Source organism: Vulpes lagopus, chromosome 10 (assembly GCF_018345385.1).
Source record: "Vulpes lagopus strain Blue_001 chromosome 10, ASM1834538v1, whole genome shotgun sequence".
Lineage (NCBI taxonomy): Eukaryota > Metazoa > Chordata > Mammalia > Carnivora > Canidae > Vulpes > Vulpes lagopus.
In genome coordinates, this window is record NC_054833.1 from 84,739,947 (window position 1) to 84,878,097 (window position 138,151).

Genomic DNA, 138,151 nt, shown 5'->3' on the forward strand with positions numbered 1-138,151 from the left:
CTAGAACCCTCCCCTTCCCCAGTATGGTGCCCACTGGGAACTGCACATGTGCCGATGGAATGAACTGTGGCCCCACCTGCTCAGGGTGTTGGCTACTACTTCAGATGGCAACTCTGGAGAGGCTGGCGGAATTTAATGGGATATTAGGAAGGTGGTTTAGTCTGAGAGCTAGAAAGCTCCAGCACCCATGCTGCTGTCGACACCTCCCTACATCTTGGGTACAAGAGAGTAACTGAAGGGAAAGAGCTTGATAAGTGAACTACAACACTCCCGCTGAGCATGACTGGCCACTAGTTTAACTTACTGCCAGCCTCTGAGGAAGCATAGTGCCCCATCAGTCAGAGTATCTGGGAATGCCTCGTGCCCCCAACACTAGCAGGACTGTCAGGGGGCCCAAGGGGGTCCTGTGCACAGGGAACATTCAGGGGCTGGCCACACACCTTGTTCATCTGCAAAAACATGTTGAGCTCAGGCACTTGTCCGTGTCGGGTCACATGCGAATGTGTTTATTTTCCGGATGTTATGCTTTAATTAAAAGGGTGCAAACTCTCCTAAGTCAAGAAGGGAAGCACCAGGAGGACAGGATCCTCTATAATTTAGAACTACAAATTGGCACCTTTCCAAAAACATGCAAATTTTAAAATTCACAAACATGCTTAGGTGATAAAAAAGGAGACTATGTGCAGCATTCAGCTGAACGTTCTCAGAACACTCTATGTGCATTAAGTCGGGATTAAACCTTCTTCATAACATGTTAATTAGGAAGAACTCTAACAGAAAAGCCGTATGTGTGGCGGCAAACCTGGCAGCCAGACCCACCGTTGGGGTGCAGCAGCCAGCTCCATGACAGTAAACTCGGGGGAGCTCTGTTCCCGTGTGGCTGGCTGGGCTGCACCTGATGCCACCAGCTGGGCTGTGGCCATCATGCCAGATGGTGGCACCTGTGGCAAGGCCAGGATGCTGGGGGCTCCAGTGTTAGGCTCAGCCTCTGGACACTGGTGCCTGAAAAGGGTTTGTGCTCCACCCAGCTGTGCCACTAAGGGGGCTGGGGAGCTGGGCAGGTCTCCAAGGCTCCATGTTCACAACACCCAAGTCCATCCACACTGCCACTCTGGTCCAGGCCTGAATAGCCGGATGACCCAGCCCCCACCCCTAGAACGGGGTCTTCCAAAGCAGTGCCAGGACCTACCGAGGCAATGCTTGCAAAACCCCAGGGAGGTCAGCCTGCCTCCCGCACAGCCTCCGGGCTTCCCAGGGGCTTCCCAGGGCACCGTGATCACAAGGGGACCGCGCCCACCACTCTGACCCCGTGAGTACCCCGCCCCACCTTGCGCTCCCGCCGGCTCGCCCCAAACAAGCCGCACCGGGCCTGCTTTCCTCCGGGTCCACATACCTGCAGGGGCGCTCACACAACAGGTCCCTGACAAGATGCTCCCTCTTGGGAGCCTCTCCGCCTGCCCGCTCCCTCCCGCTCCCTTCCGTTTTACTTCCGGCGGAGCCCAGTGCGTTGGCCTTGCTTGGGGTCTTCACCACGTTCCACAGCACAGAACGAGGGGGCTGAGTCCGCCGCCCCCGCAGCGGCCCATCCTCTACAGCACTCTCCCCTCCCGCGCCCCCCCACTGCAGTCCGTGTCCCCCACCCCCCGCAGCCCCTCCCCCCGCAGCCCACCTCCCCCCAGCAGCCCGTCCCCCCCGCAGTCCATCTCCCCCCCGCAGCCCGTCCCCCTCCCCCCGCAGCCCACCTCCCCCCCGCAGCCCGTCCCCCTCCCCCCGCAGCCCGTCCCCCTCCCCCCGCAGCCCCTCCCCCGCAGTCCCCCTCCCCCCGCAGCCCGTCCCCCTCCCCCCGCAGCCCACCTCCCCCCCGCAGCCCGTCCCCCTCCCCCCGCAGCCCGTCCCCCTCCCCCCCGCAGCCCACCTCCCCCGCGCACACAGCGGCGGCGGCACGGGAACTTCCGGAGGCTGGAGTCGCACCGCTGCCCTCCTCAGCCCGGGCCCGACCGCTCGCCCTCCCGCCCGAGGGTGACGTCCACAGAGCGGGCGGCAGCGGCTGGGTCCACGGCCCCCCGGAGCAGCGCCCTGCTGCCGTACCCCCGCCCAGGGACGCCCATGGGGCCGGGCCCCGCCCCTGCAGTCCGGACACCACCCGGTCGGGCTCCTGAGCGCCGTGAGCGCCGTGTGCTCCGGGGGACCGAGGGCGTCTTCATCGGGAGCCGGGAGCCCCGCGAGGTGGCGCTGCGAGCCGGGCGCAGAGGGTCCCCAGGCCCGGGCTACCCGGACAGCCGGAGCCCGCGCAGGGCCACGGGAGGTGCTCGCAGCCCCAGGTCGGGAACGCCCCCCGCCGCCGCCGCCCCGCAACTTTAAAGCCCCTGCGCCCCCGCCCCGCCCCGGAACCGGAAGCGCGGGGGCGGGGGCGGCCGGGAGCCGGGTCCCGGCGGGGGGCGGGGCTCTGGGCGCGGGGCGGGGCGGGAGCGGCTCCTGTGGGCGGGGCTTCTGTGAGGGGCGTGGCTTCCAGGTGGGGCCTTGGGTGCGGACAGAGCGGGGTAGGGCCGGAGCCCTCCTGAGAAGGGCGTGGCTCTGGGCGCGGGGCGGGGCCTGGGCGGGGCCTGGGCGGGGCCTGGGCGCGCGGCTGGTCCCGAGCCCTTCTCCGAAGGCTGAGATTCTGCGGGCGGGGCGGGGCGGGGCGGGGCGGGGCTCTAGAGTAGGGGTGGGGGTGGGGTGGGGTGGGGGTGGGGTGGGGGCGGGGCGTGGAAGAGGGCCGCAGCCTCCCGGTGCCCCAGGGCTCACCTATTCCTGGCGAAACTCTCTCCCTACAGGATTTCTCTGATGGACAAGAGGGTTTTTTCACGGATTGTCTATCGTTGCAAAAATTGGCATTGCAATTAAGAATTTTATATAGGTAACCAGAAATCACAGGCTTTGGGGCATCTTAATTTCGCTCAGGTGGGGGCCCTAAATGAGGGCCCTAAAGCCGCTGGGGCGGTCCAGGGTGCGGGCAGGTGGGGCGCGCTGGGGCACAAGAGCGGGGCAGGGCGCCCCGGGGACGTGTGGCGGCGCCAGGAGGTCCCACCAGCCTCCCCTCGCTCCAGGGTGTATTCTGGGGCCACGTCCCCTGCATTTGAGCCAACCCCAAGCATACCCTCCAAACGTGGAGAAAATCCAGTCCTTCTCTATGGAGGTAACAAGACCAGAGAGTTGATCCGCTTGCGTGATGGAGTGACTTGGAGTGACTGCCCCAAGATAAGGTTTGTATTTAATACTGACTTCTCTATTGATTGAACTTCACTTTGGATTTCTCGCAGCCAAATGTAATAAGCTTGATTGATTTATTTTTTATTTTCTTAAAAGATTTTATTTAGGGGGATCCCTGGGTGGCTCAGCGGTTTAGCACCGCCTTCAGCCCAGGGCGTGATCCTGGAGACCCGGGATCGAGTCCCACATCTGGCTCCCTGCGTGGAGCCTGCTTCTCTCTCTGCCTGTGTCTCTGCCTCTCAGTCTCTCTCTCTCTCTCTCTCTCTCGTCTCTCATGAATAAATAAATAAAATCTTAAAAAAATAAAAATAAAATATTTTATTTATTTATTATATTTATTTATTTGAGCAAGAATAAGTTGGGGGAGGGGCCGAGGGTGAGGGAGAAGCAGACTCCTCCCTGAGCAGGGAGCCTGACCCCGGCTCCATCCCAGGACCCTGGGATCATGATCTGATTAGAAGGCAGATGCTTAACCAACTGGTCACACAGGGGCCCCCATAATAGGCTTGTTTTATAATTTTCTATTTAGCTGCAAAAGTAATCTGAAGGCATTTTGGGGTGATGAATTTATCTTTTTATGCAATTTTCTTGCAAGGGGTCATATCATGAGTTTTCTTCATCCAGGAAGAAAGAAGCCCTTCCCACCTTCACTCCCACCCCACTGAAAGCTTGTATAATTGGGTTTTTTTTTTTCTGTGTCATTAAAGATGTCTTCAGATAAGCATTTAAGGGTGGGAAGGTCATCAGTGGGGATCCAGGCTTCTCACTCTTTTCTTGGTCCTTCTTAGCCACATGGTTTCATTCTCAAAGTCCTTCATGCCCATTCCCTGGTTACCCCATTCCCCACCCCAGGGGCAGCTATTATGGATTAAATTGGGTCTCCCCAAAATTCACATGTTGAAGTACTCACCCCCAATACCTATGAATGTTCCCTTATTAGGAAGCAGAGTCATTGCAGAAGGAATTGGTTAAGATGACTTTTACTAGAGAAGGGGGACCCCTCATCCAATGTGACTGGTGTCCTTATAAAAAGGGGAATTTGGACCTAGGCATGCACACAGGGAGGATGGCACGCAAAGATGAAGCAGAGATGGGATGATGCTTCTACAGCCAAGGATTGCCAAAGATCACCAGCAGCCCCCTAGATGCTAGGGAAGAGGCTGTGAACACGTTCTCCCTCACATCCTTAGAAGGAAATGGCTCTGCTGACAACTTCATCTGGGCTTCTAGAAGTGCGAGAGAACAACTCTGTGTTGTGTGAGTCCAGTCTACGGTATTATGTCTGACAACCCCAGAAACCAGTAGAGAAGTCACCCTTGGGGATTCTGACTGTATCCCCATGACCCTTTCCCCCTCCACGTAGCTTTTCCCCATCATGAGGATTCCAGGTCCCAAGACCCTGCAGGGCCTCTGCTGCTCTTGGAACAAGCCTAGTTCACTCCCACCTCCAGCTGATGAGTTGCCCTGTGCTAGCGATGCTCTTCTTCCTGATTTTCCTGTGCTGGACTCCTTGGCATCAGATCTGAGCCCTGACGTCGCCGTGAAAGCTCACCTTCTCCAGCCTGCCCACAGCATCTGCCAGTACTCTCCACCTCGACCCCCTGTATGTCTCTCCTCTGGAGCCCTTACCACGAACCAAAAAAGCTTCTGTGTGTCTGACCTCAGTTTTTGTGTCTCCTCCACTGGAACAGAAGAAACATGAGAGCAAGGACTAGGTTACCATCTTTCCATCCCAATGCCAGGAAGAGCATCCAGCTCACAGGAGATGCTCAAACCACACAGGGAGCCATGTGGTGCAACTGTCCTCTGGCTGCCTCCAGTGGGTGCCAGTGAGGACCTTAGAACACGAGCTGCCTGCGTGCAGTCTGGGACAACCCCAAGAGTTCATCCGGGTCCTTCCCAACCTCTCCTGACCCTGTCACCTCTCCATCTGCTGGAGATGGAGGAGAGGTCAGAGGAGAAGAAAAGGACTCTTCTACACCTTTAAAAAAAAAGTTATTCATTAAATAAAATTGTGGCAAAATATAAGTAAGTAACACAAAAATGACCATTTTACACATATGGCTCAGTGACATTAAGGATATTCACATTTTTGTGTGTCTATCACCAGCATCCACCTCCAGAACTCTTTTCATCAAGACTGAAACTCCACCTAGGAAACATGAACTCCCATGCCCCTTCCAGACCCTGGCACCCACACTTCCACCTTCTCTCTGTGAGTTTAGACTGCTCTAGGTACTTCATATATGTGGAATCATGCAATATCTGTCCTTTTGTGGCTGGCTTATTTCACTTAGCATGGCGTCCTCAAGATCCCTCCACGTTGTGGCATGCTTCAGAATGTCCTTCTTTTTCAGGGCTTAGTAATATTCCACTCTGGGGACCTACTCTATTTTGTTTCTCCATTCACCAGCCAATGGACAGTTGGGTTGCTTCTGCCTTTTGGCAATTATCAGCATGCTTCTGTGAACGTGGGTATGAAAACAGCTCCTCTACCTTTTTAATCCACAACCAGAGCAATTATGATTCTATTGGAACTCTATGCTATCAAGGAGCCAATTGTTTTGTTCATCTTCTCATAGGATTTCAGGGTTGCAGGCCTCATGAGAGAAGGGACCCAGCAGATCAGATTTTTCACCATCTCACAGCTGGGAGCACTGAGCCGGGCACATGAGAAGCTCATGGGAGACATTTGTTTGTCAGGGGAAAGGAAGGATGAAACAAAGCCTGTTGAGGACTCGCATAGACTAGGAAAATTGTAGTGTTAAGCACTTCACTGGTGTTGCATGCTTTATTGGTGGATTTTTGGTTTGAATCTGTGAAAATGAAATTGTTTATCACTGCATCTCATGAAAACATCATGCTTCCTCAGTAAATTTGAGAGTCACATGTAGGATAAGTTGACTTGAAATGTAGCCCATGCAGTGTGTATGAATAACACTTCCAGAGGCCCTTTGGAAAGACAGGCAGCCCTTCTCACAGGAGGCTGAACAGGCAGAAGAGTCATGGACGGCTGCCAGGGGCCAAAGGTAGGCTTCCAGCAACACCAGGGCCCTGGTGCCACCCCAGGGGCGTTCAGTGCCAGGGTGGAGAGAAAGCCTATGGAGGCAGGCAGTGAGGAGCTGCTGAGGCCTGGTGAATGGGAATCGGCATTTTAACAAGCTCCCCAGGCATCTCCCATGCATGACACAGTTTGAGAACCTGCCATCTCGGTCTATCTAAACCCCAGGTGCCCTAAGCTGCCTGGAGCCCGTGGAGGTTGGAAGGTGGTTCAGCTCTGCAGAGTTTCAACACTTCTGCCCAAAAGTTCATGCACCGCTGGCCTAAGCCCACCCAACTTTCAGGACTCGGCTTTGACTTGCTTCCCAAAGGAAGCTTTTCAGGGTCCTCCTGCTTCCTGCAAAGACTGTGGGTTGTCCCTCCCAGGCATGTGCATGACCTCAAGGCCCATCCCGACCTGGGCACTTTGCACGCCCTGTGAGGCCCATGAGACCAGCCCTGGGGCCTGTCTCCGGCTCACAGTGATCATCTGTGTAGCTCCCACAACTGCTGATTTTCAGGGCAGGCACATGGTGAGTGTACTAGCTTCCTAGGACAGTGGAAGAAAGCACCACAGCCTGGGGGCTTAAACAACAGGAATCCATGCTCTCACAGTCAGGAGGCCAGAAGTTCAAAGTCTCGGTGTCAGCAGAGTCTTGCCCCCCTAGAAACCTGCAGGCCAGGGTCCTTCCTCTGCTGCCCTGGCCTCTGTGGCAGTTCCTTGACCTCTAGATGCATTGCTCCAGTCATCTGCCCTGGCGAGACCTCTTCCCTCCGTGAATGCCTGTGTCAGTTTCCCCTTTTTATAAGGACACCTTTTGTATGGATCAGACCCCACTCTAATGACCTCCAAGACCTTTATTTCTAAATAGGGCCACATTCTGAAGTCCTGGGGTTAGGACTTCAACACACCTTTCCTGAGGGGGCGGGGGATTTACGATGCACCATCAGAATAGGCCAGCGTTTCCCCACCACTTGGTAATTCAGCAGCCAGGTGGTCTGCTTTGGGGGTAAAATGCAAGTGGAAGGGAGGGCCTCACTTCTAGGCACTGCTAACCAGGGGCCCTCAAAGCTCCCTCCCTCGACTCCATGAACCAAACCTAGACGCTTGTCATTGGGGTGGAGCCTTGTCAGCCTGGGTCCCTGACCCACTGCCACTGACAGAGGTAGTCCTTGGCCAAACCTTAATCAGGCATCTATGAGCCCTCCCTGTCCTTCCATGCCAAGCCCCAATCCAGTAAGGACCCCCGGACACTTGACATGGGACCAGTTTCCTCTTCCACCACCCCTGATGGCCAGGCCCTGCTCTAAGTGCTCAGCCTGCCCTGAGGGAGAATCCGCCATCTGTCCCCTCTTAGCAATTTCCCTCCGTACCCCCCTCACTGGTCCTGGGCTGAAGCCCCGCTCGCCCGCCGTATTCAGAGTTGAGTTTCAATTTCTCTGCTTTTGCAATCTTCGAATCAAGTCTTCCTTTCCATTCTAACAAGGGTCAGAGCAATTTTTCTTACATAGAGCCAGTGGCACCCCTGCAAGGATAGGCCTCAGAGTCACTGGGCCATGAGGGCCACCTGGTGGACTCTGTGATGCCGGGCCCAGGGCAGCATCTGGCTGCCCTAGTGTGTACGCCAAAATGACAGAAAGAAAGGCAAAGGTAGAAGGAATCTGCTTTGCAGGCTCGGCACCATCCAGATTGCCAACGATGAATATGGGTAAAAGCAGAGGTCAGCACAATTTATTTTTATCACTTGTCCCCTCTGTTCTCATTCTTAACTACACGGATGCTCCCTGTCCCCCAAGACAGGCACAGAAGTGATGCTGAAGGTGGGGCGAGGACAGTGCAGTGACCACCGGTAACAACTGGGGGCTTTCCTGACTTGATGCTGCCTGTGGCTCGAAGCTCATCCTATTTCCTAATTGAATCATTACGACAACTCCAGGAGACGGATATGGTCTCTATCCCCATTGTAGAGATGAGCAAATGAGCGCAGAGAGGGTAAGGGCTGAGCCGAGGACACACAGATACCAATATGCTGGAGCTGGGCTCTGGGCTCAGGTGGTTGGGCTCCAGCTGCCCTCCCACCTCCTCGTTCCTGTCCAGTCCTAATCCAATGTGGCTTCACATCCAAAACTGGCTGGACTTTGCATGTGCATATATATGTGTGTGTACACCCGTGCATGTGAGTAGGACTGCAGGCAGAGGCCATCTATGGGGAGGACCAGGGAAGCACCCACAGCGAATTTTTACTACATGGTGGCAAATTCACGTTTGCCGGGACATGGTGGATTGCAGAAATCCTGTTATCAAGGACTGTATGATGTAGAGGTGCAGAGCGTGGCCGTGTGAGTGGGTGAGTACAACAACACCCACGACAAGGGTCTTATGGGAACCTGTGGGGGCACCTTGATCAACCAGGTAATATATCAGTGCTCAGCTTGCCCAGATATAATAATATCACCCCTTATTTCAGGCAGTGATAATGGAGCCCAGCTTTGGGACAAGAGGAGGTGCAGATGAGGGAATGGGTGGGCTGCTGGGCACAGGGCTGAAACGCATTTAGAGGGTGTGAATATCAATTAAGAGTGTGTCACAAAAATTCAGGGAGAGCTTCTTACAAGGGAAGAAGTGACAAGGGAAGGGTGACAAATTCGAGTGGTGACAATTGCATCAGGGATGGATATGAAGAAACAAGGTGGACAAATACTTAGAAGACAGAAGTCCCAAGACTGCCGGGGTCAGCAGATGGCTGACCCCAAGGGAAACTAGTGCCACAGGTGCGTGGATGGGCTGTGCACTGCTGCAGAGGGAAGAGCTACCTCACGGGGTCGGAAGGCTGAGTGGACCTGGAGGCTCAGAGTTCTTCCCAGTGAACTAGCACTAGGCTGTGTGTCGGATTAGCTTTTGGGGGACAAGCCTTTCCATTTGATTATTTTTTAAATTCCTACCACATAGAGGAATGTGTCATGCTGGAATGTACAATTGGCATCTGGAAATACATGCCCGGTTTCTATGGAGACATCTGTGATGCCATACACACTCCCAGGATCCCACAGGATGTGGAGCTTCCGGGCTGGCTGTGTCCAGGGCTTGGCCAGGCAGCAGGTCCCCACATGAGTGCCTGTCGCCCTCGGCAGCTTGCTCCAGACAGAGAGGCCCACGGCGGCCATCCGTCCAAGGCATCCTTCACCTGGCGGCCCAGGCCCCTCTGCCGAACCTGCAGATGATGCCGGTTGATGACAGCTCGCCCAGGAAGTGCAGTGTGGCACCCAAGTTGATGGAGAAGGGGCTGATGCTCCTGCAGAGCATGGCTGGCCGGGACAACCAGGTCCCGGAGTGGAAACTGCGTCGGAGGCAGCGCTGCCTCAGCAAGTCAGCACAGGCCATCAGCCACTTCTATAGACAGAAGGTGCCACGGCCCGGGAGCCAGACAGGGATGACTTGGGGTGGCCCACGTCTCCCCGTTGGCAGAAGGCCTCAAGGCCTGCTCGGTCGACGCAGCCTTCCAAATACGCTCTGGTGATGACCAGAGACGGGCTGATGCTGGGAACACCGAGAACTGGCAGCCCTGGAGTCTGGGAGGGAGATGGCCATCAGCTCTAGGCCTCCCTGTGGTAGGGAGGGTGTCTAGGAAAGGAGCAGAGTGGGGGGAGGAGGGGAGGAGTAAGGCAGAGCGCAGCTGGAAGGTTCCTGAATCTACCAGGGGCTCAGGGAGCCAGGAGAGCTGAGTGCAGCTCCCCAGAGGCTGCCCAAGTGGACGCCAGTGCCCGCTCCCATCGGTGCCCACAATTGTCCTGAAGCTCGAGGTTCTTGGGGCTGGGGCACGTAGCTTCCAGGGGCTCTTCCCTCAGTGTCCTGTTGTGTCCACTGCACCAGGGTGAGTCCAAGCAAGACATTAGCCCTGGGGACACCAGCTTCATGGCCGAACTGGAGGAGCTCAGAAAGATGTTTCTCTCGCGCCCCGGCTGCCCTCAGTTCAGCACCAAGGCCACGTCCATGTCTCATTATGGTGAGAGCCAACCACGAGGGGGGCCCCGCGTGAAAACCACCTCCTGGCCTGGAGGAGTGGGGCCACCTTCCCAGCACCTGTCAGCTGGAGTGATGCCAGTGTGGGCCGTGCACGGTGTGTGGGCAGGAGCACCTGCTCGAACTCGTAGCAGGGCCAGCTGGGAGGGAGGCAAGGAAAAGCCTTCTTGCTTTTCTCTTGTCTCATCCACCTGACTCTGTAGGGTTAGGGGCAGGGGCCGGAGAAAAGGTTCAAAATTCTGAAAGCTGCAGGAAAAAGGTCATAAGGCCAAAGGTAGGAACCATTTTTGTTCTGACCCGGGAGAGCAGGAGGCTTGGAGAGGGCAGCCAGTCAGTCACTCAGCGGTCCCTGGGGGCCCCTAGCCAGACCAGGCTGTGCCCTAGATCTTGCAATTGCTGGGCTTGTGCCACCTCCATGTCCCCACATGTGATGCTGTCCTTAGGGACAGGGAGATGGAAGCTTCATGCTTGTGGCTAGCAATGGGGGCCTTGTTCACATCAGAAGCGGGAGCCCCCACCCATGTAGGTCCTAAGGTCCCCTCAGAGAGCAGCCAGTGCTCCAGGTCCATGAATTCTGGGCAGGGCTGAGATGGGCCCTGCATCCTGCATTCTGCTCATAGAGCTCCCGCCACCGGCCTGATTCCTGACGACTTAGGGGAAACAGGATTTGCCCCTTGGGGCAGAGGGGTCTCTTGGAGATTTAAGGCTGAGCCATTTTTACAGATGGGGATGTGTCCTTCCAGGGAAGGGAATGCACCACTATGCAGAGATGGACTTGTACCTGGTCTGTTCCGGGTGGGCACACCAATGGGCCAGCAGGGGAAGAGACATGCGTTTCAATTTGGTCCCAGGTTTGATCCCATACATCCATACGACAAAAGTCACCTTTAATCCGACCTGAAGTTTATTTTTTTAAATTTTTTTATTTATTTATGATAGTCACAGAGAGAGAGAGAGAGAGAGGCAGAGACATAGGCAGAGGGAGAAGCAGGCTCCATGCACCGGGAGCCCGACGTGGGATTCGATCCCGGGTCCTCAGGATTGCGCCCTGGGCCAAAGGCAGGCGCTAAACCGCTGCGCCACCCAGGGATCCCTGAAGTTTATTTTTTTATAAAGATTTTTTTTATTCATAAGAGACCCAGAGAGAGAGAGAGAGGCAGAGACACAGACAGAGGAAGAAGCAGGCTCCATGCAGGGAGCCCAACGTGGGACACAATCCTGGGCCGAAGGCGGTGCTAAACCCCTGAGCCACCCGGGCTGCCCCGACCTGAAGTTTAAAAAGAAATGAGGGACACCTGGATGGCTCAGCGGTTGAGCATTTGCCTTTGGCTCAGAGTGTGATCCTGGAGACCCGGGATTGAGTCCCACGTCGGGCTCCCTACATGGAACCTGCTTCTCCCTCTGCCTGTATTTCTGCCTGTCTCTCTCTCTGTCTCTCATGAATAAATAAATTAAATCTAAAAAAAAAAAAGAAATGAAATGATAGTCCCATCAATGCAGGGAGGTCTTGGGAAGATGTGGCCTTAGCTGTCATCAGCTGACATTTTTAACATCCTGCAGGCTCAGCCACCTCAGCCGAGTTGCCCAAGGACTTGTGCGTTGTCCAGCAGGGCTCGGACATGAAGGTGGACAGTGAGGGCAAGGCCGGCTGGCACGGGGGTAAGATACCCCTGGGGTCCTCTCCCTGGCACCCCAGCTCTGAGGCCTCTGCCTTCACCTGCTGGGGCCCCTTCCCCCCCCCCCAGGGCTCCTCGATCATGCTTCATGAGACCCTCCTTCCCAGGACCACCCACCCGGCCCTCTGCCCCTTACACGGGACAGATCCCTCCTTGGGCAGAACACCCTGTTCCCACGCATGAATATACTAACTCAGGTTTATCTGAAGTTGATCTCTGCATACAGAGATCTCCTTTGTCTGGATGCGAGGAAACCCCTCGCAGATGTCGGGGCCACCTGGTGCATGGTGGCATCCGGGCCACCTGGTGTCTGGGAATATCCAAGAGCTACTATTATGATTTTCCTCCATTTCTTCAACACACACGCTGGCAGGTGGGGAGGGATGGCCAATGGTGGTCAGAGCTAGGTGGCTTGGAGAAGTGTGGCTGGGCAGCAAAGGGGATCCCTACAAGGTGACACTCTCATGGAAGGCCCCAGGGCGGCCCAGCACTTGAGATGAGTCTGACTCCCCGCTGCATCTCCACAGGGTGCCCCCTTCCATTTAGTAAGAGTGCCTGTGAGTTCAACTACTTGTGGAAGAGGAGTGAATCCCAGACCATAAGCCCGGTCTCCAGCAGCCCAGTCCTGGCGCAGAGCCACCTGAACAAACGGCTACCCTGGTACATCTCGGTCATTCATGAGAAGGTACGGCCGTGTGTGTGCACGGAGCCCCAGGCAGAGAGCCTGGACCTGACACCCAGCTCTGCGTCCAGCCCCAGAGGAGGGCCAGGCCAGCCCTGGGGGCTCTTGTCGGGCATCTGGTTAGCCATTCAAGCAGATCCCCAGATGCGACCAAAACTGACCCCCAGAACCCTCCTTGGGCTTCCTCCATAAATCAGAGCTTTCGAGAATTTCTGACCCCTGTGCATCTGCATCCCAGTGGCTGGTGGTTTAAGCTGGCATTGCTTCCCTGGCTTGCAGCTCATCACACGTATCATAACCTTAACCATCCACATACCACTATTCCCACTTGAGAGAATATATTCTTTTTTTTTAAAAAAAATTTTATTTATTTATGACAGTCACAGAGAGAGAGAGAGAGGCAGAGACACAGGCAGAAGGAGAAGCAGGCTCCATGCACCGGGAGCCCGACGTGGGATTCGATCCCGGGTCTCCAGGATCGCGCCCTGGGCCAAAGGCAGGCGCCAAACCGCTGCGCCACCCAGGGATCCCTCGAGAGAATATATTCTTAAAAATAGTAATAATCAGGGCAGCCCAGGTGGCTCAGCAGTTTAGCACCGCCTTCAGCCCAGGGCCTGATCCTGGAGACCCGGGATCGAGTCCCACGTCAGGCTCCCTGCATGGAGCCTGCTTCTCCCTCTGCCTGTGTCTCTGCCTCTTTCCCTTTCTCTCTCTCTCTCTGTCTGTCTCTCATGAATACATAAATAAAATCTTTAAAAAAAAATAGTAATAATCAGGGGCATCTGAGTGGCTCAGTTGTTTAAGCATCTGCCTTTGGCTCAGGATCTCGGGGTCCTGGGATCGAGTCCTACATCGGGTTCCCTGCTCAGTGGGGAGTCTGCATCTCCCTCTCCCTCTGCTCCCTCTGCTCTGCTCCCACACTCTCTCTGACAAATAAATACATAAAATCTCTAAAAAACAATAGCAATAATCAGCTTGGTGTGTAAGGGCCTACCTACGAGCTGATTCCTTATGATGTCACTCTGTGCATCTTTGTTTGTGAGAGTTTACCTGTCTAATTCCCTTGTTTGCTTTTGGGGTCAGAGTAATTCTGGCCTCAAAACAAACAATCAAAAATTTGAGAGGCATTTTTCTCTCTGCTCTTCTGTTCTCTGGAAGAGTCTGCATGAGACTGGTGAAGAATTCATCACAGAAGGAAGTCGTGTGTCCAGAGAGTCCTCACAGGGGAGGTTTTCCAAATAGGAAATTTGCTTCCTTGAAAGATATTCAGATTTTCTCCTCCCTCTTGTGTCAGTTTGGATAGGCTGTTTTGCGAGGAATGCCTCTGCTTCATGTACATTTTCAGATTTGTTAGCCTGATCCTGTGCTTAATGGTCTCCGAATCCCCCTCTAATTTCTGCAGGAGATTCCGCAGGAGCGAGAGCCTCCCTTCCATTCTGGACAGTGCTTCCTTGTACCTTTTCTCTCTCTCTCTCTCTCTTTTCTTAGAATCACCTTCTGTTGTTGGTGGTGAGTCTTTAATGACAGTCATGGAAATGAGCACCATAAAGTGTTGGGCAGCTAGTGAGAACACAAAACCCTGATAGCGTGGCTGCACGAATCTTCGTTTTACTTTTACCTCCTGACACTCTGCCTCCACATTTTCACAATTTTAAATGTGTCAATATCCTGTGACCACTGTAGGGAAAGCAGTTCCACGTCAGGGAAAGCCTGAGGATGCAGTCAGGTAGAGCCACACAGATCTGTGTAAAAGGATGTTCTCTGCAGTGTTTTCATTTATGCCAACCATGGGAAGGAGAAAGCACTCATGTGTGAAGTGGAAGGGCTGCAGGCTTGGCTGGCTCCAGGGGCTTGGAAGGTGTCCTTAGGGTTCTCTTTGTCTCATCTCCACCTGGTCTGAGCTGGCATAGGGAGCGCTTCTCCCCTGGAAGCAGGAGGACCATCTGCAGTGACAGGGACCCTTGAGAACTGCCCTGCCTCCCCACGCTGCACCTTCCCCTTCCTCTCCCCTGTTTCCCTGCTGGTCCTCCACATTCTCATCCTTTCATCCTTGTCATTCCCTCCTCCCACTGTAGCCTGCAGCTCTTTCCTGGAGCCCTTCTATGGTTGCCTAGATGCTGGCTTCCTTGCTCGCTCCAGCTCCAGTCCGTGCACGGGAGGCTGTACATCTGTCCCCACCACAGCTTCGGCTTCACCCCTACAAGTCCTGATATGTCTTGATGATGTTCATTATCATTCCGCTTAAAATGTTTTTTAACTTCCTTTGTGCCTTCTGCTTCTTTGTTTTATGGGCTACGCAGAGGCCGGGCACTTAAATTCTAAACATTTGGAAAACATCCTACTTATGTTCCTTTCTCCCTGGGATTACGCTGGGACCCCTCCCCCAGGCCCCCAGGGCTTCCTTTACTGCTGCTCCCAATTCAGAGCTGTTCAGGGCAAGGTCTTCGGTTTCCATTTATCCAAGAACATGGGTATTCGTCTCCAACTCTGAGGAAGCGAGGGCACAGAGAGTTTGAGCATGGATGGTGGAGGGGCAGAGGGCTTGGCTCCCTGACAAGCTCTGGGGTGGCTCTTGGGGCGTGTTGCTGGTTCGTTGTGGGGCAGCATGGAATGATGGTGTCCCTTGCTGCAGCTGGCGGGTGTGGGGGCGCCGGCCAGGACTGGGCCTGACAGGGAGGCTGCCAGGAACCTCCCCAGTAAGGATTTGGGGCCTGCCCTCTGGCGGGAGTGGCTGGGATTTCAGGGTCCCAGGACAGCTAGTCTGCTCCTCCTGGGCTTGAAGCCCCCGCTCCACAGGCACCAGGTGCTCTCCACCTGGTGGGTCAGGAAGGAGCCTGCGTGGCACCCAGGGGCCGCCCGTGCTTTTGTGCCCAGGATCACTGCCTGCTCATGCTGGGGGAGGAAGTGCAGCGCCTGTCGGAGCTGGAGGTGCTACTTCAGAAGAGAGATGAGGAGGTCCTGGCCCTCCAGGAGGAGAAGGAGGCCTTGAAGAAGCAGCTAAAGTACCTCCTCAAGAGCAAAGGCCCAGAGATGTGGGTGAGCCAGGGCATGAAGGTGAGTGGGGCCCTTGTCACAGGCTCTGCATCCAATGCGTCCAAAGTTCCTGGTGGCCCTCGGGCCCCTGACAAATGCCCCATCATCCACATCCTCGTGGGACCTCAGCCCAGAAAAAGAGCCGTGAGCTGGACACCTAGACCCCTGTGCTTTGCTGCTGGCTTGCTTTCCCACCTGGGACAGGTCATGTCATACTCTGGACTCAGTGTCCTTACCTGGAAGATGAGGGCCAGCTCCTCTGAAATCCTGTAGGATGGAAGGGAGGCTCCAGACCTGGCCTTACTGTGGGCCTAGTGGGCATGGTGGCTTGGATTAGCCTGATCTTTCTGGCCACGGGATGTTCAGTGTCCTTGCCTATAAAGCCAGGAGGGGAATGCCGCCCCTCCCCAGATCTGGGCAGAGGATTGAATGAGGCAGGTCCTGGTAGGGCACAGGGGTGGCCCCAAGATGCCACCAGAGAACACTGCCTAGAAATGGATATTGCGGTGCCAGCAGGCAGGGGCAGAGGGAATCTGAAGAAGCTTGGGGGCATTAGCTTGCCTTCCTTATTCCCTGGCCTCCCAGGGGCTGTTAGAGATTTGTGGGCCCACAGTGGGCCTGCAGTGACATCACCGTAGGCATGGCAGGCTGGTCCTCCATTCTTGGAACAAAGCAGGTGTGCCCATTGCTGCAAGGCCACTTGCTGGGGCTGGGCCAGGAGAGTCTGAAACCACGCTATTCCCAGGGCTGCCCTGTGCAGGTCACCGTCCCCCCAGGGCCACCGTCCCCCCCCCCAGGGCCACCCATCTGCAGGTCACCATCCCCCCAGGGCCGCCCATCTGCAGGTCACTGCCCCCTTCTCACCAACAAGGCATCCTTGGCAGGAAGACACTGGGTCCCCCTATCCTCTGCAATATGGAGAGGTGGCTGTCCCCTTCCAGAAGGGCAGGTCTCAGCACATCTCTGGGGGCTGCTGAGGGTGCAGTCTGAATCCCTGAGGCTTACAGGAGTGGCCCACTTACAGGAGCCTGTGCCAAAGCCCCTGGGGAGGATGAGCATCCTGAAAACCTTCTTCAGAGATGAGGAGGAGCTGCAGCGCTGGAGGCAGGTGCGGGCTGGCTGGGATACTGAGCGGGCAGGCTTGGCCCTGGGCTCCCCCTCTCCAGGGCTGCCGGGTACTGCCCAGGCCATGGTGTCCTACCTGCAGCCCTGCCCTGGTGGCCTTTCCCAAGTTGTAGGCCCTCAACTCCAACTCTGGAGACTCCCTTCCATCCTACAGGATTTCAGAGGAGCAGGTGCAGGGTGGCAGGGCAGCTCCTGGAGAAGCGACTCCCACTCCACCGCCCCAGGGGTGCCAGGCTGTTGTGGTCTCCTGAGATCTGTGAGGCTGGGGGCTGTCACAGCTGCTAGGGGCAGTGTCCCCACTGCTAGTGTGTTTCCTCCTCCTGCACTCCCGCCCAGGACCCCAACTCTCTCCCAGCTCCAGGAGGAGTATACCATGATCAGCAGAGGCAAAGACCTGGAAGGCGTTGGCGGTGAAGAAGAGGCTGTGCACAGGGAGGCTGAGGAGGCTGTGGACAAGGAAGGGAAGGGCCCAGCAGACAGGATGGGGGGTGAGGAGCAGGAGCTGCCGGAGGAGGAGGAGGAAGAGGAGGAGGAGGGGGTAGAGCAGGAGGAGGAGAAGGAGGTACAGGAGGACGAGGACCAGTGCAGGAGGAGTTCCCGCTCCCTGGAAGAGGCCTTCGAGCAGGAGCTGATAGCACAGCTGGAGGAGTACGAGCAAGTGTTCCAAGAGTTCCAGACAGAGCTGGAGATCACCAGGACCAGATACTCACTTGCAACAGGTGGGGCGCTGGGGGCCCAGGAGCCATAGGAGAGCAGGTGGCCCAGGGGACCAAGGGACTCGGGGCAGGAGGCTGCAGCCTGCAGCTGGGGCCACAGAATCCCTTGTCCTGGCCTCCCAGTGCACTGCCTGCTCCCCCCCTCCCGTGCTCACACAGGGACCATCACGTCTTTACAACGCCAAGTGGATTTCCAGGAGTCCCAACTGCAGCAGGTGAACACGGAGAACAACACCTTGCAGAAGGAGCTCCGGGAGCGGAAGGACCAGTTACAGGCCATGTCCAACAAGGTGGCCGTGCCCCTGTCACGCGGCGGGTGCCAGCAGCCCCTCCAGTCCAACTGCTGGGCATGTGGAGTGGAAGCCGGGAGCCCGGGGGGCGTCCCGGGTCACAGCATGCCCCACAGCCCTGCACTGCCTGCTGGCCCTCACCATCCTCCTGGAGCTGCATGGCTCCTGGCCACTTCTTCAGCGTCCCTGGGTCCTCAGGTCCCAGGGCTGAGCACACACACTTAGGGGGGCCATCAGTCCGCCGAGCCCACCTCTTGCTAAGATTTTCACACACATAACCTAAAGAACCAAATAGTCCCACAGGCTTGTTGCAAACAGGGGCATGTCCCACTCTCCTCCTACATGTGTGCCCGGCTCCCAGGGCAACCGCTTTTGACTCTTCTTTGGGAATCATCTGCAGGTCTCCAGATGGCAGGCTCCTAACGCCTGTTCTGGATTTTTCTCCATCGTCTCATTAGCTAGCGCTTCCCTCTTTCACACCCTCCCACCCTCGGCTTGGGGCCCCCGGCACAGGATATCCACCTCCCGCCAGCACCATCCCACCATAGTGAGGTGGTCGGGCTATAGTTATCAGCAGCTTATGCCCACCGGGGACTCAAACATGGGCTTTTGCCAAAAGGATTAAGATTCCTTCTCTTTTCTGATCCACTCCCATGTTTTCACTGGAGTGCATCCTGCAGTAGTCTTCTGATAAAAAAAATGAGTGGGTGTAAATTTGGGGGGACATTGTATTCTGCTAATGTCCTAATTCTACATCTCGATAGAATTTGTGTGGAACAGGGTGCCTGGGCAGCTCAGCCAGTGAAGCATCTGTATTTGGCTCAGGCCATGATCTTAGGGTCCTGGGAAAGAGTCACAGGGCGGGCTCTCTGCTCAGCAGGGAGTCTGCTTCTTCCTCTCCCTCTGCCCCTCCCCCTGCTTGTGCTCTCTCTCTCTCTCTCTCTCTGTCAAATAAATAAAATCTTAAAAAAAAAAAAAAAAAAAGAACTTCGTTGGACCCAAACCGCAGCCAGGAGAGCAGTGAGGGCTCTGCCATGGACCCAAGTGGCCAAGGCTGCTAGAGGGAAGCCCTGCACATTCCCGGTTCTCGCCTGCCTGGGATTCGGGTCTGGGTGCACTGCTGCCTCTTTGGAAAACCGCCGAGTGCCGTCTTTGTCCCCGGTGTCCCCGGTGTTTGCAGAGTGGTGCTAGTTCAGGACTATTGCCTGTCCTGGGCTCTGAGGGCCCAACTGGGGACATGTGTCCTTCATCTTGTTTCCTGAATTCTCCCCCTGGCGTCACCAGGCCCCTGTTCCTCCTCCTCTTGCTGTGCACTCCCCTGCTAGCCATCTCCCTGTAGTTTTGCTCTACTGTCCACATGCCGGGCACATTAGCCACAGCCACCTCCTGCTTCTGCCTTTGTCACACTATGGCTTCCACGATCACTCTTATTCTCTGAACTTTTGTCTTTTATTTCACGGTTCAGTGTCTTGCCTACCCCATGGAACACTTACCATCTCTGGGCTTAACTTCCTACACCTTTGTGATCTCCTGCAAGGGCCCTGGGTCCCTTTGTTTTAGTCTCTGTCACAAGAGAGTTTTGCTCCAGCATGAGAGCCAAGCACGGCTCTGAGCACATGGGGCATGTGTGGGTACTTTAGCTGAGTGTTTGGAGGTCCTCGTGTTAGGTCAGATTGCCCTGGAATCTGGGAACCTAGAAGTTTCTTCCCTGGAATATAAAGGCCTCGCTGCCTGTGTTCTGGGAGCCAAGCTGGGAAGACAGTTGGGGCATCCCCGCTGGGGACCCGCATCCTGCATCTGGAGCCTGGGGTCTCCCCACTCCACTGCGCCTGGCACAACCCCAGCCAGAGACCCTCTGCAGTGTCCCTGACATCCAGTCTGGCAGGTGGACAAGGAGCAGGGTCCTGGCTGCTTGAGGGTGAGGACTGGTCTGCGGCTCTCAGTCTCTCAGAAATCCTCCGCCGATCCTTCCCACATCAGGCTCCAGATCCAGAAGAACCCACAGCACCAATTTCTGAGATTTAGGGACTCTGAAGAGTGAGCTAGGCTTGTTCTCCATGCCCCTGTTGCTGGCCCTGCTTTCCAGTGCCCCACGGGGGTGCCGTCTTCCCCCTTCTTGTCCTCTGCAGAAGTCCCACTGCTTTCATCTTACTGAGGTTCAGGTGGAAGAGCTGGACACATGTGCTCGGTCTGTCCTCTTGCCCCCGACCTCCTGAGCCAACTGTCTGTCTGCCTTCCAGTTCTCGAACCTCAGGGAAGACAAGAAGCATGAAGAGATGATGGGCGTCATCGAGAAGGACAATCTTCTTCTCCGCCAGGTGACCGCCAGGCATGGTTAAACTGTCAGCCAGATGGCTGTTCTTGCTCTAAGCCCTGACAGTGTGGGGAAGATGAGCTGGAGAACCCCTCCACAGTGAGTCAGGCCCCCCTACCTCAGGCAGCACCCTATCCACCAATTGCAGGAGCGCCTGCACACAGAGGCCTCGTGCCATTGTTGGCGATCAGACTCGACCCCATGAGAGTTGGCTGACTTCAGGAGGGGAGAAGGGGCAGGGAGCGGGCAACCCGTTTGGGCCAGGTGGGCCTACTCGCCTACCCTCCCCGGTTCCCCTGCAGCAAGTGTCGGAGCTGCAGAGCAAACTCGAGAAGCAGGAGCACACCATCTCGGAGTTCGACACCAAAGTCAGCGAGCTGCAGGCCCAGGTGAGCCAGAACCAGAACCACCTGCAGAGACGCAAGTGGCTGCAGGAGGAGATGTTGAGCAAGAATGAGATGATCCAGCAGGCGGAGCAGCAGGCGCGTGTGGCCCTGGAGAGCGCCCAGTCCCGGGTAGGCCCCAGGTGCAGAGCGCCAGCGCCCTCGCCCACGGCTGACGGAGGCGGACAGGGTCTGAGGCTCATTTCCCTGGTATCCCTGCCCCTGGCACAGAGTTGACGCTCCAGAAACAGTGGCAGAGAGGGCAAAGGTGTGATGGGGCTTGCACACTTTGGCCAGGGTGGCAAGAGGGAGCCCCCAGGGTGGAGTGCCTCGTTGGCTCCATGTATGGCTTGTCCTGTGAAGGGGCACAAGGCTTTGGACAGCCAGCCAGGAAGGAGAGCTCCAGGCCGGGGGTATGACAGTAAGAGTGCCATCCATTTATAATTTTCGGGTGCTTGCATGGGTCCAGCACCGTTCTAAACTGCTCAGTGAAGTCCCCTAACATCCTGAACAAAGCTACGAAGCAGGTGTTCTTAGCATCCTCACTGGACACATAAAGCCCCTGCAGCCCAAGGGAGCGAAATAACCTGCCTGAGGCTGCAGAGCTTTGTAGGGCTGGTGCTGGGATGTGAAGAGCCGGATCCCACATCTGACCCCCCCATGCTGCACGTGAGCTATGGCCCAGGGCGAGGCCGAGGTGCCCTCTCCTGAGGTACGCAGGCCAGAAAGGAAATCAGGAAAGAGCCATCCTGATTCCAAATCCCAAAACCAGCAAAAAGAAAGGTCCTGTGCATGTAGGCTTTTGACAGAGCACCTTCCCCACCCACCCAGAGCCCTGCTGTGTCCAGGTGTGTTCTCCTCCCCGCGGGTGCCAGCCTCCTGCTGGATGGCTCGGCAGTGTCGCTGAGGGCCCTTCACCTGTTCTTTTGCATAAAGATGTGTTTCAGATCCCGCAATACACGCAGCTGGAGCGTTAGCCGGTGATGGTGTATTGGTAGCTGGGTGCCTCTTGTCTGGAATGCTGTACTGGGAAAGTCTGGGAGGGTCTGGGGTCCGCAGGAAGAGGTGCTGAGCGCCTTGAGTGACGTCTGAGTCAGCCGGGGTGTGGGGCCCTGTGGCCAGACTTCCCAGGTGATCGCCATCCCTTACCCAGCAGGGGTCACCTCCAGGACCACCTCCGGGGGGGTGAGCCCCCCCTCACCATCTGTTCCCTCAGTGACCCCCACACCCAGTACGGTATCTGGCAAAGAGCTGGCATCAATCCACATGGGAAAGAAAGGAAGCCCCCTCCCCACCCAAGGTCAAGAGCTCCTAACATCCCCTCTGTCACTTAAACACTGTCTCAGAGGCAAAGTGGACAAGCCTGCAGCCCTTTTTAGGCAATGCAAACTCTCTTTCGGCTGGCGCTCACCCGGTACTCCTGCATCATCAGGGCTCCTGGACACAGGGTGAGGAGCTGGTGCTGAGCAGCCACCATGACTGGGGGGACCCGTCTGAGTGTTCCTGGGGTCCTGCACACACACACACACACACACAAGGATGCCAATGACAGCAAGACTAGACAGCCTGAACTCCATCCTAGTTAACACCTGGTTCATGCAAACACCCATCACAAGAAAAGGAAAAAGGGCTAGGGGTGCGACCGGGCGGGGCCTGCAGGTGTTCCCCCCAGTGCTAACCGAGGGGCTGAGAAGCATGCAGGGTGCTCCTCGGGCATTGGGAGTCTCCCCTGGAGTCAGGAGGGGACCTTGGGGAAGGGGGAATAGCCTGCGGGATTGTTCGGAGCCCTTGTACTATTTTTCCTTTCTTAAACCATGTGCAGGTTTTACTTTTTCAATTAAAAAAAAAAAAAAAAGAGTGGAGCAACTTAAAGCCTGGGTGTCAAGCCGCCCTGGGCCTGGGTTTTGATCTGGCACCTTCTAGCTCACAGGCAGACAAGCTGGCCTCTTCAACCACGTCCAGTTCCTAAAGCTGTGAAATGTGAGGACAGACCTACCTTCTGGAAAGCTCCACTCAGGGGTGGGTGTGATGTGCCCCCTCCTTCCCTTTGCTCACAGCTTGAAAGACTGAGAAACAAGATCATCCAGGCTACCTTCAGCACCTCCGGGGGCAAGTCCTTTGCCACTGAGATCTCGGACAACGACATTCTAGAAGCCTTGCAGGTATCTCCAGTGCTGGGATGCCTCCTCATCCCTGAGGCTGTGTCTCTAGGTCAGAGTGTGCTGATGTGCAGCCCAGGGGCTGGGGGGTGGGGAGCTGCATGGATGCTGGGGATCCCCATTCTTGTCCTGGCTGTGTCACTCTTCCACTGGGACCCTTCCACTGGAATCATCCTTGCTCTCTGCTCAGGCAGAGGGGGCCAGATGTCCCGAAAAGGTGGTGATGCTGGACACCTGGCAAGGCTAGGCTGCTCTCAGCATTCATCTGTAGGGTGCTGTTGGGGTCCTGGAGATTGTCCAGCAGCAGGAGACACCCCCAGACTCTGTCCAGCTCAGCCTCTTTGGGGATGCTTCTTGGTGCTTTGGTGTGACTTGTCGTCTTGCTGACCTCAAGCAGAGGCAACCCAGGGACAGGGGTGCGGGAGAAATAGTGCAGGCTTTGGGCTGGCAGGGTCATGTCGTTATCCCTGTGGGCCTTGGCTGAGAAGCTACAGGCTGGTCACTTGAGTTCACGGAGCCGCAAGCCTCCCTCTGCACATAGACATGGTGGCAACAGAGCTGGGAGAAGAGCTCCTGACTGTCCCTGCTCTATGCAAGGCCATATGGACTTCTCACTAGGGGCTGCTTCTGTCCCCATGCCCCAAGCCTCCCATGCATGGCCCTCCGCCCCGGCAGCTGCCTGTGACCTTGCAGTGTCCACATGTCCCAAAGACCTGATTTCTTTCCTCTATGTTGTGGGGGGTCCCGGGTCAGTAGTGCCCCTGGAGGGTGGCAACAGTCCTGGAGGGTGGGCTGCAGGAGGGCCTGGGGAGATGTCTCTGCAGCCTAGCTCCTATTGCTGGGTGTGGGGGAGAGGAAGGAGGGAGGACTGGGAAGGGGGATGGGAGAGGTCATCAGTACCACTCAGGAGCCAGGAAGGAGCCCCTCTCCTGGGCCAGTGTGGCACATAAGACAGTGATGTGCCAAAGCAGGAGACGTGAGGGAGGTGGCAGGCCACCTGCCTGTGTGCAGCACAGAAGGGACTTGAGGGACAGACTGGATGGTTTCTGAGGTCTCTTGGTCTGGGTTGCTTGAAATTCTCAGAGGACATAAGAGATGTAGTTAGTGCTGCTTCAGGGGACAGGTGTATCTCTGAGATGTGGCGGGCATCTCTTCCCAACTCTGCGTCCTGTGGCCTGTGGCTTCACCTCCCGGGCTGGGTCAGCAGTGCTGGAGGGTGTTTCCAGCCCAGAGCTACCCCAGCCCACCCCACCTCAGCCCATTCACCGCACACCCTGCTGCCAGCACCCTCTGGGGGAGGAGAGGTCCCCACAGCCACAGGCTTCTGTTCCAGAGGATCATTTCAGAAAGAGCCGACTACTATAATCAGCTGAAACAGAAAGGTGTCCGAGTGCCTCCGCTGCAGCAGGCCGAGGCTTTATCTTCCTCAAGCAAGTCCAAGAAGCTACCCTCCAAGTAGACCCCGATGGTGCCCCCGGAACCGTGGCCCAGTGGAGGCTGGCACCCAGCTCAGGGAGCCACCCCTGTGTTTTAGAATTAAACTCTGCTGTTGGCCATGGGCTCAGCTTTTCCTTCCCCGGGACTCGTGGGCCTTGGGCTACAACCACAGCCTCCGCCTGCACCCCTGGCTCCTTCCTGGGGAGACCCCCACACGGAGCATGGCTGCCAGGCTGGGAGGCTGGAGCCTGGGTGCCCATACACTCCGGTTCAGCCCGCCCTGGTCCTTCCTTCCACCTGCTGCACAAACCTGGGAGGTGGGGGCTCCCCTGGCTGGGGCGCTGCTTTCTTGCTGCGACCCCTTTGGAAGAAGGTGGAGGCGGTTTTCTACTGTTCCCGCCATGGCTGCGGGTGAAAGCTCCGGGTGGCAGGACCCCTCATCTGCGCAGCCTACCCCGGTCCCGCAGCTCGCAGGCTGAATGCAGGCACCCGTCAACGGCGTCCTGACTTCGCCCTCCACCCTCCACCCGTGCGCGCAGCGGGACTCTCCTGCGCCGCGCTCGGCACCTCCACCCCCCCACGGAGGGCGCTGGAGGAGCTGAGCCAGGAACTCCGCTCAGGCTCCCGAGGGGCGCCCCCTTGGGCCACCTCGCCTCCGCCTCTCTGTTCAGACCCAGGCGCGCCCCGAGGCTCCAGGGCCCGGCACCTGCGCCCTCTAGGAGGGGACCTGGCCCCCTCGCCCCTGCGACCCCCGAGGGCCCTGATGCCCCGGCGGCCCTCTTTCCTCTACGGTCCCTCGCCCCGGTGTCCCCCTCCCCTGCAGACCCACTCCTCTGAGGTCTCCCTCCCCTGGGGGCCCCTCTCCCCCTACAGCCTGTCCCCTGCAGCACGCACGCCCTCGGGCGGCGCCCTCCGGAACACCTGGGCTTGGGGTCAGCGCCTCCGAGAGCCCGGTGCCTCCCCGCCCCGCCCCGCCCCGCCCCCAGGCCGCCCCGCCCCCAGGCCCCGCCCCCCGTGATGCCCCGCCCACATGAGGCCACGCCCCAGGCCGCCCCGCCCCTCCGAGGCCCCGCCCCAGGCCGCCCCGCCCCCCGAGGCCCCGCCCCCGAGGCCCCGCCCCCGAGGCCCCCGCCCCCGAGGCCCCGCCCCCCGGCCGGGGACACGTCCGCGCTGCGCGGAGGGCGGGAGGCAGAGGCCGGTGGACTTGCGCCGGGGGCAGCCTCCTCGCGCGGGCGGACGGAGGAGGTGGGCCTGGCCGCGGCCTCCCTGCCCTGCGAGCCGCCGCCCCGGAGAGCGGAGCCTCGGGGCCGGCGGGGGCGGGGGTGACCCGGCCACGTGCGGGAGCTGTCCGCTCGCCTCCTGCTGGCCGCCGGAGGGGTGAGGGTGACACCCCAGCTCCTCCCGGGCCGCTCCTCCCCACCTTTTCTTTGCCATTTTTTTCAGGTTGGAGGCATCGGCCACTCCTCGGACCTTGACCTGGGACCTGGGAGGAGGCAAAACACAGTGGCCAGGCTCTGACCACCTGACCACCTTCCTGGGTGCTGGAGTCTGGGCGTCCACGCCAGGACTCTCCCTTTGTAAGTTGTGGGCTCCCGGACGGTGCTATGGGGGCGAAGGAGTCTAAGGTACGCAGTGGCACCCCCGAGGGTCCCCACCTTGGCGAGTGTCTCCGGGCAGCGCAGCCCCGGCTCCTGCTACAGGCTGTGACCCTCCGGTGGGGGCCTGGAGAGTGAGGCCCTCAGGAGCTCAGTGCTGGGCCCCTCACCAGTTTCCAGTGGCTCTGTCCAACCAGGATGGCCTGAGAGCCACAAGCTCGTCTCCATCAGTTAGGAATGCTTACTGCCGTGCGGGACAGGAACCCAAGCTTGAACAGGTGGGGAGCTGACTCTTCTCACCAAGAAGCCCAGGGCTGGGTAATTGGTGTGGATTTAGAGACTCAACACCATGAGGGCAGGTGTTGCATGGATATCCGGGTTGCAAGGTGGCTCTGCAGTTCCCGCCATCGCACCAGGGCAGGAAGAAAGAGGTGGCTACTATTTCTTTGGTGAAAAGAAGAAAGCCCCAGCTCCTGCTACACCCCAGCACTTTGCCCTCACCGGGCTGACATGGGAAGGCAGGGGCCAGGGTGTGACGCTTGCTTTACTCAGGGTGGGACATTGCAGCCTGGAACAGGTTGGGGATTGTGCCCACAGGCAGCAGAGGGGGCATGTTAGGTAGACAGCTAACAGTTGGCTCAGAGCCCCTCTCCAGATACCTGGGAAAGCACAGCCCACACTCAGCGGACGTTCTGCCTCCCTTGGGCCTGTGCACAGCCCATGTTCATCCAGTCAGCCAACCAGCCCTCCGACGGCCAGGCCCCCCAGGTGACCGGCGACTGAGCACCTGAGCTGCCAAGACCAAGAACACCCAACACAGATTTTGCCATAGAGCCCCGGTCGGTGGGTACAGCCTCCCTCCCCAGAGGACCAGCGACCTCGGCGCCTGAGCGGCTGCTGTAAAGCAGGTGCTCCCACCTGCCAGGCAGGCCTTGTGGCTCTGAGCCAAGCTCCCTTCCTGCCTCCCCTGGCTTGACACTGGGAAAGAGATGGACATGGAGGCACAGCAGGAGTTTAAGAACTGCCAGGTCTCATGAGTTTCTGGGTTGGTCTCTTGCTGTTTAGTGGCCCGCCGCGCCTTTAAGCCTCTCCACGATTCTGTGGGAGGGGGCCCCTAGGTGAGAGACCCCTGGACTCCCAGCAGACCCAGGTGCCCGCAGGCTGCAGCTTCTCCCCCAGGCCTCCCTGACCAGCCAGACAGGCCGTACCAGCCACTGCCCCATCCCTTGCCGTCCCAGCCTCTGGAGAAGCTCTGGGCCTTATCTGTCAGGAATGGGAGGGAAGGAAGTCAGCTATCAGGTCAGGGACTCACAGTGCCCTGGTGTCTGTGTCCTGGCCAGCTGGAAGCAGTCTCTCACATTCCTGAGGGCAGGGCTGGCGGCTCGCAGCCTCCCTAGGTTGGAATTCCTGCTCTGCCTCTCCCAGTGTGACCTGGGGCAAGTGGCGTGACCATGTGGCATCCTGGTCCCCTGTAAGCCAGGTAGAAGATGCAAGGAGAGGAGCCAGCCCACTGTGGCACCCGTCCCGCCCCTGCTGCCACCCCCAGGCAACCCCACACGGAGCCCCAACCGCCCACCAGGGCCAGGTCGCCTGCCTCAGTGTCCCTGCCCGTGGGTGCCGCAGCACACCTTCTGCCTCTCGCCGTAGCTCCTGCAGCATGCAGCCCCAGGACAGCGGCATCCAGTACAGCCGGTGGGATGACGGCAGCCGGGATGCAGTCCATGTGGCGGCTGTGGCCAGCACAGGGGAGGCCTCGAGCTGGGAGAGGTGAGAGCCCCCAGATCCGTGGGAGGAGCCCTCCACCGCCTTGTCCCTCCTGGCGGCTTCCGTGCTGCGGGTCCCCCCACCCCAGCCCCTCCAGCAAACCCAGGCCTGGCACCTCTGTGTGCGTCTTCCCTCCTTCGGGGTCCACCTGCCCTGGGCCCCGCTCCCCTCCAGCCTAGCCCCCGGTCCACCCAGGGGCTCATGTGCCGGCGATTCTCTCTCTAGGATCTCCCGGAAGCTGTGCTCAGGCAAGCTGGGTATCAGCATGAAGGTGCTGGGCGGACTGGCCCTCTTCTGGATCGTCTTCATCCTGGGCTATATCACCGGCTACTACGTGCACAAGTGCAAATAAGGCCGCCGGCACGCACGCTCGGGGCTGGCTGCCTGTGCTTGGGGATGTGGGCTTGGACGGATACTCCGTACACCAGAACCTCCTCTGTATACACAGAACCTCATATACATGGATCCTCGTGTACACAAGACTCTTCTCTGTACACACAGACTCAACCCCGACACACATACAGACCCCAGGGGCAGACAGCACACTCTGGCCACCGCAGGGACACATGGGCACATGCCTGGCACAGGCAGCCAGCTGGGGGTCACATGGCCGAGAGACTTGGGCCAGCCTGAGCCAGGGCTGCAGGACACTCCAGGCTGGACTCAGGGCCCCTAGAGACCCTGCTGAGAAGGCCCAGGCCTGGCAGCTCCAGGTGGGGGGTCCTCCCTGCATGGCCCTGGCTGGGTCCCCACCCTTTCTGGGTTCTCTGGCTCCTGCAAGGATGGCTCTGGGGAGAGGTTGCATGTCCCTCTGTCCACCCATCCTGGGCAGGGTGGGGAGTGGGACCTTGGCCCTGTCTGGGACTCACCACCACATCTTCCTTGCAGTGAAGGGGGGCACGGTTGTTCCTGAGGTGCCCCCTCGAGGCAGCTGGTCCCCCACTATGCCCTGAGGGAGTCTGTGTACCAAGGCAGCCATTAAAAGTCTGTTGATTGAAAGATGGATGAGGCCTCTTCCACGGGCCCCCCAGGTGCCTGCCCCATGCAAGGCCCAAGGTGGGGCAGTTGGCGGGCATGGGAGGCTGCTGGGAAGGGCCTGTCCTCCCTCCAACTTGGCTCTGCGCCTTGGAATGTGTTTCTGCCTGGCTGGGCCCTCTTGTGGGAAGGGAGCCTGGGGGCAGGCCTGAGGACTGGCAGGTGGTGGGACCTGTTCGTGTCTCCCCTGACCTGGACAGGGCCTCCAGGCTCAGGGCTTCAGGCCCTCTTGGGCCGCATGCGCACACCCACCTACCCACCACAAGCTCACATCTCAGGCCCTGTAGACCCTTGCCAGAAACACTTAGCAGAGGGCTTTCTCCCTTAGGACTGAGGGCAGGAGCTGAGGGACAATCACCGTCCTCATGGGGCCTGGGATCGGAGGTCACGTGGCAGACCTGCGTGTCAGAGGCCAAGCTGGCAGGGGAGGGGAGAGACCCCACAAGGCTGGCCTGCCTGGTAGAGGGCTGCACCACCCAGGTGATTCCTCGCTCTGTCCATGGGGCAGGAGTGGCACCTGGTGGGCCTGTCCTGGGTTAGGGTCTGCTGTGGGGTGGGGACGGGGGAAGCCAGTTAAGGGGCATTGGCAGAGGGTTTGGCCCGGCTAGCCCTAGTCTCTGGGCCTCAGTGCCTGTCTCCAAAAAGACCTACCTCCTAGCCCCGAGTGGCCATCCTCCAGGAGGGAGGGGTGCTGGCCGACCCACGTTTGGCCGGCCTTAGCTTGGTGCCCTGCTGGAGCCAACACAGGGCGGGTGCTGGGTGGGGGGGCTCCACGGACTCTAGGACGTTGGCGTCTACTCCTGAGGTGCAGGGCCTGGGCCTCATCAAGACTGGGTGCGGCCTCTGCCAAGAGCCGGGCCAGGGTGCTGCGCAGAAAAGAGGGCCCCTGGCTGCTGCCTGCACACCACTTCTCTCTCAGGCTATTCTGGCCTTGCTGACTTCCAGAATGCCTCGCGGGCTTCAGGGTCACAGTCCCTGAGCAGCCCCTGGGCAGGATGGAGTAAGTCCACTGATGGAAGGTCAGATGGGAATGGCTGGAGGCAAGGTGAAGAGGCAGAGGGAGAGGGGGGCTGGTGCAGCCAGCACATGTGGCCCATGCAGGAGGAGCATTCAGGGGAGTGTGGGTGGGGGGCAGCCAGCAGGTGTGACCCATGGAGGAGCACCCTGGGGAGCTGGGAGCGGGCAGAGAGCAGGTGTGGCCCATGCAGGAGGAGCACTCTGGGGAGCTGAGGGGGTTGGGGGGTGGGCAGCCAGCCTGAGAAGGGCGTGTGGTGTCCTCAGAGACCCTTTGGCTCAGTACAGCACTGCTCAGTAATCCCTGCAGGCCCTCACCCACCCATCCTCCCTGGGTTGGGGCAGGGAGGAACAGCATGGGAACAGCATGTCCCATGGGAACAGTAGACAAGGGGATCTGGGTCTGGCCTTCAGGCTCTGCGTGCCAATGCCCAGCCAGTGTCCGGATGGAGTTGGCTGCACCAGCCCAGTCGTCGTGGATGTGCCTTGTCCCCACCCGTGGGCTCTGCCAGCAGCTTAGCCTGTGTGGGGAGGCTGTGGGCAGAGGCCCCGGGGTACACACCACCTTGTGAGCTGCCTTCACCAGATGTGGCCCCCAGGTCCTGGCCAGGAAGTGGGATGGCACCCTGCTGAGATGTGGGGCAGCCTCCCTTCCCACAGAAGACTCAGGAATGAGACCTGCTAGGGGCAGGTGTCTCTGGGAGGGGATCCACCTCCCGCACCAGGCCTGGATGGTCCAGCAGCCTCTCTGGGCCCAGCCTGTGTGATAGTTCAGTGCCTCTTGCTTTTTGCCGGCAAGATCTGGGTTGGGAAGAGGGTTCATTCGGGTCTTTGTTTTCCCATAGACTACCCTGAAATAATGGCAGGAGGGGATTCACCAGGGAGGAGTGGAAATGTTCTTATGAAATGACTTTTATTAGGTCAGGCCGGCAAGAATGTCAGGGTTTATCAAAGGGATGGCTGGCAGCAGAGACCAAGGATGTCTGGTTCCCCAAGGTAAGTTCAACACATCTGTGCACCGCACACAGGGTTCAACACAGGGTTGAGCCGTCAGGCTACAGGGTGACAGGTAACAGGACGTGGCTCCAGCCACAGTACCCACAGCAGCCAGCACCGAGTGCCCAGGGCTCATGAGAGGACAAGCCAGAGGCACCAGCCAGATGTTCAGTAGGGTTGTGGTTAACAGAACGAGGAAAAGCCACTATCTGGTTCACGTACTTCAGCCCAGCCACCGCCTTCAGGGACGGAGGGGAAGGCCTGGGGATGTCCAGAGAGCGAGGTTGGGGTCTCAAGGCAGCCGTGCAGTGTCCTACAGAGCAGGTTGGCTGAGCTCTGGGAGAACCATGTGCCTTTGTCAGTGAGCCCCCATATGTCTGGTTTCAATGGCTAAAAGCGTGGGTTCGGTGGCCACTTGCAAATGCTCCCCAAATCCACAGAACACACAGCCTGACTTTCACAGGTCACAGAAGGTGACACAGACGGAGACGTTAAATAAAAAGTCTGTGAGTCTGTAAAAACCACCTGAGTGGCTGGCTGGCCGGTGCCTGTATGCAAGCACGTGCAGACTCACACAGACGGATACACACAGCTTGTCCAAGACATTCAAAACCGGAAGTAACCTAAAACACAAAATGCTCAAGAACCGTTCACCTGGCACCCACTTTGTGGTCGCCAGCTCCAAACTTGGCCTCCACAGCCCCTGCCCATCTGTCCTTTAGCCAGATGCTGACAGAACAGTCTGGCTTGTGCGTGGAAGCCCGTTCTGCAACAGGGAACCATCGGCTTGGCCTGAGCTGCGTGTTCTGCTGTCTGCTCCTCCCCACGGTGCCAGTGTACACGAGCACAGCCTCGCTCCTCCCCTGGGGCCCAAGGAGGGGATGCTGTGGCTCTACCCCTAACATATCCAACCATAATATTAAGGAAAAAAAAAATGCTTTCACCAATTTTAAAGTCACCTAAAAAATATTCTTTTCATAAAAAGATGATGATTTGCGGCAAGGTAGGAACATGACATCACTCCACATCTGTAGGCTGTACCACTGGTGTGGTGTGGTTTTAAAAGATGCCGTATTGTAGAAAAGTAATGGTATAGCTCAGCGAAATGTGGGTTCTTTAGCTTTCCAGGGTACAGCTGACTATCCAAACCAATTAGTGTTTTTTTCCCCTGAATAAAGGTATTTGCTATATCCACGTCATCTCAGAACGTTTTGAACAGTTAATTCCGATATTTGAATAATTTCGTAAAGCGTTAGTAATCAATTTGGTGCTGGAAAGGGAAAATGATTCAAGCCCAGGATAATGTGGTGTCACTGCAATGGGAGAGAACTGTCTGGACGATCAAAGAGCCAACGCGTGCACCTTGAGAACCACCGGGGTGAAAATATAGCGAGTAACTTGATGTCACCACAAGAGGCACGGCTGAGGACACGCGTGGCAGTGGCGGACATGCTGCCCGGGGCTCAGCGGATCACGGTCACGTGGGGAGCAGCACAGCCCAAGTCCGTCTTGGAGGGGTACACCACTCTCAGGTGCCCGTCTTCATCCAGCACCCGGACCTGCTCCACCACCAGTGGGGCACTGCCGTCCTTTTCGGCACTTGGGCTTGTGCTGGGACCCAGAGGTGGTCCAGAAACTGCATCAGCTTCAGGATCTGAAAGGGATCCGTCCTCTTTATTTTCTAGAGTGTACTTGTTGATTTCTGCCATTTTCTGCAAATGAACAATATGGTTTTAGGGGCAACTGGGGAAGACAAAGGCAGCCTGCAAGGGGTGGCAGGGGGGCGTGTCCATCCCGCATGGCCGGAGCACTGACTGGGCGAGAGGTCGAGGCTGACTCACCAGCACGAGGGCATCCATTATCTCTTTACAGGTCTGTAGACTTGTAGCACTTGTTACTTCCAAAAACAGATCAGAAGTTGTTTTCTTAATCTTAAAGAAAGAGGGTTTCAGAGAAGAATAAAATTACTGAAAACATCAACAAGTGTTCTGAGGAGAAACCTATAAAACGGTGCCCTGCAAACCAAGACTGTCCCCTTCCCCAACTGAGGCAGAGGCTGGAATGCACACGCAGTGACACATGGTACAGCACCGCATATGACAGGAACGGCAACTCCAGAGACTGGGAGCCTGTGAGCCACAAGGGCTCGGGGACTGCACCTCAGGCATGCGGACAAGATGTATGTCATAATGGAGTAGATGCTGTGTTCACTCAGCAGGTGGAACAGCCCCAGACACAGGGACATGCATAGGCTCTGCCCTACCTTTGTCTTCTCGCTGTTGGTTATCGGTGGGAAAGAAATCACGTCACCATCAGCATCCACGAGGCAGGGGTAACTCTCCTTCCCATCCAGTAAGTGCAGATACCTGTGTGGGAAGAAACAGGGGAAGCCTAACTATGGGAAGATAGGCCTATGGGTTAACAGGACAAATGGGTGGAAGATCAGGGCATGTCCATGAGCTCGGCAAGATGTGCTAAAGCCTGTGCTTATGTGGGCCTGGCAGCGTGGCAGGGCACCTGAACCCCACCTGAGCCACTGGTGATGAGGACAAAACGCTGTGGCCCTGACGGCTTTCCTGTCATCAGGGTGACCACACTGCCCCCGCCCCCCCGCCCTCTCCCTGTGCACATGGTGTGGGCAGAGGGACGACTGTCCCTCCCGATGAAGGGCCTATGTGCCTAAGAAAGCCTGTTCTCCCCAAAGCAGTTTCTGAGCCCCGGCTCCACCAAGAGAAAAGCCCGTGTGGCTCAGTTCCTTTTATTCCACCTGAGACTCCCTGACAGCACAGGGAATGAAATGTGGGAGATGTTTCAAACACTCATAGGGAAATGTTTTCAAGTTATGGCAGCCTGTGGGTAAACGGAGGCTGGTAGGCAGGCCTCCCGCCGTGGGGTGAGTGCAGCAGCCAGAGAGGAGGCCCCCGACCTGTGGAGGCCTGAGACGTTCTGTCTTTTCTTCTGCTTCCTATGCTCCTCAGCCTCTAGCTGCAACTGCCGCACCAGGTCCTTGGCCTTGACTTCTTTGCGCCCCAAGGGGACGATCTAGGGGGTGATGGAAACAAGTTTCCGTTAGGGCTGCAGCCAGGACATGCTGGTCTACTGCTCATCTGGCCACCAACATGGCGTCCCCCCCCAATCCCTGTGACAGTGGTGTGAGCACATGAGGCCCCCAGAGGCCCTCAGGGTCCTGACTGCCACACACACCAGTCCTCTGGGAACTGACTAACCTTCAACCCGCCATGGGCAATGGTGGCTCCCAGGCCTGTGGCCCCTGGACAGCCCAGCAGCTAGTGCTGGTCAAGCCAGGCATTCCACACGATGGCCACAGGGAGTAACAGACCGTGGCAGGACTTCGACAAACCAGGCTTGTCAACTCCAGTGAGGGGTTTTGCAATTGGGACATAAACCAGTGTTTGGTGAAACGGGAGCAAATGAAGAAAACCACTTCCAAATCATCACCTTCTCTGACAAATTTACTTTCAAATGAACCGTGAACACAACCGGCTTTTGACCTGATGTACTTGCCAGGGACAGCATCAGATGCTGCCTCAGAGCGCACGCACCAACCCCAGCATGTGCATATTGCTGAAGAATGCAAAAAGAACAGGTACGAACGGAGGGAGGGGCATGCGGCATCACCTTGAGGTCTTGCGGCGGGCGGGCGGTGTAGACCAGGGGCCCACGCACGGCCCGGAGGTCATGGGTTGCGATGGTGGCCGCTGTTCTCTTCTCACAGATGTCCTCGTGGAGCTTTGTCTGCAACATGAGACCTGGGGAGCTCATGCCCAAGCACTGCCCCCTGCCCCCTCGACCTCCCCAGCCCAAAATGCATCTTATGGAACTGCCACTGGAAAACTCTCTTATCTGTTCAGGGACAGAATTTCTTTCTCTAACAGAAGATCTGAGACTTCAAAGAACCCTTCCTGAACTAAAATTTATGACCGAATAAACAAAAGCAGGACTTAAAAAGAAAAATCTCCCCTGCATGTTTTTCTTCAAAAACATTGACGTTTGAGTGTGTTCAGCACTCCTGGCTGGGAGTGCGCTTTGCTTCCTGCAGCAGCGTTGTCCCCCCAACAGTGTCCCCAGGGGCACACTGGTGGGTTTTTAAACATCAACGATGTGGCTTCTACTTTAAAAGCGAACAGACTAGGGAGTCCCTGTGGCTCAGCAATTTAGCGCCGCCTTCAGCCCAGGGTGTGACCCTGGAGACCCTGGATCGAGTCCCATGTCGGGCTCCTTGCATGGAGCCTGCTTCTCCCTCTGCCTGTGTCTCTGCCTCTCTCTGTGTGTCTCTCATGAATGAGTAAATAAAATCTTAAAAAAAAAAAAAGAAAAAAAAGGCGGGCAGACTGCACAGAAAAATGAATCCGGATTCGTTGAACTAAGATCCACAAGAAACTGAAGTCACAGGACAGCAGCTGGCAGGAGCTGGCAATGTTAATACTGCCTTGTCAGAAACTAATTCATTACGGAAACCAGAAAATGCCCCAAGACGTCAGCAACTTGGGAAACACTGGTCTCTCATGGAACAAAGTTGACCTCAGAAACAAGGCAGGACTGCAGGGGTGCCCACCCCCATGGGCAGCCCCGGGACTGAGGCCCAGGTCTCACCTGCACTGGGTACACGTGCCGCTGGCACCACCCCCACCTGCACTGGAGCCAGGTCCTGCTCGGCCTCCCACATCCCAGGTGTGGAGGGGCAGTGGGCAGTGGGACAGTGAACCAGCAGTCCCTCACTCTGCTCACCCACCCCCCCGGGCCGCAAACACCCACCTGGGAGGTGAGGAACCGTCTGAGCGCATTCCCAGCCTGCAGGTCCATGCCTTTCACGACAGCCCCCACAATGAATGGCCGGACATCCTTGACTGCGGCATTGACGTGCACGGTCAGCGGGGTGGGGTTCTCAGACACATGCAGGACGCGGAGCAGCAGCCTGCTGGTGCTGCCCACCTCCTCCTCCTCGCCCTCACCACTCTCCCTCCTCCGCCTCTCGCGCCGCCTCCTGCGGGCCTCTTCCTTCTCAGGACCATCTGCCCTGCCCTTGCCCCGCCCGCCACCCCGGCCTCCGCTGCGCAGGTACTCCAGGATGGACTTGGTCTGGCAGCCGTGCACCATCTTCTCCAGCCGCCGGTCTGTCAGCTTGTTTCCCCGGAAGTTGACTTCCTTGAGCTTGGGGCAGTCAGCCAGCTCTGCCGGGACCTCGCTGAGCTGGTTGTTGGAGAGGTCCAGCGTCTGGGAGGGAGAGAGAGGGCCTATGGTCACACAGCTGTGGGTTGCACAGCCCCACCCGACTCCACTTCACCTGAGCTGTCCCCAGCTCTGCGAGCAGACTGACCCCCCACTACCACGACCCTGCACCCAAGGACAATGGCTGCCAACAATCCCCCACGGAACACTAGTCTTCCTCTTTCTGCTCCCTGCAAGTTTCCTTGTGATGACAACTATCCGAACAGACAAAGGTGACAGAGGAAGGAGCACAGGACAAGGGAAATGTGTAGTTATGAACAGATAAGTACTTGAGATGAGAAACAAGTTCCCCACAAGATGATGCTGAGATTTTTTTTAACTAAATGAACTAAAAACAAAGAACACAGGGTGGGTAACAAGTCATATTGAAATATGAAGCCGCAGCAGCAGAATGCACAGCACTCAACTCCATCTGCACGCAAACTGGCAAACTGGCTGTGACGCTGGCCTGGATGCTTGATCCTCCTCCTGACCCAGGAGAGGGCATAGTGCCTCTGCTGTCTGCACCATAAAGAGGCAGATGAAACCCTATGGCTCATGCAAAAGAACCTGCCATCAGGACAGAGGCTTTGAAAAAAGGGCATGGCTGGCATTAGTATCGCTGAGATGATTGATGGAAATCATCCAAACAGCCACTTTGTGGGGTCACCTCTTCCAGGGCTGGGCAGGACAGGAGGTAGGTCTGGGGCAGGTCTTCTGCTTCCCCTTCTGGAGCTGTGCTGAAGAGGACAGCCCCCCCCGCCCCCCGCCCGAAGAGGTCAGGCTCTGCCTCCTGTCTTCCCAGCACAACCGTGCTAGTAGCAGTCTTGGCCCAGACAGCACTGGGCCTCTTTCTCGTTCTCCTGCTGGGCCAGTGGGAAACTCTGGACTGGCTTTGCTGGGCACAGCTAAGACCAGATAGGTCTTAGAGCTTCAGTATGGCAGCCTAGAAGAAAGCCTGTTATCTGGTTAGCTGGAATGAGCACAGGGGAGTGGTGTTTGGAAAATGGGAGCAAGGGGCAGTGGCTTGGGGAGAGCTCTGGAGCAGAGGGGGCTTGTGTGAATGATACCTGGTCAAAGCAACACCAGTTGGCACCCCCGCACCCCCAATACACACACAGGTCAAGTGCTCACATTTGGTGGGCTAGGCTGGTGACCAGGCCTGGTCCTGACTGGGATGTAACGGCCCCAACAAAACGGGTGATGGATTTTATCACAAACTTCTGGGAAAAGGGGAGGGGCTCTGATGATCCAGAAGACACCGTGTGCTTTGGCTGCTAGAGAGAACAAGTCAGACCCCAGTCATGAGTGAAGCTATCCTGTGGCTCAAGGAGCCAGGATGCTGAGAAGCTGGGCAACCAGAACACAGAAGGGGTGTCACTGAGGAGCCTCCAAAGGCTATGCCAGAGCCTCGGGAGGGAGGGAGCAACTAGAACAGGCTTCCATCTCACACTCGGGACCTGGGACAAAGAAGAGAAGCAAGTAAGCCAGACCTGGCCTTCTGTCTCAGTTACCTCGGGGGACCGAGCGGCCTAAGGGGCTATGGCCATCTCGTGCCTCACCGTGCCTTTCCACTCAAGCGGGATTGGGAGGGTGGGGTAGGTGGATTGTTATCATGGCCCTTCCAAGTCCCCACCATCTGGAGGCTTGTGAATGACAGCCAGCGGCTGGTGTTTTGAGGTCAGGTTTGGGGTAGCCTGTATGGAGCCATGCCTACACGCACCAGCTTTGGTCTGCCACATTGACCAAAGGACCTTGGAGGCTTGAGAACTCCACACTGGGGTAGCCCTCACTGCTGACAAAACAGGCAGGCCAGGTGGGTGCAATGTGCAGGGAGCAGAGGAAGAACCAGTAAGGAGGAGGCTGGAAGGAGGCGGCTGGGGGCTGTGCCTGAGAGGCTGCCCACCCCAACCACAGTGGCCGACAGCGCAAGCATCCTGGGAGCAGAGGCTTCTTTTAGGGACAACAATGAGCAAATTATGGACATTTCAGAGCAGTAAGGAGGCGGTAGCAGATTGGAGTTCTAGAAGTTGGGGGTCCTATAAAAACGTGGTCACCTGCAGATCAGGGTACGCGCTGCTCCTGTACAAACCTATGGTTGGTTGGCACTGTGCACCCTGCACAGCAGACTCAGTTGGGTTTCTGTCTAGAAGAGGAATGCTAACGGAACAGAGAAGCCTCAGGAGAGACCCTGAGATAACAGGCAATGTCACTGAGGAGCTGCACTCATGCAGGAGGGCAGGTCTCTGACCACGAGGCTGAGTTTGGATTGTGTGTGCCAACCCCTGAAGGGTAACTGCACATGGACGGGCGCCCCAGAACCCGTCACCCAGAACCGACACATGCAGACACCCTTTTACTCCCTTCCTGCAGGTCGCATGAACATCTGTGACCTGGACTGGACCATCAGGCATCACTGCTGCAGGGCCACGCTGCCGCAGAAGGGGTCCTACAACCCTGGCCTTGTGAATCTGAGACAAACACGCCACCTCCAGGCTGTGCTAGGACTATCTTTATTCCAGTGGGGGTGCAGAGCCCGAGGGGACCCAGACCCCCACCCAGGCACCAAGTGGCCTGCTGCCTCTGCAGCCACTGAGGAAGACACGAAGACGGAAGAAGGGCTTCTAAACTTCAGTGTTTTGGGGTGCTGGACAGAGGTGTTGCATTTTAAGTATAAAGTCTCTGAAGCCTGACCACAGGGGACTCTCACCCATAAGTGGCACGGATAGCCCAAATGGGTGCAGGGACCAGCAGGGGTGAGGGGAGACCCTGGGGATATCTGTCAGCCCCAGATGGCTGGACAGAGCCCAGTCAGTCACCTGTGATAGGCAGAAGTGACGTGGTGTACCACGGCCTTGGCAGCTGAGCCCCACAGGTGACAGAAACCCAATGGAAGGACACGGCCCCCGGGAGAAACCCTTCTAAATGCTCCGAGGTCTCCTGTGGGGAGCTAAGCTGAAGGGCCAGACACCAGGAAAACTCCGGAACTGGGCTCAGGGCAGGCAGTTAACCAGTTGGTGAGGTTCAGCTTGGAGAGTACACAGCCGTCTCCTAGTCCTGTGTCACCAGTGGCCAGAGAGGGGAGAGGGTAAGGCCTTCACGGTGGCAGGGTCTGGGGCCACCACCTGAGGCAGATTCTTGGGGGAGGGCACACTGGGGCACCTGTCTCCTTGCTCGGGAAGTGAGGGGGGGACAAGCAGAGGCCTGTGTGCTGCTACTCAGGTGGCTCCCGCTCCCGGGGAACCACACCTCTGGGTATTTACATCCTGCGTGAAGCGTCCCCAAGAATGTGGACCGGGCTTCACTCATTTAATTAGCGGGGTGCTAGTTCCAAGTTCCCCTTGAGAAGTCCTCCGGCAGTCGAGCTCTCAGGAGCCCTGAGCTGCCACGTAAAGAAGTGGATTAGCCTGCTGGGCAGAGAGAGGTGCCAGCATGTCCTGAAGAGAGCAGCCATCACAACCTTCCACCTGAACCCAACCCAAGCTCACCGCCAGCTGAATGCTCACTCATGACCGGGCAAGCACAGTGAGGGCTCAGCTGGGCCAGCCTGGGGTGGAGAACCATCAGCCACAGACAACTGTTGCTGTTTTCAGCCACAAGGTTTCGGACATGGTCCTATAGTCACAGTTGGCCCTCTCAGTGCCACCAGCTCCCTGTTCATGGCACTGTGGCCGTCCCCACAAGTCTCCCATGGCCAAGGACACCGGCAGTCCTGCCACGGAACAGAGGAAACCTGTGCTTCTACCTTGGAGCTCATTTTCCCCACACCAGCTGCCTCCCCACAGCTGTCCAGCAGGCAGGACACAAAGCCCCAGCACGTGTGTAGCCACGCTGCTCGCACGGTTCTAGTACCTACTGCTCCTCACAGGGGCATCATTTTAGAAAGGCCCCCCGAGGACACCTAAATCCAAAAGGGATTCCAAGTAGGTCTGGCACCACACTGCGCAACACAGACAGGCCTCTTCACGTGGAAGAGATCTGATGGAAGCCTGGAGCTGGCAGCCAGGACGGAGAAGGTGAGGGAGGTCACAGAGGAGACATTTCCTGAACGATGGTGTCCGGACACAGGGAAGGCCATGTCACCCATGCCTTTACACGTGCTGCGTGCTGCACACGTGGTGCACAACGTGTAAAACAAACTTAAACTCGGGTAAGACATTCTAGATCTGAAGAGAAGAACTGAGTCTGCACTCTCAAGACCTGTACTGAGCCATGTATCTGGTACATCGGTCTTCTGGAAAGCCAAGAGGTCCGACACACCTGAAGATGGGGTCAACAGTGCTGTCTGTACAAGGTGTCCCACCTCAGCCACAAAGGAAGGCCTCAGGCCCTGGTGACCCCAGTGCCCTGGCAGTCACCCCGACAGCCCCGTCCTGCCACCAAGCAGGCGTCAGTCTGCTGAACGGCCTCGTCCACTCCTTGTAACTACGGACACACACACGCATGCACATCCACGCACGCAGCTGCTTGCACACTTAGGTCGGTACAGACACGTATTTGTAAGATCAGTTGATTATATCTTAAGCGTAATTTCTGCTGGAAATACAACAGTTCCTCAACCGTCCACACATTTTATTGCTGAAAGAGTCTGCAAGTAGGAGAAGAAGCAATACGAGTCTGCCTTTTTAAGGATGAAATGGGAGGACGCAGGGGAGACAGTGGTGGACAGGGGCGCCCCGGGACGGGGTGTGGGTCGTGGCCGCCGATTCCCATCCTCCCCACTCCTACTCGGACTCAGTGGGCACCTGCCCCCGCAGACGGGGGGGCGGACAGCTTCCCCGCCTGCCGCGGCGCGTCTCGGCCCCGGGGCCGCCCCGCCCCCGCCGCCCCCCCCCCCCCCCGGCGGCCCGCCCGCGGCCCCCGCCGACCTTGAGCGAGGTCAGGTGCGCGACGTCGGGGCTGAGCTCCCGCAGGCAGTTGTCGGCGGCCGCCAGTTCGCTAAGCAGCGGCAGCGCCCCGGGCCGGAAGAGCGCGGCGGGGAAGGAGTCGAGGCGGTTGCCCGTGAGGTTGAGCGTCTGCAGGCGCGGGGCGCAGCGCGGCAGGTCGGCGGGCAGCTCGCGCAGCCGGTTGCCGCTGAGGTTGAGGCTCTGCAGCTGCGGGAGCCCCGGCGGCTCGGCGGGGCCCAGGCCCTGGCCCGGCGGCAGCGCCTCCAGCGCGTTGCCCGACAGGTCGAGCACGCGCAGCGCGGGGAGCGGGCCGAGCTCGGGGCTCAGGCCGGGCCCCAGCGCGTTGCGCCGCAGCACGAGGCTGTGCAGCTGCGGGAGGCCCTGAGCCAGCCCCGGGCCCGGCTCCCGCAGGCTCCCGCAGCCGCTCACCTCCAGGTAGTGCAGCAGCGGCAGCGTGAAGAGCCGCGGCGGCAGCCGCCCGCCCGCCTCGCGCACCCGCTGCTCCAGCCCCGGCCCCGTCAGCAACAGCTCCCGCCGCCGCTCGCGCTCCGCCAGCTCCAGCTCCGGCCAGGCCTCGGGCGCGGGGCCCGCCGCCGCCGCCATCGCGCCGCCGCTGTGGGACCGCTTCCGGGGCACGGCGCGTCACTTCCGGCCTGGGCCGGAAGCGGCGACCTCGCGGGGACCCGGCCAGCCGGGGCGCGGCGGGGAGGCGCTTCGTCGGGAGGAAGGGCGGCTGCGGGCCTCGGGGGCACGGTCCGACGGGGTACCGCAGCGGGGAGGCGGCCGGACCAGCCAGGGCCGCGCGGCGATGGCCGCCCCACCCGCCACGCTGGCCGTCACCACCGCCAGCCCCCCCGGAACCCGCCGGACCCCAGCAGTGATGGTCGCCCCCACCCCCAGCTCCCCGGTACCCCCCCACCCCAGCAGTGATGGTCGCCCCCAACCCCCGCTGGCCGTCACCACCCCCAGGCCCCCCCAACCCCCCCCACCCCAGCAGTGATGGTCGCCCCACCCCCCCCCGCTGGCCGTCACCACCCCCAGCCCCCCCCAACCCCCCCACCACCAGCAGTGATGGTCGCCCCCTCCCCCCCCGCTGGCCCGTCACCACCTCCAGCCCCCCCCAACCCCCCCCACCCCAGCAGTGGGTCGCCCCCCCCCCCCAGCAGTGATGGTCGCCCCCACCCCCCCGCTGGCCGTCACCACCCCCAGCCCCCCCCAACCCCCCCCACCCCAGCAGTGATGGTCGCCCCCACACCCCCGCTGGCCGTCACCACCCCCAGCCCCCCCAACCCCCCCCACCCCAGCAGTGATGGTCGCCCCCACCCCCCCCGCTGGCCGTCACCACCCCCAGCCCCCCCCAACCCCCCCCCACCCCAGCAGTGATGGTCGCCCCCACTCCCCCGCTGGCCGTCACCACCCCCAGCCCCCCCAACCCCCCCCCCACTCCAGCAGTGATGGTCGCCCCCACCCCCCCCGCTGGCCGTCACCATCCCCAGCCCCCTCAACCCCCCCACCCCAGCAGTGATGGTCGCCCCCACCCCCACCCCGTGGGACCCTGGGCAGCGATGTGCCCCCCCCACCCCTCCACCCCCTTGGACCCCGAGTGGTGATGCCCCCTCCCCCCTCCCGGGAGCAGGACTGCGGACACCGCACAGCTGACACCCCACAAACGACCCCCCGCCCAGGGTGGGGCATGTGTGACATTCCTCTGGAAGCTCCCAACTGTCTCTAGTCCATGCCTTCCTGGAGGGGAAAACAACCTTTAACCTGACAATGGAAAAAAAAATAACCTGACAATGGCAGGGCCTCCAGCCTCTCCGGGCCTCTAGAGTGCGGAAGTCCTGAAACCTCCCTTCTGACCTCCCCCGGCTCGCAGGTGTATAGTCGGCCAGGCCACTCCTCACAGCCCCCGGCAGCTGCTCTTCCTGCCCAGGGGTCTTGTCCCGGTCCTTTAATCAAACCACCGTTTCACACCAAAGACGCCTCAGGAATTCTTTCTTGGTCCCGTGCTCTAGACCTCACCCCAGCAAACCTCACCTAGACTCCAAAGCTACAACCCCGCCACACTCCAGCCTACCCTGAGCAGCCGCCGCCACCACCCCATCCCACCCTGACCAGTGATGACACCCACCCCAAGCACTGGTGGCTCCCATCCTCTCCCCCTGCCCCACTGGACACACGCAGGGATGCCCCCAGCTCACACCCCTCCCCAGCCAGGCCACCTACCCCTCACCCCCTGAGGTCTGGGATTGCATGTCCTGGTTTGCACTGGCACCAGGGTGACTGTGTTGTGCACAGATCTCTGTGGTGCCCCCAGGTCCCAGGGGTCCCTTCTCCAGGGTCAGGGCCGCCACCCCTCTCTGCCCCTGTTTTCTTTTAAAGGTTTCAATTATTTATTCATGAGACAAACAGAGAGAGAGAGGCAGAGACACAGGCAGAGGGAGAAGCAGGCTCCACACAGGGGCCCTGATGTGGGACCCGGGATCCCGCCCTGAGCAGAAGGCAGATGCTCAACTGCTGAGCCACCCCGGCTGGTCCCTGTGCCCTTGTTTTCATTAATGCCCTTACTCTCGGAGGGTTTTCAGTTGCTTCCTTGTGTTTTGAAATTTTTGAACTTTTTTTTTTTTTTTAAGATTTATTTATTTATTTATTTATTTATTTATTTATTTATTTATTTATTTATTTATTTATTTATTTATGGGAAACAGAGAGAGAGAGAGGCAGAGACACAGGCAGAGGGAAAAGCAGGCTCCATGCAAGGAGCCCGACATGGGACTCAATCCCGGGTCTCCAGGATCACATCCTGGGCTGCAGGCGGCGCTAAACCGCTGCGCCACCAGGGCTGCCTGAAATTTTGGAACTTGGAAGTGTGATATACACCCAGAAAAGTGTGCATGCGTCATAAGTAAGTTCACAGATTGGTTCTGGTGGGTTCTGCTCATGGTAGAGGAGGCTCCTCAGTGGCTGGCTGCTTTCCTTCCACTCGTGCCTGTGGGTTCACCCAGGTCGGGGAGGCAGCTGTGGATCGTGGCTGTCTGCTGTTAGGAGTAGATTGTGAATCTGCCCCGTCTTTCCAGCAGGGTCCTTGGGCCTCGGGGCAGCCCCCCCCCAGCACCACCCCAATGGATTGTCCTCTAGGTTGCCATGGTGATCACTCCCTCTGCGAGGGGCTGGTGACACCTATGCCCCCAGGGCACTGCAGGGGCCTTCCTCCTGCTGTCCTTTCTGAGCTGGCTGCAGCTGCCCTCGGTGACCTGCTGGAGCCACACATCTGAATGCCAAACAGCCTTCAGCGTCCGCAGAGATTTCTCGGAGGGTCCTATACACATATGTGGGATCTGTGTCCTCTTGCTGCTTTTCTCAAATAGATTTTTGGGGACAAGTCCAACATCTCTTCCCTCTTGATGGGCTGTGAGAGTATTAGTAGTTTTATAGTAGCCACCACTGGAGACAACCTTGATGTCCATCATGTGGCCTAGGTGGGTCACATCCCCTCATGTACCTGGGTCAAGGAAGACTGCCACCCAGCTTGCACTCAGTGGGGTGTGTCCTGCCTCCCACTCACATGGCGAGAACAAGGAGGAGGCAACTAAGTGTGAATCTGTTCTAGAAGCCTCCATCGGCTTTGAGGGAAGATTCTTTAGAGTCACAGGCTTAGGGCTGGAAGGAAGTCAGACTTGAATCCTCTCAAGCTGCCTCATCAACTGGAGCATCTCCACTTTCTGGCATCCTCAGCACTTCCCATCCTGGCTGAGCTCTGCAGGGGCTGCTCCCAGAAGGCTTTGTTTGGGTGTGTCTGACCTGCCCCAAGGGAAGGGTCAGAGTTGGCCCTGGAAACCCTTTTTGCCAACAGTGTTTCTAAGGATAGGCTGTGACTTCAACCTGGCCCATAAGATAGAAGTGGATGTCTGCTGGGGGCTTCTGGGAAGTTTTACCTGAGGAAAGAGAGGCATGTGAGGAGAAAGCCCTTTATCTCCTATCTACCTTTGTTTTGGTGTAGCACACTGGAGTGTAGGATGTAATGCTTGGTGCTGCAGCAGCTATCTTGCGACCATGAGGAAAGACAATGCCAAATCAGTGAGAGCTACAGAAGGAGCCTGGATCGTTTCAGTGGTGAAACTGATTAGTTTACTACTGTTTAGTTATTTTTACTGCTGTTTAGTTATTTTTAAAATCCTGAAAATTCAAACTATGCACTGAATTAGCATCACTAATCTAACAAGGTGACCTGCACTAGTTCAGAAAGTGTGCTTGTGTACATGCCTAATCCTCAAGAGAAGAAAGCGCTAAGCAAGAAAGCACAGCTTCTGTTGCAAGAATAATCCTTACTCTCAGCCAGACTTTTTTTTTTTTTTCGCAGCCAGACTTTTGATGGACAGGATGATTTTGAAAGTGAGGTAATAACTCAGCAGTGGCATCTCTGAGGGCTCCTGGGACACTCTGGAGGTACTTCCTGTGGGGCAAGACCACTTCTCACTGTCTAATTAGAGAATGGTGTTCCACACGCAAGCCCAGGGTACTCGTGTCTCCTCTGAGTTATCAGCTCCCCACTAGCGTGGAATGAGAAGGAACATTTTTGGACCTAATTATCACAAAAGGCACCATGACCCAGAGGTGACTCCCTGAGATACTGTGTCTAAGATGGTGCTTTAAAAAATAGAAAATCATCCAGGGGCGCCTGGGTGATGTAGTCCGTCAGCTGAGTGTCTGACTCTTGGTCATGATCTTGGTGGTAGGTTTGAACTCCGAGTCCTCTGCATGGGGCGTGGCGTCTACGTGAGATCCCCTCTCCCTCTCCCTTTGCCCCTCCCCTGCTCTCTCTTAAAAAAAAAATAGAGAAAGTAGTCCTAACTTCAGCAGCATATATACTAAAAAGAAAATAGTTTCTTTTAAAAATGTGTATTACTGGGGCAGCCCCGGTGGTGCAGCGGTTTAGTGCCGCCTGCAGCCTGGGGTGTGATCCTGGAGACCCGAGATCGAGTCCCACGTCGGGCTCCCTGCATGGAGCCTGCCTCTCCCTCTCTCTCTCTCTGTGTGTCTCTATAAATAAACAAAATATTTAAAAAAATAAAAATAAAAATGTGTATTACTAATTGCATTTTCCACTTGCACGTTGTTCAGTGTATTTTTAATATTTTTTATAAATGTCTTATGTTTATTCAATGATAAATTATACTCAATCTTTTAGGAGTTTACAGTTCATTTAATGTTTTATAATTTGTTTACATGTTATTTTAAATGCATTGGATATTAACTTTCTTTCGTATTTTTATCATATGAATTGTAAACTATTTTTAGTGAAACTACTGTTTTTAATGTGAAATAAATATTGAAATGCCAGTATTGCTTTGTTTTTTAAAAGGTTTATTTATCTGTCAGTGAGAGAGAGAGAGAGCACGAGTCCAGGGAGCAGCAGAGGTAAAGGGAGAAGTAGGCTCCTCACTGAGCAAGAAACCTCCCTCACCCATTTTGGACTCTCTCCCAGGACCCTGGGGTCATGACCTGAGCTGAAGGCAGACGCTTTACCAACTAAGCCACCTAGGCGTCCCAATATTGCTCTTTTTTTTTTTTTTTTTCTGATATTGCCATTCCTAATCTTTGTTAAATGTTTTCCACATACCTTTCAGGTGAAAAGTGATGCAGACGTTAGGCGTATGGTGTCCTTATCCGAACGGTGGGCACAGTTAAGACCCTCAGAGAAGTCCAGGCTCTAATCCCCAGAACCTGTGCAAGTGTTAGGTTTTATGGCCTAAGGGAAAGATGGGTGATGATGGGTGACCTGAAGATGGGGAGAGGGCCCAAGGTGGCCACAGGGTCCTTACAAGTAGAAGAGCAAGGCTGAGATGGGGAGCCAGGGGGCTGGTGGCTGAGCAGCCCCAGCGCAGAAGAGGGGCCCTGTGCTGGAGTAAGCAGGTGCCTCTGGAAGCAGGGTGGTGAGGAGTGGATCCTCCCTGGAGCCCCCATGGAGGAACGCATCCAGCTGAGCCCCGATCACAGACCCGAGGGACCACGGGGGATGTGTGATCTGCAGGATCATGAGGGAGGGTGCACAACCTGTCCCAGCAACAGCAGGTCCCTGACACTCAAAGCGAGGCTGGAGGCCAGCGCAGTGCTTTTCTGGCGATGTACAGGAACTCTCTGGGTCTTCCGGTGCCAACTCTCTGTGGGTGGCCTGTTGTAAATGTGTCCTTCTGGTTTTCTGTTTTTGTGAGGTGTCCTGACACGCCTTTTGACACGGACTCAGGTGGTTAGAGAGTCAGATGATCAATTGTTTAGCTGTTGTGTTTGTGTCTCATTTCATAAATCTCCATCTCATTCAGAAGCAGAAAATACAAAATAGGTCTGGGTAGGTTAAACCTTTGAATTGTAAGAACCTAAGTAGTGATTGCTTTCTGTTCCTGGCCCTGCTCCTGGCCTGGCCACCAGGTGAAGCTTAGAGCCTGGACACCTGCAGGCTTGGCCTCCTGCCTCTCCTACCCCAGGCTGGGATCCTGGCATCTGGTAGACAGCACTCCCAAGTTGTTCCATACCCCATGGGGATCCCTGCAACACCCCCCCCCCCTTCAGGCAGGACACTGCACCCTCCCTCTCCTGGACAGTCCCAGGACACAGAGGTGCCAGAGATGCCTCTCCCAGGGAGTCCTCAAGCTGCAGGCCCAGGGTTACAAAAGAGCATTTTGCTTGATGACCTCTTGTGCACAGGGGAATCTACCCAATGGGGCATCTGACTTAACCCCCCTGACTCTCCCAGCCCTTCCCGTGATACCCGCACTAGTGGGCTCAGGTTGGGGGAACTGGGGCCTGAGGAGCTTGGTGGAATCTTGAGGCCTTCTGGTTCATGCCTGTCTCCTTGCTCCCCTACCCTTTGCAGGCACAACTTAGTGAGGGATGAAGGGCTGGGGCTGGCCCTCAGCTTAGGGGCGGGCTCCCTCCCCGAAATTGCAGACCCACAGGCCAGGCTGGGCCTCATCAGCACCTTCTCCTTGGCTTCACTCCATAGAGGGGAAACCAAGGCAGGTCTGTAAGGATCCAGTGTTCTCACCTGGGCCCACTGCCTTCTAGGGAGCCAGCATCCCTGTCTGCCATTGAGGAGGACTTCAACTGCCCCCTCTGCCCCATCCCCATCCCGTGGTTCTTGTGAGGATTCCATGAGGAGTCCAGAAGATCCCCAGGGGATTTCCCCGCCTCTGCCCCACAAGGAGCAGCTCGGAGGGTCACCACCCTAATCACAGATCAGTCTCTCCTGCAGCCTTCGTTCCAGATCCAGGGTGTTCAGCTGGCACCCAGGACTTCCTTGATGGGGAGGGTAGGCAGAGGCTGGCCAGGGGTGGTGAGAGCCAGGAAGGCTCTGGGCACACACCAGGACAGCGCTCAGCTTCTCTGCAGAATGGACCCAGTTTCTAAGAGCAAACAGGCAATGGCACAGAGGAACATCTCATTCCAGCAGCACACAGAAGGGCTCTCTCCTCCTCTCGCACTTCTGCAGGGGTGAGTGGAGCGCATGCCCTTGGAACATGCGCCCTTTGGTCCCATGCTCTGCGGTGCACACACACACCCTGTTCACCAAACAAAAACAAAAGAAGTCATTTTCCTGTTGAAACTGTAAAGCCATTAAGGTTAATATATATTTGTGGAAGGGGGAAAAAAAAAACCTGTGCATTGTAACTTCAACATGGAAGTGAGTTTGCAATTCCCCAGACTAATCAAAGCTTAAAATCACCCCACAAATCAACAGAGAAAATACTGCCTTTTTACTTATTTGAAAGCCAAATGGCTTTGTTGGAGGGTAAAAGGTTCTGCAGCTAAGGGGACCACGGAGGACACTGCCGAGTCCAGTGGGCCCGTGACACCAGGTGAGGACAGTCTGACTCTGTTCCCCAGGGTAGAGCTGGTGATGATTTCCTCCAGTTAACGCAGCTTACAGTCCTTCGGCTCGCTCAGGAGGAAGGCCAGGCTCTGTCAGTCTGTCCTCATCCTCGCAGCAGATCGCCAGCTGCCCTCTCCACACCCCCCGCCATATGCAATTTGCCTTTTAATTGTAATCTTGAAATAAAAGTGACAAAACATTTAGTGATCTTTTTATTGTGTCAATATGCTCAGGGTGAACTGACCCCTAGGCCCTGAAATAACAACAAAAATATATTAGTTAGATATTATCATTCTGGTACCTGAAATAAAGACAAATATAAAACTATGTTAAAATATTAAAAAGTTGCAAATTTTCATTAAAAGTATTTACATGTGTATTCTGATGCCAAATTTATAGACATATTTCTTTTAAATTAGCTTGATAAAATATTCTGAAATATGAAAATAATAGAAATAAATAGTTAAATATCCACAACATATTCATGAATGAAAAGTCAATTATTAATTCCTGTTCCAAATTTACATATTTATTTATAAATGGCCAAGGGGTCTTACAGTTCCTTCCAAATTTTTTATCTTTTATTTGTGGTTCCTTAATAGTATATAACTCTGCTGTAAAGCTTTAAGTAGCCGCTAATCACCGCCAGAGATCATCTCAACATAAATGCACAATTCTTCTGTAACCAGCAATGCTAACTGGTTTTAAACACCCCGATTTTGTCATCTCTAAAATTAAATATTTTTACAAATATCTTTTTAAAATTTATAATATATAGAAAATATATATTTAAAGGTTTTAATTGGAGGGGAAGGGAGGATTCCTTCCCTAACTCGTGTCACTGTTACTCTAGTTACAGAAGTGGCTGGTCTGTGCGGTGAGGACGGAGCCAGGAAGGCTCGTGCTGTAATCCCAGTGGCATCTGCACTCGGCTCTGTCCGCTTAAAGTTTATTTCTCCTGATATACTTTTTTAATTGAGTTATTTTATTATTTTATTATTTTTTTGAGTTATTTTATCTAAAGGTGATTCTCTTAGTCCTATTCTTGCTACATAGGAGAAAGTATTAGTTAATTCAGGATGGAGTGAGTGGTGCACATTCTACCCAGGGAGCACGCTGCTCAAACTTAGCTGTTAGTTTTCTAATATCCATTTTGTTGTTTCACATGGTTGGGAATGAAAAATACTTACACACTATGTAGTACACATCTGACCCACTCTACCACTTCTCACTGGTGTTCGGAAAGCCTGCCTGGCACTCAGGATAGGGGAAGCATGCCTGGGCCGTGTGGGGGGACAGGAAGGGCTGGCTGCTGCAGCGGGTCCCAGAGGAGACGCTGGGGCCTTCCTAGCAGAGCTCACACACACACTGGCTCTTCCCCACAACCACCTGCATATGAAGCATGTGGAACCACTTCCCAGACACGATGGCTGGTCAGGAGCTGGTCAGGGGGCTGGATTTCCAGGTCTGGCTTCTTCATTTTGAGCGATGTTGGCTGTTTTAAGTGTTTTAAGTGTCACAGGACGTGTCTGAGAGTGAACATACAGTAGCAATCCAGGTGTGGACATGTGAGGGGGAGCACGGTAGGCCCAGGGCAGCTGCTTGGAGCCTGCTGGTCTGTGCTGGATGCTCACTTGGGGACGTTACAGAATGTAGAAGCTACCCCACGCCAGAGTCAAGTATAATGCCATGTTTGCCTCAAGGGTTTAAGAAAGGGTTGTTCTGACCGACCCGAGCCCAGGACAATCAGGTGACTGACAGTCACTTCATAATTCTGTTGGGGATGGCACACATGGGAGGGATGTGAGCACCCTGAGGACAGCTCTGACTTGACTGACAGCAGCGTCGACCTCCACTCCGCTGGGGGGCTGCTGCAAGAGGGGGCTGCCGGGCCCAGCACTCCTCATGGGCCTCCAGCTGGGAAAGTGCCGCAGGGGGACCCATGCTGAGCGGCCTGTGACAGTGGGGAGGCACGAGCTCCGCAGAGACGGGCGAGGAGGTGTGCTGGGCAGAGAAGGCCCCCGGTGAGGCTCGTGTGTGCAGTCTCTCTTCTGCTAGTCACTGCTGCCCGGGGAGCTGAGGCCCAGCGGAGACTCTGCCACACGTGGGAGCCGGACATGCAAAGGTCACAGCAAGCCTTTGTGGGAATCACCGCAAGTGCTTGAGAAGAGGGCACTGTGCTCGCACTACGTCCTCAGCCTGCTGACCTGCCCGGGCGACAGTGTCAGTCCCCCTCAAACACAGCGACTGCTGGCTCTTCTGTTCACACTGGCTAGGAGGGCAGAGGCCTGGCTGCGTGTAACTGCGGTGGGTCTGGTCCTAACCCCAGGACGCAGGCTCTTTGGTCAGCTCCCAGGGCGTGGCAGGTAAGGACGAAGGGGGCCAAGGGACAGTGGGGGCGGTAGACAGGGTCACCTTGTCCAAGGACGGATTTTAGGAGAAATGACTCACAGTCAGGAAACGTGCTCAGTCCCTTGTGGGATTAAGGGAGACAGAACGTGTGTCATGTCACCGCTTTGTGTACGTCCTGCCAGAGCTTTTGTTCAGTCCCTTTGGGGTCGGGATCTTGCTTCCGACCTTTGATCCTGAGGTCCCTGTTTTGGTCACGGCTGTGCCTCTACCTGCTAAACACACAAAACATAGGCACTGAGTTAGGAGGGAGAGTAAGTTACGGACAGAGCATAAGGCCACAGTGATGGCGCAGTGGCCGCTCAGTCCTCAGGTGGTCAGGCTGAGTGGGCAGTGAGGACAGGCAGTGCTGGCTACAGAGGAGGTGCCATGTGAGCTGACAGGACAGGAGGGAGAAGAGCTCAGGGGAGGGACCCAACATCAGAGGTGGAGGGGAATTGCCAATTGCTGGCATCAGAAATTCAGTTCCAGAAATGAAGTGAAGGAGCAGCCGTGGGACCAGAGCTTCAGATCCTGGCTGAGTCACCTCAGGGCCTCTGAGTGCCTGTGATTGCTCATCTGTGGAGGAGGCTGCTGCGAGGGGGGCGCCCAGAACCCGCATCCTGGCACTCATCTTGGTTATTCTCCTACTTATTATACGTCCCTAAAGTCAAGCTGTGCACTTAACAGGTTTTTGGTCAGGAATGATTTTCTAATGAAAAATAAACATTTTTGTAAGATATTCTAAATCTAACATAAAATAACTAAAATTATAATTTATAAAAGAGGCAGGGATCCCTGGGTGGCGCAGCGGTTTGGCGCCTGCCTTTGGCCCAGGGCACGATCCTGGAGACCCGGGATCGAGTCCCACGCCCGGCTCCCGGTGCATGGAGCCTGCTTCTCCCTCTGCCTATGTCTCTGCCTCTTTCTCTCTCTCTGTGTGACTATCATAAATAAATAAAAATTAAAAAAAAAAACTTAAAAAGAAATAAATAAGTATCTTTATAAAAAGAAAAAAAAAAACAGGCAGCAGCATTACCTGTGAGTCTCCTATTTAACTTTGTGTTTCTAAGTGCTCTGTGTTGGTGACACAGAAAGACACCGAGGACCAGGGTTGCACCCTAAGAACACCCAGGGAGCTGGGTTTGCTGCCTCGATGACGCCTTGTGGAGCCTCGGGAAAGGGCAGGATCATAATGAAAGAACCTCTGGCAAGAGTGTGGCGCTGACAAAAAGAGTTCTGGTCACGCAATTAGCCTGCTCGTTAAGACCCAGAGACAGGACACAGACTGGAGGGGCATGTCTCCAAGCCACTGCAGAGGGGCGGGGACCCCTCTGCGATGGCACAGATGTGCAGGAAGGCACGGCCTTACCTGGCAGTGGAGCGGGCACCTTGTGCAGCACGTGGGTCTTACGCAGGTTCATCGTGCAGCCAGCCGGGCCCATAAGATGAACTTTCCACGCCTAAAACAGAGGAGGAGGCACACAGTATGGCAACCGACAGAGCTCCCACTGGAGCTGAAACCAGGGGCAGCCATGGCTCCTGAGCCTTGTTATGTAAGTGTGTTTGACCCCCAGGAGTAGACAGTGGCTCTGGGTGGACGGCCAGTAAGAAAGCAGGGGTCAGTCCTATAGTGACAAAGAAAAAAATTCTGCCAGCAGCTGGGTGAGCTTGAAAGATCCCTCCCCCGCATAGCCCACAAATGGGAAGGTGGCCTGGGGATACCCTGCGCAGAGGGGCCTTCACCTGTGCCCACAACTCCTGACGACCCACAGAAACTGCAAGATAATAAAAGGGTGTTTAGGGATCCCTGGGTGGCGCAGCGGTTTGGCGCCTGCCTTTGGCCCAGGGCGCGATCCTGGAGACCCGGGATCGAATCCCACGTCGGGCTCCCGGTGCATGGAGCCTGCTTCTCCCTCTGCCTGTGTCTCTGCCTCTCTCTCTCTGTCTCTCTCTGACTATCATGAGTAAATAAATAAAATCTTTAAAAAAAAATAAAAAATAAAAAATAAAAAAAAATAAAAGGGTGTTTAAGCTGCCAAGCGTGTGGTGATTTGCGACATGGCATGGATGACTGTACTCTGAGAAAACAGATGAGGACAAGAGGCCTGCTGACTGCCTCGTAGCCGTGAGCTGTGAGCTGGGCTGCGGCTCCCCAGCTGGGAGCATGAGGGCACGCGGGAAGAGGTTGCTTGGCTCAGAGCAGGCAGTGACACACAGCAGCCAGAGGAGGGGACTGGGTATCACAGGACAGCATGAGTGTCATGGTAGCAATAGGGACACAGAGGCTCCTATATTCTAAATGGGGAGAGAGAACAGTGTGAGAACTACGTATGTATCTCTTAAAACGGATAAGCTGTTGAAGAGGAAACGAGCCCTGTGAGGACAGAGGGGTGGTGAGCAGGGGCAGGGACAGCAGCCATTCTCTCTCTGGTCTTTCCTGAATACATCCCATTCCATAGACTTTGGGACCAGCCAAGTACTTTATGTCATCATAGGACTTCATTGTAAAAATTCCCTATTCGTCCTGGAAGAACGCACCACTATCTAAGAAGTAACCACAGGAAACACATAGTTTTAAAAATCAAAGATGGATCTGACCTGGCCTTGCCTCCACTCCCCGGGAACAGGGCAGGAGAACTCATGCCAGCTAAGGGGAGGCGGGAGTAGATCCAGCCCACAGGAAACCCTACTAGGAGAAAGGCTTCTCAACAAACTGTAAGGAAAGAGCTCGAGAAGGAAGCTACTTAAAAACATATTGAGTGGTCTCGTGTGCAGCCCCACCTAGAGCCTGTACACTAGTGCTTCTGCCACTGTGCTGCAACCAGCAGCATGAGCCCGAGGGGAGCAGCCAACGGTCGTGGTTTGTGGAGCAATGTGGAGGAGCACTCACAGGGCAAGGGATGCGCTGTCCAGCTGGGCCTCTGGGGAGCATGAGAAGGGGGCACACAGGTTGGGTACAGAGGGAACACCAGCCCATAGTCATTTCTGCGGGTGACGGGACGTGAAGGCTGCCTGCAGGTTCCTTTGCTCTGCTGCGTACTTTGTTATATATTTGACATTTTCTGAGAGTGGTCGAGCAGGGCTGTCTGGTGTGAATTTTCTGTGGCCAAGAGCTCCGGGGTGCAGCTGGATCTGAGCCGTCATGCGGGCACCACATCCCATGGGGTTGGGACGCAGTGGAGGATGGCAGGCAGCAGTGGGTAAGGAGGCTGGAGCAAAAGTGACTGAGCCAGAGGCAGGTCTCCAAAGCTGTACTGCCTGGCACACAGAGGGCATCGCCATGGTCATGTGAGATGAACAACCCTCACGAGCCTCAGACTCCCTTTGGTCAGAGGAGCGGGGTACAGGACAGAGGTTGGGGAATGGAAGGCCTAAGCCGGAGGCACAGTGGGTAGGCGGGGTAGCAGAGGGGAGAACCTGCATCACCCATGAGGTGGAATTTCCAAACTGCACTGAGCTCAGTTTCAGTAATGAGAAGGATGGGCATGCTGCAGTCTGAACTAGACGCCATTTGGGGCCCCAGGACACATGGGAGCCCAGTGACTGGACAGAGGCCAGAGCTCACCCCTCAGAGCTAAGCCCTCTGAGAGGATCCACAGTGCTACAGAAGGGAAAGATCACATGAGCAGGTAGGTAAACAGAATAAGTATTTGGGCAGAGCTGAAACAGATCAGGCTGCTCCCAGAACACTCACTGCCCCCTGCCCGTGGTCCAGCCCTGACAGCCCGGTCATCATCACCTGCCAGGGGTGGCTAACCCTGTGTGGGGTCACTGCCTGAAGTAGACCCTTACCTCTTCTCCAGGTGAGAAGTTCTCATGGCACAGAGGGCATCGGTTTGCCAGCTTCTCTGGTTTGGCAGCTGAAATGGTGTCAATAAAACAAGATTTAGTTCTTCCTATGAGACCTGGACACCCCCTCCACAGTGTGTCCCTCCCCGCTGGCAGGACACTACAGACACAGAGGGCACGGAGGGGTCCAGGCAGGGGCCTGAGCAAGCACTCACGATTACATTCCTTTGTTTTTATGTGTCTGGGCAGCTCTTCCTTCAGAATGGCCTCATTGCAGCGGTAGCACTTCCCAAACCCATCTTTCTTGTCGCATTCTGTCAGCAGGTGCTCCGTCAGGCTGGAGATCTCCACCACCTGCATGCCAAAATGCAGAACACAGCACGTTGCCAAGAACACTGGGGAGTGTGCTGCCTCTGCCGGCCTGCGTGACACAAGCATGCTTCGGGGCTGGGGCTGGGTCCTTAGCTCAGTCCTTACCCTACTAGCCCACATGGCTCCTGCAGTCATTCACAGTATTTTGCTAAAGACCCTGTGGCCTCCTCATGTGACTGTGGTGGCACATCAAGGCCATTACTAGGGGTGAGGTTGGAGGAGCGATGGTTAACTCCAGGGCAACACTGGTAGTGAGCTGCAGAACAGTTTGGCCGTGTGGCCTCTGGGTTCGAATCCCAGCTCCCCGACACTTGTAAGAGTGTGCACAGAAACAAGATCACAAAGAGTGTCAGGAGAGTCTCTTGCCTCCCTGGTATGTTGGGCAGGAGTGACTTAATGCCCAATAAATCGTCAAGCCATGGACTCACGTACCCTGTGGAGAAGCCAACCATCTCCACTAGGGTCCAGAGTCCACACTGCCAGGCGGAGGGTGGGGAGGGTCTGCCCACTTGCAAGAGCCCCAAGGTAGAGGCAGGAAGTCCCTCTCCTTATCAAGAGGAAGGCCTACTGCACCTCAGAAAAGATTCAAACTTGGGGGGTAGGAAATGTCTTCACCAAGATACACAAAGTGTCAACCAAGAGACGGACAGACAAGGTGGACAACAGTAAACTTAAAAGACGCATCAGGATGATGCACATGCAGGACCCCGAGTGGGAGAGGGTAGCTGTGGCACCCAGAGCTGGCTAAGGGTTCTGGTCCAGATGTATCAAGGATGGGCACAGATTAGCAGAGCAACTGGCAGTTCAGTGTAATCATGAACAAGAGACTAGAGGTATCTTAGAAAAGAGGGCACTTGAAGGGCCGATGGACACCAGACAGGTGCTGCACCTCACCATCGGCAGAAGCAGGGAGCTGGTGAGGATGTGGAGCAGTCCCCCATGCTAGGGCTGCAGTGTGGACATGTGGCCCCTCTGGAGTACCGCCTGTGTCAGCCCTGCAGCCCAATGCCGCACGCCCGGTCACTCCACCCCTTGGGGTGGGTGCATCCACAGGTGTGCCAGGACACAGATACCAGAATGTCTGTAGTAACAGTATTCATGGTAGCCTTGAACTGGACACCATACAATTTCCAAAAACAGCAGGATGGAGGGATGAACTGTGGACTATTCAAACCATGAGTGCTATGGAGCAGAAAAACTAACAGGACACAAAGGTCAGGGCAGTAGTGACCCTGGGGGGAGAGGGCCTGGGAGTGGTAACACAGGCATGCCATCTGTGGTGCTTCAGTGGGTGCTAACACACATGACTTAAAAATGGGCACCTCATTTTGTCAAGCTTCACAGATGCTGCGTTGTTTATAAATTGAGGGTTTGTGGCAACTCTGCATTGAGTGAGTCTGTTGGCACCATTTTTTCCAACAGCATTTGCTCACTTTGTGTCTCTGTGTCACATTTCAGTAATTCACACAGTATTTAAAACTTTTGCATTATTATCACATCAGTTATGGTGACCTATGATCAGTGAATATGGCTTGCTGAAAGCTCAGATGATGGCTAGCATTTTTTAGCAATAAAGTATTGTAAAGAATATACATTGTTTTTCAGAGACAATGCTATCACGCACTTAACAGACCATAGTATGGTGTAAACATAACTTGTGTCTGTCCCCGGAAGCCCTAAAAATCATTTGACTCACTTTATTGCAGGTTTTCCTGTGGGGGCTGGAGCAGAGCCCACAGTGTCTCCGAGCTGTGTCTGCTACGTATGTTAAAGAAAACAAATCAACCCCAAACAAAACGGGTAGCTATGCAGGCAGCTATTTTTCCCACAGCTTTTCCTCTCCAAACTCTAAAGCTGGAGCCACCTCTGTGACTCAGACCCCCGGGGACTGACCTGCTTGCAGTGGGTGCACCTCGTCAGCATAAGACAATGCTTCCAGTAATGCAGGTCCAGGCCCTCCTCCGTGAATGACTCACTCCTTTCCCCACAGAAAATACACAAACTGAAACAAAACAGAAGTGAGAGGAAGGCCTGGGTGTCACCTGGAGACGTGCCTGCCTTCCCTGTCCTCAGGCGGGCCTCACTGGAAGGTCCTGGGGGCACACCCACTAGTAGCTCAGTAGGAAGAGCAGGTGTTTGTGACAAATTATCTCCAGGTCATTCAGATTCTAAGCAGTCAGCATAATCTAGCGCAGACTCGAGTTAAGTCAGGAGAACAAAGACATTTTACTGAAATTCCTGTGGGTTTGCTGCGGTGACCGAATGGGAAAAAGTATTGTGTTGTCATAGTATTTTGTGCCTTTAGCAGCACTTCTGACAAATGGGCTGTTGCCTTCTCTCAGGGTCAAGTGGGGAGGCCTCCTGACTCCACCAGAGTGAGCACCTATCAGTCCAGTGTGTGCGTGTGGGGGCGGGGCATGTCCTAATGTTTACAAATGATTGAGAGCTATCAGTTTACAGAAGCCCACCGCGCTCCAGAAAATACTTGCTTCATGGCGTGTTCATGCAGCTAGTCCCTCCAACCCTCACAGACCAGGGTAAAGACACCTCTACTTACTTATCTAAATAGTGATTATTTGGGATTTCTGGAGCCGGAGGTGGGGCTGCTTTCCCTTCTTGTGTGTCTGAAATGAAGAGAAAGCATTTAAAAATAGCTTTTCGTAGAAATTATTTTCAAATTTTTAGTAACCAGTTTGCTATGAAATATATTGAAAAGCACACAAACTGAGGGGTGCCTGGAGGGCTCAGTCGCTTGAGCCTCCAACTCTGATCTCAGGTCAGGTCATGATCTCGGGGTTGTGGGATCAAGCCCCATGTCAGGCTCCCTGCTCAAGGGGGTCTGCTTCTCCCTCAGCACCCCCTCCCTCTGCTCACACTCCTGCTCCCTCCCTCCCTCCTTCCCTCTCCCTCAAATTAATCAATCAATCATTAAAAAGCATAGTAGACGACAAGGGTTGTATTAGTTTTACATTCCCCAGGTATTTGTTCAGCCAATGAGGTGGCCCCTGCGGGGAGCCCCACACCCAGCACTTACCCTGACTCTCCACCTCCAATGAGGGGCCTTCTTTTCCCTAAGACACAAAAACAGAAAGATCAGGAACAGGTGGCTGCATGGTGAGAGCCTGTCCAGGATATATTTTGACACTGAAAGTAAGCTTTTCTGTATTCAGACTATCAAAGTAACGTAGCACCATTACTTGTGAGCCGTTAACACTCAACGGTGCGCCCTCCCTCCCGTCGGCTCTGGGCAGCACATGACCAGCACACTTCTCCATGGAGGCCTAGGGTGCTCCTGAGCTCCACCTCCTCAGCCGCCTCCCCACTCCTGGCTCCTTATGCTGGGCATACCTTCTCTCCTTGGGGGTCCCAGGACCCAGCTTCTCCTGACCAGGCTGAGCTGCTGCCCAGGCCACCCTGCTGAGATGAGGCTCCAGAGTGACAGGTGCACACCGGGACAGATTGCAGCCTTCTACCCTTCTGCCCACTCAGCCTCCATCGGCCCGCCAGCCAATCCTCAGCTGCCCTTGGAGCACCCTCTGTGCCTCTCTTGCCAGGTCAGGGGACCTGTTTCTGGGGTCCCTCCTAAGCACTGGCTGGTGTACCCGTGAATGTCTCGCAGGTTCATTTACTTCTGCTTGAAACTCTCAGCCGGCTTCCCAAGTCTCCTGTCACTTATCTCATCTCTGCATTGCCTTGTGCTCCAGTCTTCTGGCTCCGGCCACCCTGCCAGGGCCCTGGTGCTTGAGCTTTGACTCTCCCCTCTTGTCACCCAACTTTTCCCAAGACAAGCTGCCCCAGAGGCCCCCACCGAACTCGGTGTCTGCCAGCAGCCGTGCCCCTTGAGCCCCTCCTCAGCCCACCACCTGCCACACTCTCATGCATTCATTCCCTTGTATATCTTGATCACTGACGGATGCTGCTAGGGGAGGCACGGGTCCCCGAGGATGGAGAATTTTGTCTGTTCTGTTCTCCGGTACACACTGTCCCTGGCACATACTGTCCCCAGTACGCTTGTGGACTCAAACAGATAACCTGGCATGACAGCATTCTTGTGCTGAGGCAGACACTGGGTACCCCCAGTCTAATGGACTGGGCCTTGCTTTTCCAGCCAGGCTCCCGTTCTGTGTCTGGGAGCTAAGGAGGGGAGAGGGTTCCTTATGAACACCTGGTGTCACTGCTGGTGGCCAGCTGAGTGGGGCCACAGGCTTTCCTGCTGCAGCTCCTGGGCTGCCCCCAGTGCCCCCACCCCCCAAACTCTGGGAGCCCCTTTAGCACATTTCCTCACAGCTCTCTGAACACTGCTTTCCTTCCTACAAAGCCTGACCCTGTGGTGAATGCCTCATAGCACCCTGGTGACCAACCAGCCTTGCTTGGGTTGAAGGTTTCTTGGACTTTGGGTGTTAGAGACCAGGGACAACAGGTGGCCCTACACCCAGCACTAAAGTGACATGTTACAAAAAGGTACTGTCTGCTGCATTTGTAGAGAATTAAGCTTTACGTCATAGTATGTGACCTATGTCACAGCCAACCACGGAGCAGGAGGCACACACAAAAGAATGCAATCGTAGAGCTGGAAAGGGATAGACTAACATGAAGCTGGCACACGGTTCACACGATTTATATGCCTACACAGAAAGCAAGCTTCATGTGACTGGATTTTAGGCTTTAATGTTTCTTTCTTTCCTTTTTTTTTTTTTAAAGATTTTATTTATTTACTCATGAGAGATGCGGAGAGAGGCAGAGACACAGGCAGAGGGAGAAGCAGGCTCCCTGTGGAGAGCCCCTTGCAGGACTTGATCCTGGAACCTCGGGATCACGACCTGAGCCCAAGGTAGATGCTCAACCATTGAGCCACCCAGGTGCCCCGGGCATCAACATTTCTTATTAAGAGAGACGAGTTTGTGTATTTTGCAGGGAGACAATGTAAATGTCGAAAGCTGAATTTTAGCTTCAAGTTTTACCTATCAATGCTTTGAATAGCTTAGGAAACCAATCAGTAATTTTAAATCTTTTTCTAAAATTCAGAAGCAATCAGGCAATCTAAAAATATCCTGTCATTCACAGAAGTCTTGGAGATGGATGGTGGTGATATTGCTAACCATACAAAGGTACATAATGGCACAGAACTGTACACTTAAATGTGGTTAAAATGGTAAATATGCTGTAAGTATTTCACCACAATAAAAACACAGAAAAAGATTCCATTGTCCTCAACAACCACTCTAAGACGGCAGGCTGATGTCCAGTCCCTGCCTCGAGGTCTACCCTGTGTTGCTTTTTCTTTTACTGTCTCTTCCTCTTGGAGCAGTAGCCTGGACGGGCAGGACTTGGTTTTGTTTCCTGCTTATTTCCAGAGCCCAGCGCCATGCCTGGCACAGAGCAGGTGCTCAGCAACATGCAATGAATGGAGATGAGCTGGTGAAGGTGCTCTGGGAAAGCTGAAGGACGAGGTACCCAGCATACTTTCCCAGATATCTATGGGGGGGAGGTGCATGGCCTTGGTGGTGCCCACAGAATCTGAGGCTGGGCACTGGGGCAAGGATCAGGGCAGCTCCAGAGGAGACAAGGGGTTAGCAGCACCAGCCTGGTTATCTTGGCTTCACCACTGATAGGTCTGTGCTTGGAGTAAATCACTTTAGTTTTAAAAATTTGTTTCTCCTTGGGGTGTCTGGGTAGCTCAGTGGGTTAAATGTCTGACTCCTGATTTTGGCTCAGGTCATGATGTCAGGGTGGTGAGATCAAGCCCTTTGTTGGGCTCTGTGCTGGGTGTGGAGACTGCTTGGGATTCTCTCTCTCTCTGTCCTTCTGCCCCTCACCCAGCTCATGCTCTTTCCTCCTCTCTAAAAATATAAACAAACAAACAAACAAATAAATAAACAAAATTTTGTTTTTCTATTTGTATAACATTAGGAAAAATTATGAGCACCTGCTGGGCCTGCTTTAGCGGGTGAGAATTGGATCAAACATGAATGTCTTAAAGAACCACCCTTGAGGGGCACCTGGGTGGCTCAGTTGGTTGAGTGTCTGCCTTCAGCTCAGGTCGTGATCCTGGGGTCCTGGGATAGAGCCCCATGCTGGGCTGCCTGCTCAAGGAGGGGGTGTCTGCTTTTCCCTCTCTGTCTGTCCCTCCTCCTCGCTCGTGCTGTCTCTCACTCTCAAATAAATAAATAAGATCTTAAAAAAAAAAAAAAGGAACCACCCCTGACTCCATGGCGTCTGTGTCCCCAGGAATCCGCATTTCTCAATGTACCTTCCTCTCCTATGCTGTTATTCCCAGGTGTCCGCACCTCCTGAATCATCACTGTGACTCTGAGCCACAGGCACTTCAACAAACATTCTGTTGCATTTTCTCTTTTTGAGCGGTGGAAAGAACCCTCACTCCAAGGTCTAACCTCCTCCTAGCAGACTGCTGCAGGCACAGTGCAGTCCTGTCAACAACAGAGATGGTGCCATGCAGCACACTCTGGAGCCTTCTCTTCCTGCACCCCTCAGACTTTCTGCTCCTCGAGGAGCTAATCTCTACTCTCTCTCACTTTCTCTAGAAGAGATTTTCTTTCAATTTAAGGAACTACATTACAAAATCAATGTCCTGAAACTGGTGAAATGCCAGAAGGAGGGCAAAGCAGGAGGAGTATGTTTACGCTCACCCAAGCACTAGCTGACTGCGTCTCCCAGCAGCTTCCTGCGGCAGAACATTCCCTTGAAACTTGCCTCCTTTAATGCATGGGAATCAGATCTTCGAGGACAAGTTTATTTTCCTCCTTTGCCCTGAGGGAGCCTAGGAGCTCTGAATAGGAAATCGTCCTCCACTGCCTCCACTGCCTCCACTGCCTCCCTAGCCTTGGACTTACCTCTCTAAACATGGCCAGCAGCTCATGCCACTCCCTGGAATCAGCACCTAATTCAAACTAGCCAATGGATGATTCCTTCTATGTATCCTCAAACTAGTTTTAAGAAAGCAACAAAGCCTACAGATACCCATCTGCATGATGTAGTGAAAGGAAAGCAAGCATGCTGTGCATCTGTCTAGGGGAATGAGGAATCAGGATGCCCATGAACAGAGGTGAAGGAAACCGTAGCATTCCCAACCTGGGCTTCGGCCTGAATGTCCTTGAGTGCAGCCAACTGCCCTTGTAAAGCTTTAATTTCGTCTTTCTTTCGTTTTTCTGCTTCTTCTGTAGCTGCTTTCTTCTGTGCCTGGTATGGAAATGATTTTTCCATTAGAATAGCTTTTTAAGGTAGCCTTAGAAATTGGGAGAACATATGAATTACAGCATATGAACTACATTTCTTATACATTGTAATGGTCACTGAGACTAATAATATAACTGCAGTCAAGCTACCTTCACCGGGTTAATCTGATCCATGTTTACAGACAGAATAACCACAAAGTCCTCTCGGCTATCACTGTTCCTATCTACAGATGGGGAAACTGACAGTCTCATGCAGAAGGTGGAGGAGCCAGGATCTGAACTCAGGGGGACGTTTCCCTGGTTTCCTGCACATGAAGCTCTTCAAGTAATCTGTAGTTTATTCAGGGACCAAATAACTTCAATAGAAGGATAAATCATAACTTCATAATAGTTAACTTACCCTAATTTCAGCATCTGTAGGTCTGCCATCTATTTTAGCAAATCCCTCAAAAATTGTTTTATAGAGAACATTCTTGCGCGTGGTGCTGTCGTCTGGAGGGAGGTACTCTAGAATAAAAGCCCGGTGCTGTTTATACATGTCCAAAATAACTCTAACCGCTGTCTCTCGAACCTCATACACTCTGTGCTCCAGGGCACTCACTGAAAACTAAACATAAAGTTCTTGTGGTTACTGATTCTCATGATAACAGTTTATTTTTCCCAGCATTAAAGAAACATAGGCACATTATAAAATTTTGAAAAAGAAAAAAAAAGACCACCACCCACAGAATTCTGGCTATTACAACACAGAGCTTTCCTTACTGTGTCTGCTCACACATAGTGGAGCTCATGTTGGATATAGAACTTTGTGTTTTGCTTCTTTCCACTTAATGTGCCAACAAGCATTTTTAGGGTTAAATCCTTCTATAGATGTCATATTAAATGTCACAAAATATTCCAATCACAGAGAAGAGGAAACATAATAAACTTCATGCATCCACTATCCATAATAACTGATATTTAACTTTTGTCATGTTTGTCTCAGATCTTTGATCCTAAGACATAAGACACTAGTGACAGTGTAAGTCCCCAAGGAAGCCTCCCTGGCCCCAAACTCTTCCCATGCTCCTTGGAGGCATGGCTCTCCTGTAGCCAGCCTGCGTGCTCCCACCCAGACGTGCGTATTTACTAGTGTGTCTGCGCCTTGTACACACGTGGGGGTTTTTTTTGACATTCTTAATGGTAGACTGTGCTTATCTTTCTCAAATTGCCTTTCTTCCTACTCAACATTCCTGCCAAGGACAATTATTCACAGGATCCACTTCAGCTGCTCTCCAGTGTTGCATCACAAGGACCCACCGTGATACATTTACCCCGCCCCTCAGTGACGTGACTATGCTCAGTAAACCGACATCTCCTCATGGGGGATATGGGCGTGGAGACCCTCACTTCGCAAGGCCTCAGCCTGCCACAGGCTCTTCATTTTACCCCAGACGCTGGCACCACCAATTGTGACACCACCTCTAGGAGTCCTGGCTTTAGGGGTCCCACCTTCTGATGATCATCTCCTACCTTTCTCACTCACTTTTTCCTACTCTCTCCCCTGACAATTCCTCAATCTCATCAGGGCTTTTGGTCCACTCTGGCAGCCACCACTGTCTTCACCCGTCTGTCACCTCCCTCAAGTCTTTCCTGCCCTGAGTGTCCAGCCTGGATAGTATGGTCCATCACCAAGTCATTTTTGGGACCCCTTCTTCCTGTGCAGTCACGGGGCAACTGGACTCTGCCTGCAGACTTGAGAAGCATGCTGACTGGTCTCATGGGGTCCCAGGGGAGTGCACAGTGTCCTGACCTGAGGTATTTCTGGTCAGCTCACTGTCTTGAGATATCAGGTGGGTAATTCATACTTCCTTCTGGCCTATAGAACTTCCATTATCCAGTCTGGCTCTGAGTGGACTCCGTCCATCAAGAGGATACATTTTCCCTGCTCCACGTGCAGCCAGCCCTGTGAATATGCACCAGAGCCCAATCTTGGGCCACTCAGGGACTTTCTCCTCCTGTAGCTGACCCCTCCTTCCAACTTCTATTCCTGTCTTTCTTCTCTTCCCTCTGTCTGGATTAATCCTCCCAGCATGCAGGTGGACCCGAATATGGCTAAGTACTCAGCAAGCCAACTGCCTTCTTCCATGTGCACAGCTGTGCCACACTTCCCTGCCCCATGCGCTTAGGTACCAGGAAGGGAGTGTGGGAGCGGCTCTGTCCATAAAGACCCCCTCAGCACCCTCCACTCATTTTCCCTGTTTGGTGATCCCCAAGTCATGTGAAAAAGCTGGTGGCATCCTCCTGGAAGGCGGTGAAGGCCTGAAGGCCAGCATGGGGCAGAGCCTCCACTCATTTTGAACTGCACAGGACCATGAGGGATGGAGCAATCAGCATTTACCGTGTTACTCCACTGAAATGTCTATGCTTGTTGCTACAGCTGAACTTAGTGGGACTGATGCTGACGCTGGCATCTGGAAGCAGGGCATCATGTCGCAGGGTTCCAAGTGTGTGGGGCAGGCTCCATGTTCTGTGCTAGGGAGCAAGGAAACTGAACTTGGAGCCAAGAAGGGTGGTGGTCCACGTGGTTATGGGGCTGCCAGTGCTGGAAGCAGCGGGCGGCGTATAGGGGCTGCAGCTCGCTGCCTCTGGAGTTTTTACAAAAGAGATGAGCCTTGGAAAGAGCAGGCAGTCTGCATGCAGAGAAGAGCGCTGGGAGGCATTGCAGGCCTGAGTGGACTTGTGTGATGGGAGCCCTCCAAGGGCCGGTGGCCAACAGACTGTAGGATGAGTCAGAAGGAAAGTCTGCTGGGGAGTTGGGGGTGGCTGGGCCGGGCGGCATGAGAGTTTGGGGGCCTGGTCAGTATCTGGATGTACTTGGAGCAAGAGCTCACAGCACTTGGTGAGCAAACAGAAGAACAGTGTTGCTGTTTACAGAAACAGAGAAGGCTGAGAAGGAGCATGCCAGAGAGGATGGCAGGTGCTCCATCCAGATGTGGGGCATCCACAGCTTGTGGGAAGAGTCAGGCATCCAGGGAGGGCATGTGCAGAGACTGTGTCTTCCATGGGTGGGTGCAGAGGCATGGGCGAGGTCACTGAGGGAAGGTGTGTGCACAGAAATCAGAAGAGGAGGTCTGGACACTCCAAAGTCAACGGGATCAGGAGGATAAAGAACCAGGAAAGGGATCTAGACGATGAGGCTAAGAGTGGGGGGGACGCGGGGCTTAGAGCTCCAGAAGCCAAGGCTTATTCACTTCAGTGTCTAAATCATATATCCATGATAAAACACATGAATGAAAGTGGCCTGATAGGATCCTGCCTTTCCTGATCATACATTTAACGACATCAAGACCTGGCCCAGGTCTCCGAGTCAATGCACCACTGGAATCCACAGAGAAGGGAGACCCTGCCCTTCTCACAGGGACAGGAGGCGTGTGCAGGCTGTACCAGATTGGGCCACTGTGAAAGCTCTGTCTCTCCACGTCTGGCCAAGATGGTGGCTGTATGATCGAAGCTCACTTCCAACCCATTTCAAATTAGGGAGGAGGGAATTCTTGCTCTGGCAGACAGTTCCTTTTCCAGAATGTCTGCAGTTTCATCAGGTTATCCAAAGCACAACAAATACCTACACTTTCATATGCTTCATGTCCTCCGTGATAGGCAGTTCTCTCATACAGGTAATGTGCTCCTTATAATCTGTCCACCACACGGACCAACGTCCATACATCATGTACTGTCTTGTGACAGAACGAGGGGCGGGGAGCCTTTCGTACATTCCTTTGTTAGATAAAACAGTGACTATTTTTTTTTGGTTGTTGTTGCAATCATTCATTCATTCAAGAAACATTGATGAAACACTCACCACACTCCAGGCCCATCTCCAGTGTGGAGACTGCGGCCCATGGCACCAGAGGTGCGCTTACCTTCATCACGTTATCAATGGTGAAGCCTGTGGTCCCAGTGCCCAGGTCTTTCAGAAGCCGGGCCAGGAGACTCATCTGACTCATTGCCAGATGAGTTGAACAGTTGGCTTTTAATGGCTGTACCAAGTAGGATGGAATAATTTGGAGAGACCTAACTTCCTTGAACAAGGCCATTTCCTATAAAAACCAACATGATCATGTTAATTTGTACTGGAAAATGCTAGAGGCAACTTAGTATACTTCAGAATCTTCAAAGTAAACAACAAAGGGAAAAAATAGGGAATGAAAAATGGCAGTAATGTAATTTATCTCTAATAAGCTCATATTTCTATTTAAGATATAATGATTAAAAACAAAATCCTAAAGCACAAAAACATAAAAACATGATCACTCACAGATAAATGAAAGCTTTATAAGAAATGTGATCTAAAACTTACGATTTCTCAGGATTTTCCAACTTTAAGAAAAAGGTTTTCTAATTTCTAACATTCTAAAACAAATGAGTATTGTGTTAGTATTTATGAAAAGTCAGCTGAGAGTGTAAAGTGCATAGTACTCTGGCTGATGTGACTCCTGCTGGGCTTATGGGCAAGCATGAAGTCCACTATCAATGAGCAAGTCTTTCTATGATTAATGTATTTATCATTTAAACAGCCAAATACAGAAAGAGGAATGATAAAATACTGAAGCATATGGGTTGCAATAGAGAAAGAAATCAGTTTTGGGAGCAACTGGGAGGCTCAGTCAGTTAAGCCTCAACTTCTTTTATTTATTATTATTATTTTTTTAAGATTTTACTTATTTATTCATGAGAAATGTAGAGGCAGAGACATGGACACCACCCAGGTTTCCCAGCATCCGACTTCTGATTTCAGCTTAGGTCATGATCTCAGGGTCATGAGAGCGAGCCCTGTGCTGGGCTCTGCACTCAGCAAGGAGTCTGCTTGGGAATTCTCTCTCTCCCCCTCTGCCCCTCCCCACCCTTTCCTCTCCCTCTCTTAAAAAATAAATGACTAAACAAAGGAAGGACATACTAACATTTTCAATGTTCCTTTTAAAAGATGCCATCTTCCCCAGATTCTGAGCCACATGAAGATGGGAGTATTTTGTAGGACTTCAACATCACTTTTACCTTCTTGTTATATAACTTCTCCTTTTTCATTCTCCCCCAGAACTCAAGTTTGTTAAAGGAGATGAGATGAGTGGTTCATCATACTGTAAAAATGACCCCTCTGAGAAACTATGAAAGCTACGGAGTCCTTCCCAACAGAATGTCATATAAAATGTGAGAAATTCATAGACTTGCTGAAGCCCAGGCATAGGCCTCAGGGTAAGAACACCTAGAGCATGGGGTGCCTGCGTGGCTCAGTGGCTGAGCATCTGCCGTCAGTTCAGGGCGTGATTCTGGAGTCCCAGCGTTCGAGTCCCACATCGGGGTCCTTGTGGACAGCCTGCTTCTCTTACTGCCTATGTCTCTGCCTCTCTCTCTGTGTCTCTCATGAATAAATAAAATCTTTAAAAAGAAAAAAAAAACTCCTAGAGTTCTCTCTCTCTCTCTAATACTTGGCCTGGAGTGAAAGCCCAAAACTATTTAGATTAAGGTCATTACACATTTATTATCTCTTTACTCCCAATTTTCTATTATGGTTTAGTTTTCCATACATTTTTACTAGAAGTTACTAGCATATGTTGAAGAAAAGAAATACCAGACGAGCCAAACTATACTTTAATCGAAGGCAACCTTCAGGTTTCAGAGCACCAGTAAGTATGACAGGGACCCACGAGGAGAACCAATAATGCTCTTAGGAGAGACAGAAACTGGTAAGGTATTCAGAAAGTCAGATAATATAGTAACGTGCTCATTATTTTATGGTGAAGTTCATACCTGAATAAAATTTGAAGCTATGACTCGGAGGCGAGCAGAAGAGTCTCCAGTCCTGGTGAGCAGAACAGGGATGGTTCTTTCCACACAGTGAGCGGTTTCAAGCTTACTCAGTTTGTGTTTGGGAATATATTGTGTAATTATCATTTTCAACAATTTCAAAGAAGCCTGAAAAACCTAAGAAAACAGTGGTAAAAATGGAAGAGCTCCCATAACTGCATTCCAGCAGAGAGAACATGACAGTCACTGACGGGAACCAACATGAACACGATGTTGGGGATTCTGTGCTGCCTGAAGGGCTGGAACAGGTGACCCGAAAACCACTTTCTAAATGCAGTTCCTCCCATACGGAAGGCATGTGCTCTTATGTCACGTGCCAGCAAGTGCCCCGCGTTGCCCTGGATGCCACACCCTGAACATTCCTGCCTAATGGCAAACACGAAGGCAGTGGTGCACCTGGGGCGTGCTCATGCTTATGGCACCCTCAGAGTCAGGGGAATCCAGGAATAACTTCAAGCTCCTCAGTTTCCATTAAAAATAAAAACATAAACTGAGCATTTTCTCAGTCATGGTGAGTCCGGCCTCAGCAAACCTTGGCTTTCAAGAGCATGGGAAAGCTGATGCCGTGCAAGAGCAAGGAGCACGGCTAAGTGAAGACAGACTCTGCAAGCTTTTCACTGACCACATTTCTTGCCAGAGACCCTTAATTCCTAGTGATACACTGTGCTTCCTCCTGGCCCACTGGACCTCCTGGGGGACCTTGGGGCACAGGGGACTCACCGGGGTCACTATGTCTCTAATGGCTCTTCTAACAAGGAAGATAGATGCTCGCAGCATGCTCTTCAGCTCTTCCTTCGGAGTTCCAGCAGGCGTCTCCATCAGCTGCTTATAGAGAGCCAGCAGCGCGTCTTCCCGGTATGACCACGTCTTGGAATAGGCCCCCGCAACCTACACAGATTGGAGGCTGGCTGACTCGGAGCAGGTGCACCAGTGACACCACTGCCACCCCTCAGCCATGCCACCTGAACCTTTGTTTCACACAGAGAAAAATCTCTTGTAAGAGCAGAACAAGGGATCCCTGGGTGGCTCAGCGGTTTGGTGCCTGCCTTTGACCCGGGGCGCGATCCTGGAGTCCCAGGATCGAGTCCCACATCGGGCTCCCGGCATGGAGCCTGCTTCTCCCTCCACCTGTGTCTCTGCCTCTCTCTCTCTCTCTCTCTCTGTCTCTGTCTATCATAAATAAATAAATCTTTAAAAAAAAAAGAGCAGAACAAGTACGTGTGTTTAAGGAAGTAATTTTTCTAACGTGGAATACTGAAGACCCTGTTAAAATACAGAAAGTACCAGAAGTTCGACCAAGGGAAGTACTATGAAGCTGGGAAGAAGGGGAAAACCCACTGGGCTCATTTCCATATGGAATGCTTCCATCTTTTGTTTTGCTCTGCCCTCATTTTCTCCTGGAAGGGGCAGGTGTTCCAGAAGGGGCAGATTTCCAATATCAACTCTGTCAGTACTAGACAGAAACACTCAGTCTGGTACGAACAGACATTCCTAAGATCTTAATTCTAGTTTCTGTTTTTGCTGTTTTATATAATTAATAATTATTGGAAGACTTCAAATGAATAGTGATTCCACAGGGAAGCCAACAGTATCACAAACAAAGCCAAGGGCGCTCTCCAGCCCTCCATGTACCAGGCTTTCTCCAAGCACTTCCACGGCGGGGCTGGCCTCTCTCAGTGCCTTCTCTGTTAAGGGCTCCGGCTCTCCAGGGGCACCTCTTTTTGGAGCCTCGCTGACATCAGAGTCACTCTTTTCTGGTTCCAGGGCTGCTGCTGCCGGCTGCTTCCGTGTAGCAGGAAGGGGCCGCTCATCATAGGGCACAGACTGGAGCTACAGGAGAGAAGGGCGGCTGCAGAGCTCCCCAAGGCCCCCCACCTGCCGACACCATGTCTACACCGCCGGCCTACTGCTCTGCACCCTTCTGGTCTGCATGGCAGCAGTTTTATCAGATAAGAATAATTTATGTGACAATAAGATTCACCTGAAAAAATTAGATCAGTTTCCATTATTTTCTAAACTCAGCGCGGACCCAATTGAAAAGTGATATAGATTCGGCCTCGGTTACTACTTACCACTAATAGTTATAGTTCAGCTGACACGTAGCTTACCAAAGTAAAAGTTATATGTTTTCCTGACAAGACTTCTGATTTTTTCTTAGTTTATGACTTAGAAATAAGTACCAAACCTCATTTTTAAATGTGTTCATTATCTGGGAGATTTCCACTAATAAACAGGCAACCGAGCTAACAATACCTCCACAGCTTTCCTGGGCTTTGCCTCCTCTAGCTCTGGGCAGGCAGCCGTCTGCTGCCCACCCCCTCAGCCCTGCAGGTGCTCATCAGGCCCCCTGCCCACGTGATGGGGTGACATGGGCTCTCCACCTCCCAGAGCTTCCATCCACATGTGGAAACAGAGATGCACACCTAAACAAGTACATATGTAGTAGAGTTTTGGGAAATTAAATAACAGATTCCAGAGTAATTTTCTGAGGCAGGTGTCACTATGACATTCACACTTAATACCCACTGAGATATTAACTGGGTATAAACCGCATGAGAGTGAGTTCCTCATATTCTAAAATCTACTCTGTTGTAACACAAAACATGTTGACACTCTAACAAAGGAGAAATTGGAGTATTTTAAATCAAAGTATTAGATATGACTTAAAGCAATAAAGTTACAGACAAGATGCTCCTAATGGAGATGACAGGAACCCTCAAGATGTGCCCTGGGAGGCCAGCATGAGTGCTGTCCCCCCTGCCTTTCCTGGAGGACACGTGCCTGTGCCCACCCAACATCCTGTCTTCCTCCCCAGAGTTGCTGGCCATGCTGCCTTGCACGCCAGCACGACCTCCAGTGAGACCTCCTCTGGTCCTCACCATCACTCAGAGGCTGATATGTGACTGATAAACTCGGGAAGACTCTTGCTCAGATGGGACAATGTGCAGACCTGAAGCTAAGGGCCACGTGACAGCTCCAGCCCTAGGGTGACTTGGAACCACAGGAAACAGAGTTGACAGGAGAAAAGAGGCATTGATGATGCTACGAAGCTACTGAACCCTGAAACCCACATGACCTCTTAAGTCTCGAGTTACAAAAGCCAGGAAACGCCCAGTGGGAGCAAGGTTGTCTGTTACTTACAACACAGAAAATCCTGATAGTATATTAACCATGCATGACTTGTGTGGAGGTTCTACTGAAGTCAGACCTCAGTGGGCGCTTTACAAACATGGTCTCGTTTATTCCTGGAAATAATCCCTTAAGCAGCTGTTTGTGCATTTTTACAGAGAGCAAAGGAGAGGGTCAGGAGGATGGTGCATCCCAGAGCACCGGCCGATGGGTGCAGACACAGGTGCGAGGGCTGGTGTGTCTGACTGCAAACAGGGTCTCCCACTAAGGTGTGATTACCCGCTGGGTGCATGTACCACCATGTTCTGGCTTTGGGAACATAGGGCAGGAAGGAGTTCTGTAGTTGTGTGCCCTGATCCATCCCCTGCACCAGGAAAGCCTTAGCACCATGTGGGTCCTATGTATCTGTTGAATAAATTGCACACAATCTGTTACCAGTTACCTACATGGGTCTTGAGATGAGGGTCTGTGGCAGGTGGTGACTGGTCTGCTGTGGAGTGCTGAGAAGGGCCTGGGGGATGTGCTGGAGGCTTTTCCTGAAGGAAAGGCTCTGCAAACCGGCTTTCTGGTGCACTTTCTTCTTGCGGTGGTAGAGATGGCACTTGCTGTTTGTGGCGAGGACTGGCAGAGTGAGTGAGGGGCTGGAGGGGCAGGTCAGAAGGCCTTCGAATCTGGGGAAAAACAGGATGCTTCACTCCCAGTGCTGTTGCCACACCATTGGGGGTGGGGTGGGGCGGGAGGATGTGATAGTTTAGGAAGGCAGAGTGACAAGCTGCATCAAGGACTGCATCAAGCTGCACAAGGGCATCAGGACTGGTGCCCTCCAGTCCTGTCACATCCTTTTAGCTATCTCTCCATGGCTGCCATGTGCCCTACAGAAGTGACATGTGTGTCAGAACACTAGAGTGACAATAAGCACAGTGCCTGGGTTGCCACAGTATGGAAACACACACACAGACTTGCCAGCAAAGGTATGGTATGTAGGTAGGAAGCACCTGGGTGGGACCTAAAGCCCAGTGGCTGCAAAAGCGGGCTATTTTATGTCATCACAACATAGTTAGCATGTGGCGGCCATGGTGGTAGGTGGGTCAGACAGACGATCTCATTTAATGCATACCACTTTTACCCCATAAATGGGATAAGGAAACTGAGGCAGAGTGGCTAAGGAATGACCCTGAGATCACACAGCCCTAAGGGGGCCAGGTCTGAGCCCAGGCAGCGCAGCTCCAGAGTCTGTGCTGTCATGCATGACTCTGCAATGTGGTGGTATGTACACCAGCTGCCTGTGTGGGTTCTAAAGATCAGTGGCAGTGTGTCCCAGGAAACACGGCCTCAACAAGCTGAGGCCGTTAGGATTATGCGTGCACAACACTCCTGAGGCTACTCATGGCAGGGCTGCCATCGGTTCATTTTACAAATGAGGAAGCTGAGCCGGGGAGAAGAGGTGAGATCCCTGGTTCCAGCTCATCCCCTTTCTCCTCTGCCGTGAGTCTTCGTGCAAGTGGGTGTCCAGCAGCACCTCTAGAGCTGACGTCACCTGTCTGAACTGTCACCTGTGTGTTATGGAGCCATGTGCACGTCACATACATAATGAGGACACATGGGCCCCATGGCTGAATCTCTTTGGCCCTGGGGACTGCTGCCCAGGCACCTACCGGCTCAGCATCCACGAGGCTGTGCAGCTGCAGCTGCTCATACACTTGGTTGCGAAACTGCTCCATCTGCTGCTTCTTCTCCTTGGCCAGGTCATAGTCCTCCTTCTCAACCGCACAGCGCTTTTCCACTTCGTACCTCCCAAGGCGCTCGCCAACCTGAAGCACACAAGGCCACTCTGCTTCAAATGTGCATCCAGCCACATCCATTGCAAAGACAATTTTTAAAGCAAGGGCTAGGTGATAGAGGTGCTGCCTTCCCCATGTACCTTGCTGGGAGGAGGGTCCAAGCCTGGGCAGTTAGACAACAGCCACGCTGGCCTGCATGGGGCGTGCTGCCTGTCACCATGCCAGTGTCTAAGAAACTGCATGAATCCATGGGATGGTAAGCATCTTATGTTTTTCTACTGCCTTAGGAAAGCAACATGGCATCTGAAGAGGCTGAGTTTGTGCCTTCACTTACATTTTACTTAGCTGCTCATCTGTCTGTAACTTTATGTTGCTTACCTCCTTGGACCCACACTAATGTCCATAGCTTTTAGTGGCCTACATCTTTGCTGTACCATGTGTCAGGACCACTCTCACACAACTGAGGGAGGACTGTTGTCTCCAGGAGTAGTACCTTTTGCAAATCAGCAATAGCTTGTTTTAACTTCTTGGCATAGTCGTAACGTTCCTTTTGGACAGCTTCACGTTTTCTTTCATCTAATTTGCGTATAATCTGGGCAACTTCTGGATCTTGGTACATATCAAAAGCTAAGTCATCCAGTGGAGAAATGTAGTCAGATTTCCTAAAGGAAAGAGATGAATATTTTAGCTAACTTCGACACATGTGATAGAGTGATGGTGGAGGGAGCCCTACAGGCTCAGTTTGAAGGTACAGATAATCACAAAAATGGTACCCCCACATCTGCTCTTGGAGCGTTCTTGCCAGAGAAAGTGGAAGCTCAGAAAAATCAGGAATGGGCTTCAGGTCACCCAGCTCTTAAGTGCAGGTGGGTCTCTCTGACTCCACAGCTTATGCTCCTGACCATTAGTTAACTGCACTTGGGGGTATCTGAGTCTTTGGTTTATTTGTTCTTCAATAAATATTTTGAGGGCAGCCCCGGTGGCACAGCGGTTTAGCGCCGCCTGCAGCCCAGGGCATGTCCTGGAGTCCCGGGATCGAGTCCCACATCAGGCTCTCTGCATGGAGCCTGCTTCTCCCTCTGCCTGTGTCTCTGCCTCTCTCTCTCTCTCTCTGCATCTCTATGAATAAATAAATTTAAAAAAAATAAATAAGAATAAATAAATATTTTGAGTGTGGACTCTGTGCTCGGCTCTGTTCTAAGCACCGGGGACATAATAGTGCAGGTGAATCATGTGTAGTCTAGGGGAAAACCCAAGCCAAAGTAGACTACCAGGCCCCATCCCTAAAGAATCTGACTTGGTGGGTTCCAGGTGTAATCTAGGTGTCCATACTTGACACCAGTGCCACAGTAACTGTGACAAACACTAAAGATGCAGAGGTGCCCTGCCAGGGCCTCAGCTCAAAATGTCAGACTGCATGATATCCCAAGTCCTGGGGAGATCAGAATAACCCTTCCAGGAATAAAAGATCTTTCTAGTGATCTGAGTAACTGATTTCTGATTAAGTATCACCTCATTCTTTCTTTCGTGTTCTGCAGCAGGCTGGCAGCTTTCTCCAGGGTCTAACATTTAAAACAATAATGCCAGTCTCACCACTCAACAAAAATGTTAACAGAGGACATGTTTCAATGTCTCTATTGTAACAGCTACACAAAATAAGCCAACTGGCAGCTTTGACTTAGATATCTTTATATACAGGTAAATTTTAATGACAGTATTACTTGTCATAAAAAATGTGGCTGTCAGGGCACCTGGGTGGCTCAGTGGTTGAGGTCAACCTTGGCTCAGGTCATGATCCCAGGGTCCTGGGATCAAATCCTGTAACAGGTTCCCCACAGGGACCCTGCTTCTCCCTCCGCTTATGTCTCTGCCTTTCTGTCTCATGAAAAAATAAATTAAAAATAAATAAATAAATAAAATAAATTGGTTGTCTAAAAATAAATTGAAACAGGACACAGTATGACATCACCTTTCAGCATGATCAAACATCCCCCCAACACTTCTCAACTCCTGGAAATGAGGTGATGGGGTCAGCTTTGGCAGCTTTGAACAGTATCAGTTAATCCCAGTGATGACCAAACAGTAACACGCTTTGGTATTGGCACAAGATTAACTATTTTTACCTAAATACATACTATACTCTTAAGTCAAAGTTTCTTTGCCTTCAAGTCCTAGAGATGAAAACAAAGACTTAATTATGAAAATGCTACAAAGAAAAAAACATGACATCATCTGGCATGGGCAGTGGGCAGCTTCAGAAGAGCAGGTCTCGCCCTGATTTAGGGACAGAGTCTATTTTTTTAAGCACTCCCTACTGACATCATCCACCAGTTGATAGTCAGGCTGCAGGCCCAGGAAGACTCCACAGGAAGCAAGGCAGTCCAAACACTGACACAAAGTAATTCCTTCTTAAGCCAGGCTCTTGTGCTTGCATAAAATATGGAGATTCTCTCTGCGGTCACCCAGGAACCACTTGCTGTGCTAAGTGTATGCACCAGTGGACAGTGAGCCTTGCGCCCAGTGGACCCTCCCCTGGGCCCCCAGCCTGCGGGAGGCAGAGCTGTATGTTCACGGGATGGATGAGAGTGGGGAGGGCTCAAAGCAAACATAAGATGAAGGCTCTAGTAATGGATAATCTGGGTCAATGAATTCCTTTAATTTTTACCTATGAAGTTGCCTGTGCTAGTAAAATACCAAAGTATGGCCGATAGATCTATCTGCACTCATTGTAGGAACTTTCTAGTAACACCTGAATACACAAGAAATGGAGTTGTCTCTGAAGGGCAATAAATGAAGATGTGCTAAGGAGAACAGTGACCTTAATCTTTAAGTATATTTGAGTCAATCTCATCAGTGGCTTATCTAGCTCAGAACTGAATTTAGTGGCTCTCAAAGTCCTAGTCCTCTGGAAGTGACTCACACCTTGGCAATCCTGAAGAAAGTCCTAGGAGCTGAGGGTCTGGGGGAGAACTCTTACCCAGTACAGGTTCCTTCCAGAGCTGGGTCCTCACTGCTGTGCTGGCCCAGGTAATGATCAATCAGTTTCTCTCTAGAGGTCTTTGGGAGCAAAGAGTTCTGCTTAGCGTTTCAGAGGAAAACAGGAACAACATGAAACCTTAACTAAGAGGTATGATATAGAGATGTCAGTGGGCTTTGAGGATCCTAGGTTTTTGGAAGGACAGTTAAAATTCTTGAGGAAAAGAGAGAGTTTAATATACTATAGCTGCCAAAAATTATCTGCTAGCTATTCAAGAGACAATTTAATAAAGATTTTCCAAGGTGACACTTTTTGTGACAAAAATAATCAATCCTGCTTGTTAGAGATACATTTTCTTCTTTGAGAATGAAACCTCCCAAACTTACAATATTGCTTTCATCACCGAAATCTGCAGGGTCTCCAATGATATTTACTGCAACCAGAGCAACCTAAGAAAGAGTTAACCAATAGAAATTAAGAATAAAATTTTGGCAATGACTTATCCCCTTTATTACAATCTGCTTGTTCATACTATACTGTCATCAAGAGGGATGATGTACACCAAAATATATTAACTGTAAAATGTCAAGCTATAGAATTATTATTACTAATTCCTGTAAATTATACAAGGTAATATTCTAACACCTAATCAAGTGGCTGTTTAATTTTTAATTTTTTAAAAAGATTTTATCTATTTAAGAGAGAAAGTGCTCATGCGAGAGAGCACAAGCAGGGGGAGCAGGCAGAGGGAGAGGGAGAAGCAGGCTCTTCAATGACCAGGGAACCTGACCTGGGGCTTGATCTCAGGACCTCGGGATCATGACCTGAGCCAAAGGCAGATGTTTAACTGGCTGAGTCACTCAGGCATCCCTCAAGTGGCTATTTTAATATCTAAAGTACATTAAAACAATAATGGCTAAAAACCTCCACAGTTTTAACACAGCGCCACAGCAAACCATCCACTCACAGTCCAGTATTGGGTTCCATCTACTCAATCTTGGTAATCTAGACAATGGACTGAAGGCCTGCATTAGCACAGCTCAGTTTGTCTGGGCCAGTGGCTCCACCTGACACCCTCCCTTCCTTGAACATCACTGCAGTGGAACTGAGCAACAGGGTGGTGGGCTGAGGTAGAAGCACGTTAGCGATCAATCTTCAGGTTTACAGTCAAGCACTGTTGCGGCAGACCAAGCAATGGAACTGCATCTCAGAGCTCTCCTCAACCTACTTGCTGGGTTTAAAACTCTGATTTGGTGGAAGGAATGTTTCCACTCCTCTTGGAGGGAGCAGGGAGTGCTGTCAATATCCATGCTAATTATGAGTCTGCTTTGGACACAACTGATTTCTACTACATCAATCATGCCAAATCCAAAACAAAACTAAAAGACAAGAAAAAGGAACAGAAAGACAAGGGGAGGGAGGGAGAGATTAAGAATGAGGACTTAGAGCTGGGCTGCCTGTACCATGAAATCATACCCCCAAGTTCTACCAGGGGATTTATCTCTTAAAGGTTTATACGTTTATCCAGAAGACTGTCACCTAACAGAAACCATGCAAGCCACACGGATAATTTTTCTAGTGGACACAGTAAAACTTTGTAAAAAGCAGATGATGTTAATTTTAAACCCAAGATCACCACAATTTATCATTTCACTCTATAACTGATTCCATTATCCACACAAAGTCTTTGAGTTCGAGTATCCAGTTAGCCTGAGTGGCCCATCGTACTTGGGTTGGCCAGGCTCCCAGTGTGTATCTGTGGTGTGGGGCAGCAGCTCCTGATCGCATAGCACAGCTCCAGAAGAGCTTAATATTCTTCCATAAAAGTTACTGTCTTAAAAAAAGATTTGAAATACCTTTGCCCAGGGGTGCAGGCCCCTATAATGCTGCAAGGAGATAGGGAGCAGTCTGGGTGAGGGCACGTGTCTCACCTGATTGTATATGTTGTACTTGTTGACATGGTTCTCATGAAAAATCAGCTTAAGAAACTGTCCTACTGCATCCACGTACACTGACTTCAGCTCCCGGGCTTTACAGCCTGTCTTCTCGTTGTCACAGAGAGAAACATAGCTGAAAGAGAGAGCACACATTGGAACCATGAGGACAGGAAATGTGTGTGCAATGAAACTGGCCTCTGCTCCTACTGAGCTCAACGGGTTTAAATCAAAGTTTAAATTAATTAAAGTCTGAAGGGAAAACCTAGGGAGAAGCCCAGAAACTGTATTCTAACCAGTTTTCTTAAAATGAGTTCTGCATCTGAAAAGCAGAGACAAATGCTAGCAACAGATGGACAGCACTGCTAATAGAGCACATCTCGGTGTGGCAGCTGCTCAGAAATGTGCTTGAGCACATGGGAGTCTGTGACCCAGGACCAAAATCAAGGGGTGGTCCCTTCATTCCCACGGCTCTGACACAGGGAGAGTCAGGTTAAAAGTTCCCAACACGAGCCTTCACTCTCACCCTTACCCAAGTCTTCGAAAGCGCTCAGCCTGGTAGGGCACGAAGTACTCGGGCAGGCTCTCACTGATGTAGAACTCCACTTTACTGGGGATCATGTACTGGTGGGCAAGCAGTTGCAGTTTCCTGATTCGACACCTCTCCACCATCTGAAGAACAATTTCTTGTGGAAACTGGCAAAATCTGAAAGCAAACACATTTGGTTTTTCACATGCGCGGGTTCTGGCTGCATATGCGGTGCTCTGCACGCAGCGAAGTGGTCTGTGAGTGCTGTGTCTGAGATCTGCCTGTGGTGGAGCTGAAGCTCCAGTGCAGACTGCATCTGCCTGCTGCCTTATGTGAATCATGCTTCTGGTAGTGGGAAAACCATTTGAAATGAAGTTCAACATGAGATAAACAACATCAGTCGTAAGAGGCTGTACTAGTGGGCAAGAAAGAGCCAAAGGATTTTTCCACAGGAACCCAAATGCTTCAGGAAAGCCACCTGCTTAGAGAATCCTGAGGGACGTGTGCCTATAATGTGTGCTTGGCAGTCTGCAGTAGAAGCCTACAACTGCCCACAGTGGAACTTCTACTTTTGCTTAGTAAGTGACAGAGCACGTTAAAAATCTACATGAGAAGGAGCTGGAGAACCAGTGTCGACAAAGACCTCACACTGCAGAGCTGATCATGACTTAGCAACAGAGCACAGTGCCCCAGACAGTAGATACTACATATGCTGGGCTGGAAAGCACTGGATTACTAAGACACTGGGGTGTCCAAGGCCTGGGCAGGGGGAAGCAGCAAAGGATGGAACAGCTGGACAGGACCCAGTGGCCTCCTGGGTGAGCCCACTCCTGCCTCCTGGCCATGCTCCCTCCCTTCTCTGCCACCTCTCCTAGCAGCCCTACATACCACTGTTGAGAAAGCAGGAGCCTCACATGGGGCTGTTCCTACTGCTCCCCAAATGGAATAGCATCCCTGCTGGGGCCTCATCCCCCACCCACACCCCAAACTGCACCAGGGCCAGCCTGTCCCCACCCTGGCTTTTCTCTCCCCATCACTCCCATCAGCACACACACACACACTCTGGAACCCACCCCTCCACCCCCATTTTAAGAAACCCCTCCTGTGACCCCACATCCTTCTCAGCAACCAAGCCACCACTTGGCTGCCCTTGGCAAACATCACATAGGAGCTGTCTGTGGCCACCAGCACAGCTCTCTCATTCACCCCCTCCTCACCTGCGCCAGGGCGCCCTACTTGCACATTTATTAGGTGAATGTCAGTAAATGTTATTAGGGGAAAGGGTCCAACAAATTTTCTTCAAAAACCTAAGGAAAAAACCCATGCCATCACTGCACAGACGGCACTGCAGCATGCTAACCACCACATGGTTCTGAGGCTTGAGTCATTAATACAAGCAGAAGTGTCCAATGAAAGGAGCCTGCCACCCTAGCCACAGACGCAGTCTGGCCCACCTCGGTGACCTCCACCCGCTGACGGTTGGTGCGTGGATCATTAGTTCCCGGGCACTGAAGCCATCTTCATGTCCAGAGGAGCTGACCACAACGAAGCCAATCTTGTGGGGCATCCTGGACGCTGGGCTGTTTATAAAGACAGGAAAGACTTCTTTAAGATAAAGGAACTTGGGAACGTTTTATCACATTGAACGTGTTAGCTCATGCCTTGCTCATAGACAAAATAATTCACAACATGTCAGAATTTTCCCATCTCTGAAGGAATCTAGGTTTTAAGTATTTCTCATGGGAGCCTCTAACTCTATTTAAGGTACCATTTTTCTTCACTTTTTCCAAAAGTATGTCTTAAAAATTTGACAAGTGTTGTGGGTTGAATTGTGTCTCCCCCCAAAATAGGATGAAGTCCTAACTCCCAGGACCTGTGAATATGACCTTTATTGGAAATAAGGTCTCTACAGATGTAATAAGGTGAAAACGAGGTCATGCTGGAGGACGGTGGGCCCTGATACGGAAGCACTGGTGTCCATCTGAGAGGCACAGACACGCACACAGCCAAGGCGAAGATCAAGAGATCGGAGCAGAAGCCAAGGAGGACCCAGGAGTGCTGTCAGCACCAGAAGATGGGATGATCCTCCTGTGGAGCCTTTACAAGGAGCATGGCCCTGCAGACACCCTGACCACGGGCTTCTAAGTCATCTGGCTTGTGGCAGTTTGTTACAGCAAAAACAAAGAGTTTTGTTAAGATAAAAACACCAAGTTTTTTATATTAGTTAAGAAACTAATATAACCAGTGTGTTAATAAGTTACACAAAAATATGGGAGGAAAGGGTGGGTTAATCAACATCATGACAACTGCTGAATGCAATTGTATGGCTCAAGCAAGGAAGGCAGGACTACAGGGAGATATGCCAGGTGCAGAAAGTACACCTGGGGGCTGCTTGAGGAGATATTTAAATATTGGTTGGATGAACTTTTTATGTCATTGTTTAGTGAACTGCTCATAGTTGAATATCATTTTGAGGGTGGGTGTTGTGATGTCTGGTCATGCCTGCTCAGCATCCATCCTATCCTGGTTTGGAAACAGCACCTCAATTGCAGTTTCTACCTGCACCGCTCCCAGGCTTGGTCAGACTGTGGGTTCCTGAACCTCAGCAGCTGGTTCAGGGATGGCAACATGAGAGCAGGACCCAAACTGGACTGATGTGACTCTATCCCGGGCCTCTGCTGGGGCTACCGGGAAAGAGAAGCTTTTTTGCTGGGGCTGCAGGCACAGAATATTTCTGGGAGGGGATCCCTGGGTGGCTCAGAGGTTTGGTGCCTGCCTTTGGCCCAGGGCACGATCCTGGAGTCCCGGGATCGAGTCCTGCATTGTGCTCCCGGCATGGAGCCTGCTTCTCCCTCTGCCTGTGTCTCTGCCTCTCTCTCTCTATGTCTATCATGAATAAATAAATAAAATCGTTTTTTTTAAGAATATTTCCAGGAGCTACTGACAGCCACCAGTGAGGAGGTTCTGCCAAAGAACAGGTAGACATGAGGAAACAGCTGTCTTGGGAACCCTGAGGTTCAGCCACATTTAAGGCCCAAACTACTCATGAACTTCTGCTTATTTTCCAGTTCTGGAGCCAATCAAATTCCCCTACAGTAAGCCAATGTGAACTAGGTTTAAGTATCTGCAACATGAAACCCCATCCTCACTAAGAGAAAACAAAGAATTCTCCAGAATGTTCTCTGGGATAGGACATACTGTCAATTGAAATTCTGAATAGCAAGTAACATATAGATATATCCTAAATGAAATTTTGCTTATTTTAATATGTTTGATACATGATCTAGATCTTTCTTTTACTTTCATTTAGAACCTCAAAAGGCCTACATCAGGGGATCCCTGGGTGGCTCAGGGGTTTGGCGCCTGCCTTTGGCCTGGGGCATGATCCTAGAGTCCTGGGATTGAGTCCCACCTTGGGCCCCCCTGCGTGGAGTCTGCTCCTCCCTCTGCCTGTGTCTCTTTCTCTGTCTCCCACGAATAAATAAGATCTTTAAAAACAAAACAAAACAAAAAACAAAAGGCCTACATCAATAAATTATTAACTGCTACTTGCCAATCCTCTTAGAGTATATGAACACAAGCATTAGAAATAGAATAAACCACCATTAAAGATTGTAATTTTTGACAATGAAGGATGTCACAGTACAGCAGAGGAATGCTAAAGTAAACTCACTCAGAAAATAAAGGAAACCAAGCACAAAAACTGAATGAGTGTGATTATACACAGGGTGTGCTATAGAGCCCCACCTGCATTCCCACCAGGAGTGGGATTTGTCTTCCACAGCCTTGGGCTCTTAGCAGACTTACCCTCTGTCCCACTCCCCATCCCTCAAGTGCCAAGTCTTATTGGTCCTGCCTTTCAGGTGATAGACTATGGCCGAATCCACTCTTCTCCACCCCACTGTCTCTTCTACAGGATGACAGTGGACTGTGGCCAGGTCTCCCCACCTGGAGCACTCCCCCTGCTCCCAGCTATACTGTGTTCCTTCTCAAGCCCAACTGGGGTCATCAGTATCTGTGTCCTAACTCAGAGCTCTTCATGTGCTCCCTGTCCAGGGCGGAAGGGTCAACTGTGTCCTGACCCAATCTGCTGTTCAAACCCTTAGTTCCTGTCACGCATTCTAAAGTCAAGGCAAGCTTAACTAAAAATCAGTTATCTCTCTCTCTGTTCTGAATTTCTCAAATTTTTCTGTCATCTTTAAGAGCAGGGACCATTACGCCCTATTCCACCTTGAAATTAGTAGGTATCTACTAAATATTTTCAACTGAACATGATTATATTTCTTGAAATTCTAAAATTTGAAACACCATGCACATTGCCCCACGTATATTCCTTTACAGAGTGCTCTCGCTTGCAGATAGACACTACCTTTAATGCACTTATTGTGTGCCAAGGGCCGACCTCAACACTAGACACATACGTGTGCCTTCATAACAACTCTGACAGGTTTGTCGTCATACCAGCTTTAGAGATGTGAAATCGAGGTACTGAGAGCCCTTGCTCAAGGCTGTAAGACTAGCAAGCCATGTAGGCAGAGTGATTTTAGCTGGTTGGGTTCCAGAGTCTCTGATCTTGGCCAATACCCTCTGCTAAGGTTCTAAGACTTAAAATAGGACCTTTGAAATCCAAATAGGGGTTATGTCCACTATACTATATTGCCTCAATAAATCCCAAACAAAGTACTGGTGTGTAGGAATCAGGTAGGAGGAATGCCCTGGCACTGTAGAGACATCACCTTGTTTTAAGTATTGGAAAGCATTCCTTTATGGCCACTCTCTTCCAAAGCCCTTCCACCTCGTACCAGAATATTTGTGGAAACCTTTGAGAGTGTTACATGATAGTGGAGGTGTCACTAAAGGATGCTGCTATCAGACTATAAAAATCACCGCTAACATTCCGACAAAAATCAAAGCTCTGTTGAAACTCAGCCATCAGCACGCAGGGCCCCAAGCAGCCACTGCTGTCCTGGGTTCCCTTGCTACCAGGCCGGTGCCTGCATGGAGGAGGATAGCTCAGCCGTTCCTTCACTGCGGCTATCAACACGTGTCTTTCCAACTGTGTATCAGGATTGTTGACATCTAAGAAGGTAAACTGAAATAATTCGGCAACTTCCCAACATTTTGCTACAAGACCAGGAGATAAACCTTGCTTCCACTTCTCTTTTTAGGGAAACTTAAACGTTACAAGTGCAAATAATGTTTGGTCAAGTAATCCTAAAGCCTGAAAGTGCCGCAGAGCGTATCCGAAACTGAACCGGCACCAAACGGAGGGGGTGGGCGAGCAGAGCAGCGCTGAACCCGCACAGGGCGCGTCGGGGCTCCGGGTCACCGTCAGCTAGGTCCGGCGCCAGCTCGAGGCCGCCGCAGACCAGACCTCGGTTGTGGCTGGCGGTGCCCGCTCCGGCAGGGGCACCCCCTGGGGGCGAGCTCCCCGCCCGCGGCCGCGTCCCCGGTCCTCCGACCGCGCCACCTCGACAGGCCGCCCCCCAACCCCGGGCCCAGCCCCAGGCCCCGACCCCCGGCCGCGCCCACCTCGACAGGCCTCCCCGACCCCGGATCCCCGGCCGCGCCCACCTCTGCAGGCCCTGCACCCCCGGACCCCCGGCCGCGCCCACCTCGACAGTCTCCCCTCCCCCGACCCCGGGCCCAGCCCCAGGCCCCGACCCCCGGCCGCGCCCACCTCTGCAGGCCCCGCACCCCCGGACCCCCGGCCGCGCCCACCTCTGCAGCCCTCCCCACCACCCCCGGCCGCGCCCACCTCTGCAGGCCGCTCCCCGGACCCCCGGCCGCGCCCACCTCTGCAGGCCCCGCACCCCGACCCCGGGCCCAGCCCCAGGCCCCGCAGCCCCGGCCCGCGCGTAGTCGGGGTTCGGGGTACCTGTCAGAGCGGAAGGCCCGCCCGGACCTCGGCGCGTGCACGACCCCCAGGGCCCTCCGCCGCCCCTCGGCAGCGCCTTCCGGAGCTCAGGCGGCGCCTCCTCCGCAGTCCCCGGCCGGCCCGCACCCCCGAGCCGCAGCGGCGGTGGCCGCCGAGGAGCAGCCGCGGCCGCCTGCGCCCAGCGCCAGGGCCGCGGCCGCCGCTCTCATGACAACCAGGCGGGCCGGGCCGGGCTGGGCTGCGCCTGCGCACAAGGCGGGGCCGCGCCTCCGCGTCCCGGGGCCTTCTGGGTAATGGAGTCTCCGGGGGACGGCGCCTGCGCACAAGGCGGGGCCGAGCCTCCGCGTCCCGGGGCCTTCTGGGTAATGGAGTCTCCGGGGGACGGCGCCTGCGCACAAGGCGGGGCCGCGCCTCCGCGTCCCCGGGCCTTCTGGGTAATGGAGTTTCCCGGGAACTCCGCGCGGCCTTGGTGCCCGCGGCAGAGCCCACCCGGGCGCAGGATCCCGGTCGCTCAGCTCGTGTCTGCGGCCCGGGCGAGAACTAGGCTGAGCGGCCCGACAAGCAGGTGCCTCCGGCGGGGTCTGAGGCCCTGAGGATGTCTGCGGTGTTCCGGAAGCCCAAGACGTTCAAGCTGCGGGCTCTGCACAGCCAGAAGAAGTTTGGGGTGGCGGGGAGGAGCTGCCAGGAGGTGCTGAAGAAGGGGTGCCTCCACCTGCAGGTGCCGGGCTGGGGTCCGGGGACCGGGTGCTTCCACCTGCAGGTGCGAGAGGCTGGGGTCCAGGACCTGGTGCTTCCACCTGGAAGTGCAGGACTGGAGTCTGGGGACCGGATGCCTCCACCTGCAGGTGCGGGAGGCTGGGATCTGGGACTAGATGCCTCCACCTGGAGGTGCGAGAGGCTGGGGGCCAGGACCGGGTGCTTCCACCTGGACTGGGGTCCGGGACCGGGTGCTTCCACCTGGAGGTGCGAGAGGCTGGGGTCCGGGACCGGGTGCTTCCACCTGGAGGTGCGAGAGGCTGAGGTCTGGGACCAGATGCCTCTACCTGGAGGTGCGAGAGGCTGGGGACCAGGACCGGGTGCTTCCACCTGGACTGGGGTCCGGGGACCGGCTGCTTCCACCTGGAGGTGCGAGAGGCTGGGGTCCGGGGACCTGGTGCCTCCACCTGCAGGTGCGGGAGGCTGGGGTCTGGGACCAGATGCCTCCATCTGGAGGTGGGAGAGGCGGGGGTCCAGGACTGGGTGCTTCTACCTGGGACTGCAGGACTGGGGTCTGGGACCGGATGCCTCCGGGGGTCCGGGACCGGGTGCTTCCACCTGGAGGTGCGAGAGGCTGGGGTCCGGGACCGGGTGCTTCCACCTGGAGGTGCGAGAGGCTGAGGTCTGGGACCAGATGCCTCTACCTGGAGGTGCGAGAGGCTGGGGACCAGGACCGGGTGCTTCCACCTGGACTGGGGTCCGGGGACCGGCTGCTTCCACCTGGAGGTGCGAGAGGCTGGGGTCCGGGGACCTGGTGCCTCCACCTGCAGGTGCGGGAGGCTGGGGTCTGGGACCAGATGCCTCCATCTGGAGGTGGGAGAGGCGGGGGTCCAGGACTGGGTGCTTCTACCTGGGACTGCAGGACTGGGGTCTGGGACCGGATGCCTCCACCTGGAGGTGTGGGGCTGGGTTCCGGGGACCTGGTGCCTCCTCAGACTTTTTCCTCTAGTTACTCAAGCCCCCTTCAGCAGGAATTTGTGGAGGGATCTGGGACCTCCCTCTTCTGACTATGAGGATCATGGCAGGTCTGGCCTGAGAGTCTAGCACACACCCGCTAATTTGCTCTGGGTTCCAGGGCACAGCCCACCTGGCCTCTCTGGGCCTCAGTATCCGTTTCTGTAAAATGAAGGATTTGTGCTCAGAGGGCACTAAAGGCCCTGCTAGCACTATTGTTCCAGGGATTTCAGTCATCATTCTTACCGGATTCTTAACTGCATTTGTTTTCTTGACTGGACTTGGACTTGGAGCATTGCTGGTTGTGGGTGTGTGTATGTGTGAGGTGCAGGTGCATGAGGAGTTGCCATAAACGTTCATAAAGCTGATCAATGTCTAGCAAGTGCCTGCAAAGTAGTGGCACTGTGTGCTGGTTACGCTTTGTCAGAGAGAGGCGATGAGTCATTTTCAGTAAGATGTTCTCCTTAATTAATCATTGCCCAAGAAAACAGAGTGCCTTCAGTAGGTGTGTCCTGACGCCAGTCAGGTGCTGTGCCCTCACGATGGGGATGTGTTTATGGGCTTAGTGGAAGCAGTCAGGCATTATTTTCTGAAACAGGCTTGGCTTTTAAGTGCCCTTAAGGAGCCAATTTTGAAAGGGTCTATGTGGTGAGTCTTGCACAGTAGTCACCACTATGTATGTATGTTCACGTGATTTGTCACTGTTTAGAGCAACCTGTGTAGTAGGTGTCTGTTATGACACGTGCGTGCCTTAGACCCCAGCACTCTCCACCTGTAGAATGCAGACGGCATCCTGAGCAAAATGTACTTTGTTCTTGCTGTTTGTGAGGACCGCAGGTGGAAAGGCCTCAGGTTACCACTCCCAGGGTGGGCCTGCCAGAGACCCAGTGCCTAAGCATCCTGCCCTGCCCTCCCTCTCCGCAGCTCCCTGTCGCCGGCTCCCGTCTGTGCCTCTACGAAGATGGTACAGAGCTAACTGGAGATTACTTCTGGAGTGTGCCTGACAACTCGGAGCTGGTGCTTCTCACCTCGGGCCAGACCTGGCAAGGCTGTAAGTGGCGGGGACGTGGGAGGGCAGCAGTGACGCTGCACTGGCTTTGGAGGTGCTGGAGGTGCTGTGGACAGCTGCCTGGGAAGGAGAGGGTCTTTCTGCTCACAACTCTGGAGGGGCAAGCCCTGAGCATCAAGGAGCACGCTTAGATGGTGGAGCTGCCTCTCCTCTTGCCCAGGGGCCCAGTTGGGGATTTTAAGTGTTTTATTTTCTTTTCTAAGTTATTTAAATTTTATGTTCTTCTGAGATATACTCATAACTCCTGAGGGCAAAAGGGAGGGGTTTGGGGGTTGGGACCCGCAGGGGTTTGTGGTAAGGCAGAGCCAGAGAGTGGCCCTGTTCTGTGCCATTGGGCCCTGTGGCTCTGATGGAAGGGGTGGTGGCTCGGGTTGTGCTCACTGTCTGTTCTTTTGTGCTGTTTGCTGACATGCTGTCATGTTGGGGCCTTAGCAGAGCCATGGTTTCCAGGGATGATTCTCTGTGGGTGTCTGCAGGATGATGAGCTCCACACTGGATCTGTAGGTCGGTGGCAAAGTGTGTGTGCTCTCCTCCTAGGAGGGTTGTTATGGCTCTTTTGCAAAGTGGCTTACATTTCAGGAGATGTTTCTGGTGCCCCAGGAAAGAAGCGGGAGCCCTGAGGATGGAGATATCTGCCTCTTTGGCCTAAGGGGCAGAAGGAAGCCCTAGAGAAGTGTGTTTGTGGCTCTGCCCTGCGGTTGGGACAATGCTGCCAGCAGTGAGGGGTGAGATGTCTGGTGTGTGCTCTGAGGTTGCAAGTGCTCTTGCTCTGTGGGGCCTTGTCCTTCTAGAGGAAGAGCCAGAAAGCAGAGTCAGCTTGATGCCGCCTGGGATGGTCCCGTGTAGGAGGTGGGGCTGGGCAGTACAGAGTTGTGGTCCTCAGAATCTTTCTCTGTTCCTACTCTTTCCCATTTCATGGTGTAGTTGAGAGCAGACCAGGCTGGGCTGCTCCCATCCCTACTCCCACCTACCCCTCCTTGTCTCCCTCCGTCCTTCCCCCGTGCCACCCCCCTTCCTCTGTCTGTCTGTCTCTGGCACTTTATCCCCCTCTCTCCAGTGAGACCACTAGTCCTTTCACTTGGTAAACTTCTTTGGAAAAAGAAGTTTAAATTGCTTATTTTGAAACAGTGATGGATTCATAGGAAGTTACAAAGACAGTGTCCCCTAAAAGGTACAGTTGATATAGTTGTAATACAACATCCAAATCAGGAGGCTGACACTGGTCCAGGACATGTGCTCTGTGTCATTTATCACCATGTGGGTTTATGTGTTTGCCGCTGCCGTCAGCATTGCAGAGGTGTCCCATCTGCCACCACAAAGTTCTCCTGCATGCTGCCCCTTTATAATCATGCCATTCCTCAACCTTGGCGACCACTGATGTGTTCTCCATCTCTGTAATGTTGTCATTTCAAGAACATTAGGGAAATGGAATCACACTATAATCTTTTGAGATGGGCTTTTCTCACTCACAGTAAGCTGCTGAGATCCATCTAAGTGGTGTGTGTTCCTCTTCATCACTTCATCATTTTAAGACATAGCTGTGCCTCCATTTGTTTACCCATTCACCTACTGAGAGACGTTTTAGCTTCCAGTTTTGGGGTATTATGTTTAAAGCCCATGGGGCCAGTTGCCTACAGGTTTTCGTGTGGGTGGAAGTTTGCATTTCTTCGGAATAAATGTCTAGGAGTACAAATGCTGGGTGCCGTAAGTATATGTTTTGTTTTTAAAGACAAGGATGTCTGTGCTTGTCACTTCTATTTAACATTGTACTAGAGGTTTTACACAGGGCAGTTAGTCAAGAAAAATAAAGGCATCCAGACACTGTGATCTCGTGTATAGAACATTTTAAGGAGTCCACTAAAAAACTATTATGACTGATCAGTGAGTTCAGTAATGTTGCAGGATACAGGATCAATATGAAAAACCCAACTTTGTTCCTATACGCTTGCAATGAATAACATAAAGATGAAAACAGAATAAAATACTTAGGAATAAGATAATAACAAAAGAAGTCCAAAACTACTATTCTGAAAACTATAAAATATTGTTCCAAGAAAATAAGGATTTAAAAAAAAATATTTTATTTATTTATTTATGAGAGACACAGAGAGAGAGGCGGAGACACAGGCAGAGGGAGAAGCAGGCTCCATGCAGGGAGCTCGATGTGGGACTCGATTCGGGGTCCCCAGGATCACACCCTAGGCCGAAGGCAGGCGCCAAACTGCTGAGCCACCAGGGTGCCCGAAAATAAGGATTTGAGTATATGGGAAAACATACTATGTTTGTGGGTCAGAAGGTTTAATGCGTTAGGATGTCAGCATTTCTCAAATTGACCTGCAGATCAAACCAGTCCCTTTTGGAATTCCAGCTGGTTCCCTTCCAGAAAGCTGATTCTAATCCATGATACATATGTAATCTTGAGAAAGAACATAGGAAGAGCACTCACCCTTCCTTATCTATCTATCTATCTATCTATCTATCTATCTATCTATCTATCATCTATTTATTTAAAGATTTTATTTTTTTTATTCATGAGAGACACAGAGAGAGAGAGAAAGAGAGAGAGAGAGAGAGAGAGGGAGAGACATAGGCAGAGGGAGAAGCAGGCTTCATGCAGGGAACTCAGATGTGGGACTCAATCCCGGGACTCCAGGATCATGCCCTGGGCCGAAGGCAGGCACCAAACCACTGAGCCATCCAGGGATCCCCACACCTCCTAATTTAAGAACTTACTTCAAAGTAGCAGCCGTCAAGATATTGGACTAGAAGATAGTCCAGCAATGAACTCATGCATCTGTGATCAGCTGATGGTGACAAGGGTGCTGAGACCATCCAGTCGGGGAAAGGATAATCTCTTTAATAAGTGGTGCGGGAACAACGGGACATCCACATGCCAAAGGATGGGCTGGACCCTCAGCTGGCACCCAATCAACTCAAAATGGGTAAATGACCTAAATGCAAGACCTAAAAATATAAAACCCTTAGCAGAAAACACAGTGGTCAGTCTTCATGACCTTGAATTTGACTAAGGATTCTTAGATATGACAAGAACCACTAAAGAAAATAAGTAAGTAAATTTGACTTTTGAGTGTAAGGCTTTTGTGCTGCCATCAAGAAGGTGAAAAGATAACCCACAGAATGGGACAAGAAATTTGCAAATCATGTATCTGGTAAGGGACTTGTCTAGAATAAATAATCCAGCAATAGAGGAACCTAATATAAAACTGGGCAAAGGTTCTGAATAGACATTTCTCCAAGGAAGATATTCAGGTGGCAAATAAGCCCATGGGAAGATGCTCAATATCATTAGTCATTGGGGAATGCCAACCACACCCACAGTGAGGCCCCACCTCACACCTGCTGGGCCAGTAACATGCTGGTGAGGGCAAGGGGGGAACTGGGACACTAGTGTGCTGCTGGAAGGTGTAAGATGCAGCTGCCGCAGGGGCCAGGTGGGTGGCTCCTGCAACTGAATAGAATCAGCTGTGACCCTGCAGTCCCACCGCTAGGGTACACCCCAGAGAGACAAAAGCCATTTCCACACGAAGACTTGCGCGTGATTATTCACAGACGCTTTGTTCCTAATGGCCAAAAGGTGGAAGTGCTGCAGTGTCCACAGACAGACACATGGATGAACAGTGTGGTGCATTAGCCCCATGGGCTGTATACTGACAGGGAAAGGGACCGGGTGCTGACGCTGCCCCTGCGTGGACGACCCCTGCATGCATCACACCAGGGGAAGGGAGGCAACTACAGATCATGTATCGTATGGTCTGTTTGTATTGAAATGTCTGTATTGAAATGTCTGGAACAGAGATGTCTACAGAGGCTGGAAGTGACCAGTGGTTGTTTCGGGCTGGGGGCAGGGAATGCAGGGAGAGGGATCCAGCTGACAGGTGCAGGACTTGTTTCTGAGGTGATGCAGATGCACTGAGTTGGATGTGCAGATGGGGGCACAGCTCTGAGAACATACTAGGGAACATGGGGTGTGCCTTTCCATTGGGTGAATTATGAAGTGTGGGGGTCACCTCTCAATAAAGTGGGGAGTGTGTGTGTGTGTGTGTTTTAAAACAGAAACGGCAGCCCCGGTGGCTCAGCGGTTTAGCACTGACTTCAGCCCAGGGTGTGATCCTGGAGACCCGGGATTGAGTCCCGCATCGGGCTCCCTGCATGGAGCCTGCTTCTCCCTCTGCCTGTGTCTCTGCCTCTCTCTCTCTCTCTCTCTCTCTCTCTCTCTCTAATAAATAAATAAATAAAATCTTAAAAAAAAAATAAAACAGAGAAACAGACTGTGTCCTGGAGTGGTGACGCTCGTTCTGTGGCCGGGTGGGCTGGAAGGCTGTCTTCTGCCCAACCACCCTGATGGGTGTGTGGGGCCATTTCCGGTGCGGGCAGCTTTGCACCCCTGTAGGGGCACGGCCAGCTGTCTGTCCCTGGGCTGGTTGGCCGGCCACCTGTCCTCCCTGGGGAGGAGACCGTTCTTTATCCATTTGTCTTGTCTGTCTTCTCATTGGAGTTTTTAACCATTGGGTTTCGGGGTTTCTCTCACGATGTGTTCTGGATACGAGTCTTCTGTGAGATGTGTGGTTCACGGGTATCTCCTGCCTTGTCTCTTGTCTTTGCATCCCTGGAGCAGGCTGTTTCAGGGAGTGGATGTTTTCCATTTGGATGCAGCCCATGTTGTCTGAGCCTTCCTCTTGTGCTCACGCTCCCCACGTTGTCTGGAAACTTCTCTCTAAGCCCTCGGCCTGGAAGAGTTTCTCCCCAGTCTTTCTGCATCAGTGGATATGATCATGGGACTTTTTGTCTTTAGCCATTGAGGGCCAATCATACTGATTGATTTTCGAGCACTGACCAGCCTCTTGTCCCTGGGACGACCCCCCTGGGCGTGGGGTCCTTGTGCACACTGCCCCTGCTGCTGTCTGAGGTGTCGTAGGGGCTTGTGGAAGACTCTGGCTTTGCTGGCTGCTCAGCGCTTGCTCAGCTGCAGGCAGCACCATGGTAGGCAGATCTGGAGGAAGGTCTGGAAGGAGACCCCAGGATGCAGGAGGTTTCATTTGGGGAAGAGAAGGGCAGAGACTTGCTTGAGTGCCATCCCCTCCTCGTCTGACCTCTGAGGGGCAGGCAGAGGGGCCCAGGCCCCGAGGTGGGGGTGAGGTGGCTGGCTGATGTCTGGGCGAGGATTGGGGCCCAGGGCAGCCCTGAGGTTTAGCAGTTCCAGAAGCGAGGCGGTGCTGGATGTGCGGAGAGCCGGTTCTCGTGGCTGGCAGCTCCCTGTCTTCCTGCGGCAGCACCCGGGAACTGGCTCTTCTATCTGGTCCTCCTCCTGCTGGCAGATGTGAGTGACATCAGTGGCTTCCTCAGCGCGTTCCACAGGCCGTCCGCGGGGCTCATCCAGGCCGCTCGGCAGCTGCTCTCAGACGAGCGGGCCCCACTGCGGCAGAAGCTGCTGGCTGACCTCCTGCACACCATCAGCGAGAACATTGCGGCCGAGACCAGGGCCGAGGACCCACCATGGTTCGAAGGTAGCGGGGGTGCTGGGAGTGGGAGGGCTTGCTTGGAGCCGCCGCCGCGTGGAGACCACCAGATCCCATCCCAGTTCCCGGGCCAGGGGCTCCCCGGGTCCCTCTGCTCTCAGCCCTGGCACCGGCCTTTTCATTTCTTCACTGTGGAAAAGTGTGTGTAACATAAAATTTTCCACTTTAACTACCGTGAGTATGTAGTTTAATGGAGTTGAGCACATTTGCCGTGGTGTGCCGCCATCACCACTGTCTGTCTCCAGAACTTTCTCAGGTTCCTCCCCTGAGACGGTGTGCCTATTTGGCACTGCCCCTCCCCCCAGGTCCGCACTGTGGCCCTTGGCACCTGTCTCTGCTCTGACTCCCCTAGGGCCTCAGACGGGATCACACGGGGGGGTCCTGAGCCTGGCCGCTCTCAGGGGTCCCATGTGGCATGGGACCTCATCCCCTGAATGATTCCCTGAAGGGCTTCTCACTTCTTTAGGCTGGCTCCAGCTCCCCTGTGTGGCTGGACCACACTTGCTTGTCCATCACCTGGCCATGGACCCACGGTGCGTCACCTTGGGGCTGGCCTTGAAGCCTGCCGGAGAGGCCCTGTGAGTCTGCAGCCCCTTGGACTTGGATGCCCATGCAGGGGGCTCAGGGGACCCTCCCCAGGCAAAAAGAACCAGAGTCTGTGAGCAGAACACAGCATGTTTCTCAGCTGAGGCCGGCGGTATGCATGGCCTGCTGCCGGGAGAGCTTGGCCATGGACTCCAGAGCCGTCTTGTCTTCTCTGGTTCCAGGCTTAGAGTCTCGATTCCAGAGTAAGTCTGGGTACCTGAGGTACAGCTGCGAGAGCCGGATCCGGAGCTACCTGAGAGAGGTAGGTGGATGTGGGAGCCTGCCAGACTGTGGGCCTGGGGACCTTGTGGGCCTGGGGACCTTGTGCTCCTGTGTCAAGCCCTGTCCTTTGACTTCCTGCAGGTGAACTCGTATGCCCCCACTGTCGGCAAGGAGGCCCAAGGGGAGTATACCCGCATCGTTGATCTCATGTGCCAGAAGCTGAGGGCGGTGCAATACAATGGCAGCTACTTTGACAGAGGAGCCAGGGCGGGCCTCCGGCTCTGCACCCCAGAAGGCTGGTTCTGCTGCCAGGTGCGCCGTGGGCCATGGATCTGGGGCCACCCAGGGGATGCTGAGCCAGCCTCCTGTGGCTTCTTCTCTGGCAGCCCTCTGGGCCTTGGCCTGACGGGAGGGTCAGCTCAGCCATTGGATCTCCAATCTCTGGCATTTGAACCCCTACCTCCCCACCAGATGGTCGGTGTAAGATGCCCCTCGGCCCCCAGTGGCTGGTTTGGCAAGCCCTCTGATGGCTTCCCTGGGGTGCTGCTGATGTGGTCAGGAGTGCACAGCTGCACCAGGAGTGGAGTCTTCCCTTGGGAGGAGGGTACTGGGCAATAAGGACAGTTTCACAGCCTCTGAAAAGCGGTGTGTCCCTGGGGAAGCTTTCTGGATGGCAATGCAGATGTCAGGATTTGTGGCCAGATGTGATCTGGTGGCGTCACACCAGCTGGAAGCAGTGTTCTGGGCTTCCTCCTGGACACTTGGAGAAATTACAGAGGCACCACTTCCCAACAGGTGGTACCAACCTGGGTCTCAAGTTTAGGGGCTTGGAGCTGGTGGTCTTTGCAAGGACTGGCAGGGGCTGTCCTGCCGCCCTCTCCTCCTTCCTGGCCTCCTGGGCTTCAGCAAGTATCTGGGCCCCTTTGCATTTCCAGTAAAATCTCCTTCCTGCACTGATGGTGTTTGTATTGCCACTGAAGGTACAGAGCAGGCCCTGGAGGTGGGCATGGCCTCTCTCCCACAGATGGGCTCCCTGTGCTTCTGCCTGGGCGGTTCCTTCTGTGGGTGATGGGTCCTGACTAGCAGGACACCCCTTCTTCCCAACCAACTGTATATTAGCCTCCGAATGACTGTAGTACTCTCCATGAGCGTCACCTGAGCCCAGGTGTTTCACGGGGGAGGGGCAAAGATGAAAAGCTTCACCCTGAATTTGGGAGGCTTGAGGCTCTGAGGTCTGTAAGTGAGTGAGGGCAGTGGGCTTGGAGCTGGGAGGCTGTGTAGGCCCTCAGGAGACAGGACAGTCCTCAGTAGGGTGAGCTGGGGACTTCAGGGAGGGAGTGACACTTTAAAGCCAGGTTGAAGGATGTGGGAGTGGACAGGTGACCCTGCAAAGGGATGAGGGTAGGGAAGTGGGGGCAGTGGGCTCTGTTGGAGAGCTGCACACCTTGGGGGTGACTGGAGCATCAGACGGCGGGTGGGGGCCATGGCACGTGGCGTGTGCTCAGCAGATATCTGCGAAGGAGTGACTGAAGCTGCAGAATGGCCAGGAACGCCAGCCATGGGGAAACCGAAGCCGGGCAGTCCAGACTGATGTCTCTGACGCCCAGCCTCTGTGTTGGGATTGTAGGGAAATATTGGGAAGGGCTCGTGGGGCAGACAGAAAGGAAGCAGCCAGTGCGTGGGCCATGCCATGGAGGAGGGGGATGGCGTGTGCCTGCAGGCATGTGGAGTGGGCTGGAGACAGTGGGTCTGTCTGGGTGGAGACCCAGGAGGCGCACAGTTGGAAAGCTGGCATTCCTAACAATGGCAGGAGCCAGCCTGCCCCCCTAGCCACTGCGGAGTATGGTACTGGGGGTAACGAGGGAAAGGGGGCTGCCATTCCAAGGACAGAATTCCTAATTGCCCCAGACAGCTCGCCGTTTACCAGGACTGAATCTCCCATGGGGTAGGACCTTCTCAGCTCCTCAGCTTGATATGAGACCAGCAGTGAGAGCTGAGCTCGCTTCGTGGACTTCACTGTTGTCTTTCGGCCTAGGGTCCTTTTGACGTGGACAGCTGTGCATCCAAACACTCCATCAATCCCTATGGTAACCGGGAGAGCCGGGTCCTCTTCAGCACGTGGAACTTGGACCACATGTGAGTACGCATTCTGTTGAGGTCAGAACTATATGCCCAGACCGAAAGAGTGCCTGTGGGGGCCTCTCCCAGCCGTGGCATCCGTGGCTTGCCGGCTGCGTCATGTTTCATGTGCTGAGCTGTGGGTTATGGACTCAGAGATGTTCTGGATGTGTGGGGTGGATGGGGTGCCAGGTGCAGGCTCCTCACCTGCGTGATGAGGTGTCCTTCAGCATGGTGGCTGTGACAGGAGCTGATGGAGACGTGGCGCACGTGCCCCTATCCCGTCAGGCTCCCATCTGTGGGGCCCAGTGGGTGCTGTCATGGCGTTGCACTCTGGGGCCATCTCCGCCTCAGCCAGGATGAGCTCAAGGCAGGTGCTCCGGGTCGTTCTCGTGTGTAGGGCATCTCTGGCTTTCACCTGGATGAGTGAGGGCCAGCAGGATTGTTCTGTGTATATGAGCTCATTCTAAGAGCAGAAATAAAACTGTTATGTTAGCTGAGGTGCTTTCCTGGAATATAATGGTGTCCTTGTCTCTGCTTTATGAAGACAAACATCTTTGATGCCCTTCAAGTGGCTAAACCACTTTTGGGAATCAGATGGGACTGGATGCATCCAGGGGTCAGGGACAGTCGAGGCTGCCTTCCTACCTCTCTGTGTCCATCCCCTTCGACACCCAGGAACCGCTCTTCTGATGTTCGTACATCTTCTTCTGATACCTGTTGGTACAGACCTTTCATCCATGAAAATGGACATGATAGGGTCACCAGTGGTGACACTGCACTGTGCTTATTCATCCTGTGATGCGTTCGTAGGGCTGGGGTGCTTGTTTCCCAGGTGCAGAGTGCTTCATTCTGTGACTAGAATGTCATTTGCATCTGCATTTCTGAACTGGTAGGCATTTCTGGTCTGATTTCCAGTTATAAGACCACCTGGGGTGAGCGCCGGTTCAGGGCTAAGCTGCATGGTATCCGGTTCTGGGCCACATAGATGTGGTCCATGGGCTGGCAGCAGTAGCTGGGGATGATCAGGAAGGCAGATTCTTGGGCCCTGCCCACCATTACTGGGGCACGGGGATGGGGGTGCACACCCAGGTGAGAAGGGCTTTCCTGGTGGTGGAGCTGGGGGGCAGAGATCCCCTCTGGGGAGGGCCTGGGGTCTCACCCCTTCTGTCTGGCCCTGAGCACCACAAGATGACATCTGGGCTCTCCTACTACTGCTACTGTCTGCCACTTTCCATGACAGGCTGGGGCATGGGGCCACCCATCTAGAGGTCAGTCCCAGCTTGAAAGTGGGGGAGCAGGCCAGCCTGGAGCAGAGTGCAGACAAGGGAGCAGAGGTGGGAGGTCTCGTGGGGCCCTGCCCTTTACAGTGGGTGTCAGGAGGGGGGTGGTCTGGATTCCTCTCCCTAACCTCTCAGTGTTGTGTCTCAGGGTGCTGTACCCTGGCTTTCTCAGGGCCGTCCATGGCTGTAACCCCCTTGCCTGTTGCTGTGAGCTCCTGGTGACGGTGTGCCTGGATTCTGAGTTCGTCCTCCATGGGAATTGTTTTCGGTTGGCGTCCTAGGTGCACTGGCTCGTCCTGTCCCCAAAGACTGGTTTTGTCTCTGTTTCTACAGGACACTGGGCTTTCAGTGGCTCTGAAACAATGGAGTATTGATTCCTTGTTTGGCTGCTGCTCCATGTGGCAGTGTCAAGGGTGAGCCTATGGTCCTGGTTTTCTGGGTGACCATGGAAACGGTCATGCTGTTGTTGCTCCCCAAATCTGGCCTCCTGGTGCCTGAAGCTGTGTGTCCTCCCCACCCCTCCCCTTACTGAAGAAGGCCCGGCCACTTGAGGCCAGCAGACAGGATGCTTGCTCAGGGGTCTTGTTGTTTTGGGCGCTGCTATCACCAGGGAGGGGCCTGACTTGGCTCCTTGAGAGTGAGAGGTGCCTAGGGGGAGCCTGGCCCCCAGCCACCCCTCTAGCCAGCACATCCATGGAGTGGTCAGGGTCAGCAGGAGCCCTGCCACACCAACCCCCAGAAGCCACTGCCCCAGGGCTGGGTATGCCACAAGAGGGGGCTGATGGGGTGGCTTATTCTCCGTCTCCAGAGCTCTCGGCTCCCTGCCACTCCCCTTCCTGCACTGATGGCTGGAGTGGGGTCTCTGTCTTACCTCTCCAGCTCTCCCTTTGGGCCCCTTCTAGACGCAGTCCTGGTAGGATGCAGGAGGGTGGCTCGCCCCTAAAGATCAAGTGTGGGCATCTCTGCTTCTGGCAGTGGGGGTCCCCTTCGTTCTTGTGATCTTATGTATGTATGTACTTCTTTTCCCATTTATTCAGCGTTTCTCTGTGCTGTAGGGACATGAGTCTCTGTGGTCTGGTCTGCCATGCTGCTGGCAGCCCTCCTAGCTGTGGTATTATTTCTGGTTCTTTCTTGTCGGTCTACAAGCCTCTGTACCTGTTAGTACATGGCGTTTTTTTTTTTTTTTTTTTTTTTTTTTTTTTTTTTTTTTTTTTTTTAAGATTTCATCTACTTATTAGAGAGAGAGAATGAGCAGTGGGGCAGGTCGGAGGGAAAGTGAGGACCAGACTCCCCCTGAGCAGGGAGCCTCATGGATGCAGGACTCGATCCTAGGACCGGAGATCACGACCTGAGCTAAAGGCAGACGCTTCACCCACTGAGCCACCCAGGTGCCCCAGTACATGGGCCTTTGAGTAGTTTGTTTATAAGTGAAACAGATTTGCACAAAGCAGCATGGACACACACAAGCACGAGGCTTGGGTTGGAAAGAGACCTCAGCCCTTCCAGCGACTCTCTCCAGGGAGGATGGGGTGGCTCAGCTTCATTTCTGCAGCTGTTGAGGAGGCGCTTCTGCCTCACGGCGAGGACACCGGGCTTGACTCCTCTCCTCCTGTGTACTTGCCAGGACTGGAAGGTGTGCACGGCCCCAGCCGTTCTGTGGGTCCTAGGCTGGGCCAGCAGGCATGGCCACATGTGGTGAGGACCCTGTAAAGGACTGTCACCCAGACCTCCTCCTGCAGACAGCCAAACGAGGTGTCCCTGCTGTGCTGTTCCTTCGGGGTGTTTCTGGGTGTGGTGCCTTCTGAATTCTGAACCGCTGTGCTGTGTCTTTTCCTGTAAGCCCCCTCATGGTGGTTCCCATTTCAGCATCAGTGGCCGAGCAGAAGCTGATGGAAGTGTCTCTGTGCTGTAACAGCAGGCATCCTGGCAGGTGCCATGGGACAGCACACAGTGACCGGCTCTCCCTTCCTTTGCAGAATAGAAAAGAAGCGCACAGTGGTCCCTGCACTGGCGGAGGCCGTTACAGAGCGAGATGGCAGAGAAGTGGCCTGGGAGTACTTTTACAGCCTGCTCTTCACCTCTGAGAACCTGAAGTTGGTCCATATCGCCTGCCATAAGAAAACCACCCACAAGCTCAGCTGTGACCCACACAGGATCTACAAACTGCCGACGAAGTCCAAGAGGCGGCGGCCAGCCCAGAAGTGCCAGTGACGGGCTGCAGGTGCCTCCTGCCCTGGCCTGTGCATGATCCCAGAGGCTCCTAGGAAACCTTCAGGGGCCACAGACTTTGACCTCATGTTTCTGAATCAGTTTCTGTACCTCTGAGAGCCCAAGCGCCCAGGGACAAGTTTGATGCACTGCAGGGACACGTGTGGGTTGGCAGTGACGAGCCACACTCCTCAGTGCAGGGGCCCACCTGCCCTGATGTCCTGCGGCTATGCACGCACAGAGTGGCCTCCACACTGACACGGCATCAGGCCAGATGTCTGTGCCAGTCTCCGCTCCACGGCGGATGTGGAGCTCTAGTGTCTGGACATTTCCGATTGCTCTAGCTCATTTGGGGTAAAAGGTTTGTATTCCATAAAGCTCATGCAAAGACACGTGCTATCGTGTCGTTTATGATTCAGAGAACAGGAAACCCTCCCTGTGTGTGTCCGTAGGGGATGGGCTGACTGTGGTATTGTGTTGAACCCACTGGAAGTTGCTGTTGTTGTGAATTGGAAGTGGTCCAATGTCATGACTCAGTCTTACCCGTCGACATCATGCGAAGCCGTGTAGCCGTTTTGTGTTTTTATGTACAAAACAGGGGCTGTGTGTCAGGCACATGAGGCAGCCAGTGACTTTACCGTGCAGTGTGACCTGCAGGTTTGTAACCGGCTGTGCATGTGTGTCACACGAGTGTGTTAGTGCACGCAGGAATCTGCAAGCAAACACACTGTCTGGACAGCAGTAACCCTGGGGACGTGGTGGAGGTGTGCTGGATTACAAAGGGCTAATTTTCTAAATCATGTATTTTATAAAACTTGAAGTTTTTGAAATAAGCCTTTATTTCATAATCTTTTAAAATACTTTTTAAAGTCATGCAGATTGTAATATTTGAATTTTATATTTGTATAATCATAAAAAGTAATATTTTCATAAGTAGACACATCAAAAAAAGTTTGCACTGTCTGGGGATGATAATAAGGATAAAAATAAAGGGTGATTTTTTAAAAAATGCAAATCATTCCATTTTCTTTCTTTTTTTTCCTTTATTTTTCTCTCTTTTTAAAAAGGTTTACTTATTTATTTATTCATGAGAGACACACAGAGAGAGAGAGGCAGAGACATAGACAGAGGGAGAAGCAGGCTTCCTGCAGGAGCTTGGTATGGGACTCGATCCCAGAACCCCTGGGATCACAACCTGAGCTGAAGGCAGATGCTCATCAGGTGCCCCAAATCATTCCATTTTCTTCACTGAAATAGCAGTATCTTGGAATGAGCCAGTCCTGCAAGTGGGGCCATAGCAGTGCCTGTCAGCACCTGGTATTCACCTGGCCCCGCAGGATAGTGCCACCCGTTGAGCTGTCGGGAAGTGCCCCTGGTGCTGTCTTTGCTGATCTGTCAGGCTGCCCGCCTTCTTCCAGCCCAGAGCACTGCAGGTGCCACCCACCTGGCTGGGCTTTGAGATTTGATCGGCTAGGACTTCGCTCTCTCCCCCACTGCCCTCCGCTCCCACACAAGCTCCTGCTTACCTTTCTAAAAATTTTTATTGAGAGAGAGGGAGGGAGCACGAGTTGGGGGGGGGCATAGGGGGGCAGAGGAAAAGGGAGAAGCAGACTCCTACTGCAGGGAGCCAGTCCTGCTCACCTTTCTGATTGGCACTTTCATCCCCTTGGGAGGCTGGACACCAGGAATCCAGTCTTTGGTGACACAGAGCAGACTTGGAGCAAGAGCTGCAAGGCTATCCTGGTTGTGATGTGGTTGAGTTTGCTTGTTTTGGGGCCCTCAGCCTGGATGCTGGGTGACTGTTACAGACGGGAGTGGTGTCCCCAGGCAGGAGTTGTGTCACCCTTAGACTCCCAGGTTGGTGCAGTTGGGAGGAAAAATTGAGGAGCTGGGAGCATAGAGTCCGGTGATCTGTGGGCGCAGGACTGCCGTGACACCCAGGCAGGAGGTCCTTTGTACTGGCAGGCCATCCACTTGCCGTGGGCCAGGCTCTTTGGTCAGCAAGGCCGCAAGATGACCTCCAGACCCTGGTCCTGCAGCTTACAGGAGCGGGGCAGTGGCCATTGGCCTCAGATGGCAGCTGAGGAGGGGGAGAGGGTGCCGGGATGGAGAGCCAGGGCTGTGGCTTGGAACCACCCTGTCCTGGGTGGGGGGGGTCTGTGCACAGGAGACCCTAGGCCCCCTCAGCGGCAGGGACCTGGGTGGGGCTGGGACCCGAGGAGCCTGTGTGACTGACCCTAGTAGGGCCCCGGTTAGCTTCCAGGTGGCTGCAGAATGAAGCTGTCGCTGGAGGCGGTTCCCCTCGCACTTTGCCCTACGTGTCCTTTCCCTGTGATAAGCAGGACTGTGAGTATCGTGGCTTCTTTCCTGAGTTCTGGGAGTGGTGGGGAGCATCAGGCCTGATACTGGTCTAAAGGTCCACAAGGTGCACAAGGGGCGCTGAAGTCAGGGTGGCAGGATGGCTCTACTAGTCTCTACACGGCTCACCCAGCCACGTGTAGGTCATTTTGTGAAGACCAACCTCAGGGAGTGATTCCAGAAGTTCACACTCTTAATAGTGCCAGGACTTGGCAATTATTTTAAATGCTGGCAGACAACCGAGGCAGGATCGATCACCAAGAACTCATAACTAAAGTCATCTTATCAGCTGTGTTAATATGCTTCCTGAAACTTGATCTTGTCCCAAGGCTCTGGGCCACTTCTTCGGTGTTGCTGAAGTCATCCTGTGCGGGACCTCCAGGTGACGTTTCTGCTGTGCTGTCCCATGGCACATGACCAGCGTGTCTCCCCAGCTCCCCACAGTCTGTGCTTGCTCCCAGGGGACACTTGGCCTTTTCTTGTGGGAACACTGTGTCTCACCTTGAAGTAACCAGCAGGGACACACATGTGCCACCTCTGCCACCTTCCCAACCCCAGGAGATTGCACTGATGTGAGCAGGGGTCAGCCCCCAGGAGCAGGCATGGTTTTTGCTTTGCATTTTGGTGGGAACATGGCCACACATGTCTTCTGCAGGTGTGCTGATGCTTCTCCTAGAAGCGTGTGTAGGACACAAAGACTCCGGGAATTTGAGGCAGCCTGGTCACCACGAGCCCACGTGCTGTGATCACTAGTTATTTCTGCAGTAATTTCAAGTAGTTAGCTGTTTTCCCTGGCTACCGTCAAAATGCCTTTATGAGTAACAATTTCAAAGTATTAGAGTCATTTCTTTTTATTTTTTTATTTTTAGAGATTTTATTTATTCATGAGAGACACAAAGAAAGAGAGAGGCAGAGACACAGGCAGAGGGAGAAGCAGGCTCCACGCAGGGAGCCCGATGTGGGACTCGATCCCAGGTCTCCAGGATCATGCCCTGGGCTGACGGCGGCGCTAAACCACTGAGCCACCCGGGCTGCCCAATAGAGTCATTTCTTGATCAATAAACCATACAATTATCTGGCGTAGGTAGAGGTCACAGCTGCTAATGGGAAGATGATGACACTGGAAGCAGAGGGGCTGCAGGGAAAGGTCTCTTGGGTGGGCGTTTGGAGAAGCTGAAACTGCTTCCAGGGCACCTCAGTTACTTGCCCCCAAACCATCCTTCAGGTAAGGTACCTCTGGGCCTCACAGGGCATTTTTACAGGGTTAAATCCAGCTGCTGTTATAACTAAGCCAGAAATGTCCATTATGGGGGCAAGGGGAGGGTCCCTTCTGAGACCCCCAGTGGGTGCCTGGAGGTATGGCTGGTCCCGACCCTCTATGTGCCAACCCTTCTCCTGTACACACACCTGTGATCAAGCATAACCATAAATGACACACAGGAAGGGAAGAGTGACACAGAGGGCTCTCAGCAATGCACTGCTGTGATGCTAGGTGACCCGGATCTCGTGCTCTCCTGGCCTGCATTCACCCTTCTTCCTGGGAGGCTGTGACATGGTGAATGGCTATGTGCTGAGATAAAGGTGAGCGACATGGGTGGGGGACAGCGTTGGGCTACTTCCGCCAACCTTAATGAAGCCAACATAGGGAGGACACTTGCTTCCGACTCGCGGTGGGGGGTGGGTAACTAAAACTGCAGACCCAGTGCAGGTGGGGAGGTAACCACAGCTCAAGAAGAGATGGTGGCTCCTCGTGAATAACTGTCTTCTTGAGCTATAGATGGCTCCCTCCTGCTGGTCCTTCTCCCCAGTGCTCCATAAGCTGCTCCACCACGTGGGTGCGCACAGCCCATGGGGACGGCTAGCCTTGTCAGCACATGGGGTGAAGACTGCACGGCCTCAGCTCTGTACTCCAGGTGCCCCCCACCCCCATCTCTGGGTGAACAGGTACAAAGGTTGATCCAGCCTTACAAATAGAAGAGAGGAGTCATTTTCTCCACTTGGCTCTCAACATTTTAGAAAGGAAGAGTTTTAGGAACATAGAGATTTCCTTAAAAATATTTTCAAAATATATTTTATTTCTTTCTCATATGCATTTTGCAAAATTTCCAGGGTAAACATTAGCTTCATATACAGAGATAAAGGAGAGTTCTTTAAGAACTGGCATTGACTCAATCACAAGAATGATCAAATTTAGATAATGGAAAATAAACTCATGTATTATCAAAACTAGAGTTTAGTGGGGAGTTTCTTTAGAAAGATCTCTTCCACTGAGTCCCGAGCCCCCCGGGGGACCCAAACTGTGTCATTTACACACAAACACAAGAAAATGCATGGGTGTGGGAGCAGTGGCTGTGCAGTCTCAGAGATAGTTCTGGATGACAAGTGTAAACGCTCCAGATACTTGTTCTGTATGAGGACTTTTACCGGTTAGCTTCAACATTTGGTTAAGAATATGGTTTCTTGGGAGATAAACTTGATATACATCTCATCACTTGCTAAACTGTCGAACTATTAACTGTATTAAATATGCAAGGAAATCACTGTGTATACTTTATTCTCTACATTTCTGCACCATCATCATCATCTTCATCATCTTTGGCTCTGAAATGCATTTTCCTGAATTCTCGTCTGCTCATTGAAGGACAAGATGAAGAAGCTGGTGGAAGGTCCTTGGAGGAAGAAAATACTCATTTTAGCCACGACCAGCCCACAGCACTGGTCAGCACTCCAGGGGAGGGCTGGCTCCCCACCGGCTGCTCCCTGCCCACAACCGTGTGGGGAGGCTAAGAGTCACCCAGCAGGCCACCCAGCCCACACCCGAAAGCCCAGCAAGGAAGGAGAGGCCTCCCAGCAGTAGCTGGTGCCCTGGCAACGATTCTCTGCTCAGGACAAGGTGGGGTCGTTCCCAGTTAGCGACGATCTTGCTTCTCCTCCTGGGGACTGGAGTCTGTGCCAAGGCAGTACCAACATGTGGTGAGAGGGGGGTGCCGCCCAGTGCTGAAAGAGCATGGAGGTGGCCATGGGGCAGGAGGCAGCAGTCTTACCTGCATGAGCTCCACATTCCCGAAGAACCGGCCCACGGGCATTGGCTGGTTGCTGTCCTCATCCAGAAAGACGCTGTCATCCGTCTGCAGCGGAGGTCTTGCAGCCTGCTCAGTGTGCAGTGTGGACCCACCCTGTGCTGAGCGGCTGCTGTGAGGCTCCTCCCCAGCCAGAGGTGTGTGTGCTGGCAGGGCCAGGCTGTCCTCCGTCTCTGCTGGGCAAGTGTCGCCCACAGCTGTGGCATGCCTGAGGGGGCACCCCGCGGCCTCCGGCTGTGCAGGAGCTCCAGCCCCCTTTCCTGGGGGCAGTGCGTGCTCTTTGGCAAACCCCAGAGGCTCACTGTTACCAGGGCTCTCGGGTGGTATTCTGGGCACAGCAACACGGTCACTCTGAGGCGCTAGTTTCTGTAATTCTGATTTCACCAGGTGACCTTTGTCACATTTGAACTTCTTGGACGTTCGTCTGTCGGCAGCTTTGTGTGACGTCTGTCAAGAGAAAACCAGGTACATCTAGGATTACGAGGCAGAGGACAAAATTAAGAATGTCTCAGTCCCAGAGGCTAGCATTCCTTCTCACACCTTACACAATACAGATGTTGTTACCACAGCTTGTACAACAGGGTTACATCACTGTCTGCCTCCAAGGGGGACAGAGTTTAGAGAATCTAGACACACGCCCACCGCTGCTCCCCCAGGGCTGGTGGGGTTCCTGAGGGAACTTCAGAAGCAGGTACTGACATATTATAAAATTATAACCAAACCCTCCAGTTTCCAGGCATCTCTGCCAGAACGTAAGCTGCATAAAGGCAGGATCTGTTTTACGGAACAGAGCAGGTGCTCAGCAAATATTTGTTAAATGGACTTCACAGGTTTTAGAACAATGCTCAGGAGAGAAACCAAGTCCCGCCCAGACCTTTGGGCGTGTGTGAGGGAGGTCAACCCTACTGCAACCCTGGGCACTCAGGCTCTCGGCAACTGTACGGCAGATGCGGGCAAACTTTTCTCTAAAGACTTTGGGGAAAAAGGGGCCTGTAGCATGCCTACTGGCATCACGAGGAAGGCTGCATTCCAAGACTGACTAGGAGAGGTGCGTGTGAAGACCGAGTGCGAGGCACATAGGCCCAGGAGGGGTGAGCACTCCAAAAGCACTGCCCTGGACCAGAGCACACAGTGCTCTCTGAAGGCAGTAAAGGCACTGCTGTCTCCTCTCTGGGGTATAAGCAACACAATTCTGTTTTAGTAGGACACTTGTCAGGCAATCAAGTCCAGGCATCTTCGTGGTAAAAAGGCTCACCTGACATACTGTCCTGCCAGACGCAGCGGTGCTGGCTTCCCGAGCAGAGGCCAACCTGGCCGAGCAACGGCGGGCTCGCAGGCGCGCTGAAGACCGCACTGCACCTGTGAGCTAGACAGGGTCCCATAGTGTCAGAAAGTGCTTTTAGGAGACGTGAGCATGGAAACAGGGATTTCCTGACTGAAGGAAACGCTGGAGAGTCCCTCCCACCCCCGTCTCCATCATCTTTCCAGAAAACACCTGTGGCTTTGTGCAAATTCAAACAAAAACTGTTTTGGGTTTAAGATGCAGGTCTCTTTCCTGTAGTCTTGGAAATTTCAGTTTGCCCCCTTCACTTTATACATTTCTAGGAACCTCCATTTGGCAGTTAGTAGATGTTACATTAACTTCAAACGTGCTCAGCAGCACATACCCTTCCTCAGAAGGTTCTCCAACTTTTTACATGGCGTCCAAGTTCTTTTTTTTTTAAATTTTTTTTAAAGATTTATTTATTTTATTTATTTATAATAGACATGAGAGAGAGAAAGAGAGAGAGAGAGAGAGAGGCAGAGACACAGGAGAAGGGAGAAGCAGGCTCCATGCCGGGAGCCCGATGTGGGACTCGATCTCGGGACTCCAGGATTGTGCCCTGCCTGGGCCAAAGGCAGACGCTAAACTGCTGAGCCACCCAGGGATCCCCATCTTTTTTTTTTTTTTTTTAAGATTTTACTTATTCACGAGAAACACACAGAGAGAGGTAGAGACCTAGGCAGAGGAGAAGCAGGCTCCATGCAGGGAGCCTGATGCGGGACTTGATCCCAGAACCCCAGGGTCATGCCCTGAGCCCAAGGCAGATACTCAACTGTTGAACCACCCAGGCATCCCTGGTGTCCAAGTTCTTGATAAAAGGTGACATAAAAAACAAAAGCCACCCCATCCCACTCTCCCTCAAATTATAGGTGTCAGTTTAAAGAAATTAACTTCTGGCTAATCTTATCAATTTATTGGTCTGCGTCCACTTTATTCTGAATGCAAGACAGTCTTCTGATGACAACAAAGAATGAACTAAGAATCAACCTTATAACCCATGGTGTATCTGGCAAAACAAATCCACATTGGTGAAGCCCCCCTCTATTCACTAAATTAGACTGGATTTGAATTTTACCAGTTTTTCCACTAATTCCCTTTTCTGTTCTGCAATGGATACCAAATGCACTTAAAAAACAGTGCCCTTAAAGATCAATCTGAAACCTGACAATAAAGGTGAGTCACACAGAGGAGCGAGTGAGCATGGGTGGGCATGCAGGCGGGAGGCCTGAGGGCTCTCATCACAGCAGTGCCCAGAACTGGGGGCCCTGGGTCCCAGAGAAGGGCAGCATGCTCGACAGAAGAGGAAACCAATCAAAAAAGAGATGAGCTAGCTTAGAAATCTCTACTGTGTCATCCTGCCCACTCTCACCTACAGCCCTAGAGGTTTCCAGAGGTCCTGGAAGGTGGCAGCTCACCCAGGCTGTGAGATACTGGAGAACGTTCAAAATGTAAGGAAAAGGAAAGGCAGGGGCCTGTGGAAGGACAGGGCACCCTTTCAGCTGTGCACAGTGGGGACAAGGTGCTCCAGGCCAGGTAAAGGGCCTTCTGGGTGTGTGCACCTGGATCTGGGCCCACGTTGTGTCAAGAGCAGGGTCTGCTGAAGCCCGGCAGCAGTGGGGTCAGTCATGTGCAGGGAGCAGAGCCCGCAGAGGTGCCAGAGGTGTCCTCCTCCCTGCCCTGTACCAGCACACCTCCTGCAGCCCTTTCCCCTCCAAGGAGGGAGTGGCCACGTTAGTCCCAGGCCACCACCTGTCTTCTCTTCCCTGTTCTAAGTCCTACTCCCAACACTGTCCTGCTTAGCTGGGGATACGGGACTGGCCCTGACTACAGCTGCCAGTGTCACTGAGGTCTGACAGAGGAATGACAGCAGCCTTCCCACTTTAGAGTGAAGATGCCTCCAGTGAGGAGCCTGTTTGAGGTGCCCCAAGTGACATGTGGCCTCAAAGTCCTTCTTGCCCTGCATCATGTCACAGGGCTCTCCCATCTATGAGCTCTAAGAGCTGCCAGCATGCAGCTCCTTGGCTACTCCACACGGGCTGGGCAGGGGAGTGGCTGTCCTGGCTCTTATCCTTCCCTCTTCGTCCCCGAGGCAGGGACTGTAACCCGGGGGTGCAATAGGCTCCCCCAGGGGGCTTGTTCACCTTCGACTTTCCAGGCCCCCTTGAAGAGGCAAACTTGGGGGCTCTGGGCGGACACTCAGGAGCTGTGGTTGTTCTGGGTACCACCTGCCATCCACGTGAGAGCTGCAGTCAAGTCTGGCAGCTTGCTGGCTTGAATGCAGTCATAGCTGCCTCCTCCCCCAAGGTACAAGCTCCCACTCTTGGTTAAGGATGGAGCAGTTTCTTGTCTCTGAGAGCTGGTTGCTTCCACTTAATCCCCAAATGAGAAACTTCTCATTGTTGAGGTCTTCTGCCTTCCAAGCAGACTGCTTAAAAACTGGGATGTCAAAGGCAAAAATGTGGCTTCCCAAAAGGGCAGGACAGAGCCCTGTTGACCCCCCATAAAACTGGCAAGAAGGATGAAAAATCATTTAAGACTTTTGGAGATGGTCCTGTGGGCAAAGAGCAGATGAACAATCACTTGAGACCACCTATAACTCAGTGGTATTTGAACTCTAGACTGCCAGTGCTGAGAACACAGGTGGGCAGGATGTCAGCCTTTCTCATTCTGCCCCGACCCCAGCTGTGGGTAGAGGCTCCACCCTGGGCAGAGCACTAAGACTGGGACCCCATCACCCTTGCCCTTGCTTGTGGAGGTGGTTCCAGACCAGGAGAAGCAAGCCGAGGGGATCTCGGGCTGCTGCCAGCACCCCGTCTCCCAGAGCATTCAGAATCAGGAGTGTCATACAGTGAAGCCTGTCACTGTCCCAGATGGAGCAGATTCAGAGAATGCCTGAGGAAAAGGCAGACACTAAAACAGAGAAAATTTCTTCCCCAAAGAACTGACTTCATTTGTGAGAGGTGTGGAGAAAGTCATGCCTAAGGCGGCTCTCTAGAACAGAAGACTGTGGAGAGACACAGTTAGATGGAGAATCAAGATCAACTTCAGGCCAGATAGTCAACTGAGCAATTTATGCCCCAGGCTACTGTGGAAAACAACTGAGCAATCAAATGGCATTCAATGGGAGTTTAACAGCCAGGTGTGGTAGGGGAGGGAGAGGAAGCTGGCTTTATCCATCCCAGTGTGCACGAGGGCTGCCTAGTGTGGCCCTGGAGGGGCAGGTCCAACCTTTGCCAGGTGAGGGTAGGGTGGGGGGCGAGTCCAAGAGGAGAATCTGCCTGGTCACTAAACAAAGCCTGACAAGAAGCCACGGAGGACAGAAATTGCTACATTATCTGAAATGCCCAGTTTCAACTACAAATTATGGAGCACGCAAGGAAGCAGGAAAGCAGGCCCCTGCACTGGAATAAAGGCCACCAACATAAGTGCCTGTGAGAGTGACCAGGGTTGAGGTTATCAGACAAAGCCTTAAAAGTACCCATTACGAACACGTCCAAGAGCTAAAAAACCACAACTAAAGCACTGGATAGAGAAAAAAGAATCAAGAACACACCGGACACAATTAAGGGCACCAACATATGTGTAATGGGAGCCTGAGGAAGGAAAGGAGCAGAAAACATATGCAGAGAAATAATGGCTCAGACTTCCCAAATGTATTGAAAAACCACCAGGAACACACAGGAATCTCCACGAACTGAACTCCCAGTAGGAGAAATGCAAGGAGCTCCATAAAGAGACACTGCTGAGAGGCAAAGACAAGAGAAACCCTGAAAACGGCGGGAGAAAACAACTCCTCACTACAAGGGAGCTGCATAGACAAACCGTTAACTTAGCAGAAACAATGGGTCTCGTCAAACACATCCCAAGTTCTCAAAGAAAAAAATCTGCCAACGAAGCATCGTCCATCTGGAAAGCTATCCTTCTGGATGACAGCAAGACACTCCCAGGTACCAGAGAACTGGCGGCCAGCAGAGCCGCCTTACAGGAATACTCAGAGAGGTTCTGTGATCCGGGATGGGAGTTCACGGTCATAGAACAAGCACCAAGTCCCTGCGCTAGTACCTCCTTTCTCTCTTCAGGATTTGAGCAGCAGCTGATGGCGTATAAAGCAAGGTGCTGTGTTTGGCAGCAACAGCATAGCGGCCGGTGTGGAGGCACGGCCGACCTGTGCAGAGGAAAGGCCTGCAGATGGAGAGACCATGAGAGCAGGACTGCCGCGTTTCTAACGGGAAAGGATGGAGGAAGAAACAGGCACAACAACCCTCCAACACAGGTAAAGGGAAGGTCCACTTTTATAGCTCACTGGACTTAAGCTGATTCCACTAAGTTACGGGACACGGCAAAACCTAGAGCAACTGCTAGGAGAAAAATGTTATAAAAAAGTGAATAATTAAAATGCTACATTAGAAAATATTCATTTTAATGCATTTAAACAAGGAACAGAAGAAACCAAACGTATTTAAAGAAAACAAAAGTAAAATGACAGAATGGTAAAACGGGGATCCGACTTGAACGTGAACTGGTGGGGGCGCGCCTGGTGGCTCAGAGGGTGAGGCGGCCGCCTCGGGCTCCGGTCAGCATCTCAGGGTCCTGGGATGGAGGCCCGAACCGGGTGTGTGCTCAGCGGGGAACCCCTCCCTCGCCCTTCCCTAGGCGCGGCGCGCTCTCTCTCAAATAAGTACACAAGATCTTTAAGAATGAATGAATGAGGACGCCCATGAAGACTCCGCCCCTCCCCAGGACCCGGTCCACCCCAGGTGCCCAGCGCCAGGGCCAGGGCCCGGCGCGCGGTCAGTCGCCTCCACCCTCCTGGGCCAAGCTGAGGTCACCTGCTGAAAAACCAAGTGGCTTCAGGGGCGGCGGCAGCGCTCAGGGCTCCCGGCTGGTTCCAGGGGAGACCCCGACCCGGGGTACGGGACCCTGAGGACCGCCCCACCCGTGGCTGGTCTGGGAGACCCCGACCTGGGGTACGTGACCCTGAGGACCGGCACCCCCCGGAGCTGGCCTGGGAGACCCCGACCTGGGGTGCGTGACCCCGAGGACCGCCCCGCCCCCCCACGGGCTGGCCTGCAGACCCCGACCCGGGGGTGCGTGACCCGGGGTACTCCCCCACCCAACGGCAGGTCTGGGAGGCCCTGACCCGGGGACGGCCCAGGGGGTGCCTACCAGAGGCCGCCCCTCGGCCCCGCGCGTCCCGCGGCCGCTCCTCGGCTCCCAGACACTGGGTGGCCGGAGCCCCAGCCGCCTCGGCGCAGCTCCCGCACGGCCTAGGCCCCTCACCTTCCGGCTCCTCATGAGTGTGAGCGGCGCACTGCCGCCCCCAGCACGGCCCCAGAACCCCGCGTCCCGTCCTAACGCTTCTCAGAGGAGCCGCAGCCCCGCGGTGCTCGGCCCGCGCCCCCGGCGTCTGACGACACCAGCACCTCGGCCAATCACAGCCCGGCGTCCTCGGGCACGTGACCCAACAAAGTGGGCGCTGTGCGCAGCGGGCGGGGCGGCGGCCAAGTTTGTGAGGGGCACCCGGCGGGCTTCCGCTGTAGTCACAGGACTTAAGAGGGGCGGCGGCCATGTTTGCGAGGGGCACCTGCCGGCCGCTCCTGTGTTCCACAGCATTTAAGGGTGCGGCGGCCATGTTTGTGAGGGGCGCCTCCGAGGTCACAGCGGGGTGGGGGGGGGAGAAGAAAGGCGGCCATGCTTGTGAGGGGCACCGCCTTGGGCGCCGGCCACGTGTCTGGAGTAAGGCGGGAAGTGGTTGTCCGCGGGAGGGCGGTCTCTCTCACGTTCCCCGGGGAGGCGGGCTTCTGGGCTCCGGTCCCTGGAGTATGCGCGTCGCGGCAGCGCTGGAGTGCCCGGCCCGGGGGCTGCCGGCTGGCGAGTCCCTGCGGGCTTCTTCCTCCAGGCCGGCGGCAGGGACTACGCGACCGGCCCGGGCTTGACCGCTGCGGGGACCGAGGCTGGCCCTTCCCCCGGGCGCGGACGGCCTCGGACGCGCTTCCTCCCGGGTCACCCGGCGGGCGGCTCCACCGCGGCCCCGGCCAGCGCCCGGCCTCCCGGCGGGCGGCGCGGGGACCCGACGACCCAGGGACGCCGCGAGAGTTTAGGCGGACGAACCCAGGCTCGCTAGGACGCCCAGGCCCAGCGCTGAGGGCGAGGACGGCTGCAGGGAGACGCGGGGCTGCACCGCGCGCCGGCCTCCCCCACTGAGGGCCGCGCGGTCCTCGGGAGCACCGAGCTGAGGGGCGCCTGCCCGTCCTCGGGACCGACCCCACCTGAGGGGCGCCCGCCCGTCCTCGGGACCGACCCCACCTGAGGGGCGCCCGCCCGTCCTCGGGACCGACCCCACCTGAGGGGCGCCCGCCCGTCCTCGGGACCGACCCCACCTGAGGGGCGCCCGCCCGTCCTCGGGACCGACCCCACCTGAGGGGCGCCCGTCCGTCCTCGGGACCGACCCCACCTGAGGGGCGCCCGCCCGTCCTCGGGACCGACCCCACCTGAGGGGCGCCCGCCCATCCTCGGGACCGACTTCAGCTGAGGGACGCCCGTCCGTCCTCGGGACCCACCCCACCTGAGGGGCGCCCGCCCGTCCTCGGGACCGACCCCACCTGAGGGGCGCCCGCCCGTCCTCGGGACCGACCCCACCTGAGGGGCGCCCGTCCGTCCTCGGGACCCGACCCCACCTGAGGGGCGCCCGCGGCCGTCCTCGGACCGACCCCACCTGAGGGGCGCCCGCCCGTCCTCGGGACCGACTTCAGCTGAGGGACGCCCGTCCGTCCTCGGGACCCACCCCACCTGAGGGGCGCCCGCCCGTCCTCGGGACCGACCCCACCTGAGGGGCGCCCGTCCGTCCTCGGGACCGACCCCACCTGAGGGGCGCCCGCCCGTCCTCGGGACCGACCCCACCTGAGGGGCGCCCGCCCGTCCTCGGGACCGACTTCAGCTGAGGGACGCCCGTCCGTCCTCAGGACCCACCCCACCTGAGGGGCGCCTGTCCGTCCTCGAGACCGACCCCAGCACTGAGGGACGCCTGTCTGTCCTGGGGCACCGACCCCACCTGAGGGGCGCCTGTCCGTCCTTGGGACCTACTTCAGCTGAGGGACGCCTGTCCGTCCTTGGGCACCGACCCCAGCTGAGGGGCGCCTGACCGTCCTCGGGACCGACCCCAGCTGAGGGAGCCTGTCCGTCCTTGGGCACCGACCCCAGCTGAGGGACACCTGTCCGTCCTTGGGACCAACCCCAGCTGAGGGACGCCTGTCCGTCCTCGGGCACCGACCCGACCCAAGGGACGCCTTCTGTCCTCGGGCACCGACCCCACCTGAGGGACGCCTGTCCGTCCTCCGGCATCGACCCCAGCACTGAGGGACGGCTGTCCATCCTCGGGCACTGACCCAGCTGAGGTACGCCTGTCCGTCCTCAGGACCGACCCCAGCTGAGGGACGCCTGTCCATTCTCGGGCACTGACCCCAGCACTGAAGGACACCTGTCCGTCCTCTGGTCATCGACCTGCTAGGATTGAGGGACCCCTTTCTGTCCTCGGGCCATTGAACCCCAGAACTGAAGGGCACCTGTTCCTCCTCAGGCCATTGATCCCCCAGGACTGAGTGACACCTGTCTGTCCTCTGGCCCATTGACCCGCCAGAACTGAGGGACACCTGCCTGTTTTCTGGCCCATCCACCCTCCAACACTGAGGGACACCTGTCTGTCCTCTGGCCCATCCCCCAGCCCAACACTGAGGGACACCTTTCTGTCCTCTGGCCCATTCCCCTGCCCAACACTGAGGGACACCTGTCTGTCCTCTGGCCCATCGACCCCCCCAACACTGAGGGACACCAGCTCTGTGTCTGGCCCATCGACCCGCCAGGACTGAGGGACACCAGCTCCGTCCTCTGGCCCATCGACCCTCCCAACACTGAGGGACACCCGCCTGTCCTTTGGCCCATTGAATTCCCCCAACACTGAGGGGTACCAGTCTGGCTTCAGGCCCATCGACCCCTCAAACAATGAGGGACACTTGTCTGTCCTCTGGCCCATCGACCCCCTACAACACTGAGGGACCCCAGCCTGTCCTCAGGCCCATCGACTCCGCAAACACTGAGGGATACCTGTCTGTCCTCTGGCCCATCGACCCCTCCCAACACTGAGGGACACCTGTCTGTCCTCTGGCCCATTGACCCCCTCACTCCCCCACCAGGGCTTAGGGACACCAGCTCTTCCTCTGGCCCATCGCCACCCCACGCCAGGACTGAGGGACACCAGCTCTGTCCTCTGGCTCATCGAACCCCCCAACACTGAGGGATACTAGTCTGGCCTCCGGTCCATCACCACCCCACCCCAGGTCTGAGGGACACCAGTCCCCTGACCCATTGGCACCCCCCAGGACTGAGGGACACCAGCTTGTCCTTTGGCCCATTGGCCCTCCCCCCGCCAGGACTGAGGGACACCAGCTTGTCCTCTGGCTCGACACACCCCAGGACTGAGGGACACCAGTCTGTCCTCTGGCTCATCGACTCCCCTCCCCCAGGACTGAGGGACACCAGTCTGTCCTCTGGCTCATCGACTCTCCCCCACCCCGCCTCAGGACTGAGGGGCACCAGTCTGTCCTCTGGCTCATCGACTCCCCTCCCCCAGGACTGAGGGACACCAGTCTGTCCTCTGGCTCATCGAGTCCCCGCCCCCCCTCCCCCTGCCAGAACTGAGGCACGCCAGCTTGTCCTCTGGCCCATCGACCCTCCACCAGGGCTGAGGGACACCAGTCTGTCCTCTGGCCTGGCTGGCCGCCGCCCCTCCAGGACTGGCCTCCTGGTGGCGCCCCACAATTGCAGCAACCACCATAGGTGTGCTTCGCCATCCAGGAGAGTGCTGGTTATTATTATATTTTTACAGGTGAGAACATTTAAAATAGGCAGTTTTGTCAGAAGCGTTAGATTTTGCAGTTAACTGTAAAGGTCGAGAAGTGACCTGTGTTGTGCTCGGCCCCATGTACTGCTCAAGGGTCCCTCTACACGTTGTTCCCCAGCACACGTGGTTCTTACTCTTCTCTCCAGGCGCTGACTCCTCTGCTCCTGGGGACCGCCTCCCTCAGCCTGGAAATACACCCAGTGCGTCTATCTAGTGCATAAATGTGAGCGCCCCCCAGGATCCCGCGGGCGCATCCCTGCCCTGCAGACTAGGTGGGGCCCCTTCAGGCAGATCCCCCGCAGGGCTGCTTCTGGCAGCAGGGGAGGACACAGGCGGGGCTATTGTGCACGCTTCTGCGCTCACGCTCACACTCATACATGCGCTCATGCTCCCACATGCGTTCACACTCAGGCACTCATGCTCTCCCACGTGCTCACGCTCATGTGTTCACATGTGTTCACACTCACGCACTTACATATATGCATGCTTGTCCCCCAGCCACTGTCTGGACGCTCCTTCCTTCCCAGGGTTGTGTTTTAGTTTTAGTTTTTGTTTTTTTAAGATTTATTTATTCATGAGAGACACAAAGAGAGAGAGGCAGAGACACAGGCAGAGGGAGAAGCAGGCTCCATGCAGGGAGCCTGACACAGGACTCCATCCAGGGTCTTCAGGATCACGCCCTGGACTGAAGGCGCTAAACTGCTGAGCCACCCAGGCTGCCCTAGGGTTGTGTTTCTAGCTGCATGTTTTGCATGATCTGTGTGGAAGGAAGACAGATGTGCTTGGGCAGGAAAATCTGTTTGAAAAGGAAACCGATAAAGTCACTGCCAGCTGTTGGAGGGAAACCCAAGGCTGGACCATGTTAAACACCCAAACTATCTCATTTTTTAAAATTTTTATTTGAGAGAGAGAGAGAGAGAGAGATTGAGAGAGAGAGAGAGAGGCAGAGACACAGGCAGAGGGAGAAGCAGGCTCCATGCAGGGAGCCTGACGTGGGACTCGATCCAGGGTCTCCAGGATCACGCCCTGGGCTGAAGGCGGTGCTAAACCGCTGAGCCGACCGGGTGGCCCTAACTTGTCCCATTTGCACCGAGATTGGTTTCCTAATAAGCCAGGTCCCAATTTTATTCCGGAGTCCTTCAGAACTCCACTTGCATGAACTAGGACTTGATTGCCACCAGCTAGTTCTTGGCTCTCCCATTGCACATGGTGTCCGCAGGTGTTGGGACCCCTGCATGAGCTCACCTGACTCAGTGGGGCCTCCAGAGTCCAGCCCCCCAGGGGGAGGGTTTCATCTCTGTTTTCAAGTATGCCCTGCTCCCCTCCCCCTCCCCCAATGGAATGGTGTGTCCAGCCCCCCAGCTGCTCAGGCCTGACACCCAGTTCCCGCTCCCCCCACCCCCCGCCCTGTCAGCTCACCCTCCCTCACCACCCAGATCTAGTCAGTGGCCATTCTTGCTAATTCCAGACTGCACAGCCGGTCCCCCTCCTTGTTTTGCCCACAGAGCCCACAGCAGGGGAGTGGTCACTTACCAGTGCCAGGTGAGCCCCTGCTGAAGCTCTTTGGTGCTTCCTCGTGCTTCTACAGTTTAAGCCCTTGCACATGGTAGGTGTTCAGTGATGTTTGTTGAATGAATGTGTAGGAGGTGAGGTGCCTACCACAGCCCAACTGCTCTCTCCCTCACCCTCTGCTGTGTGTGCTCCCTGAGCTATGGCTCCTCCTTGGAAAACTTGCTCTCCCCAGCCTCCCACTTATCTTTCCTGACTAATAATCCCTGCTTCAAACCTCAAATCAGCTTAAATTGCCTGTCCTTGACGGGAGGGGGCATCACCAGACTTCTCCTGACCAATCGCCCACAAGTTCACTTTCCTCATTATAGCTTTATTTAGTGTTCTGCTTTTCCTTCAGGATGTGGGGCACTGTGACTCTTTTCTCTCTTGGAGCATCACTCCTTCATTTGCTCGCTTGTTCATTCTAGGTGTTTGCTAAACTCCTGTTGTGTGCTAAGCTCCTCTTGTATGCCAGGGACTGGGCTAGGCCTGGGCTTACAATGGTGGTGCACTCAAGGGAGTCATCAGGCCTGCCTTTGTCATGCTTTTAGTCTAAGGTGGTAGAGTGGTGGTTAGGGTGGGGGTGAGGGGGGTGGGTGCTGGTATAATAATCAAACAAGGAATTGTAAATCTTCAGCAGTGAGGGAAGTTACAGGGGAGAAGCCACATCAAGGGACAGCGCATGGGGGTGGGGGTGTGAGATAAGGCTCCTGGTAGGAAGTGGCAGTGGAAATTACTCAGGGTCACCTCTTCCCTCCAGGACCAAGTCCCATTCAAGCGCAGCAGGAGGAAGCAGGCAGGAGCCCATACCTGGGCCAGGGCTGCACCTGCCCCAGGGCTGCCACTCCTGGTGAGGCAGGAAGCCCCAAGCTGGTGGAGGAGCTGTTCTTGGGTTCTCGGGCTCCTGGCACTGGGATGCCATGAATCCTGCATGCTAGAACCAAAGCCCGTGCCTCTGTGTGGGTTCCTGACGTGTACTTCATTTTCCTCTTTAAGACTGATTGTGCCCTGCCTTCCAGGTGGGGACACAATGAGGGCCGTCCTAATGGCAGGTGTGCTCCTTGTTTGTGGTCAGTCCCCCACAGGGATCCTCAGCTCCTGGAAGGCAAGGCCTGCATCTTGCTCATGACCACGGCCCCAGAGCCGGGCTCAGTGGCTGGGACATGCTGCTAGGTGCTCAGCAAATATTTGTTGAAAGGATGAATGGTGGTAAGAATGCATATGAGGAAGTTGTGGATTGAAGATTGGGAGGAAACTCTGTATTCTCGCCTGTAACACAAGCTCACCACCCAAACACTGCTATGTCCACAGTTCAATATTTGCCCTCCACAAACACTGCGGGGCTGGTGAAAAAGTTGGAGAGAATTTTCAATTGATTAAGTCAGTGGATTCGTTCACTCGGGTCATCCTGGCCTGGAGCACATCTCCTTAGTACCAGCAGAGGGTGGCCTGTATGACAAAGGATTGTCTCTCTTATGCTGACCTTTTATATATAAAAAAACAGATATAGTAATTTTTTAAGTGAGGGAAAACCACAAGCCAAAAAGCCCACAGAAGAATATGAAGCAGCAGGAACTCTCTCATGGCTGTTGGAATGCAACATGCCATGGCCACTTTGGGAGACAGGTTGGTGGTTTCTTACAAAACTGAACATCTTCATACCCTGTCATCCAGCATGCATGCTCCTTGGTATCCACTCAAAGGATGTGAAACTTGTATCCACACAAAAGCCTGCACAAGCATGTTGGATAGCATCCTTACTTGTAATTGCTAAAACTTAAAAACAACTAAGAAGTTCTTTAGAAAAGGTGAGTGGGTTAACAAAATGGTCCATCCAGACTATGGAGTATTATTCAGCACTAAGAAGAAATGAGCCGTCAAGCCAAGACATGGAGGAACCAGGTGCATCACTCTAACGACAAGAAGCCAATCAGAAATCTGTACATGCTGTATGATTCCAGCTATGTGACATTCTGGAAAAGGCAAAACTAGACGGGTGAGGCAGGCGGATGAGCTGAAGACAGGATCATTCAGGCAATGAAGTGACTCTAGGAGTAATTACTATTTTCATCCAAACCCAAAGAATGTCCAACACCAAGAGTGAACCCCACTGTAAACTGTGGGCTCTGGGGGATGATGACGTGTCAACATATGTTCACCAATGATAACATGTGTCCCACTCTCGGGGCGGGTTGTTGCTAGTGGGGGAGGCTGAGTGATGGTGGGAGGGACAGGGGAAATATGAGAAATCTCAGTATCTTCTCAGTTTGGCCATGAACCTAAACTGCTCTGAAAAACAAGTCTAGTTATAAAAGGAATGTGATACCTTTAAGCATTGATTAAAAAAATAAAAGCTCCCAGCCTGGTTTTCATTTTATGAGTTGGACAAGCATAGCTCCATGGTTGGACAGATGTCTACTGTGGAAAAGATCTCAACTCCTCACCTGGGCTAATGCCACATAGGTTCCTGGGGTCCTGTAAGGCATCTTCGGGATGCAGTTGAAGGAGGCCATGCAGGCTCCGAGCTTCAGAGGGCACATGAGAGGCGTGCAGAGCTCCTGCTGTGGATGCTGGGAAGTGCCATGTTCCAAAGGGCCGCCAGTGTGGAGCAGGAAGTGGTCATGTAGAGGTAGGTTGGGCAAGAAAAGCTTTCTGGAGGAGGCAGTGCTGGCATTGGCTTTTAGTGTGCAGAATGTGTGTGCATAGACAGCTGGAGGAAGATGCGGAGAGGGGCCACAGGCATGTACCTGTGCAGGGATGGGTGGGTGGGGACAGTCTTCACGAAGCTTCCCTGGTGGCTAAACATGGATGGGATTTTTGTAGCTCATTTGTAGGCTAATCAAACAGTTTGTGGCATTAAAATGTTTGAGAACAATTGGCCGTGTTCTGCTTCAAATCTCCTACACCCTGCTGGGAAGAGTGTGCAAGCGTGGGTGATTACACATGTGCATGCTTCAGTAAGTTCCTGGTCAGCAGAAGGTCATTGTCCAGGGCCAGCTTCTCATCTGGCACCTCAAGACAGGGGACCTGGTGCCCTCCATGCTCACAGCTGTGGTCACTTAGAGATACCACCACGAGGGGTCCTTACTTGGGATTTCTTGACACTGTTTTTCACATCCACTTGGCTTTCAATTCTTGCCTTCTGTCTGTTCTGCAATTAGGTGTGTGTCCTAAAAATCTAATAGCACTTCTGTTTTTATTGATAGCAACTCAAAGTCATTTTGGGAAGTAGTCAGGATGCAAATGTGCATGAAGGAAAATCCTTATAATGCTTCCACATTCCACCAGTGTTGGAGCAGTGCAGATCAGCCCCCATCAGCCGGGAACTGTCTTCTGACACCTCCTCAGCACGTTTTAAGTGCTACCATTGGATATTCATTTTATTCACCAAACATTTTTTTTTTTTTTAATTCACCAAACATTTACGGAGCTTTCTGTGTGTGCCTCAGCATCTTTAGAAGCATCGCAGACCATATCACACGGCTGGGACCCTGACCACAGGCAGGTGTGGTTCCCACCAGGGAGGGAGGGGCTTGCAGTCTTCACTCCCTTTGGGGTACATACGAGCTGCAGTCAGCACGGAGCATTCAGACCACGAACCCTGACATTGCCTTGGCCTGGAAGCTCCCTAGCTGCTAGCTGCACAGTGTGTGTGTGTGTGTGTGTGTGGGGGGGGGGGTACCGCAGTTACAATGTCCTTTGAATAAAAAGCCTGGGATTTGCAGAGCCTGGAAAAGGCTAAATTTCCAGCTAGATGAAGAAAATGCCATTTTATGAGAACCTTTGGGCAGGCGGGAAGAAAAACACAAAGATGAAAAGCCCTATTTTGGGAGCTCCCTTGCCCTCAAGCAAGCAGGGTGGTGGTGGTGGAAATCAGCTTATGATCATATTAACCGCCAAGCGAGGTTCGGGCTGCGGAGCTGAATGTGTAAATTAGGCGCTCACAGCAGGTTTATTTCTGCCTCCCACTCACAAATGCTTCCGTGTCCCATTGCCCTTTTGGCTCATTTGGCTAAGCATCAGTGACACGTTAGGGACAGCCGCCAAAGAAATGAAATTTGTCCACAAATGCGATGATCATTAACTGGTGGTTGTTTTTCCCTCCGTGGGCCACGTAATGGTATGCGGCTGTGCAAGAATAAGTTCTGTTGGAACGGTCTGTGTTTCAGGCACCAGATCCCAAGCATTGGTAGGACCCTGCCACCACCCACGTCGGGGAAGCCATGCAGGAGAAGGCACTGTGGTGGTCCTGCCCGTTCTCACTGATGTCACATTCTGGCAGGACATAGAGCAATAGGACCAAGAATGACCGACCCCGAGTCTAGGTCTATTTATGGCTGTGACCTTGGAGAGCTAAATTTCATCAGATTTCAAATCAGATGAGTTTCCTCTGGGCTGTAGAGATGCTATCAGGTGCCTGCATCCTCCCCGGGTGTCAGTATGGGTGATGAAGGCCCTCGGAGGGACAGCCAGGGCAGCCAGAAGGGCAAGCAGGCAAGAGCCAGCTCAGGAAGGCAGAAGTGCCTGCCCCTGGAGGCCGAGACAATACATGAATCCCTTCTTTCCTGTGGTCTTTCACCCACTTGAAAGACATGCCACGAATATGCAGTTTTGCTTGCAGTGATGTGGGACCAGAGAGATTTTGCATCAGCAGTATTTGTTGGGAAACATGGCAAAGTCAGGGGGAGCCCCGTATCTCTCCTTATCATGTGGATGGTAGCCGGCTCAGGGAACAAAGAAAGGTATCTGATCGAGGAAGTGGTTAATTCACAAAATCATTACTGATGTGATCTGTAAGTCAAGCTGAGAAGGTGGCTCTGAGTAAACTGGAGTCCCAACAGACACGGGAAGGGCCTCCCCATGTGGGTCAGCGAGGGTTCCCCTTGCTCCGTGGGCACGGGGGGCAGCATGGCACATCAGCCTGCCCTCACTCCGGCTGGCTCCTCTGCATGAAGGAATCCCTGCTATCCTTGAAGGGCATCTGTCTCCTCGCATCCCCGTGGCTGGCATCCCTGTCTTGCTGCTTGCTAAGAATCCAGAACAGATTCAGGTCAGTGCATTTCGAGGCAGCTAAACGCTGGATAAATGGCATTGTACGTAAATTTCAGTGGCACAGCCAGGGTTACCCGCGGCCTTGCTCGCAGCAGCTAACAGGTGTGAGCTAATGTCACGGATGTAACCTTGCTTCTCCGGTGGTGCCGCTGCCAAGGCTGGATTCCTCCCCGCTCTGTCCCGGCTGCTTCATGGAACGGTTTCAGCTTGTGCCACTCCAGCCGTCTTTTTGAAGTCTGGGCAGAAAGTGGAAGGCAGGGCCTGCTTTGTTATCTGGTCTCCACACTCGCCTCTTGGTTCCTGGGTTTTTGGCTCACGGACGAGGGGCGGCTAACAAGGTTTGTGTCTCGTTGAGGGTTTTATGACTGAACCATCTGGAATTTTTGGACATTTTCAAACTAGCACAATTGGCATGAATTTAGAGGTGAAAAGGTGGGGATAATCTTTTCTCTTGGATTTGTTGGTCCTAGGATATAGGACGTCAATATCCAGAAGACACATTCGTACCAGATGAGGAATTGGGAGAATTATATTTATTCTTTCTCTCTCTCTCTGACTCTTGTTCTGTCTGTCTCAGACACATGGCATGAATTTAGCCCAGTTTCAAAGTTATTTATTCATGAGAGACACACAGAGAGAGGCAGAGACATAGGCAGAGAAGCAGGTTCCCTGCCGTGAACCTGATGTGGGACTCGATCCCAGGACCCCGGGATCATGCCCTGAGCTGAAGACAGACGCTCAACCACTGAGCCACCCAAGCATCCCTCAATTTCAAAGGTAAAGGACGCAGTCCACATGAGACCTCCCTTCAGCTGCAAGCTTGGAGTCCCCATGACCACCCTCTGGTTAGCTAATTCTCTAGAAGGGGTCATGGAACTCTCCGAGGGCTCTTACGGGGAATGGACACAAGCTGAGATCAGCCAAAGGAAGGGACACATGAACAGATCCTGAAAGTGCCCAAAGTGAGTTTCGCTGGCCCTCCCCACGGGGTCAGCATTGATGTGGGATAGCACACACACGGGATCGCCAACCAGAGAGCTCCCCCAAGCCTCCCTGCCCCACATGCTCATTAGATAGCTCTGCCTCACGGAGGGATGACTGAGGATCCATCAATTGATTATTGACTAGTGGGTTGCGTGCATCGTTGGTCTCAGTCTCCAGGTGATGGGTACCCAAATCACAGGGCTGGTGTTTGAGGCATGGCCGGCCCTACCCTAGAAGTATCATGTGCATCTTGTCGTTGGATTACTTGGGGTGACCCATGGCCCCAGGAAGGCAGGCCCTCCTGCCAGGTGGGACATCTTAGAGGTCCCCCAGAGGTGGGAGACAGATTAAATTATTTGCCCCCTCCCCATGAAGATGAAATACAGTGTCCTGGTGGGTCTATAACTCTCTCTCCCTCTTTCGTAGGCTGGTTGGAACTTTCTTATCTTTTTTCTGGTGATTTCTGCTGAATTCCCTGGAACTAATGCCCATTGTATGCACCTGATTACAAAGGAAAAGGTTTTATAGAACATTTCTCCTCTCAGGAAAATGAGAGGCACCCTGCCTTTTTCTTGGTGAGAGAGAAATGTTCTTTTGAATAATTTTTTAATTTACTAAAATTTTTTGATTCCATTGCTGCAAGGATGCAATCTTCCAGCGGAGAGGCACACAGATAACGATGTTTTAATATTTGCGCTGCTCGGAAGTGAGGCCGGCGAAAGCCCAGGGGCCGCCAAACTGCAGTGATTTGTAAAACAGCTCCCGCCAACTTGCTGAGATGATGAAACACGGGTCCCTGGGCCGGCAGAAACACATTCTTCCCCCTCCCCTGGACGATCAGGACCCAAGCCAGGCTCCTCTGCACCCCCAACCCACAGTACCCCTGGCCACTAGCGTGCCCCGGAGGCCAGCCTTCCCCGTCACCCACAAATTAATTATCTGTACCTCCAATGGGATGATGTTCTTGCCGTTCATTTACTACCTGGAGTTTAAAAAGTCATGTGTTTTAAGGTCAGTAAACCCTCGGTTCTGTGCCTGGCGGCACCTGAGTTACTGATTACTTAAGGTCACCCACAGGCCATGGTGCTGTGTCCAGATGGTGATAAGTTTAGCTTCAGTGTCACCATGGGGCTCTTGCTAGCAATGGCTTTTTAAACTTTGCAGTGTCAGGTACGTCCAACTTTCTAAGATAGTAGAGCTGCTCCTGAGGTCCAGTGGTCCAGGCCCCAATGTTCACTCACCTCTCAAGCCTCCTGGCCTGGGCTGTGCACTGGTGCTGGAAGTACAAGGCAGTTTTCTGGGGAAGTCTTCGGGGGATGGCAGGGCAAACAGGGCACTCAGGCATCAGTAGAGGTGTGGTGCCCCAGCTGTGCATACGTGGCCACCCTAACTACTGATTGTCACGAGGGTCTCATCTTTGTAGAGAGTAGGGTACCCACCTGCAAAGGTGGCTAACACAGAAGTGGGGTGTACTGGGATGGAAGCCGGGCCCTTCGCAGTTCCCTGGTAACTGTTGATGGAGTAGCCAAGTCAGGTGACACTGGGGACATTCGGCATCTGAGCCCCCATGCTGATGGGGTGAGCATAGTGATGCTTATGTGCTCTGAGGGCACTTTCATTGTGCCTGACACTGTTCTAAGCTTCTTCCGTGCATGACCTCATTTGATTTTTGAAGCACCCTAGAGATGGGTTCTCTCATTGCATCCATTTACACCTGGGGAGACTGAGGCATGAGGAGGAGAGGAAACGTGCCCAAGACCACATAGCAAGGAGGTAGTAGCGTCAGGTTCTGGACTTAGATATCCTGCCCCTGACTGAACTTCGCTACCAGGTGAGCTTGCAGGGGAGAGGTCCTCTCCCCTCCCCCCACCCCAGGAGGGGAAGTGCTGGGTGCCAGTAAGTGCTAAGTGGAGGGTGGCCAGCTGGAGAGCCATCGGGGCCTGCTCACCCTGTAGTCTGGTGTCTCAGTCCTGACAGCAGGGGGCAGGACGAGACAGGGAACTGCAGCCACGGTAGGGGCTCCAGCTCCTGTGGCCGGCTCCAAGGAGACTCAGGATGAGGGCGGCAGGTGCAGGGCAGGGAAGGTGGCTCCTTCTCTGACAACCTTCAGAATCTATGGGTGGGCCAGGGTCTCATGAGCAGCAGCCCCTTCTGTAGAGAAAGTGCCTCTTTGGCTCCCAACACCCTGTTGGACGAGGGGTGTGAAAGCGTATTCCATATGAATCGGGGAGAAGTGGCAGGTGCTCTCATGCAGGCTCATCACAGAGGAACCCCTGCCCCTGCACAGTGCCTGCTTGCTGGTCCGGAGGCAACGTTGATCTGATGCCACAGTAATGTCTGTACTCTCGTTCCGTGCTCGGGGTCTTGCCTGGTGGTGGGTGGAGTGTGCTCACCCTGTCCTCTGCCACCCTCTGCTGCCCCTGAGCTCAGCCCCTCTGCGAGGTCTTCAGGTCACTACAGGGCGGACCAAGCTAGGCCCCTATGCCCACAGGGCCTCTGCTGCTAGGACCTAGGAGGCATAGCCAGGACTTGGGACCCAGGTCAAGGGTTCAGACTTTCCCTCTCTCCCCCACTCCCCACTCCGTGGGCTTCTAGAAGACCTTCCTTTGTGGGGCCTCTGACGAAGCACGATGGAGGGAGAGATGTGCTGGTCCACATCTCTCAGCCACAAAGGAAGATGGGAGGCCCAGAGTGACAGAGGCCGTAATGGAGCCCTGGGGCCACTGGCTGGGCTGCTCCTGGGGGGTGTGCCCTGGGGCAGGGCTGTGTTCTCTCAGCTGCTGCCTACTCCCCACTTTTCCTTGAAGCTTTCCTTCCCGTACTGTGTCTTGAACCTTGTTCCTGCCTCTGCTTCCCTCCTGGGGCAGATACCCAAGCCCCCAGCCCAGTTGGAGGAGGGATACCAGCAGCTCATGGTCCCAGGGGTTCTAGGGCTCCCTGGAGAGGCCAGCCTTGATTTAACATGGACATTCCACACAGGCACTCTGCCTTGGTTGTTCCCAGGCCCCCTCTGCATATGCACTCCAGCACCTTTATGCCAAATCTTAAGTTAACCGGGGCCAAGAGATGGGGCAGGAACTGAGGACCCAGACCAGGGTCAGACCAGCAGGCACGGGGTCACCCAGCACCACTGGCATCTCTGTGCAGACATAGGTGTCCTCAGAACAGAGCCTTCTGAGGTGCAGTTCTGAGTGGCCTCCGTGTCCTGTGTGGGGACCCAGAAGGGAGCCTGTGAAACCTAGTGGGTCTGGGATAGTCTGTCTGATGGCGAGTGGAACCAGAATGGAACCGAGACATGGAGGACAGTGTCTGGCCTGCCCTTGGGGCCTGCTGCTGGCTGTGGGGTCAGGGCTGCACACTCTCATGACTCTGCCATTGCTCTGTGTCTGGGTCTCCAGTGACCCAGAGGCCTGGGGAGAGGGGCTCGGGAGCAAGGGGCTGAGTAGTAGAAGTTTGACACAAACTCCCAGGTTTAGACCCCAGGCCCAGGGAAGCGGCACCTGAAAGGAATACGGCCAGGTGGCGCCCGGGTGCAGCTAGCCCTGCTGGTGTGGACAGAGGTCAAGCATGTGCACCTCTCTGCACTTGGGACGTGGCTCAGAAATTCGCTCCCTTGAAGGCGACTCTGAGTTGACAGCTCTCCCTAGGGATGCCCAGGCACTCCGTGTCCAGCTCCTGCTATGGAGGCTTCTGAAAGTCTTGGGAGGAACTGAAAAATGACCCTGAGGAAGGAGGACAAGACAGTTGTGTTGAGGACAGTGGACAGGAACTGGGAGGCATTGTCTGGGGCCGCAACAGGACAGGTTTAGGTTAGAATACAGTTTTGAAATATTGATGATGCATTTAGTCAACATCCATTTATAGAGTTATCGATTTTGTGCCCGATCATGGTATAGGCAATGTTGGGGACACAGCAGTGGACACAAGTGGCCCCAGATGCCTGCCCTGTGAAGCCAAGGCTCTAGTGGAGGAGATGGGAATTGACATAGTATGTGTGGTATCTGGGCCCCCTGAGGGTGATGTGGGATGAGCTGGGACAGTTCTGGCATTGGGAATGCGGGGCGGCACTTGAGTGTTATGATGTCAATAAGAGGAGCTGGCACGTCAGAAGCCAGCAGCCTGGGTTGGAGTGTGAGGTGGTGGACGCGCCCGTCACAGACGCGTGAGGACCACTGAGGCCGCATCTCCCATGGTGTTCCTGAGCTGTCTGGCCTCTGAAAGTGGTGCTGGTGCCCCGTGACAGCCATTCTTCTGGGGAATAAGGGAGAAATGGGGATATCACTCCCACTACCCTGCCCATCCGCTGCTGGGATGTACAGCCAGGTTCCCGACTGTGGCAAAGACAGACCTGGAGGGACACCATCTTTTTTTTATTTTTATTTATTTATGATAGTCACACACACAGAGAGAGAGAGGCAGAGACACAGGCAGAGGGAGAAGCAGGCTCCATGCACTGGGAGCCCGACGTGGGATTTGATCCCGGGTCTCCAGGATCACGCCCTGGGTGAAAGGCAGGTGCTAAACTGCTGCGCCACCCAGGGATCCCTGGAGGGGCATCATCTTAAGACCAGATATGGCTGTCTATTTTATGTGTCAACTTGGCTGGACCACGGTGCCCAGATATGGGGCCAAACATTATTCTGGATATTTCCATGAGGGTTATTTCTGGATGAGATTGAGATTTACGTCAATGGAGTTTTAGTGAAGCAGATTGCTCTCCGCGATGTGGTGGGTCTCATCCAATCAGTTGAAGGCCTGGCTAGAGCAGAAGACCGGCATCTCCTGAGCAAGAAGAAATTCTGTGGCGGACGGACTTGGGACTTGAACTATAGCATTAGCTGCAAAGGTTGGGTCTACAGCTTCCTCATCCATTCTGCAGATTTGGGGCTTGCAGCTTCCATAATTGTGTGAGCCAGTTCCTTGAACCAAATTTCTCTCCATGTGTATGCACATCGTTTTGTTTTTGTTTCTCTGGAGAGCCCTCACTCATACACACCAGGGTGGGATGCAGCTGGGGTTCTCTAAGACAGAAGAAATGGTCCCCGAGAAGCAGCAGCCAGCAAGGGCTGAAGAGCATCCTTCTGGACTAGGGAGCTGTGCAGGGTCACGTCGAATCTACTGTAGCAAGGCCATGGCAGCTCACCATCACTCCCCAAGAAAGCCTGTCCTTTAACGCACAATATGCAGCACCCATGCCCTCTCCCCATACAGCCCCCCAGGGTGATTGTGGCTGGTGCCCTAGCCCCTGTTCATCCCAGCTGCTTCCCCTTCGCTTGACTGACACCACCCATGACTCATGAGTACCTCCAGTCTCCAGAAGGGAAAAGAAGAGGGAATCCAACCATCATCATTCTGAAGAGTCCCTTGGTCCTCTGTCCATGCTGGGCCCTCTACTACACTGCTCCTGACCTCCCCCAGCGCAGCCTCCCGAGTCTCATGGAGGACTCCCCCAACTCCCAAGAATTCAGATTCCCTCATCTCTGTCTCCAGGATGTCTCTTGTCCACTTGCCTGGCCCTTCCTGCCAAGGCCGGGCTCTGCCTCTGGGCAGGCGGGGTCGGCCAGTGTGTGGCCTGCAGGGCACAGTGTTGCAGAAGCCATGGTTCTCTGGGGCCCTGGCGGCCAGATGTGGTGGTGCTCAGTCACAGTGGCTTTGTCAGCGTGGCAGGGTGGCAGAGGCTGTGGCTCAGCCAGCCCTCCACAGGACCCATGTGGAGCACCAGCTGGGGCCAGATGCTGTGCCTTTGGCTTCTGCTACTCGGCTCCCCACCTGCTGCTGCTTCAGGCTGGAGGGGTTTGTTCTTCCCCTCCCACTCCCTCCATACCTTCCTCCCCCAGCCACCCCTCCACATTCTCAGAAGCCATAATCCCCATAAGAAACTCCTTTTCCTAAAATGTGGGCATTGCTTCTGCTTTCTTGACAGGTCCCAATCTGCTCATGGAGTATGCCCTCAGCAGTGATACGGCCTTCTCACATGGAGAGGGGGTTTCACTAGGCAGGTCAGCTGATCTTTCTCCAAACTTGTCCAATCTTGCAGAGGGCTCTGGGCATTGTCTCTGTGTTACCATGAGGCCTGGGTGTCTGGGTGGGTGGTCACTGCCTGTTCCTGACGTTTCCTTCCAGGGGAGAGATGTCCCTTTGTGGAAGGCTCCAGGCTTCCTGTCCTTGCTTTGTGTCCTGCCTCCACAGGGGAGTGAACCTCCTGTGGGTGAGGGGCGGCTCCTGGTCCACCGTTGCCAGTAGGATGCAGACGAAAGAGGACACATCACGAGCTGAAGGGCCTGGGTGTCCCTCCTTCCTTCCTCTCTGCCCAGATGAGGGGCCGGGAGCAGCTGACCAGGTCTGCCCTGGGGCAGAGAGGCCACGTGGCTCGGCCACAGAGCTGTGCCCCAACCCTTCGTGCAGCAGTGAGATTTGGTTCTCCACGCACTGACTCATTTGTCTGATTTCTTCCTCAGTTTGGAACCTGGGTTTGGGTCCCCCCTCAAAGACCTGGGTGACAGGCAAGCTTTAAAAACAGCATTTTCAAGGCACCAAATTGCTCTTTCCCACGTTGGTATTTCCTTCGTGCTAAACAGAAAGCTCATGTTGGAATCTGGGCTCTGCCACTGACTGGCTGTGTGGCCTGGGGAGAGTTCCAAATCTCTGCGTCCTTGAAGTAAAGTGCAGATAAAAATACTTTCCATTGAAGTTCTCAGAACAGGGGAGATAGTGAATGAGCACATGCTCTGCAAACTGCAAAACACCGTGTACAGACCAACCCACTTCATCAACCCTGATGCGCACTCTCCCCCATGCTGGGTGCATGTGATGGGGGCAGGGCTGCCTGGCGGGGGTCGTCCCCTTAGGCTCTTTTGTGGACATGGAGGCTTTTCCTTGTGCCACGTGCACAGCTGTAGCCCAGGCCACAAACCACACACGACCACCTGAGGACGGATGGGGCTTGTGGCTAAAGCCCTTCCTCCGACACCTTGCACACACATTTTCTTTTGATGCATGCACACGAGGGAAAGGTGGTATAAAACATCTCTAAATCAACCCACAAGAGTTTTGTTTTTATGAATTCTAAGATCAATTAAAGGAGAGCAGAAAGCATTGTAGTGAAGTGTGGTCGGCAGTGCTCTCTGGTCTTCTTAGTCGTCCGTGATACATGCTGTGTGCGTGTGGATCTGATGACATACGTGATTTATATCTGGCAGATTTGGGCAGATCTGAGGGAAGAGCTTTACTCTGCAACTAAATTGCTGTGTGAACTTGACCTTGCTGCTCAGTGCCTTTTCTGAGAGTGGGGGAAGTGTGGGTTACGACTCTGGGTTTCAGGCGATATGGAGACGCCACGACAGATCACCCAACTGCAGACGCCAGGCCTGGCTGCAGACCCTGGTCCTGCTCACCTCCGTGAGTCACCTGGCCCTTGGCCCAGCATTCTGAAGGGGGCCCTCTCCAGGCTTTCTTTATGCAGTTGTCTTGTGATGGGCACACAGGAAAATATCAGGGTTATGTCGCACTCCTGGCCCGGGAGTGGGAGTTGGTACTTTACCTCCTTTTGAGGGATAAGCACATGCGGAAGTAGCTCGTAGGGGGATGAAAACCAGCCTCCAGATTCACTTCACTGACATTCATACAGCAGATTTCCTACGAAACTCTTGAACTAATTCCAGGTAGAGTTCTCATCCAAAAACACCCACTGCAAACAGCCAGGATGTTGGAGTGATGTCAGATTGTGACACACGGTTGAGACCCAGAGTCCTCCTGAAGGGATGCTAATAGGACCGGGGACTTATTCCAGGATCCCTGCCCCAGGGACTTGCCAAAGAGGAGGCAGAGGGACACAGTAGCATGGTGCCCCTGGGATCCTAGTCCTTCTGGCAAGACACCCCTGGTTGTCTCCCTCCTGCCTCTGGACCCCCATCAGGCGACTCACCAGCTACAAAGGGCTTGCCCTCTCCAGTGCTATTTGTGGCTTTGCGGCTCACGCAGGGCTTTTACTTGGTTCAGAGGAAGCCTTTGTGTGCCAGGAAGGCCAGCGTGGAGGCCAGCTCCTCCCAGCCCACAGACATCAGCTGCGTGTGCAGGGACAATCTCTTTCCTTTTCCAAATAGGGCTTGAAAGTCATCTGTGTCGAGACACCTCCCTTTCTCAGTGGTGGCAGCGGATGGCTATGCTCTGTCCTGCTCTAGGATATGATGCTCTGTGAGCAGGCAGGGATGGGGAGTGCGGGGCTAGACTTACTGTCAGTCCCCCATGTTCTCTACCACTTTACCTCGTGATCAAGGCAAATGTTTTCAGGGTGGCTGGCTGGGACACCAGGAAACAGGGATAAGTCACCTCTGGGGACTGTGCACCTGCTTCAATGCCAGGGATGTTTCGATCGGCAGACAGAACTATTGGAGGAAGATCCAAATGCAAGCTGCCTTCCACGCACTAAAATGGACTGCCACCAGCTCCGTGGCCCAAGGGAGCCCGAGAGAAAGAGACAAGGACTCCTGCTTGTCCACCCCCCGTGGTACTTCTGGCCACTCAGGAATGACTCCCCCATCCTCTCTCTTTCCTGGGATTGCTCTGGAATATACCCAGCCTGCTGCCTGGGGCTGTCTTGGCTCCTGGGCCCTCACCTCTTGAAAGCAGGTGGGTGGGTACCTGCATTCCTAGCCCATCTGCCCCCTTCCTGGGTGCTGGCCAGCTGGCACTTCTTCTTGCCCCTGTTTGCAGGTTTGGGGTGACAGTGGGCAGTAATGTTTCATGGGCCTTGGGGATGGCAACCAGCCCTGGCCTCCACTTTAGGGAGAGTGATAGCCAGATTGTGACAGATCTGCCTGGATAAGGTGTCCACAATGTAAAACTGAGGACTCTGGAAGAGAGGCGATGAGTGGGGATGTGGCCCCGGGGCCTTGCTGGGCTGACAGAGACTGCCCTCTGGGGCATTGGTTCACTGGGTGTATATAATTGCCTGACTCTGAAATGAACACTGGCACTGTGCATTTGTTTCCACATGTCCATCGTACATCAGCTGACAGTGTTCCCCAGCACCAGTCAGGACTTCTTTTTGCTTTTTTCACATGCACATGGGGTTTGTGGTAACTGGGACACCCATGTCTCTTAGTAAGGGATGTGCCTAGGATGTGGTGGCCATCCACGCAGGCTGGCTGCAATCTTACTGTCCTTCCCATGGAGCAAAATGCATTTTCTCTTCAGTGAGAACAGGGAATGTCTGTGGGTTAATGTCCACCTTTCCTGAAGACTTTACATGCTTCTACCAGACTCAGCCCCCCCCCCCCCCCCCCCCCCCCCGCCTCCAGCTCGGGCTAGGGTATTATGTGGACAGATTTTTACCTGTCCACCACCTACCTGCCCTGGGGGGAAGTTCCATGAGTGCAGGGATCAAGCCTGCTTTTCTTATCACCGAATGCTCAGTGCCCAGCATAGTGCCAGACACAAGGGACTCTTTAGAAATATCTGTGGAATGATTTGAGGATAATGATGATGGTGATGGAGAGGATGGCAATTTTAATAATAACTATAGTAGTTAACTTTTAAAACCTTTTCATTGTATGGGTGCCTGTGTGGCTCAGTCCGTTAAGCATCCAATTTGATTCTCACTTAGGGTCGTGAGATTGAGCCCTGAGTCGGGCTCTGCGCTGGGCATGGAGCCTGTGTGAGATTCTTTCTCCTCCTCCCTTTGCGCCCCCCCTCCTGCGAAAAAAACCTTTTCATTGTAAAATAAGGCACACATGCAGAAAACTGTAGTTAGCTTAATGGGGTATTAAGGCAAACAGCCCTGATGCCCCCACCCATGTCAACTAACGGCACTTGTTTTACTCTTACCCATTATTTAAACCTGATACATCTTCATGTCTCTTTTAACTGACTGAGAAGGTTCCCATCCCTTTCTTAACCTTACACCTTGTCTGTGAAGGACCCGGGTCACTGGGCCGTGGAGGTGCCCACACTCTAGTTTGCTGATTGCATCCTCGTGGTGTGGTTTGTCATGTTCCTTCCTCCTTGGGACTTCCTGGTGAGTGGCAGCTAAAACCGGAGGCTCAATCAGCCTCCAGTGTGGTCCCTATAGCAAGGTGCTGAGTTCTTTCATCCAGAGGCACATGGTTTGATGTTAGCAACTGTAGGGGGCTGCCCCCACACATTCCCCCTATGGTTTCTTAGGCCGCCTGCCCATCACTGTAGGCTTGGAGAATGACAGGTATCTCTCCCCTGCTGTCAGCCTCCAGGAGAAGAACAGGTGATGGGAGATAAAGTCCCTGCATGGGAAGAACAGGGTCTGCTCATCAGAGAGGGCTCTTGGCCAGCAGGCAGCCTCACCTGTCTTGTTCTGACTGTTCCTTGTCTCCCGAGCAAACCCTGTGTGCACCTGCCCACGTCTGCCCGCAGAGGTTCTGCTGGGTCCTCGAAGCCTGCAGTCCCAAGCCACCTTCACTCCTGCATTCCCCAGTCTGGCTCTGACCTTTGCCAATGTCCATCACCATGGCCAGAACTGGCCAGTCCCTGCAAGTCCCTACGCTTCCTGGCCCCTCAGGGAATCAGTCTCCCAATTATGTCTGTTTGCCTCCTCATTAGCCCTGGGACCTGCTTCCTCCCCTGCAGCCCCCCACCCTGGGTGGTCCTTAGCACTGCTCGTGGATCCCAGAATCACAGTGAGATATGAACACATCTGTCTCCAAGTAGATGGCAAACACCTTTCCTAGCTGGGACCATCTGGACCAGCATGTACCCAGTCACCTTCTCCTTCAGGAAGCCCTGCCTGCCTGCAGGTGGGATCCTGCCCTGTATCCCCGCCTCTAAGAGCTCACTACAGCACAGTAATATTCCTCCACCCACACCTTGGGCTTCCAGAGAGCAGGGGCCCTGGATGCTTACCCCAGGGCTCAGAATGTGGTATGCATGAATCGAAATGTTCAGGGAGCTCAGTTCTCTGAGGGGGCGCTAGGCTTGGGAGGGAGGTGGAGGCCTCCTAGGTTATTATCCTAGACAGTGAGTCACAGAGTCCCTTGTGTGACTTGGCTGGCCTGAATCCTCCCTCCACAGAGAGCCCCGTTGCCTACCTTCAGCCGTAATTACTTCTTGCTGGAGGCGCTGTCTCAGACACAGGGTCTGCACCATCCCCACACCGTGCTGAGAGGGTGCAGGCCTGGGGATGTGCCCATTCTGATGGCCCAGGGATTCAGTATTGTCTTAGAACTGAGGCACCTGCTGGAGGCCCAGGGCTAGGAAGCAGCAGGAGGTGGGTTTGAGGCTGAGCATCTGCAGAACTGGGGTGGCTGGTGTGAACCAACTGGTTGGTTGGAAGAAGAAACTCATTGTTTCCGTTTCCTATTGCTGTTGTAACTGATGACGCACATTTAGTGGCTTAAAGCCACTCCCATTTGTTTTTTTTGTGGCCTGGGGGTCAGAAGTCTAAAATATGTCATCAGGGCTGTGCCCCTTCTGGATGTTCTAGGGCAGAATCTGTTTCTTTGCTTTTCCCCATATTCCTTGGCTTGTGGATCCTTCCCCTATTTGCGAAACATCTCCTCTCTGTGATACCCCCACTCCACCCCCTTCCTGGGACCTTGTGATGACAGTGGATCCGCTCACATAACCCAGGATAATCCCCACCTCAGTGTCCTTAATTTACTCACATTGGCAAAGTCCCCTTTGCCGCGTACAGTGACCCATTTACAGGTTCTGGTGGCTAGGATGGGGGCACCTGTGGGGGCCATCATTCAGCCAGCCGTGGCCTCTGTGGGCTCTGCTTAAGCAGCGACCTGGCTCCCTGGTGTTGGGAGAGGATAGGGAGCAGGGAGGGAACACCTGAGCAGACAAGGGACTTGCTTAGACTAAAGGCCAGCCTACCCCATGGCCTGGGCGAGGCCTCTGCAAACGCGGTGTATTATGCAGCATTGTTTGTGGAGGGAGATTACCATTGCCTCAGGCTGGAAGCTCCTGCCCCCAACACCTGACAGTGACAGAAGGGGCTGTGTGACAGAAGGCTCATTAAATTTTTTTTTTTTTTTTTTAATTTTTATTTATTTATGATAGTCACAGAGAGAGAGAGAGAGAGAGAGACAGAGACACAGGCAGAGGGAGAAGCAGGCTCCATGCACCGGGAGCCTGATGTGGGATTCGATCCCGGGTCTCCAGGATCGCGCCCTGGGCCAAAGGCAAGCGCCAAACCACTGCGCCACCCAGGGATCCCCTTTTTTTTTTAAATTTTTTTTTTTTTTTAATTTTTATTTATTTATGATAGTCACAGAGAGAGCAGAAGGCTCATTAAAAATGAAAACATGCTGATTTCCAGCAAACTTAAATTACTTAAGCTGGTATAAGTGGATAAATATTTCATGCCACAGTTTATTAAGTTCCCACCAACAGTACCTCCCTGGATGCCTCCGAGTGGTCTCAGCAGGGAGATAGGGGGAACCCCACTCCCGGGAGCGCTGACATGCCTCAGGCAGGTGACCTTCTGGGTTCTGGAGTCATGCTTGGGTCCAGCTGCGAATCACTGGGGTTCCGGGGCTCTGAAGCGGCTACAGCAAAGTGGGTAATGATCAGAACCAGAGAGAGATAGCAAGCAGAATAACCAGGGAGCAGATGCCTCATGGTTTTGTTTTTCTTGGCAAGGGAAATTGGGACTCGGACAATTTGGGAGCTCAGCTTCTGCCTTCCTCCTCTTGGCAGATGTGCAGAGGCTGGCGGCGCCCCGCGGCTGCTGGCGGCAGTGTGTTGGCGGCCGGTGAGCCCACCTGAGCACTGTTTGTAATGTGTCTGCATCTGCTGGCTGCAGAGTCACCTGGACACTGGCTCTCCACGCCCCTTCTCTGCTTGACTCCCTCCACCCCCCAAATCTGCACGTATAAAGAACAATCTCTGTCCTAAGAAACTGTACAAAGGACTTGTCTTCCCCCACAATGGAGCAGAAAATAGACACACCGAGGCAGTTTGAAGGGGGGCACACAACACCCCCAGCCCAGCTGTGGCCTGGCCTAAGCTGCCGTGTGTCACATGCTCCACTGCTCCTGCCACTGGGCCATGTGAAGACCCATCTGCAGGAGCTCATGGGCAGGAAAGAGCATAAATCCAGACCGCTGGTTACAGGTACATGGGGTCCCTTCAGGTTTGTATGCTGAAGCCCTAACTGTGTATCTCAGAATGTGACCCTATGTAGAGAGAGGGTCTTTAAAGAGCTGATTAAGGTTGAATGAGGCCCTGATCCAGTAGGACTGGTGTCCTCATGAATCTGGACATTCATCAAGAGCGCCATGGAAACATGAGGACGGCTGCAAGTCAGGGAGAGAGCCTCATCTTCAAGAGAAGCCGACCTGCCACCACCTTGATCTTAGACTTTAGCCTCCGGTCCTGGGGGTGAATGAATGTCTGTGGTTTAAGCCCCACATCCCCTGGATCTGGTGCTTTGTTACTGCCGCCCCAGAAACGTAAACAGCCCATATTTATTCCTCCTGGGAGGAGAGGTTGGTGGAGAGAGGCCCTCCTTGGCTCCTCCTGGGAGTCGAGGTGGGTAGAGGGAGTCCCTCATTGGGTCCTCCTGGGAGGGGAGGTGGGTAGAGAAGGAACTTTCTTGGCTCCTCCCTAGGACAAAGTGGGTGGAGGGGGCCCTCATTGGTGGCAGTGACTGGAGCAGGGGAAGAGCTCATCTGTATTTAAAAAGCACCTTTTGGGTTGAGAAGCCAAGTCTAGGGGAGCTGTTTCTAAAAGCCACTGAGTTTTCTATGTAGTCAACACTGGAGGAAGTGCTTTGTTAGCTCATCCAGTGCTCAGACAAGCAGGCACTGCCATTTCCCCCACATGATGGACACAGGAAGGTGGACACTTGCCCAAGGTCACGTAGCAGGCAAGTGGCAGAGCTGGGATTTGAACGTAGGATGTCCAGCTCCAGGGGCTGTGCTTCTGCAGGGAAGAGTGGGGAATGTCAAGGACATTGGTTACCTCAGGAGATAGAGGCGACTTGGCAGCCAAGTGGTGCAATGGTCCCCAGGCTCTGCAGCCCCTAATTCACCTGGAGAGTGGTCCGGTGTGGTACGGTGGGCAACATGGTGCCCAATTGGCATACTCCTGCCCTGAAGGTGAGGTCACATGGGGGCCTCCACCCACACAGACCCCAGTTCCTTCCCTGCAAGAACTAGATGCCCAGTTACTGCCTCAGTCTGAAAGCCCTGTCTTTTCCAGACCATGTTGTTCCATTCTGCTTGAGGTCCCTCTAGCTATTGCCCTCTGCCCACACTATTGCTGTATGGGTGGCCTCTGGAGGAGCCCACCTGGGACCCAATGGCCCCTACTCTACCCCTTTGACTTCAATCACAAAAAACAAATCCCTCCAACTCAGTCACTGGGGAGTCCATTCTCCACAAATATGTCCCAGTCTGCATAGCCTGGACTCACTGAACACAGGGCATTGGCCTGCTGATGGAGCAGGAAACATGCCTCTGCTCAGTCCAGGGCAGTATACTGAAGGGCCTTCCCCTTTCATGCTGGTGGTGGGGTGTGTTCATTCCAGAGTAAGGATAAGGTCTCTTGGGAAGGAGGCATGGGTGGTCATGCCAGCTCCCCAAATGAGCCCCAGGTCTTATGCTTGTGGAATTCTGGGTGTTGCAGCCCTTCACACAAAGGGTCCTGGGAACTCATGACTGGACACCACTCTGGGGCATGGGAGTTAACACCAGAAGCCTGAGCTCTGCTTTCTGGGTTTGTGCTTTCCTACAGATGTGAGGGGAAGAGGAGCCCCCACCACTGACACAGGACTGTGGGTGGGCTGAAACATTAGAGGTGTGTCTATGTGTTACTTTCCCTTCTAGGCAGGAGCAGAAAGGGTTCAGCAGGCCCCAGAGCTGGGGTAAGGCTGCCCCGGGAGGGAGGTGGGGGGCAAAGTCAAGGGCAGTTGAGCCAGGAGCAGCTATGGCGCTTCCCCACACTGACATGGAGACACATCCTCTGCATCTCTGGGTCCCTTCATCCTTTCTGACCTCTGCTGCTTCAAAGGTTAGGGGTGGGGTCAAGATCTCTCTGCCCCCAAGGAGGAACCAAAGGCCCTATCCTTGTCCAAATATGCGGGAGTCTTCAGGGAGGAGATGGGCCCAAACGGTTCATAGTTCTGTTGGATACAAGCACCCAGGTCACCATCTTGCATGGTCTCATGGGGAAAGGGGGCGCAGGGTATAGGTGTGGCTGGAGGTACTGAGGAATGTAAGATGAAGCCCTGGTGGCATGTGAGGGGCAGAAAGAGTCCAGGGTAGACCCTGGAGGCTGGAACGAGCCTGGGGAGGGGAGGGGAGCCCTGAGATTAGGAGCCAAAGTGAGAAACACCTCTGGGGGCTCCAGCCTTCTCTCTGTCCCTTCCCAACACCAGCCAGAAGGTAATCCGACCTCCTGGAAGCTGTTGATATATATCTCTCCAAGTGCAGATTCAAAGAGAACTGTAGAAAAGGAGAGAAAGGCCAATGTCACTTTAGAGGTGGCCTCTCATACTGAGTCAGTGTTCTGCAGCTGCTTCTCCACCTGGGCGTGTCGAGGGAATGGATGTGCCATGATTCCCCACCGCTAAGTACCCAGCCAAGAAGGGAATTTCTCTGGGTTGGTCCTGTTTGTGGTCCACTGAGATTCTTCAAGCTCTGGGTTTATGTCTCTCACAAAATTTGGGAAGCTCCTCATTATCTAAGTATCCACACTGTGCTCTTCTTCATCTCCTTTGGGGCTCTGATGACATGAATGGTAGATTTTCATTTTTTTAATCGTCCCATAGATCCCTGAATCTTTCTTTATTTTTACAGCTATTATTCCCTGTATTGTTAAGATTTGATCATTTCTATTGATCTATCTTGATCTTTACTGACTCTTTCAT

At 54.1% G+C, this 138,151-nt stretch overlaps 7 protein-coding genes across 11 annotated transcripts; 4 read left to right on the forward strand and 3 right to left on the reverse strand.

Moving 5' to 3' along the window:
* Positions 1 to 9,509: 9,509 nt before the first annotated feature.
* CCDC27 (coiled-coil domain containing 27) lies at positions 9,510 to 24,146 on the forward strand. The gene is made up of 12 exons (XM_041773030.1): positions 9,510 to 9,700; positions 10,084 to 10,292; positions 11,870 to 11,968; positions 12,513 to 12,670; positions 15,542 to 15,766; positions 16,740 to 16,808; positions 17,181 to 17,544; positions 17,701 to 17,831; positions 20,072 to 20,149; positions 20,448 to 20,660; positions 22,586 to 22,690; positions 24,021 to 24,146. The coding sequence occupies exons 1-12, from the start codon at positions 9,510 to 9,512 to the stop codon at positions 24,144 to 24,146; spliced, it is 1,968 nt and encodes a 655-aa protein (XP_041628964.1).
* Positions 24,147 to 25,259: 1,113 nt separating this feature from the next.
* On the forward strand, positions 25,260 to 28,482 carry SMIM1 (small integral membrane protein 1 (Vel blood group)). Of its 3 annotated transcripts, XM_041769846.1 has the most exons (4): positions 25,260 to 25,369; positions 25,568 to 25,701; positions 27,367 to 27,486; positions 27,709 to 28,482. In XM_041769846.1, the coding sequence occupies exons 3-4, from the start codon at positions 27,377 to 27,379 to the stop codon at positions 27,833 to 27,835; spliced, it is 237 nt and encodes a 78-aa protein (XP_041625780.1). In that variant the 5' UTR covers positions 25,260 to 25,369; positions 25,568 to 25,701; positions 27,367 to 27,376; the 3' UTR covers positions 27,836 to 28,482. The 3 variants fall into 3 exon arrangements, with proteins under 3 accessions (XP_041625780.1, XP_041625781.1, XP_041625779.1); XM_041769847.1 differs by having other exon boundaries at positions 25,303 to 25,749; XM_041769845.1 differs by having other exon boundaries at positions 25,306 to 25,701.
* A 1,946-nt stretch (positions 28,483 to 30,428) lies between these two features.
* LRRC47 (leucine rich repeat containing 47) lies at positions 30,429 to 41,265 on the reverse strand. The gene is made up of 7 exons (XM_041772291.1): positions 40,626 to 41,265; positions 35,305 to 35,763; positions 34,168 to 34,284; positions 33,455 to 33,570; positions 32,792 to 32,894; positions 32,370 to 32,459; positions 30,429 to 32,240 (listed from the first exon to the last, which is right to left on the reverse strand). The coding sequence occupies exons 1-7, from the start codon at positions 41,244 to 41,246 to the stop codon at positions 31,992 to 31,994; spliced, it is 1,755 nt and encodes a 584-aa protein (XP_041628225.1). The 5' UTR covers positions 41,247 to 41,265; the 3' UTR covers positions 30,429 to 31,991.
* Positions 41,266 to 48,709: 7,444 nt separating this feature from the next.
* On the reverse strand, positions 48,710 to 84,547 carry CEP104 (centrosomal protein 104). 2 transcript variants are annotated; one of them, XM_041771670.1, is made up of 22 exons: positions 84,328 to 84,547; positions 79,904 to 80,029; positions 78,453 to 78,626; positions 77,918 to 78,056; positions 76,373 to 76,435; positions 75,987 to 76,066; positions 73,503 to 73,671; positions 72,884 to 73,039; positions 71,675 to 71,899; positions 69,732 to 69,929; positions 68,820 to 68,987; positions 68,043 to 68,216; positions 66,158 to 66,334; positions 62,656 to 62,862; positions 62,152 to 62,259; positions 58,097 to 58,133; positions 57,620 to 57,686; positions 56,956 to 57,064; positions 54,906 to 55,044; positions 54,694 to 54,761; positions 52,271 to 52,361; positions 48,710 to 51,134 (listed from the first exon to the last, which is right to left on the reverse strand). In XM_041771670.1, the coding sequence occupies exons 2-22, from the start codon at positions 80,014 to 80,016 to the stop codon at positions 51,019 to 51,021; spliced, it is 2,778 nt and encodes a 925-aa protein (XP_041627604.1). In that variant the 5' UTR covers positions 80,017 to 80,029; positions 84,328 to 84,547; the 3' UTR covers positions 48,710 to 51,018. The 2 variants fall into 2 exon arrangements, with proteins under 2 accessions (XP_041627604.1, XP_041627605.1); XM_041771671.1 differs by lacking the exons at positions 75,987 to 76,066; positions 78,453 to 78,626; positions 79,904 to 80,029; positions 84,328 to 84,547 and having other exon boundaries at positions 77,918 to 78,054.
* On the forward strand, positions 82,367 to 84,621 carry LOC121500940 (vegetative cell wall protein gp1-like). The gene is made up of 2 exons (XM_041773031.1): positions 82,367 to 82,387; positions 83,857 to 84,621. Exons 1-2 carry the CDS (start codon positions 82,367 to 82,369, stop codon positions 84,619 to 84,621), a joined length of 786 nt encoding a protein of 261 aa, XP_041628965.1.
* A 134-nt stretch (positions 84,622 to 84,755) lies between these two features.
* Positions 84,756 to 100,068, forward strand: DFFB (DNA fragmentation factor subunit beta). 2 transcript variants are annotated; one of them, XM_041772382.1, is made up of 7 exons: positions 84,756 to 85,045; positions 86,962 to 87,088; positions 92,398 to 92,631; positions 93,411 to 93,490; positions 93,592 to 93,762; positions 95,486 to 95,586; positions 98,828 to 100,068. In XM_041772382.1, the coding sequence occupies exons 1-7, from the start codon at positions 84,923 to 84,925 to the stop codon at positions 99,060 to 99,062; spliced, it is 1,071 nt and encodes a 356-aa protein (XP_041628316.1). In that variant the 5' UTR covers positions 84,756 to 84,922; the 3' UTR covers positions 99,063 to 100,068. The 2 variants fall into 2 exon arrangements, with proteins under 2 accessions (XP_041628316.1, XP_041628317.1); XM_041772383.1 differs by having other exon boundaries at positions 92,443 to 92,631.
* Positions 100,069 to 102,314: 2,246 nt separating this feature from the next.
* On the reverse strand, positions 102,315 to 111,233 carry C10H1orf174 (chromosome 10 C1orf174 homolog). Its single transcript, XM_041772948.1, has 4 exons — positions 111,102 to 111,233; positions 105,753 to 105,863; positions 104,462 to 104,944; positions 102,315 to 104,086 (listed from the first exon to the last, which is right to left on the reverse strand). Exons 1-4 carry the CDS (start codon positions 111,114 to 111,116, stop codon positions 103,976 to 103,978), a joined length of 720 nt encoding a protein of 239 aa, XP_041628882.1. The 5' UTR covers positions 111,117 to 111,233; the 3' UTR covers positions 102,315 to 103,975.
* Between the last annotated feature and the right edge of the window lie 26,918 nt (positions 111,234 to 138,151).

Bases quoted from the DNA above. Each gene is read 5' to 3' on its own strand.
- SMIM1 (XM_041769846.1), top strand. From the start codon at position 27,377: ATGCAGCCCCAGGACAGCGGCATCCAGTACAGCCGGTGGGATGACGGC. The intron at 27,487-27,708 runs GTGAGAGCCCCC...TTCTCTCTCTAG, and splicing joins GAGGCCTCGAGCTGGGAGAG to GATCTCCCGGAAGCTGTGCT.
- LRRC47 (XM_041772291.1), bottom strand. From the start codon at position 41,246: ATGGCGGCGGCGGCGGGCCCCGCGCCCGAGGCCTGGCCGGAGCTGGAG. The intron at 33,571-34,167 runs GTGATGCCGCAT...ATCACCCCCTAG, and splicing joins GCCCGCCGCAAGACCTCAAG to ATCGTCCCCTTGGGGCGCAA. The intron at 32,460-32,791 runs GTAGGGCAGAGC...TCTTTCTTTAAG, and splicing joins CCAACAGCGAGAAGACAAAG to ATTAAGAAAACAACTTCTGA.
- LOC121500940 (XM_041773031.1), top strand. From the start codon at position 82,367: ATGACAGTGGACTGTGGCCAG. The intron at 82,388-83,856 runs GTCTCCCCACCT...CCGCTCCGGCAG, and splicing joins TGACAGTGGACTGTGGCCAG to GGGCACCCCCTGGGGGCGAG.
- CCDC27 (XM_041773030.1), top strand. From the start codon at position 9,510: ATGCCGGTTGATGACAGCTCGCCCAGGAAGTGCAGTGTGGCACCCAAG. The intron at 9,701-10,083 runs GCCCGGGAGCCA...ATTGTCCTGAAG, and splicing joins TATAGACAGAAGGTGCCACG to CTCGAGGTTCTTGGGGCTGG. The intron at 10,293-11,869 runs GTGAGAGCCAAC...AACATCCTGCAG, and splicing joins CACGTCCATGTCTCATTATG to GCTCAGCCACCTCAGCCGAG.
- C10H1orf174 (XM_041772948.1), bottom strand. The intron at 104,945-105,752 runs GTGAGCCTTTTT...TTCTCTTGACAG, and splicing joins CTGGCAGGACAGTATGTCAG to ACGTCACACAAAGCTGCCGA. The intron at 104,087-104,461 runs GTAAGACTGCTG...TCTTCCTCCAAG, and splicing joins GGAATGTGGAGCTCATGCAG to GACCTTCCACCAGCTTCTTC.
- DFFB (XM_041772382.1), top strand. From the start codon at position 84,923: ATGTCTGCGGTGTTCCGGAAGCCCAAGACGTTCAAGCTGCGGGCTCTG. The intron at 87,089-92,397 runs GTAAGTGGCGGG...TTCCTGCGGCAG, and splicing joins GGGCCAGACCTGGCAAGGCT to CACCCGGGAACTGGCTCTTC. The intron at 93,491-93,591 runs GTAGGTGGATGT...GACTTCCTGCAG, and splicing joins TCCGGAGCTACCTGAGAGAG to GTGAACTCGTATGCCCCCAC.
- CEP104 (XM_041771670.1), bottom strand. From the start codon at position 80,016: ATGCCCCACAAGATTGGCTTCGTTGTGGTCAGCTCCTCTGGACATGAA. The intron at 78,627-79,903 runs GTGGGCCAGACT...GTTTGCTTTCAG, and splicing joins AGCGGGTGGAGGTCACCGAG to ATTTTGCCAGTTTCCACAAG. The intron at 73,672-75,986 runs GTAAGAGTTCTC...TCTTTCCTTTAG, and splicing joins CTGGAAGGAACCTGTACTGG to GAAATCTGACTACATTTCTC.